The sequence below is a fragment of the Octopus bimaculoides genome, chromosome 1 (genome assembly GCF_046866305.1).
Source record: "Octopus bimaculoides isolate indiv1 chromosome 1, ASM4686630v1, whole genome shotgun sequence".
Taxonomy (NCBI): Eukaryota; Metazoa; Mollusca; class Cephalopoda; order Octopoda; family Octopodidae; genus Octopus; species Octopus bimaculoides.
Genome location: NC_142928.1, coordinates 185,831,443 through 185,975,621, shown reverse-complemented (window position 1 = coordinate 185,975,621; position 144,179 = coordinate 185,831,443). Strand labels below are relative to the sequence as shown.

Genomic DNA, 144,179 nt, shown 5'->3' with positions numbered 1-144,179 from the left:
ACTTATTCATATTCATCGGCAAAAGTTGGACACATACACGCTCGCATACAATGGGTTTCCGTGCAGTTTTAGTTTAATAAATTCCATTACAAGGTACTGGCCAGCGAGAAAAATTAGGAGAAGACATCCAAAGTGCCGCGCAGAGAAATCGAACCTGGATCCCTGGTTCCAGATTTGATCCCACTGCATGATTAAGATGATACGAACATCTTCACCACACTACTATGTCTCACCCAGTGTAAGATATCATTATTTATTCTAAATAAGGCGGCGAGATAAAATGGTTGGCGCATCAAACAAAATATTGGGTTGTCCGGAAAGTTCGTGCCGATTTATAGTAGATTACCTTTCGACTTATTTGCCATGAAACCACCTCAATTCTGGGAAGAGGGTATTTTCAAGTTAATGGAAAGATGGAGACGCATTGTGCAACAAAATGGTTCATATTTAGTTGATTAAAAATGTAATGGCAAGTATTTATTGACCCTTTTCTTTCCTTTAAAAATCGGCACGAACTTTCCGGACAACCCAATACTTATCGGCATTTCTTCCGGCTCTTTACCTTTCTGAGCTCAAATCCCGCCGAGATTGACTTTGCCTTTCATCTTTTTAGAGTCTATAAAATAAAGTACCATTCAAGTACTGGGGTCGACGTAATCGACTTGTCCACTCCTTCAAAAGTTTCTGACATGACAAAATTAGGAAGCATTCTAAAGGTTTTTAACCGGGGCAATTCATTCAAAGTAGTGACACTTGGTAAAGACGAAACCAAGATCTTTTGTGCTGTAGATTTACTCTGACACGTATCCAGGTCCCATATTTGACTAACAAACAATGGCTGTTTTCAGTCAGAAATAAGGGCGAACGTTTTGTACTTCGAATTGTATTATATCACTTTATAGTATATAATATTTTGTCATAGTTTATTACGTGAAACGAAGAAAACTGTAAGACCTTGAGTGTGTTTGCGGGCAAGAAAGTGACAGATTTATTAACAGTGAGTGAAATACAATGCTTAAACATGACATTCCAAAAAGCGAAGAGCTTCTTTTTAGATAACGTTGTTTCAAACAGGGTCGAATATTCGTTTGTTTGGCTCTACAGAGAACTCTTCTCAAATTCTTCATTTATACATTTGACTGCTACATTTCAAAAGAAAAAAGAATGCAAAAATAAAAACATTTTTCGTTCATTCTTATTATCTCAAACGTTACCAAAACTATGTCAACTACAGTCAATATATAAATGAGGTTAAGCCATTTCCGACCACCATGTCTGAAGAATGGTTAATACTCTTTTCTACTCTAGGTACAAGGCCCGAAATTTGGGGGGAGAGGGCCAGTCGATTAAATTTAAATCGATCTCAGTACGTAACTGGTACTTAATTTATCAACCCGAAAGGCAAAGTCGACCTCGGCGGAATTTGAACTCAGAACGTAACGGCAGACGAAATACCACTTAGCCCAGCGTGCTAACGTTTCTGCCAGCTGCTTGCCGCCTTTGAAGAATGATTAATATTCTCAAGTCTAAAGACGGCGAATTAGCAGAGTTGTTAGCACGACAGGCGAAATGCTTAGCAGTATTGCGTCTGTCTTTACGTTCTGAGTTCAAATTCCACCGAGGTCGACTTTGCTTTTCATCTTTTCGGGGTCGATAAATTAAGTACCAGTTGCATACTGTGGTCGATGTAATCGACTTGATCCCTTCCCCAAAATTTCGGGCCTTGTGCCTAGAGTAGAAGAGAATATCTTCAATATGTTTTAAGGTGGCGAGCTGGCAGAAACGTTAGCACACCGGGCGAAATGCTGAGCAACATTTCGTCCGTCTTTACATTTTGAGTTCAAATTCCACCGAGGTCGACTTTGCTTTTCTTCCTCACGGGATTGACACTATAAGTTGAGTACTGGAGTGGATGTAACTGAGTTATCCCCTTCCCCGAAATTTCAGGTTTCCTGCCAAAATTTGAAAGTAGCATTGTCAAGTCCAATAGTCGGTACGAAACTAACGGTAACATTCTGACCAGTGCAAGCTTACTTTCTAATATATTTGGAAGACATCTGAGATGCCGCACCAGAGGAATCGAAACTGGAACCCTGCTCTCTCGATTTCTTGGTGTCAAGAGAAACTTTTTACGTCAATAAAGAATCTTGCAAACCAAATGCAAAAACGCTTTCTCGATATTGATAAAAGTTCAATACATCGATTTGGATGAAGTTTGTTCTGCCTCTACCCTGATATACTTTGAAACCACGAAATTACTTCATTAGTGTTGCATTATAAAGAAATAGTCTTCATATATTCATATTCTTTAGATTTGTTTTCAGTTTTAATTTATCCACATTTAATTTGTGCACACACACACACACATATGTATGTATGTATGTATGTATGCGTAAATTTCAAACGACGAGAATGAGTGATCAATACTGCATTGGTGGATAAAATTTCTTTATTTGTGTATTAAGACTACCATTGGTTTCATGTTAAGACAATCATTTTAATATCTTAACAACTTTTCTAGCCGATCACATGAAGAAATGGTGTTCGTCTGCCTTTTGGATGCAAATATATATATATATAATTTGGTTGGGTTACCTCAGGATTTACAATTTACAATAAATATACTCTTTGCTGTTGTTGTTAGTTTTGCTGTTGTTTAGCACGAATTCCACCCTGATCCAGACGACTTATAATCATAGGCGCTCCTGTTGTGACTTTTCCATCTTTTATCCCAACCAAATATTTCTATGCAATATTTCCTTCCTTCGTTAAAGTAGTTAAAATAGTAGAATGTGAATAGTCTGCTATTTCTAGTAGAATGAGAATCCACATGGGGGCTCCCTCGTTTTTGTTGATGTTATTTGGCTCCAGGTTAGTACTGAGCCGGCAGATCTCTGATCAAAGCATTCTAGTTGTGTTCATTCCATTTTCTTCCTTCAGATATAATCTGTAACTTCCTAGTCCAATGTCTTTCGTTTGTTAAGGCGCTGGTGGGGATGTCATTTGACTACTATTACTTGCAAGATGAGAATCTTCAAAAAGCCCCTTTATTGATATGCTGCTGTCGTCGTAGTCGTCATACTGCTGTTTAGCCCAGGTCAGTTTTGATCCAGTTGACCTTTATTCAGTCAGTGTATTAAGGACTGCATTATCTATCTAAAATATCCCCTTTTTTATTCTTTTTAAAATACTGTGACTTGTGGAAAATTTGACTGCTATTTCTAGTATGTCAAATGACCACTTGAAGGCTCACACGCTGCTTCGCTCGCTTTACTTTTCTCGCTGTTTTTCTTTTAACCGTTGGTGGAAAACAGGCGGCATTAATAAGAATGAAAACAGTGTCAGCTAAAATAAATGCTTTCATTATTTGCTTCAGTTGATTTCTTCTGGAAAAATCTGCAGGGAAGTAATTAGGAAATCTTAACAAAATACTGTTTTGATATGTCAGCTGGTTTGTCGGAGAACTAAACGAGAGAAAATGTCGGCAGTTTTTCTTATGGCTTCATATATTTGATATGGATGCAGGCTTGGTTGTGTAAGATAGGAAGTTCGCTCTATGCCATCATGTGGTTCCGGATAAGATCGCATTGCGCGACACGTTTGGACAAGCGTCATTTACTGTTGCAATAGCGGAGTGACTAATTCCTTGTCAAATTTGGTAGACAGAAACTATAAGGAAGCATGTGTGTGTGTGTGTGTGTGTGTGTGTGTGTGTGTGTGTGTGTGTCTCAGTGCGCGCCTCTGTGTGTGTGTCTCAGTGCGCGCCTCTGTGTGTGTGCCTCGGGCGTGCTTTTGTATATATGCTTGTGTGCGTGTGTGGCCTCCCCAAGGTTTTTTTTTTTTTTTCGTTTTTTTTTTTTCAATCAAAATCCTCTTCTACCTGGATGTAGCGTGCACTGAACAAACTCCATCTTCTTTTGGCAATCATTGTCTAGCACTGGTATTTCGTTGCTTACGACGACAAGGGTTTCAATTGATCCGATCAACGGAAATTAACGTGCAAGTGGCTGAGCACTCCACAGACACGTGTACCCTTAATTTAGTTCTCAAGAAGATTCAGCGTGATACACGATGTGACACTACTGGCCCTTTGAAATACAGGTACTACTCATTTTGACCATCTGAGTGGACTGGAACAACGGGAAATAAAGTGTCTTGCACAAGGACACAACGCGTCGCCAGGAATCGAAACAATAATATGGAACGTCGGGGTCGTCGCTAGTTTGTAACGGTTAGTTCTTCGTTGAAGCCGAGGGTCATCATGTGTAATGGTTTGTTGTTAGTTGATTGCCATTATGTAAAGATGAACAGTGATTGAAGTTGTAAAGAAAATATTTATTTACCGTTACATCGTGAATATCCAAAACCACGACGGGTTGGTATGAATAACTAGTAAATGGAAAGGCATGCGAGGCAAAAAGAGTTAATTTTGACTTGTATGTGTGTACACGTTCTCGTAGTAGTATTCCACAGATAGAGATAGAATGATGTTGTAAGAGAAAAGAAATTGAGCTAGTGAAAGTTATAGAGTCGAGGGATGCTGTGTCTCATAGTTGACTGAATATAACTTTCTTTCTCCCTCTGACCATTTGTCTTTAGTAACTGTCTGCTTGTTCACTAACTGATGGTCGCTCGCACTAACTCGGGTTCTCACTAACTCTCTTTTGCTTGGGGGTTCTTGTCTTTATAACTATCCAGAAGGATAGACATATTGTTGAGAACAATAGATTTCGTTGGAGGTCTGTGACGTCTCTATTCTAGCTATTGGTGAAATAGAAGAGGTTAGTAAGGTCAAGTGGTGAAGATGCTATTTTGCTTAGTTAGCTAAGGCATCTGGCAAATGTAACTACTGTCACAGAAAAACTATTGTTTTACCGTGAGAAAAGTACTGTTGAACTGCTCATTTAAATTTGGCTATCTAGGATCGAATCCGCGCCATGCCTGCAAGATCCACTACATAAGTTTGTTTCCTTTTACACAATATTAAAACAACAGCTAAAAATTTTGTGAAGCAACACCCCAACTAATTTTATCTACGAACCACCACTGCAATCAGGTCATACTCGCTTGCAAGTGACGGGTATGGTACCACAATATCATTTTCATCTCGGAGCTACATGCAACGGTAACGCCGTAGAATTAATTGAAAAGTATTTCGTTAATTTACACTGTTGGGCTGAAATCTTTTTATAAATATATCTTAAAAAAGATAGGTCCACATGACATTTGTCGAGAACAGCTGGCTGTGTTAAATAAATCCCACGATATAAGGAGGGATCATTTGCTTTTCCCGGTGTTCATGTTGTAGGTGTTGCAGTTGAATATAAAAACACTTCCCAGTTGGTAACGGTGAGTTATTTCCTCCAGATGTTATAGGAAGTGTTGTCTGCCCCGTAACAGTTACGGTGCAACTGTGAATGAACTATTTAGGGTTCGGAGATTTAAGGGCATTAATCGTATGAAGATTTAGGAATGACATATCGAGGTTACCTATTTAACTGTCGGGGAAAATGTGAAGCAAATTATTGTCAATGATAGTCTGTGAAAAACTGACAAATGTACGCTCAGTTAGCTCGTTCGACATATCAGAGGACTGAATGAGTAAGGATTGTAGGAGAGTAAAGTTTGTTGTATGATAAGATGGGATTGAGTGACCTTTATTAGGCAATCTTGTGACAAAGGTTATGATAACGGTGAGCTGGCAGAATCATTACCGCGTCGGGAAAATGATTTAAGAACATTTGTTCCGACTTTCCGTTCTGAGTTCAAATGCCATGGAAATTGACTTTGCCTTTCATCCTTTCGGGTCGATAAAGTAAGTACCAGTTGAGCACTGAGGTCGATGTAATCAATTTTCGCTACAGATCAAAATTGCCTATGAAAGGCTGCGAACCGGTAGAAACGTTAGCACACTGTGCGAAATGCTTAGCGGTATTTCGTCTGTCTTTACGTTCTGAGTTCAAATTTCGCCGAGGTCGACTTTGCCTTTCATCCTTTCGGGGTCGATAAATTCAGTACCAATTGCGTACTGCGGTCGATCTAATCGACTGCCCCCCCCCTCCCATCAAATTTCGGGCCTAGTGTAGATAAGAATATTCTCTTTAAAGAAGGCAGCGAATCGTTAGCACGCCGGACAAAATACTTAACGGCATTTTTCTGGCTCTTTGACTTTCTGAGTTCAAATTCCGCCGAGGTCGATTTAATCCTTTCAGGGTCAATAAAATAAGTATCAGCTGAGAGCTCAGTATAATTTCAGACTTTGTGTCTATAGGAGAAAGAAGAAGAAAAAAAATCCCTGGAAGGAGGTAGTGAAGATGAAATCGAGGGTATGCTTTTCTCAAAGACATTAATCACGAAGAGAAATGAAACGTCTGCAGGTAAGATTCGAAACTGCATTGTACTTTTAGAATTGTACTTCTAACATACACCAGTTGTCGCATAAAGCCAATAACAAAAGAATACAATGAGATTCCAATTTTTTACACAGTAATTAAGTACGAAAGCAAAATAAATATCCAGTGTTGTATTACATTAGTAAATGTAACATGTGGCAGATCAGACTAAAATTATACATCTGTTCACACACACACAGATTGGCGTATTAAACAACGAGCTTCTTTCTTTGTTTTACAATTTAGAACAAAACAACTTTATTTGAACACATGACGTCAATTCTTCATATATATATATATATATATATATATATATATATATATATATATATATATATATATATATATATATAAATATATATGTATGTATGTATGTATGTATTCATTGAACTACAGTATGGTGACAGTTTTGTTGTTTAAATATATCAGTCACATATCTTCAATGACAATAACAATGACAGCAACATATGAGTTGTGAAAATGGGCAAATATCAAATCTAAATAACAATGGCGTGCATTCAATTGTTCTGTCGTCATCTTGCATTTTTCGTGGGGGTTTTTTTTAAACTTTTCAATATTTACATAAAATTGGAAGCAATATTTGAAAAAGGAAAGAGCTATTTCAATCAAATTCTTCTGGTTGGTTTCGTTGTTCAGTCGAATCATATTTATTTAATGTACGCGACTAACCAAAGGCGACGAGCGGGCAGGATCGACTGCACGCCGGACAAATTGGTTAGCGGTATTTCTTCCGGCATTACTTTCCGAGTTTAAATTCTACCGGGGTCGACTTTACCTTTCCTGCTTTCGAGGTCGATGAAATAAGTACCAGTTGAGCACTGGAGGCGATGTAATCGACTTGCTCAACTCCTTCAAAATTTCAAGCCTCTGCTTCTGTGGTAAGTAGCTTGCTTACCAACCACATGGTTCCGGGTTCAGTCCCACTACGTGGTACCTTAGGCAAGTGTCTTCTACTATAGCCTCGGACCGACCAAAGCCTTGTGAGTGGATTTGGTAGACGGAAACTGAAAGAAGCCCATCGTATATATGTATATATATGTATATGTGTGTGTGTGCTTGTGTGTCTATGTTTCCCCCACCACCACCACCACCACCACCATCGCTTGACAACGGATGCCGGTGTGTTTACGTCCCCGTAACTTAGCGGTTCGGCAAAAAGAGACCGATAGAATAAGTACTAGACTTACAAAGAATAAGTCCTGGGGTCGATTTGCTCGACTAAAGGCGGTGCTCTAGCATGGCCGCAGTCAGTCAAAGAGCCAGAAAAATGCCGTTAAGTATTTTGTCCGGCGTGCTAACGATTCGCTGCCTTCTTCATAGGGAATATTCTTGTCTACTCTAGGCACAAGGCCCAAAACAAGTAAAAGAGAGAAAGAGTAAAGAGTATATATATATATATATTCCTCATTTATCATTCATCACTGATTTGCGATAATTTGGGGATAACACACGGTACGCTCAATTGTGAACCATGTTACGCTTATCACGGATTGATCTGTGATACACGGGTCCGTAATCAGTCAAAGATTGATTGTTATGATATTTTCCAGTTATTTTTATTATAACTATTATTATTTACTAACTACGTATTATTAAATTTTACTCTAGATATTGTTCTAAACATGAAACATTATCATTATGTGTATTTGATAACTGTTAGGTGGTGTCATTTGGGTAAGTTTCGGGGACAACTTGGCGTTTCAGAACGAAACCTATTTTCCCATTTGTTCTATTATTCATTTAGCACCGATTCGTTTAACACATTTACTTGCTTTTGATTTTTTTAACCAAATACCCGTGATAAACCAAGTTAAATGTATATCATTTAAAGACACGCTATTTTCAGTCCTTTTATTTTTATTTATAACTGATAATCTTCCTTTGACCATCAATAACTTATCGATAGATACTTTATCTCATAACTTTAGATTAATATCCCTCATTTATTTCGAATTCTTTTCAAAATCCTTTGGATTTAATCTGATATCTTTTTTTTATATACCTCGTTTTGAATCCCATTCTCTAGTCCTCGTCAACCCAAATCAAATTTATCATCGATATCCACTGAACCTTTACTCTTTTACTCTTTTACTTGTTTCAGTCATTTGACTGCGGCTATGCTGGAGCACCGCTTTTAGTCGAGCAAATCGACCCCAGGACTTATTCTTTGTAAGCCTAGTACTTATTTTATCGGTCTGTTTTTGCCGAACCGCTAATTTACGGGGACGTAAACACACCATCATCAGTTGTCAAGCGATGTCGGGGGGACAAACACACACACACATACACACACACACACACACACACACACACACACACACACACACACACATATATATATATAGTTTCAAAAAAACACAAAAAACAATAACAAAAAAACAACAAAGTGAGGACGTGATACGGATAGTGTTATTGGACGCTCGGGAAAGGAAGGAGAGAGAGCATGACGTTTCGGGCGGAGCCCTTCGTCGGAAAGACAGAAAGTTCGGAGAATGGAAAACCGGAGGAAGAGGAAAATGGCACCGATGCCCACGAGGTTAAATTGTGAAAGGACCGGAAGAGGAGATGGTGGGGGAAAAGTTCTTTCTAAGACAGGAGAGTGAAAAGGGAGGTGAATATCTGTGCGTGCGAGAGAGTCTGCGAGTGTGTGTGTGATAACAGAACGTGTGTGTGCGTATGTATGTGTGTGTGTGTGTGTGTGTACATGGTTTGGTGGTTTATCTGTTAGTGTGTATGTGTGTTTGTGTGTGTGTGTGTGTTTGTGTGTGTGTGTGTGTGTGTGTGTGTGTGACGTAGTGGAAGGAATTAGTAGCAGGAATAGTTAGTGGGTGCTTATGGACAATAGTTAGTGGAGGGTCAGCAGGCAGTTTTTGAGTATGTGTGTGTTCGTGTGTGTGTTTGTGTGGGGTTGTAGGTGTTGGGTACGTGTGCGTGTGTGTGTGTATTTTGTACGTGCGCGTGTGTGTATGTGTATGTTTTTGTGTGTGCGTGTGTGTTTGTGTATGTGTGTGTTTATGTGTGTATGCGTGCGTATGTGTGTGAGAGCGTAAGGATGTGTGCCAGGTATGTGTGTTATTTTGTGTGTGCACTCCTGTGTGTGTGTGTGTGTGTGTGTGTGTGTGTGTGTGTGTGTGTGTGTGTGTGTGCATGTGTATGCGGCTGTGTATGTACGTGTATGTAGGCGTGCGCGTATATATGGGTGTGTGTGTGTGTGTCTGTGTGTGTATAGGGCTGTGTAAGGTGTGTGTCTCTACCACTGTGCGTGTGTGTGTATATATGTGCGTTCGTCTATATGTGTGTGTGAGGGCGCCCATGTATGTTTGTCATGTGTGTGGGCGGTATATATGTAAGGTGTGTGGGAGGTGTGTGTATGCTTGGGTGTGTGTGTGTGTGTGTATGTTTGCGTGATTGTTAGCGTGTGTGTGTATGCGCATGTGTGCGTGTGTATGTGCGTTTGTATAAGTGTGTGGGCGAGTCTGAGCGTGTAAGTGCATGCATATGTGTTGTGTGTGTGTTGTGTTGGGAGATAGGTGTGCTTACATGTGTGTGTATGGGTGCGTGTATTTTTTGTGTGCGTATGTGTGCGTGTAGGAAGGGATGAAATAAATTGTGGGAAATTGTAGTGATTGTAATAAAAAAGTGAATAATGGATATAATGTAAAGTGGATGGGGGGGGGTAAAAAAAATTTTTATTTTAAAAAAATTAAAGAAAAGTGTTGCATTGTCGTAAAGGGGAGAGTCATAAGGAGGAGGGGGCTGTGTTGAGTCCGAAGGGGAAAGATGATCTAAGGTTAAAAATATAGCGCTGTTCCAAGTGGAGTCGCGAGGGAGTGGACCCATGGTGCAGGGCGAGGCCAAAAACGGACATGTTAGAGGGGAAGTGGTTGGCCAAGTGGAAGTGACGGGCGACGGAGGAGTCCGAACCTAGCCGAACGTCCCTTAGGTGTTCGGTGAAACGGTCGGCCAGCCCCACGTAGAGTTGGTTGCATAGGGTGCATTTGATGCAGTAAATAAGGTTGGAGGAGGTGCAGGTGAAACTGTGTGGAATGTGAAGAGTGTGTAGGTTCGACCCTGTGACAGAGGTAGTGTTGATGATGAAAGGGCAGGTGTGACAGCGGGATCTGGAGCACGGGAAGGAGCCGGGTGGGGGTGGGGAGGAAGAGGAGAAGTTACTACGGACCAGTAGATCGCGTAGGTTGCGGGCGCGTTTGAAAGAGGATAGGGGTGAGTTAGGGAAAATGGGGTGGGTGGTGGGATCGAGCTGGAGGCGACGGAAGGCCCGTAGGATCCTCCGACGAAGGGGTAGGGTGGCAGGGTGGAAACGGAGTGGGAAGGGGGTACGGTTAGGGGATTGGTGTGGGTGATGCGGTCGATTCGACGAGCGCGGGCGCGGGCGGATTGGACAAGGTGGGAGGGGTATCCTCGATGCATGAACAGACGAGTAAGATACTGGGACTGGGTCTCGAAATCCTGGTCCAGGCTGCACAAATGTCGGAGGCGGAGGAACTGGGAGTAGGGGATGGCCCGTTTGGTGTGGAATGGATGGGAGGAGGAGAAGTTGAGGTAGAGGTGGGAGTCAGTGGGTTTGAAGAAGGCGGAGGTAGTTAGAGAGTTGGAGGGGGGGTGATGGAAAGAGAGATGTCGAGGAAGTTAACAGAGGTGTCAGAGATGGTAGAAGTAAAGTCAAGAGCAGGGTGGAAGTTAGAGAGGAAGGAGATGAAAAGGCAGAGCTGTTCGCGGGAGGAGGTGGCTCCTATACAGTCATCTATGTAGCGACCGTATAGTTCTGGGGTCGGACCGGAGAATTGGGAGAATACTTGGGCCTCAATGTAACCAACGAAGAGGTTGGCATAATTGGGACCCATTCTCGTCCCCATCGCGACCCCCAAGAACTTTTGGTAGGTATCTCCGGCGAACGTGAAGCAGTTGAGGGTGGGGACGAGTTCTGCCAGACGAAGCAGGGTAGAGGTGCTAGGTGTGGGGTCAGGGCGGCGGTCAAGGAAGTATTGGAGGGCTGAGAGACCATCGTTGTGTGGAATCACGGTGTATAGGGATTTGATGTCCAGGGTGAAGAGGAGGTGTGAGGGGCCGGGATGGAAAGAAAAGGAATTGAAGAGGCGAAGGGCATGGTTAGTGTCGTGTATGTGGGATGGGAGGGCAGCAACTAACGGGGATAGGATATGGTATATACGACGGGCTTCTTTTAGTTTCCGTCTACCAAGTCCACTCACAAGGCTTTGGCTGGCCCGAGGCTATAGTAGGAGACACTTGCCCAAGGTGCCATGCAGTGGGATTGAACCCAGAACCATGTGGTTGGTAAGCAAGCTACTTACCACACAGCCACTCCCCGCCTTTGTTCATAATTCAGTATATTTGTACCCCTACCCATTTCTAACCACCCCTCACTCTCTCCATACACTCTTGTAACCTCAACCCACCCACCCTTCCAATATTCTTCTGCCAAGGCGGCGAACTAGCAGAATCGTTAGCACGCCGGGCGAAATGCCTTGCAGTATTTCGTCTGCCGCTACGTTCTGAGCTCAAATTCTACCGAGGTCGACTTTGCCTTTCTTCCTTTCGGGGTCGATAAATTAAGTACCAGTTACGCACTGGGCTCGATGTAATCGACTTAATACCTATTGTCTGTCCTTGTGTGTCCCCTCTGTATTTAGCCCCTTGTAGGCAATAAAGAAATAAGAAACGTTAGCACGCCGGACGAAATGCTTAGCGGTATTTCGTCTGTCTTTATGTTCTGAGTTCAAATTCCGCTGAGGTCGACTTTGCCTTTCATCCTTTCGGGGTCGATAAATTAAGTACCAGTTGCGTACTGGAAATCGATCTAATCGACTGGCCTCCTCCTCCAAAAATTTCGGGCCTTGGGCCTAGAGTAGGAAAGATTATTATTACTCTAAGGCAACGAGCTGGCACAATCGTTAGCACGCCGGACGAAATGCTTAGCGGCATTTCGCCTGCCGCTACGTTCAAATTCCTTTCGACTTAGCCCTTCATCCTTTCGGGGTCGATTAAGTAACTACTAGCTACGCACTGGAGTCGATGTAATCGACTTAATCCCTTTGCCTGTCCTTGTTTGTCCCTTCTATGTTTGCCCCCTGTGGACAATAAAGAAATAAATATTCTTCTGCCTCCTGAGCCCGCCTTCATGCCTCGTCACCATCATTTTTATCTGTCCTTCCAGCTCCAAGCTGATTACCCCTACTTACACTTGTATAATGCGAGCCGCCATGTATCTCCTCTACAGCAAGAAATCTGTTCTTGACTCTTCCTTCATACTCTAACCTCGAACTTACTGGCCTTATATCAAAATTTGAATTCAATATCATATCATGAGAAGGTGACGAGCTGGGAGAATCTTTAGCCCGTCGGAAAAAATGTTTAGCGTTCGGTCAGTCAACCAGTGAGCTTGGTTCATCAAAGTCATTTCGTCGCCATTCACGACCTCATCAATGAGTCCAGGTCTGCTTCGGGTCAAGGCATGAGTTAGAGAGAGCATATCATTTATGAGTTTGCGAATGACAACGAAATGATTCTGACGAAACTAGTTGATTGATTGCTAGATTGGCCGAATGATTAATCAAACAAATGATCAGTTCACTACTTAAACGGTTAAACAATTGACTAATAATAATAATTTGCATTATTTACATTTGACGGATATTCGTCCTCATCTTGTTTGTTGTTAACACAACGTTTCGGCTGATATACCCTCCAGCCTTCGTCAGGTGTCTTGGGGAAATTTCGAACCTGGGTTCTCATTCCTGTCGATGTTACTATTATTATTATTATTATTATTATTATTATTATATTATTGTTATTATTATTACTATTATTAATCAGGTCGCTGCCGTGAATCGAACTCGGAACCTTATAATAATAGTAACATCGATAGGAATGAGAACCCAGGTTCGAAATTTCCCCAAGACACCTGACGAAGGCTGGAGGGTATATCAGCCGAAACGTTGTGTTAACAACAAACAAGATGAGGACGAATATCCGTCAAATGTAAATAATGTAAATAATTCCTCATCTCTTAAATATAGAACTGAATAATAATTTGGTTTCAAATTTTGGTACAGGGCCAGCTATTTCAGAGTAGGAGTAAGAATTTGAATTCGGGAGGTAAAGTCGGACGAACTGCTGCAAAGCATTTTGTCCGCTGTGCTTACAATTCACTAATGATAATAATATTGATTTCAAATTTCGGCACAATGCCAGCAATTTCAAGGGAGAGGCTAAGTCGATAACATTGGCACTAGTGTTCAACTGGTACTTATTTTATCGACCGCGAAAGAATGAAAGGCTAAGTCGACCTCGGATGAAATTGAACACACAATACAAAGACAGACGAAGTGTTGCTAAGCAATTTGTCCCGCGTGCCAACGATTCACTAATGATAATAATATTACACAGATGTGAAATACTGCCAGTGCATGTGTCTATTATTAGCATGATGCCCTTCCTAAGATACACTAAAAAAAGAATATAATTTAAGAATTCTTTTATTATGTTTTTATGAAATGTAATCATACAAAGATTACTGATATGACAGATTAACAAATTATGAAATAGTCGTTTTTTTTTTTCTTTTTCTTTGCTTTTTTTTTTTTCAAAAGTGTTTCTTATTGACAAATTAAAAACATATGCTTTCTCTACATTCTGACACGAGCGTCGTGCTTCGCTGGTAATAAATGAAGCCATTGGCAGAGGTGTCAAATCATGAGACCATAAAAACAAATATAGCGCTTTGTATGTATATGATATATTATATATATATATATATATATATATATATATATATATAAACATATATATATATACATATATATATATATATATATATATATATATATATATATATATATATATATATATATATATATATATATATATATATATATATATACATATATATATATATATATATATATATATACATATATATATATATATATATCTATATATATATATATATATATATATATATATATATATATATATATATATATATATATATATATATACATATATACACAACTATATATATGTACATATATATACATACATATATGTGTTTGTGCGCACACACACACACACACACACACACACACACACACATATATATATATATATATATATATATATATATATATATATATATATATATATATGCATATATGGGTGCAGGACGTCACCAACTGTGTAAACAACATGAAGTACGAAAACAACAAGTTAAATATGCAAACAATGAGAGAAAAATAGTAAACAGGACACTTAAACACAGAGAAAAGACCCTTCATCAGTTGTCGGCAGCCTATCTACTCCTCATTTCGAGCATTCAACGACAATAAGAGTCTTCGAAGACAGTTGCTCCCATAAATTCGAAAATAGAATTTTGGATTTGCGGAGGGTCAACGTTGGGAATAAAAACAGGACAGTGGAGACATACAAGGAAACAGAATGAAAACAAACATGGAGGGTTGTTAGACCAGAACGAGGGGAAAATGATAGACTCTCCCGTCGGTTTCGACGTATGAGGATTCCACAACCTACTTTTTCTTTGTCAGTCATAATGTTTATGTCGAATGTAACATTCAAATTCCGCCAGCGACTTGCAAAAATAGCCCATAGATCCTGCAAGTATGAGGATTACAGGTCAGTACGGGTGGTATATTTACAGCCACTTTTCCCCTTCGCCTTGCACTCCGAAGCCTGTTAATGCTGGTTGCAACAAAGTTTCTAATACCATTTTGACATAACGATCTCCATTTTGTTCGCTCCAAAGCTGTTCGCTCAAAGGGGTTGTGAGCTATCTTCATTACTAAGAGGTTACTCTTCAGCTTGTCGTTATATCTGGGCCATGGTCGACCAACATTCCTGTACCCACAATCAAGCTGGCTGTACATGAGGACTTTGGGTATTTTTTCGTCACTCATTCTGACATCATGACCAGCCCAGCACAATTGTGATTGCATAAGGAAGCTCTCAATTCCACCAATTTTACACTTGCTAAAAAGGTCGCATTAGAAACTCTTTTAGTGAATAACCGCAGATTGTTCCCAGACAGCTTTGTGGAAAATGTCTCGTTGGTTAATGTGTCGTCTATAGGGTATCGACGATTCTGAGCCATACAAGAGAGTAGTAAGAATGGCAGCTTTATAGACCTGTACTTTGGTGTCAAGTTTGATGTCCCTTTCATTCCATAGGCGATGGCGGAGTTTGCCAAATGCGTTGGTTGCCTTTGTGAGAAGGTTGACGATTTCATCATCAAGGGAAGCGCTCGAATTCATTTTACTAATAAGAGATGTAAATGACTTCACATAATTTAGGTTTTTCCCATTAACCTGTATAGGAGTGTCAGGAAAATTGGGAACCGGTGACCTCTGCTTGACGTCTCGATTTTGTTTAGGATTAGGGCAAGGTTGGTGGATTACTTCCGTCTTCCTTATGGTGATGATCAAAGGCTTTACATGCAGCAAAAAAAACGGTCTAGAAGTTCCCGAGCTTCCTCTAAGAAGGTCGCTACTAGTGCAGCATCATCTGCAAAAAGTAGATCACGAATGATACTGGTACGTAGCAGTGTTTTGGCTTTGAAACGCTGATGATTGAATAGTCCACCACTTGTTTGAAACTGGAATCTGACACCATTTTGTATATTACCAAAAACATACCTCAGTGTCACAAAATAGGAGCCATAACACAACCTTGCTTTGTGCCGTTTGTAATATCGAAGGAAGCCGAAGATTCCCCGCCGGACACAGCAGCAGCCTTCATTCGACCCACACCATGGCTACCAAGAATTACAAACGTCTTAACATATTACCAAATGTTGCATTTCTGTGAAAAGACGACCCAGCCGCTGCCGCTGCTTCTGTTTTTTTAAACAAATCCGTCGGGACGTATTCTCACTTTAGATGAAAATCAATGGGAAAGTTAATTTCGCGTTATAGGATTTCATGTTACGCCAACATTTTCGATAACTCGTTACTTCCGTAACGTCGGGTTTAGTGAGGCATGGTTGTATGGCAAGAAGTTTGCTTTCCAACCACATGTCTTCGGGTTCAGTCCCACAGTGTTGAACCGTGGGCAAGTGTGTTCTACTCTAACCCCGGAACCGACCAAAGACTTGTGAGTGGATTAGGTAAACGGAAACTGAAATAAGCTTCTGAGTGTGTGTGTGTGTGTGTGTGTGTGTGTGTGTGTGTGTGTGTGTGTGTGTGTTTTTGCTTGTCCCCAACATACCGTTTAGTAACCAGTGTTGATGTGCTTACATTCCCGTGACTTAGCCGTTCGGTAAAAGAGACCAATATAATAAGTACCAAGTACAAGAATCGATTTGTTCGTCGAAGGACGTCGTGATGGTGCCCCAGCATGGTTGTAGTCCAATGACTGAAACAAGTAAATGATACAGTATTTTATTGTTGCCACCAACTCACCACCCTCGACCCTCGACCATTTTATAACCGAGTTAATGAAGGAGCTTCTACATAGTCACTGAACCTGCTAGATGCTTCAGCTAAATTTCTCTCAAACCACGATGTGAGTTCGAGTGCTACGGACAACCTTCGACTTTTTTAGTGAAAGGGTTTTGGACCCAATATTTCCCCACTATTTTTACAGCTTTACTTGCTTTGAGATTCACCGTTCCTAAAATTAACTATTTTATGTTCACGATGTTTCTAAATTCGTATCATGTCCTCTTGTCCTAAAAGCGGTCACACTGAACAGTATAATCCGGAGTACGTTGTTCTCAGAAATAAGACGAGATGGTCATGTTCAGGATGGCTTTGATAACAAGTTTGCTCAATCAGACCCGACTTAGGTCTAAGCTGTTGCAACAGCAAGAGTCTCAACGTAAAATTGTTGTTGTATTTCGGGTGGGTCATTATGCCGATATAAACACACACATAAGGCGGCGAGCTGGCAGAATCGTTAGCACACCAGGCGAAATGCTTAGTGGTATTTCGTCTGCCGCTACGTTCTGAGTTTAAATTCCGCAGGGATCGACTTTGCCTTAAGTACCAGTTGCGTACTGGAGTCGATCTAATCGACTGGCCCTCCCCCAAAATTTTGGGCCTTGTGACTAGAGTAGAAAAGAATATAAACACACGCATTGGTTCTATTTCACTTTTTTATGTTTATGATTCAATTGTTTAACCAATTAACCGGTTAGCTAATCAATGAGGAGCAAAGATATTGATGAGGTCGCGAATGGCGACGAAAGGACTCTGATAAACCTTGCTGACTGATTGAATGTTTGTCCGAACGATTACACGTGGTTCCATGTTCAGTCCCATTGCGTGGCACCTTGGGTAAGTGTCTTCTACAATAGCCTCGGGCCAACCAAAGCCTTGTAAGTGGATTTGGTAGGCGGAAACTGAAAGAAGTTTGTCGTGTGTATATATATATATAACGTGAAGTATATTTGCCACTTAAATGCGGCTAAACCCTAAGGGTGAATGTTACTGTTGCTTTTAGCCCCAGGAGAACATCTCCTCCAGCTGGCTATTGACACACATCTGTGCCCTATCGGTATTTGCAAAGGGAAGTCATCCTTACCATCTTGATCACGTGATACGCACGGACTCGAGTTTCTGGGTATTTACCCTTCGTCAGCGTACGACAATCACCGATCTTCGATGCGAAGGCGTCCCAATGCAAATACGTATATACTGTTTCGTGACGAATATTCACTGATCTATATATATATATATATATATATATATATATATATATATATATATATATATATATATATATATGTGTGTGTAAGGGACGACCGTGCGAACTCATAAAAGGAGAAATGGTGACGAATGGAAAAACAGAGGACTCCTTTTATTTAAACGTGTCACACGGTCGAACACACAATTATATATCAAAGATGATATACATGATATGTTATGCGACGATAACATAGATGACCAGTAATGAAAGACCACAACCGTATTAGATGGAATAACAGAGATATTTATTATGGCGTTAAAGATGTATGTCTGTGTGAGAGTGTGAATGCGACATATAAGAACATAATCAAAGACAGGCCGTCATACAAAGAAAAGTGTGTATGTGAGTGATACATGTGTGTATGAGTGTTTACAGCAGATAGAAAGAGAGTCAATAACACGTGAGCAATTATACCAGATCGTTAGTACACTATAGGAAAAGTTCTGTATGTGAAAGTGAGGAGAGGCTGAGTGTGGCAGTGCTGATCACTAGTTGTGATGTCGTGGCATCGATGCCGGGCCGTGATTCTTGTTATACAGATGTTCATCGCTGGCTGAGAATTTCTTGTCTGTTTAAGAACTCTAGTCTGTTTATTTACCGTGGTGAAGCTGAGTCACCTAACAGAATCGAAGAGAGAGATGTGCCGCGGAGGTTCGGTTTGGTGTACATAGTAAGTCGTGTTGATGCTGGTCAGTAGTAATCGTCTTGGTCATGATGATGATGCTGGATAGTAGTAGTAGACTCTTGTTGCTGATGTGGCGACGGCGGAGGTCATCGTGGCTGGACGAAGCTGCTGAAGTGGTCGCTGGCTGCTGCTGCTGTCGTGTGGTACACGGAACAGTTCTCAAAGAGAAACTGGACCGAGACAAATTATTGGGTATGAGTTGATCTATATATAGCGTTAAGAGGGCTCCAAATGCCTTTAGAATTTTACTCTATCACGTGACCTTATTAGGGGCCGTGATTGGTCAGTTTGCGTTCTGGCGGGAAAGGTTCGAAGAAGTTGCCGATTCGAATAATGATCAGTCACGTGATATCAAGGAATGGGTTCTCTACTACGCTCGCATTTCTTTATATTTAAATGAGAAGATTGTATGTAATGGCGATAGTAGTTTGTATCTAATGGCGGGAGGTAGTTTCACTACATATATATATATATATATATATATATATATATATATATATATATATATATATATATATATATATATATATATGTGTGTGTGTATGTGTGTGTGTGTGTGTTTTGTTGTTATATTTTTATTTTTAGCTAAATTTCAACCAGATTGCTGTTACAATGTTGCTACATTGCAATCACATTCCATTGCAGTCAATGTGGAATGTGGCAAATGTACACCAGAGATTATTCAGATCGGCATAAAGGGCAGGGGCAGGTAACTTAGTTAAACTGCAACAGCAGTGGTTACAACAGTCAGACAAGTTGCATTTCTGTGCATATTGTAATATGGTGTTTGAATTTCATTAAGCATCTTGCCCTTATTTAGCACCAAAATTAAAAACACATTGCAAATCAAGAGGTTAATCTGTTTTTGAGAGGTCTACAAAAAGATAAGCCCATTTATTGTGGTCTAATTCATATTACTAGAATATTGAGCCCTCTTGTGAAGACAGATCCAAAGTGGGGCTGGAAGTAAAACTAGCTGCACTGCAACAAGGTTGCGTCATACGCACGCCAGGGTTTTGTTTGTTGTTGTCTAAGAGATTAAATATGCACTGTTCTTCTAAAATTTCATAATGTTGCTGACAAACACGCATATTCTATCTGTGGCGTTCACTGTGGGGTATCTGAAGCTGGCTCGTAACCCGAATTTTAGCTCGCAACTCAAAGCAAAAAATTGGCCGAGAGACAGTTCGTATCTCGAAAACCTCGTTAGTTGGGACACTCGTAAGTCAAGGTACCACTCTGTGTGTGTGTGTGTGTGTGTGTGTGTGTGTGTGTGTGTGTGTGTGTGTGTGTGTGTGTGTGTGTGTGTGTGTGTCCCCGCCATTGCTTGACAACTGGTGCTGGTGTGTGTGTCCTTCGTAACTTAGCGGTTCCGCAAAAAAGACCTATAGAATAAGCACTAGGCATACAAAGATTAAGTCCTGGGATCGATTTCTTCAACTAAAACCCTTTGAAGCAAAGCTCCAGCATGGCCGCAGTCAAATGACTGAAATAAGTAAATGAATAAATGAATGGAAAACACGAATAGAAAATCAAAAGCGAACGAATTTATCTGACAAGCCAATACAAGAAACACAACAGCGATGTTTGAAATGGATGACCATAGACTCTGTCATTTAAGTCACACCAATATTCTGCAAATGGTTTCATTCAAGTTCTCTCTGCAGGTCAATGAAAAAAACAAAAACAACAACAAACCTGGTCAATAGAACGTTTCGCGATTATTTCTAATCTGATTTATCCAGATTTCATTCAAGTGGCACTCTTGGTTAAGCAGAAAATCCGGCTTAATCTTCGAAAGTGGTTAGTGTCATGATCATGAGCCAAACATGTGCAGTTATCTTGCAGTCAAAGACATGGATTACACTCACACACACACACACACACACACACACACACACACACACACACACACACACACATACACACACACACACACGCACAGGTGTGTATGGTTGTGTATAAGAGAATATATTACTCAAAGAAATTCTAACTTTGATTTTCATGTTTTAGTTACAATCTTATAGTAATCAATATCTATAAAACACAAGATGTTTGTGTGTGTGCACGTGATGTGGGTTATGCACGTCCACAAATTAGCACGCATGTCGCTCCAATTTTAGGAGGACATTGTTCATGACCCTATCTGTGTTTTTGTCAATTTTTTCTCAGAGGCACCCGCGTATAGCTGTAAAAATCGATAAACTTTTACCAATTTTGAAGTTTGTTGACATGGCGAAGTCAAATCTGTGCGTACGCGCGTGAAGGAGAGAGAGAGAGCAAGAGAGAAAGAAAGAAAGAAAGAAAGAAAGAAAGAAAGAAAGAAAGAAAGAAAGAAAGAAAGAAAGAAAGAAAGAAAGAGAGGGAGAAAGAAAGAAAGAGAGAGAAAGAAAAAAGAGAGAAAGAAAGAAATAGTGTGTTTGTGACAAGGGGAGAAACAGAGTGTTTGCCAAGCGTCTAAAAAAAAAAAAAAGGAACGAACAAGTGGAAGAGGAAGACAAAGCGTATTACGAAAGAAAATGTAGCTAAGGAAGACAGAGTAAAATGCATTTTTTTTCTTAAACATGAGATATAGTTTCAAATATAAGATGTTTTTGAAAGACACTATATTCTATAATAAGATTATATATACTTTCTCACACAACAATTCAAATATATTTATTTTAAATCATTTATTTATATTAAATCGTTCATCTTTCCCCCCCCCCCTCTCACTCTCACACATACGCACATATACTACTTTGGGAGCGAAAGAGTTTTGTTTATATTTCACAACTATGAAACAAAAACGTATGTAACAATTTGTCAGTCACCCCACCCACCCCACCCCAACCCGTTTTTCGGACCACAAAAAGGGTTTGGTAATTTTTCAGATTAACACCTGTACGATTTCCACTAGGGTGTTACGATTAGGATTAGGGTTAGGGTTACGGTTTTAAGGTCAGAGTTAGGGTTAGGGTTTAGGGTTAGGGTTACAGTTAACATAGAAGGGACAGGCTCCTTATTTTTTGGTTAAGGTTGTTGGTAAGCTTTCCTAAGTTACTCCAATCCAGATCCCCAATGCAAACCTTCAGATCAACCTTCTCCTATGCAGATCTCTAATGCAACATTTTAAAAAAGAGTCAATAAGTGAAAATAACCAATAAACTGATTCCTTATGGGATTTCCCAATCAAATTGCCAGCAAACCATTTTCAGCCAAACCAATTTCAACGGATTTCGCTCAAATCTGATGTCGATGTTACTTATTTTGGTTTGAAATAAAGGACTTAATCATTTAATAATCCTAGCTTAATCCCGAGCAGCGCCGGGTTATACTGCTAGTATAATATAAGATAATATAATATAATGGAATGATAGAATATTAAATGTCCATTCTGATTAAATTAGTACTCTCATGCATTAAACTATACAATCTTCAGGTACATGTAGTAGTGGTAACAGCTGTTTTACAATTTACAACTGTGTATATGTATGTATGTATGTATGTATGTATGTATGTATGTATGTATGTATGTATGTATGTATGTTTGGTGGGGTTGCCAGTTTAGTCGCCGACGACCCGACCATGAGACAGGTTGTACTGGATTACATGTTACCAGTAGCGCTCAGGAATACTTGTAAGAGCGACCTGACATAAAATAAGACTCGTCAAAAGGACGTAAGAACTACTGTGTAGTAACGTCCACCCAACAATGTTTGTTTCTGTGCGTGTGTTGTTGTGTTGTGCTGTGCTGTGTGTGTGTGTATTTTTATATGCATTTCTTTTTGTATATGTATATATATATATATATGTGTGTGTGTGTGTGTGTGTGTGTGTGTGTGTGTGTGTGTGTGTGTGTGTGTGTGTGTGTGTGTGTGTGTGTGTGTGTGTGTGTGTGTGTATTTTTTTATATTTACTTTTTTATATTTTTTATATTTACTTTTTATATATTTTTATATTTACTTTTTATGTATCTTTATGTGTTTTTACACATCGTATTTATGTGGGGGTTTTTTACACGTCGTTTTTATATATATTATATTTTATATTTTATATGTATCTCCATTGCATTTACATTTCTCCTTTCATATCTACATCTTTTATATTGACTTTTCTATGTATTTTCTATGTTTTTTTTTGTTTTTTTTTAATATGTGGGGTAGATGAGGCCCATTAGCCAAGTGAAGGCAACTCTTCTAGGAGAAGGACACTCCGACATAAAACCAGGTCCATGACTTCTGTGGGAGCAGACTGGGCTCTTTTTTTTTTTTTATGAGGTCGTGGTTAGGACAACCAGTATAGGAGAATAAAACTCCGAATTCAAATTGATCTACCACTGCTGGCTTGCAGTCTCCTTTTGAGGAAAAGCCTAGGAGAGGATACTCTGATATAAAATCTGCAGTCAACTTAGTACTAGTCATCTTGCTCTCGCTTGTCACTGAATTATACTATTTTGACCTAGAGAGTGGTAAAGGTGTTGTACAAGCGTTTGTCACTAAAATCCAATGAAGTACAGATGTCCCCAACAAGACAAAACACTGTCAAATCACAGTCATCTTAGTATGACCCTAGAAAAAATTAGGGAAAAGAAAGAGAGAGAGAGAGGAGGGGAAGGACGGATGGGGGAATGAAGGAAAAAGGAGTGAGAAGGGCAGGAGAGGAGAGGAAGAAAGAAGAAAGGAGGAGAGAAAAGTCCTGTGGCGATGGAGGAGTGGCGACGTATGCAGACTTGACCGGTTGGAAGCATACAGTTACAAATCTGCACATAAGGCGGCAGGGTTCTTATCTTAACATCGCTAACATGTCTTCATGGACAGGGGCTGTTTTCGGTGGAGAATCCTGTGTCTGAGCAGCCCTTTTAAGGAGAACACTGCTCACCTGGATATACTGGGAAGGTGCTAGAAAAGGTGCATTAAAAATTGTCTGTCCGCACTCTGCTGGTTAGTTTACTGCGGCTAACGGTGGTTCAATATAGCAGGAACGAACGAAGAAATATAAGCAATAATAAAAAGTATGCGAGGAAAAAGGTTTTACTTAACTTGGCATGCTGGAATGTGAGAACTCTCTTGGATCGAGCGGATAGGCCTGAAAGAAGAACAGCTCTAGTAACTAAGGAGCTGAGACGTCTTAATGTTGATATTGCAGCTCTATCTGAAACAAGATGTTCAGGTGAAGATCATCTTGTTGAAAGAGCAACCGGCTTCACAGTGTTCTGGGTTGGGAGGCCAAAGGGAGAGAAAAGGGAGGGTGGTGTTGGGTTTGCAATTAGAAGTAATTTAATGAAAGACCTAGAACAACCACAAAGTATAAATGACCGCATGATGAAACTCCGGATCCCTCTCTCTTGTGGACGCTTTGTGACTGTTTTCTCCATCTATGCTCCCACACTCTCAGCAAATGAAGAAAATATCCATGCATTCTATGAGGAACTTAGAAGTAGTATCCTCTCAGTCCCTCTGAATGAGAAGTTGGTTGTGCTCGGCGACTTCAATGCACGTGTTGGCAGGGACAGTAGTGCTTGGAATGTACTTGGGCGGTATGGAATAGGTAAGGTGAACAAAAATGGTTTATACCTGCTACAAATGTGCTCTGAACTAGTGTTGGCTGTTGGGAACACATTTTTTCACCATAAGCTGAAACATAAAGTCACCTGGATTCATCCAAGATCAAAACAAGATCACATGATTGACCTTGTATTAACTCGGAAATCTGACCTACAGGATTTGTGTAGTCTCGGAGTATTGCAAGGAGCTGATTGTGATACTGATCACAAAATGGTTAGGGCTAAGTTCAAATTCAGGGTTCGTACAAGAAAGCGCAGTGCAGGTGTGCGAGTCCCCCCAAAAATTGATGTAGGACAACTTAAACAGCCACAGGTCTCACAGCTATTTCGGTATAGATGCAGTAATATTTATTTTGAAGGTTCATGGCAATCTTTTCGATAAGGATTATATAAGGCTGGAGTGGATGTGCTGGGTTTTAAGAGGAGACAACATAGAGATTGGTTTGACTCCAATGATGCAATGGTAAATGAGCTACTGGCAACAAAGAGGTCTACTTATGAAAAACTTCTTAACCCAAACATTAAGGGCAAAGAAAAACTAGAAAAGGTATACAGAGCGCAGAAAGCAGAACTGCAAAAGGAATTAAGGAGGCTCAAAGATACCTGGTGGAGTAATTTGTCTGAGGAAATACAGGCATCTTATGAAAGGAAAGACATTAAAAACTTGTACGGCTTATTGCGACAAGCTTTTGGACCGCAGTCCTCAACGTATGTTCCCTTGAAATCAAAAGACGGAAATGAGGTTATTAAGGATCCTCCTGGAATAATGAGCAGATGGAGGGAGCATTTTTCCGGAACTTTTCCATTATCCATCTGTAGTGAACATGGATATCATAAATAATATCCCCCAAAGAGTGATAATGCAACACATGGACGATGCGCCTTCCATTGAAGAAGTAAAACTGGCAATACGGAAACTGAGATCCAACAAAGCTCCTGGGCTGGATGGTATTCCAGCTGAAATTCTGAAAGCAGGTGGGGATCACATCTCCTCCGAAATTCATAGCCTGTTGTGTCAAGTTTGGACTGAGTCCTCTGTGCCACAGGAATGGATAAACGGCATTCTAATCCCTATATACAAAGGTAAGGGACCCAAATCAGTGTGTGGTAATTCCAGAGGAATAACTCTCCTGGCACATACTGGGAAGATACTTTCGAGGATCATGTTAGAACGTCTCGTGGAGAATGTGTGTCCACATGTGATTCCTGAGGAACAGTGTGGTTTCAGACCCGAGCGTGGAACGATGGATATGATATTTTCTGCAAGGCAGGTTCAGGAGAAATGTTTAGAGGAACAAATGCCACTATACCAGGTTTTTATAGATCTAACTAAGGCATTTGACACGATAAACAGGGATGCACTGTGGACTGTTTTGTGCAAACTTGGTTGCCCGACACATTTTGTGAGCCTCTTCGAGAAATTGCACAGCAACATGAAAGCTCAGGTAGTTTTTAATGGTAATCTATCTGATGAATTTTCAGTGGACAACGGTGTAAAACAGGGAGATATTCCTGCCCCTACACTTTTCTCTCTATATTTTGCCACATTGCTTTGGTATGCATTTGAGGATTGTAACAGGGGAATTGGAATCAGATTCCGGACATCTGGTAGCATATTTAATCTGACCAGGTTTAAATGTAAGGCAAAGGTTTTCAGAGTACTTGTCAGAGAATTGCTCTATGCTGATGATGCTGACTTGCTGGCACATACAGAGGAAGATATGCAACATTTAATGGATAGATTTTCCACTGCATGTACATATTTTGGACTCACAGTAAGTCTGAGAAAAACCAAGGTAATGTTTACCCCCACACCTGGACAAATATACACTGAACCAAACATCTTCGTGTACGGAACAAGATTAGAAGTCACTGACACCTTCGTTTACCTTGGAACCACACTGTCAAGGGATGGTGGTCTTGATGCAGAAATATACCATCGAATAGCGAAGGGAAGTGCTGCATTTGGAAAGCTTGAAAAGTGAGTATGGGCTGATAGAGATATCTCCCTGCAGACAAAAATCAGCATCTACAAAGCGTGTGTATTGACTGCACTTCTTTATTCAGGCGAAACATGGACCACCTACAAGCGTCATGTAAAGATGCTAGAAAGGTTTCATCAAAAGTGTCTAAGACGCATCCTAGGAGTAAAATGGAAGAGTTTCGTAGCAGATACAGAGGTTTTGCGCAGGGCGCACTGTAGCTCAATTGAAAAACATATTATCCTGGCCCAAATGAGATGGACTGGGCATGTAATTAGAATGAAGGATGATCGTTTGCCGAAGCGCTTATTTTATGGTGAGCTCAGCTCTGGTGGGCGACCGCGGCAGAAACCGAGAAAGAGGTATAAAGATTGCATTAAACAAAACCTAAAAGAACTAGATATGTATGAAAGTGATTGGGAAGGAGATGTTCTGGATCGAAGCAAGTGGAGAGCTGTTGTCAGGACGAGCTGTGATGTCTGGAAGGAAAAGATGCTTCAGCAACTTGAGCTTAAGCGGGCCTGTCGAAAGGGAAAAATTGTAATCAGTGGAGAGTATAGGATGTGTACTGTATGTGATCGCGTTCTTCTGTCAAAAGCAGGATATGTGAATCACATGAAAACACATGAGGGTAGAAATTCCAGACACCCTAAATACCAACCGCCTTCTGCGACCTGTGGCATATGTCACAAGGTTTGTAAAACAATACCCGGACTTAAGAGACATATACTGGTTCACAGAAGCGTTTCCTTAGAATCAGATACCAGCGGGCAAGGATCGAGAGGCCTGAACATTTGTCATCTGTGCTGTAGACCTTGTCGCTCAGCAGTCGGACTTCAAAGTCACTTGAGGGCTCAGCAACGGAGTGATTGTACTGCGTGATGATATGTGTGGATTGTTGATGGGATGGCTATCGTCTGTCAAGATGGAGCGGTCGTCATGTATGTATGTATGTATGTATGTATGTACACGTGTGTATATATTGATATTTTATTATTGTTGTTGTTGTTGTTGTTGTTGTTGTTGTTATCTCTTTATCAAAGGTTTTGTTCGAGCTTCTGGAGTCTTGCATGCGTAGCGGGCTTGCTACCTGCAGCCTACGGTACCATGCCATTCGTTCTTTTCAGCTAATATTTGCTGATTATTCTGGCCATGCCATGGAAGCAAACCTTTTGTAACAGTTCTACTGGGCATTCTATTATTCCAATTTCCTTTATATTCCCCTTGATGCCTTCTGATACTGTTCCCAAGGAACCAACAATAATTGTCACTATCTTCAACTTCATTTTCCATAGCTGGGCTATTTCGTACTTAAGAGGGTTGTATCTATCAATCTTTTCGTCTTCCTTCTTGACTATTCATAGGTCAAAGGGGCATGCAACATCATCTATATAGCATATGTGATGCACCTTGTCCACCACCACTAGGTCCTGTCTGTTATACTCTAGCACCTGATCTGTTTGATCTTATCATCATCATCATCATCATCATCATCATCATCATTATTATTATTATTATTATTATTATTATTATTATTATTATTATTATTATTATTATAGACATCGCACAGCATACAATATCGTGAGGTTGTTGATTGAAGATATTGTGTCTACCGGGGGTTTGTACTGTTTGTCAAGCCACAAGAAGGACGTCAGACAGACAGTACTTTACGCAATATGCGTGTAGTTCCAAGTAGTGCCGACTTTTGCAATACATCTAGATTGTAAGGTATCTCTAAGGTTTTCAGATGTTTTTTTAGATTGGGTGGTATTGAACCCAATGCTCCGATGACAATAGGGATAAACTTTATATTCGACTCTCGTAGCTGCCACATCTTAGCGATCTCAATTCTCAGGTCTCCATATTTATCAACTTTTTCTCTTTCTTTCATGACGATGTGTTTCTCTCCTGGCACTGCTACGTCGATTATTAGGCACTCTTGTTTGTCCCACCTAAAAGTTACTATATCCAGTCTTCGGTGCTCTAACACTTTGTCTGTCTGGAAATCAAAGTCCCAGAGAATATTTGCCTTCTCCTTTTCGTCCATTACCTTTTCCGATGTATGTTGGTACCAAGCACCCGTAACCCCATATCCATACTTACAGCATAGTAGCCAGTGGAGGTTTTGGGCTACTTTGTTGTGTCTACATTATGTATGTACGTTCAAATACGAGGGGCTTCCACACAGTTTCCCCGTATCAAATTCGGGCAGTCCTTCGATATTAGTACACGACGTCATTCATTACACAACCTTCCCTCATGACATTCATAAAGAGGCTAAGCTGAAATAATGGGTGAATGGCGTTATTTCCCCCTTACCTACACTCTCTAGACCAGGGGTTCTCAACCATTTTTAATCTATGGACCCCTTTGATTACTATTTTATTTCGGTGGACCCCCATAGCCATTTGATTTTTGAAAAAAAAAAACTAGTTTTATAGAAACTTTCAAAATTGCTATTTTGTTTTACGCACATTAACTTGAGTAGGTTGAACAATGTAAAATGTTAGAGAAAGAAACCTACAGAAAGATGCCTACCTGTTTCTAGCAATACATAGCAATACGTACATCTAATGCAAATTTTTTATCAGGGGTCCTTAAAATACTATTGTGAATCTCTATTTTACTATTTTGTGATGTGGAATCTCCAAAATATTGCATGGACACTCACGGACCATATAGATCCCTGTTGAGAACCACTACTCCAGGCCAATATCGAAGAAATAGTCAAATTCGACGGACGGGGAATCGGTTGATTCAAAGTTATGGTAGAATGCATTTATCTAAGTTACCGAAAATTGGAATCGAACCCGGGGTCAAATGATTTCTCAATTGACGTTTTACTGACAGCCGTGGGCTTGTTCTTTCTCAAATTGATACGATACAAAATAAGTCAGTAAATACAGTAAACAATTGTATCACTCTACGTTCTGTACTCGGCGACAGCTTCAGGAAATTCAATCTGCCGGAAGCTGTCAGGATTGTCCAGAGCCTACACCAACAATATCAACAAAGACAGCAACTCTAGACAATACTCATTAATCCACACACGCACACGCACACGCACACGCGTATTGCTATCATTTTCACGTCTCCTTTCACCATTCATATCATTAGCAAATGCACTTGTTAGTTATAGAGCAGTAGCTTAGGTATTCAGCAAGTGCATAACGTGTCTATGTACACGGCAACGAGTAAAAAGAGATGAATGCAATGCTATGGAGCAACAGCTAAGGTATTCAGTGAGTGCATAACGTGTCTATATACACGGCAACACGTAAAAAGAGATGAATGCATGGTGATATTCAAGCCAAAGGAGAATGGGTATCCATACGACATGACGTTTATCTTATATAACATCGAAAGTTATCTCTACCTACTCGATATTTCAAAAAGAAATAGATCTCGTGTATAGATTTACAAACATTATTCAAGTGTGGTTGATTGGTAGACACCGGAGCGTCGATATTTTCTTCTGATTCTTCAAGTTCTGAGTTCAGATCACACCGAGGTCAACTTTGCCTTTCATCCCTCCCGAGTCGATAAACTGAAGTACTGGGGTCGATATATTCGACTGACCTTTATTCACCCCAAATTTCAGGTCTTCTGTCTAAATTAAAAACACTTACTTTTGAGGATGTTAGATTAGCAAAATCATTAGCAAAACGGACAAAATGTTTTGTGGTATTTCTTCCGGCTCTTTACGTTCTGAGTTTGAATTCCCCTTTGCCTTCCTTCCCTCCAAGGTCGATAAAATAAAGTACCAGTTAAGTACCCTAACCTTGGATCTTTCTGATTTGGCGGGCACCATTTTTTACTTTTATGTTTTATTTAGTGTGTTTATAAAACCTTCAAGCAGTTTCCGTACTTTCACATTCGTCAAAAACATTATCGTTTATTGCTATAGTAATTCAAACTCACCGCTAACAAGCATATATGTTCAGTTTAAATGATATTGGCATCTGAATGAGAGTACAATACAAGATCCGCATGGCAATCGGAGGTCGCCATTTTGAATGCCAGCCTTTGTTAACTTGACAACAAGGTCAAGGTGAGCTCTGATTGGCTGTATGCAAATGAGTTCATTACTGGGGTTCGGAACTCTCGTGGGAAAATAAATTTCGCGGCCCGGCTGTGTTTATTGATACTGATGACAGATAAATCGAAGTTTCAATATTTCACTATTTGACACGTCGGTGTAAAAAAAAAAAAGTGGAGAGTGGGGGGAGGAGAGAGGCAGAGAGAATGTGTTTGTGAGAAGGAGAGGAAGGCGAGAGATTAAGGACAATAGTGCGCCACTCCTTGAAATAGCATCTTCTTCGTTTGACACCGATATATATAGACAGGTACGAGTTACCTGTAAGTCAGTCTGTCTGTCAATGGTTTGTCTTGGCTCATTCCGCTCAACACACACACTCACGCATACACATACACACACAATACAGGAATAATAAACATATACATATATACATACACATATACATATATACACATATACATATAGATAGATAGATAGATACATACATACATACATACATACAGACAGACAGACAGACAGACAGACAGACAGACAGATACATACATACAGATAGACAGACAGATACATGCATACATACATACATACATACATACATACATACATAGAGCTAGATAGATAGATAGATAGATAGATAGATAGATAGATGTACATATGTATCTTTTATCATTTACTTGATTCAGTCATTAGACTGCGGCCATACTGGAGCACCGCCATGAAGAATTCTTAGTTAAATGAATCGACACCGGTTCTTATTATTTTTAAGTTGGTACTTATATTATCGGTCTGCTTTTTTTGTTTTCGTTTTTTTTTAACCGTAAATTCACCAATACCGGTTCTCAAGCGGTGGTCAGAAACAAAGACAAAGACACCCTCGAACACACGCTCTCTCTCTCTCTCTCTCTCTCTCTCTCTCTCTCTCTCTCTCTCTCTCTCTCACACACACACACACACACACACACACACACACACACACAAACACACACACACACATAAAAACAAACAAAGTAAATTTGCAAGGTACATATATACACGACGGGCTTCTTTCAGTTTCCATCTTCCAATTCCATTGAGAAGGTTTTGGTCGGCCCGAGGCTATAGTAGAAGACACCTTGCCCATGGTGTCACGCAGTGGGACTAAACCCGGAAACAAGTGGTTGGGAAACCACGCATACGCCCATATATGTGTGTGTAAGTACATCTATATTATACATACATACATACATACATATAAGAAAGAAAGAAAGAAAGAAAGAAAGAAAGAAAGAAAGAAAGAAAGAAAGAAAGAAAGAAAGAAAGAAAGAAAGGCAGACAGGCAGACAGACCGAGACGCACCATTCACGTGACATCCTTTTCTCTTGTAGGCTTGAAATTTCAAAAGTATTGACACGTTCCATTTTCTCTTTCTTTTCCTTCTTTATAATAGAAGTTGTCAGTGTGACACATCTTTGCAGAGAGGAAAGAAATTCTTCGCTATGTGCACAGCCATGACTAAGAAGAAAGTAAAAAAAAATCATCCACAACTACCTATCTTACTGTATTGTCAGGATGGGATGAGGTGGAGGACTAAAGAATTATTTCTGATCAAAAAAGCAATGACAAGTTTTGACATGTGACAGTAAGATGGCCGGTAGCATATGTCGTCAGTTAACCCAAAATTTGTGTTGCTTTGATACTTAGTCGTAGTAAGGAGTGGCTGTGTGGTAAGTAGCTTGCTTACCAACCACATGGTTCCCGGTTCAGTCCCACTGCGTGGCACCTTGGGCAAGTGTCTTCTACTATAGCCTCGGGCCGACCAAAGCCTTGTGAATGGATTTGGTAGACGGAAACTGAAAGAGGCCCGTCGTACATATGTATATATATATATATATATATATATATATATATATATATATATATATATATATATATATATATATATATATATATATATATGTATATATGTATGTGTATGTATGTGTTTGTGTGTCTGTGTTTGTCCCCCAACATCGCTTGACAACTGATGCTGGTGTGTTTACGTCCCCGTAACTTAGCGGTTCGGCAAAAAGAGACCGATAGAATAAGTATTAGGCTTCCAAAGAATAAGTCCTGGAGTCGATTTGCTCGACTAAAGGCGGTGCTCCAGCATGGCCACAGTCAAATGACTGAAACAAGTAAAAGAGTAAAAGAGTCAGGGGAATAAGGGCAATTTTCATTGTTAAGACTGGTTTCAAACTTAGCCAGTAAGGGGCTAAGTCGATTACATCGACTCTAGGGACCAACTGGTACTTATGTTATCGATCCCGAAAGGATGAAAGCAAAGTCGACCGCAGCGGAATTTGAAGTCAGAACGTAAAGATGGACGGAATGCCGCTAAGCATTTTCCTTGGCGTTGCTAACGATTCTACCTTGTTAATATTGCTAAGAAAAACTATCATAAGCGTAGGCGTGACGTAGCAGTGTGGTAAGAAGCTTGCTACCAACCACATGGTTCTGAGTTCAATTCCTACCACGTAGCACCTTGGGCAAGTGTTTTCGACTCGGGCCAACCAAAGCCTTGTGAGTGAATTTGGGAGACGGAAACTAAAAGAAGCCCATCGTATATACATGTATAGCTCAGTGTGTGTGTGTGTGTGTGTTTGTCTCCCGCCACCGCATGACAACCGTTGTTGATGGGTTTCACGTTCCTGTAACTTAGAAGTCCAGCCAAAGACACCGATAGAATTAGTACCAGTCATGCCCTGGGCCGATAAGGCTGAAACCAATTTAAATTATATATATATATATATATATATATATATATATATATATATATATATATATATATATATATATATACATATATACATAATATATATATACATATATATTTATATATATATATATATATATATATATATATATATATATATATACATTATATATAATATGTATATACATATATACATACATGCATGCATGCATATATATATATATATATATATATATAATTTAAATTGGCCTCGGCCTTATCGACTCAGGCCATGACTAACTCAATAGCACCACCTGGAAAAGTCTTTTAGTTAGTTACTTCGGGACACCATGGACCACTCAAGCAGAGAGTTGCTGTTGGTTGAGACGTGGGAGAGAGATGTATACATACACATGTATATCTATATATACTTCCACATACATCCACATATATAAACCTGCGGACGAAGTAGCATCACAATGTACCCGGACCAAGCCTAAAAATCTACACCAGTGCTCTAGAAAATGGTGTATTTCATTTACTATTTACATTCAGGAACCATCCTCTTCAAAATAGTCCTCTTTGGAATGTACACAGCGTCATTCACTCCTTAAAAATGGAAGTCCTCTCCTTGAACACTGTTCAATACTGCCTGTGGTTCCGCTTGAATTTTATATGTCGTCTGGAAGCGGCGCCATTTAAGCTGAAATTTCGTTTTGGGTAGTCACAGAGAGATAGGTCAGGCGAGTACGGAAGGTGTGGAACGACCACCTTTGTTCATTATCAAAAACTGTGTCGTCCTGCAAGTTTTCCATAAAAAAAATTTTTTTATCGTCTGCCAGACGCCAAAGCCGATCCCCGTTATGTGAGAGAAAAAGCTGACAAGGCTGACGAATTATTTGGCGATTGTCCTCAGAGATGAGTTCACGGATTTTCGATACATTTTCTTACGGTTTGCAATTAACTGGACATCCTGAACGCTCATCTTCTTAATCCACATGTCTTAAGATGCCTGCCACTCAAAGATATGTGTTCGACTTAAAGAATCTTCGCCTAAAGCAAGACGAATTATTTCAAGGGTCTCAGTAGCAGAGTTCCCTGGTTCATTAAATGAATAAGTGAAGGTATGTTAGGAGGAGAAAAGAAAAAAAATGCCATTTAATTCTACCATTTCTCGTAACTTCTCGGCATTTGGAAGAATAAGAAAGCAGCAGCGTCGTTAAAATATGAGAATAAAATTTCAGAACATAGTTCTGGAAACGCCTCTCCTCATAGACAAAAATAGTCGAAGAACCGCCCGAAAACATTTCTAAGATTAACCACCCATTTTTTGAGTTCATTGATTTATATTATATTTAAGAGTGCATTTGCTTCTTATAAAGCAGAAGTTCTCTTATTTCTTTATTGCCCACAAGGGGCTAAACATAGAGGGGACAAACAAGGACAGACAAAAGGATTAAGTCGATTACATCGACCCCAGTGCGTAACTGGTACTTAATTTATCGACCTCGAAATGATGAAAGGCAAAGTCGACCTCGGCGGAATTTGAACTCAGAACGTAACGACATATGAACTGCTAAGTATTTCGCCCGGCGAGGTAACGTTTCCGCCAGCTCGCCGCTTTTAGTTCTCACTTTATTTTACTTGTAACTTAAGAGTGAGGTGTTCATCATGTTAGTAGACCAAAATATTTTCAGGAACCACACGCTATAACACACCAGTTTCATTGGCATTGTAGGGCTATGACAAAACTAGATTCTCAGATCTAATAATTTCATTGATAAGTCTTCTAAACGACTCAATCTGTGAAGTGTCTGCATCTAATGATTCACCACAGGTTTTCTTGCTCACACTGCCATGTTTTTGGTGGTATTTTCCTAACCTGCTACATCCAACCATCATTCATCTTAGCATTAACTCCCTTACGTCTTCCATGAGTTTCACATGCATTTTTCTACTCTAGATTTCTTACATAACACAACAAAATTTGCAAGACCCGTCCCCCGATGAAAAACGTTACGTGCACATAGAGGTGAGAGTGTTGTTACTCAGTGATGGGGAAAACGGTAAACGAAAGACTAAATCAGTGTGGGGTGAGTAACACACTTTTCATATTCTCATTTCGCAAATTATCATTCGTCTATCATTATTTTAATATTTTGATATATATATATATATATATATATATATATATATCTTCGAAACGTCAGATTAGAATAGAGGCAGCTGATGAAGGAATATTCCAAGTGGCTTTCCGTTTTCCTATGTGTTCGTTCCGTTGTCTGTAGTTCATTGTTCTAACGTCCTGTACCCTGATATGCATATATATATACACATGTAGATGTAAGTATGTACATATATGTGTGTATACATGTATATATATTCTTTGTATTATTATATATATATATATATATATATATATATATATCTGATGTCTGCCTATCTCCTGTCTCCAGTATTTCTGTTCCTCTTCCTTTTACATTCTCTCTCTCTCTCTCTCTCTCTCTCTCTCTCTCTCTTTCTTTGTCTCCCCTCTCTCTCTCTCTTTCTTTGTCTCCCCCCTCTCTCTCTCTTTCTTTGTCTCCCCTCTCTCTCTCTCTCTCTCTCTCTCTTTCTTTCTTTCCCCTCTCTCTCTTTCTTTCTCTCCCCTCTCTCTCTTTCCCTTCCTCCTTCTCTCTATCGCTCGCTCTTTCCTTACATCCCTCCTATTCCTTACGTATGTCAAATTAAGCGCACACCAACAACACCAACATTACAACCATCATTGCATCTACTAATACTAACACCAAAACAACATCAACACCATCTCAACACCTCTACAACCGCCACCGCCACCACCACCACCTCCTCCGCCACCACCTCCATTACCACCTGCACCACTACAACCACCACCAATACCACCGCAGCCGTCGCCACCATCACCGCTACTACTACTACCACCACCACCACCACCACCACCACCACCGCCACCACCACCACCGCCACCACCACCACCACCTCCTCCACCACCACCTCCATTACCACCTGCACCACTACAACCACCACCAATACCACCGCAGCCGTCGCCACCATCACCGCTACTACTACCACCACCACCACCACCACCACCACCACCACCACCGCCACCACCACCACCACCACCTCCTCCACCACCACCTCCATTACCACCTGCACCACTACAACTACCACCAATACCACCGCAGCCGTCGCCACCATCACCGCTACTACTACCACCACCACCACCACCACCATCACCACTATCAACAGTACCACTACCGACACTACTACCACCACCACAACTACCAACAACAACGACGACAATACCAACATCGACACCTCTACAACCACCACCACTACGAACATCATCATCATCAACAACAACACTGCCAACAATATCTCTACCATCATTACAACACCTCTACCACCACTACCACTACTACCAACACCACCAGCAGCAACAACAACAACAACAACATCAACAGCAGCAGCACTTCTAACACCATCGCCACTAGCACTACTTCCCACCTTACCACAATTACAAGAAACAAACAAACACTATCCCCACCACCAACAACAAGAACCAAAAAATATAAAAATATTAAAAACGAAGTCAAGTCAACAAGCTGCTGTCCGATGGGAATTAATTAGCCAAGGCAAAAAAAAAACAACAGCCAAACAAGCCAAACCTACTAAACGGAGCCAGTTACCAAGTTACTAATAAAGACTTATATTTACTTCCTTTCTTGGTTACAACACTCGACTTGACGACCCCAACAGATCTTAAACAACAATACGACAGCCATTACTCCAAACTAATTAATAATAAACAACACCACAGTAGTAGTAGTAGTAGTAGTAGTAGTAGTAGTAGTAGTAGTAGTAGTAGTAGTAGTAGTAGTGGCGGTGGTGGTGGTGGTGGTGGTGGTGGTGGTGGTGATGGTGATGGTGGTAGTAGTAGTAGTAGTAGCAGTGCTAGTGGTAGTAGTAGTAGCAGTAGTAGTAGTAGTAGTAGTAGTGGTGGTAGTGGTGGTGGTGGTGGTGACGGTGGTTGTGGTAGTGGCGGTGGCAGCGGTGGGGGGGGGACGGTGATAGTGGTGGTGGCGCTGGTGGTGGAAGTGGTGGTGGTGGTAGTAGTAGTAGTAATGTTCGTGGTACTGGTGGCAGCTGGTGCTGGTGCCGGTGGTGATGTTGTTGTTGTTGTTGTTGGTGGTGGTGGTGGTGGTGGTGGCGGTGGTGGTGGCGCTGGTGGTGGTACTGGTGGTGCTGGTGCCGGTGGTGATTTTGCTGTTGTTGTAGTTGGTGGCGGCGGCGACAGTGGTGGTGGTGGTGGTGGTAGCAGCAGTAGTAGCTGTGGTGGTAGTCGTCGTGATAGTAGTAGTAGTAGTAATAGTAGTAGTAGTAGTAGTAGTAGTAGTAGTAGTAGTAGTAGTAGTAGTTCTTTGGCTTTGTCAAAACAAAAAAAAATATCTCGTTCTTATAGTTTTATCCTTCTATCTGGTCAACTCACTTGACCAGAGAGACACACAAATATACATACATATACACACACATATATATATATATGTGTTGAGGGCAAAAAAGACATTTTACCACGATCGTTTCACGCCAAGAACCTACTGTCACAACCGAAGGTCAGTTTTTGTTATTTGTTTGTTTCCTTGTGCTCTTTACTTTATTACCCTTTTATTCTTTTCCAGAAAATTCTGTAACATACATACGCGCAGACGCACACGTACATACATTCTAACATACACACACACACACGCACATTTACATACATACATACATACACCGAACGCACACGCACACATACGATCATACATATATACATATATACATATATACATAAATGTATATGACATAGCTATACAAGTGTGTCTCGATTTTGTTTCATCATGTTTTTTTAAAACTAATTTATAAAATTTAAAAAACATCCATTTTCCTGAAATTTACGAGGAAACAAAGGTGACGGAATCGTCGGAGAATTGCAATACGATAGTTGGAATGGCTAATTTAAGATCTATGTTGATAACCCTCAGAGGTTATCTTCGCGTTTCGCCCTTCTCAACTCAATAAAATAAAGTACCAGTCCAGCAGAATAGACTTGCGCAACTGTTAGAACATTTTACAAAATGCCTGAATGTGTTTGTTCTGGCTGTTGGGAGTTAGGCTGTGAGGACATTAATGCCAGATCCTATAAACCTCACCTATATTTTGAAAGGTCTGGAATGGTGTGGAGAGGAGCGATTTAATAAGCGGGCAACTGCTAACATTCAATGAAACATCTACACCAAGTTTGCATCCCGGAAAAGATGGAGTTAAAGATCCTGAACAAAGGAACCCTTTTGGGACTGGTATTTTATGAGGATGCATTACTTTTCCTAGTGTCTTTTGGGACTGGTCTGTTGAGTCTGGCATTTTCATAAGAATACATTAGTTTCTTGGTGATTCTTCACATTAATATCCTGTCAATTGATAGACAGTGGTGGTGATTTGCTGGACCCCTTAGTATCGCTGATTTTTAGTGATGTACCCAATCTAAAACTTCATTCAATCATGAATCAGATTGAAACTTCAGTGGATCTCTTGTCGCTTGTTGCTGAAATCTATAGGTTTTCGCTTTTTTGACTAGTTTCAAATTGTTGTGCTTTCTTTTTTTTGTTTTGCTTTGTTTTTGTTTTGTTTTTCTCATTTTTGTTAACTCAGCGTTTCTCTTCGCTTCCTAACTCGCTTGCCACCTTTTTTATCTTGACAACCATATGCGCAATTTTTCTAGCATCGTTTCAATGGAAATAAATATAATTTTTACCGCCCACCAATTACAATTTTTTTCTTTTAAAAACGCTTGATTGTGATAAAAAAAAAAATTCGTCTTGAAGAAGGAACTCAATATGACGGAACTGACTATCGGTTCCCGTTCCACGGATTTCATCTGGAGAAAAAGGATTTACTCAATCGCAAAACTTGTAAAACAAAGGCATCTTATCCCTAAGCAGCACGAAGAGTGCTTTATTGCCAAAGCATTTGTAAAACTTAAGGATGTTTTCAAAATGTTAATTATTCTCACCCCTCTCTCTTCCGCTCATCCAGTGTTCCTCTCTATCTATCTATCTATTTCCCTCTCTTTCCCACTCTCTCTACCTCTCTCTCTCCCTCCTTCTATTTCTGTATAGTCCCTAGTGTCTCGTCCTCCTCTCTTCCTCTCATTTTCCTAAGTGTCCCACCCTTCTTTCTTATTGTCATCTTCATTAGTGCATTACCCCGCTCTCTTCCTCATCATTCTCTAGTGTTCCACCCGTCTCTTCCATCATAATCTCACCCTCCCGTTCAGGTCATACACTCACGGCCATCCAACAGCATTATAGGCCACCGGGCAAACCAATGCATTGGGCCCTGAAGTATTTAATAATTGACAGCGAGCAACAGTATTTATAGATCAGAATTGGGCCTGTAGACTTGTGGAGGCCTGGGGCAACTGCCCACTGTGCCCATACTTTAAGACGGCACAGCATACACTAAATTCTTTGCTAACTTGCTCTCACCCTCTTCCTTGTCTTCTCGTGCTGGAACTTTCTGGAATTTTGTTAAGGTTCATAGTAGAACACGGTTTTAACTTATAAAAGCGTTTACTATACTTTATAGTACATTATGATCCCATGACGAAATGCCGCGTCCCTATCAGTCATTAATATTTCTAGAATTTCTTTCCAGTCCATGCTTTTCCTTTGCAGACGTCAATCTTTCATTGTTCCGCGGTCAATAAGATAAAATTCCAGTCAATAAGATAACATTCCAGGCCAATTTGATCAACTGGTCCTCGTGTCTTCAAGTAAAAGACTACATCTGAGAATCCTGAATGAATCTTCTATGTATTGCGGGTACTTTATGAACAGGTGAAGCTGTAAACTCCCAACGACCATAGCGTTCTTGTAAGGAGCAGCAACCTCGGGTTTTATTACGTTTGAAGGGCACAGTAGTAACAATCGTATCTGATGCAAATCGCCAGAAGTTAACCGAATAGAAACTATATCGACCTCACCAATCCGGAGGGACCCACTCAAGGCTATGAGCTCCGCCTCTCCTTCACTGATTGATTAACGGAACATATACACCCATATACACGGACATACACACATACATTCACTTATACACACACATATTCACACAAACATTCACTCATACAAATACACACGATCACTCATACTCATAAACACATTCACTCGGGCATAAAACAAACTGAGTGAAATATGTACAATCTACTGGGTTTTTTTGTTTTTGTTTTTTTTGTAGAGCCTTCACTGCGTTGAGAAAAATGAGATGTAGTGGCGTTAATACATTCCCCCTCAAAGCAAAGTTGGATCTAGACCTAATGGGGCCACCTGGGCCTAAACGTTTTGGAGGTCCTTAAGATTTTGCATATGTAATTTTCAACTGTTCAGTGTAAGCAACAGGAATTTGCATTATAAAAACAAATATAACGTTGTAAATAATCTAAATACAAAACATTAATAATTTCGCATCAATTTTGTAGTTTTTTTTAAATCAGATTTTGTTTATTCCATAGCTTTAATGGCTGCCAGAACTTGGTCTGCCTTGGTCATTTGTTTGATAATGCGCTGCTGTTGACTACCTTCTTATATGAGAAGACATATATTCAAATCTTGTATTTTAGGAGGGTAATTACACCAATAATAACACACGCACTGATTCTACATCACTTCTTTATTGTTTGTCAACTGGTTATATATCTAATCAACTAACTAATCGATCGTTTGTTTAATGTGCTGGTTAAATAATCAATTGGCTGTTTGTCAAAGTCCATTCGTCGCTACAGGCGACCTACTCAGTGATTTGTCTTGTCTTCTCTCCTCAAAGTCTGTTCTGAGTCTTACATCTAGAATCTTGCAACCAAATACGAAAACGAAATATACTCAAAATATTTTTTTTAAAGGCACTACTTAAACAAGATCTAATTCAAAGCATAATAAGATAAAGACCCCGCCCACCCAAACGGTTTGAGGAGCCCCAAAACTTAAAAGAGCTTCCGTAGATTCAGAGGGACTCAGTTAAATTTAATAAACAAATACATCAAAAAAGAATTCAATGTTTTTAAAGAACTATATCAAATTAAAAAGACACTTAGAAAATTAAAAATATGTAAATTAGGCGTAGGAGTGGCTGTGTGGTAAGTAGCTTGCTTACCAACCACATGGTCCCGGGTTCAGTCCCACTGCGTGGCACCTTGGGCAAGTGTCTTCTACTATAGCCTCGGGCCGACCAAAGCCTTGTGAGTGGATTTGGTAGACGGAAACTGAAAGAAACCCGTCGTATATATGTATGTATACATATATATATGTGTGTGTGCGTGTGTGTCTGTGTTTGTCCCCCCCCCCCCAACATCGCTTGACAACCGATGCTGGTGTGTTTAAGTCCCCGTAACTTAGCGGTTCGGCAAAAAAGACCGATAGAATAAATAAGTACTAGGCTTCCAAAGAATAAGTCCTGGGGTCGATTTGCTCGACTAAAGGTGGTGCTCCAGCATGGCCGCAGTCAAATGACTGAAACAAGTAAAAGAGTAAAAGAGTAAATTATTTATTTGATTACTGTAAATATATTTTTGAATTTTTAATTCCAAGCTTCAGGTTTCTCCGAGTTAAAGCTTGGAGTTAACTGAGCAAAGGCCCACGTTGGCCCACACGTTATTCTGGTCCTGCTTCAGTGATATTAGCAACATGACTGTGAATTCACTAAGTTTATTCCTAGATCAACGGTGGCGTTTTTAACCCGGCGAATCAAGATTTTAATTTCCTTAATAATCCTGGGATTGGAATGTCCCTTATATGAATACATGCATTTCGGTTTTAAGTAAATGCTTCTATTTAAGCTTTTTATAACATAATACTGCAGGGAAGTGTTTTCTTTAAGTCAGTCATCCGTCAGCTAAACCTCCCGCAGCGTGTCGCTGCTGACACGCAGAGACCAACGCAGACGACAGGTGCTCAATAGAAACCAATGAAACTTCTTGTTATTATTGTTGTTAGCTTTCATCATCAAACTGAAGACGTTCCAGCCACGACCATCTCATTTTTATACTATATACAGGAATATGTTATCCAATAGGTCTTAACGGTTAAAAGTAAATTTTAAAAAAACGAAAAAAATTGTAAGGTGAGTGAATATTGGGTGCTATGTCTAGTGGGATGATCGAGAAGCTCTCTTGCTCAATTGAAAAAAATTCAATGGATCGGAGAGGATCATAGCCACTACTCATGGGTATATATATATATATATATATATATATATATATATATATATATATATATATATATATATATATATATATATATATATATATATATTATGATTGACCGTTGACTGAACACAATTCAATTTTTTTTCTCCGTGTTTTTCTCCTTGTCTCCGTATTCTTTCTGTTGAAGAGCATAGCTCGAAACGTCAAAGACTTTCCGTATTCCCGAGCGTCATACTAATATATCCTTTTGTTATTTACACCACCTGTCCTCGTCTGTTGTTATTATTTGTATATTCTCCCATATATATATATATATATATATATATATATATATATATATATATATATATATATATATATATATACGTATGTATGTATGTATGTATGCATGTATGTATGTATGTATGCATGTATGTATGTATGCACGTATGTATGTGTGTATTTATACACACACACACACACACACATATATTGTTAATGGGACAATGTTAAATAGAACAGGGCCTATTGAGGAAAAGAAATCGTATTGCTGTGGATTTATGAGTTGTGAGCCTGCATTGTGTAAGGAGCGTATGGCACGTGGATCCAACCTTGGATGAATTCTGAATTTAATGTTAAGGACGTTTGGGCAATATTGGTGCAATTCTCCACATTATACAAATGATGTAACGCTCTCGGCGTCGCTGAAGAGAATAAAGTTTCAGTGTTTTATGGTGGTTCTATTAATCAAGATCAATCATGCCTTTTATTTCTTTAGTGATTGCCCTTTGAGGTGAATCAATTCTCGTTTTGTTTGGTGTGATGAGACCACAGGGGACAGCAATATTTTAGGTGTGGCCGTACAAAGGAAGAGAAAAAGGGAATAATGATGTCTCGCTCTCTGGACCGAAAAGTTTGAGGGTTCAGAAACTCATTCCACAAGTCATATTGACTGTATTTTTGATGTGAGCACTCCAACTAAGATTGTTGTCAACAATCACTCCTAAGTCCCTGATATTATTGGATGCTGTGAGTGGTTCCCTTGAAAGAAGGGAATATGGTTGCTTGAATGCATTCTTTTTTTTTCTAAGCGCATGAGTTCAAATTTTCTCCCATTTAGTATTTATATCTTCTTGACATGAAACATGGTTAAACGTCTTCTCCAGGTGGTGCTATTTAGTTAGTAATAGCTTGGGCCAAAACCTTTCTGTGCATGTATGAATGAATGTATGTATGTATGTATGTATGTATGTATGTATGTATGTATGTATGTATGTATGTATGTATGCATGCATGCATGTATGCATGCATTTATGTATGTATGTTTTATGTATATATGTATGTATGTGTGTATAGATACATACATACATACATACATACATACATACATACATACATACATACATACATACATACATATAGATATGGCTGGTCTGTGGGATCGCTTTGGGTTCTACACCCATAAAGTGGTTAGCTTTACAGCGTTTCTTCAGACCTTAGGCCTATGGCCTCTCTAGCAAGTGGCCTCTATTTTCTAGAGAGGCCATAGGCCTAAGTTCTGAAGAGACAATGTAAAGCTAAGCGCTTTATGGACCTGAAATCCAGGGTAACCCCATAGACCGGCCATATCTATATACTCTACTGCTCTATAGCTTACACTGTCCTTCTTTTTCGGATTTATGATTTACAGACGATATATTATATAATACACATACATACACACACAGAGAGAGAGAGATAAAATATATATTTGTTCTCTATCTTTATCATGAAACGAATTTAATTAATTAATTAATTAAACTAAAACGTTAACTATAAACACTAGCCAAGCTGTTTTTTCGTAGTCACCCACATGAGTGACATAACATGACAAATAGGCTTACAGCGGATGCTAATAGCAAATACACAGGAAAATGTTTCAAACCAACTATCTACTCTCCTGACGTTGACATATCTATTATTCACATTTTCAATTCTGTTTCCTTGCTGCCGGAAGTAATAATATTACTTAATCCTTCAAATGTAAAGCCCCACTCCCTCCATTTTTTTTTCCTCTGCAAGTCTTTCTAGAAATTAGAACAGCCTTCGTTTCCTGCTAGTTTTCAGGCTATACTTCCGTGGTCGGGTGTGACACCAGTAGAGATAATAATTGGGAAATAGAAATTAAAAAATAAAGGGTAAAAGTTGTAGGATTGTTCAATCTTGTGGCTGGCTTAAATACAGTGAAAATCTTTTAGCCTTTTAAACCCAAGTTTTTAACGATTTTTCTGTAGATATTAGCCGCATATTTACACAAGTGCTCTTCCACTCCGCCATGCCGACTTTGTTTCCTCATAACTTTCTGAAGAATGGATATCTTTTTAATGAAATTTTCTACATATACTTTTTAAGTGATATAGGTTCCGATTATATTGGAATTTGTTGTGAAAATGTTTTTCGAAGGCAGTGGGAAGTGGAGTTTCGGATAATTCAGGCGAGTTGACTTTGTTTCCTCATAACTTTCAATAAAATGCGAATATCATAATGAAATATCTTTTATACGATGGTGATTACGATTATATCGAAATTTAATATTTAAAAAACGGTGGTCGTGCACACCTCAACGATGACATACATCGTGCGTTAGAATGGATGTGTGCGTCCCCAGCATTTTTATTACTATTTCAGATCAAATTCCGATATGATTGCAATCTACACCATCAGAAGCGAATTTGTAGAAAATTTCATTGAAAGATATCCATTTTTCTGGAAGTTGTGAGGAAACAAAGTCGTGCGGGTGACACTTGTGTAATAATACCAAATAATAAACATATCGTGTGGAATAATTATTAAAAGTAGAGAACTTTGTGGATTAGTCGTTCAGATTTTCAGTCAAATGAAGCCATTTGGGAAACTGGATAGATTTGTAAGCATTTATCAATGTTAAAACAGTCTTTAGCAACGAAAGTTGTAACCCAAAGCTTTTTCACGATACTGTTTTATTTAACCGAGGTTAAGGGATATGTTGGGCAAATTGGTAGTTTGTCAGCTGAAAACCACTGGTTTGTATATCATCAATTTTCGCTGATCTTGTCCGTTTAGCTCAGTGATCTTCAACCAGGGTTCATATCACCCTTGGGGGTCCATATAAGATTTTGCAGTTAAAATTTATTTGCAATAAATTGATTATACTTCTACAATGCACAAAATATTTTAACAATTTTTTAAATATAATTATAAAAATATCGGATTTTTGAAATATGGGGGGGGGGGGTCCAATAGAGCAAAATAGGAACCAAAGGGGTCCACAGGTGAAAAATGGTTGAGTTAGCTGCACAGAAATTCAATGAGTAGGTACGATCCAAGACTGAAAGCAGCAGAGTTTATTATAAATGGTGACAACTGAATCGTTCCTTTCATTGGACGAGAGATGAAACGAGAAACCAATCCAGTCGAGTGAGGCAACAAAAGTTATATTCTCTACCCTTCCTAGACAGATTAATTAAACACACACACAATCGCATATACACATACACTCAGAAATAACATTACTCAACTTCCGCATGCTCATCAAAGACACAAGATAACCACACACACACACACACACATACATACCTTTTTTTTAAATACTGTAGCTCGAACTTTTGAACAAAAGTTAACAGAATGATGAGGGTAAAAATCTCAGAAATAATTTGGCAATTTTGATTTTCAAACTTTGCCGAGAATGTTTTTGAATCAATATAAATTCTCATTTTGAAATTGCTTTCCATTTTCCTACTCTTTTGAAAATTTTAATTTCTAATCTTTTAATTCCTCCAACGCTTATTTCGAAATTCGCCACATGTAACGAATTTCAACTAGTTTAACTAACGACATTTTAGTTTCCCAAGTATTCATCCAGATTTAGCAGCGTCGGTGACATAATATGTTTAGTAAAGGATATCAGTAAGAGTTGTTTCCGTTATCTTAGCGAGAAAAGCTTGAAGACAAATGGGAAGATATAATGTTCATATTTTTCCGAGGGCAAGAGCAATATTTGTGAAATGTAAATCTTTCAACCAAAAATGGAAACTGAGTCGGAATCTCAACTATCATGGAATTTATCTCCTGTTCTCCAGAACATACTTCTATTATAAACGAATCATTTCATGGTTTAATTACTAGAAATAGCTCCATAAAAAGATAGTCATGTGAAGAAAAAAGAAAGATGGACGATGGTCACGTATGAGCAACGAGAGAGATTCTTTATATCATTATTTAATCGAACGCCACGCATCCATTTCCAAGTAAGTTTATCTTAACCTTTTTGATGCGACGACTCCACTCTATACTGTTTTCTCCCCCATCCTTCTCTAATTCCCTTTTTCCCCTTCACCGTTCTCTCTCACTCTCTCTCTCTCTCTCTCTCTCTCTCTCTCTCTCTCTCTCTCTCTCTCTCTCCTCTTTCTGTTTTCCTCTCAATCATTGGCCACACGTGACCATCGTCCATCTTTCTTTTCCTCACGTGACCATCTTTCTTTTCCTGCTCGACATTCTAAGGACTGGAGGTTTTTATTTCTCTCTCTTCTATCTTTTCTCTTTTCAAAGAAAATATTTCTCCCAGCGTTCACTATTTTCCTCTCGTTCTGGTTTCCATGTTTGTTTTCGTTCGGTTTCCTTGTATGACTCCACTGTCCTGTTTTTGTTCCCAACTTTGACCCTCCATAACTCCAAAATTTTATTTTGGAATTTATGGGAGCAACTGTCTTCGAAGACTCATATTGTCGTTGAATACTCAAAATGAGAAATAGATAGACAGCCGAGAACTGATGAGGGGTTGTTCTATTTTCCATTTTTTTCTCTCGTTGTTTGCGTATTTAACTCGTTTGTTTTCATACTTTATGTTTACACAGTTGATGACGTCCTATACCCATATATGCGCATATATATATATATATATATATATATATATATATATATATATATATATATATATATATATATGTATGTATATATATACATACATACATACATATATATATATATATATATATATATATATATATATATATATATATATATATATATATATATATATATATATATATATGTATGTATGTATATATATATATATATATATATATATATATATATAAATATATATATATATATATATATATATATATATATATATATATATATATATATATATATATATATATATATATATATATACACGACAGGCTTGTTTCAGTTTCTGTCTACCAAATCCACTCACAAGTCTTTGGTTGGCTCGAGGCTATAGTAGAAAACACTTGCCCGAAGTACCACGCGGTGGGACTGAACCCGGAACTATGTGATTTGGAAGCAAGGTTCTTACCACACAGCCACGTCTTTACTCCGAAGAATTTTCTTACTCGCCACGCCCAAACTGCGGGAGTCACTGAAAATGCTTTTTAAATACTGAAGTCTGAACTCAGAGGGGAAGAGAACCGGAGCAAATGCTGTAGAGCATCTGGTCAGACATTCTTACAGTTCCGTCAATTGGTAGTCCTGGATTGGAAATTATTTTATCGACCCGGAAGGAAGGAAAGACAAACTTAACCTCGGCGGAATTTTATCTCAAAACGCACAGAGTCAAAACAAATTACCGCGAAGTATTCTGTCCGACACCCTTGCGACTCGACCATTTCACTACCTTTGAAACCTCTTATGGTAGACCGTATTTACAAATGAAGGCGCATGGGTTAGTGGTTAGGATATTCTACTCACGATCGTAAAGGCGTGAGTTCGATTCCCGGAGAATGTGTTGTGTCCTTGAGAAACCTACTTTATTTCACGTTGCTCCAGTCCACTCGGTCAGCAAAATTTCAAAGGGCCAGTCTGGTTACATTCCGTGTCTGTGGAGTGCTCAGCCACTTGCACGTTAATATCACGAGCTGGCTGTTTCGTTGATCGGACCGACTGGAACCCTTGTCGTCGTAACCGACTGAGTGCCTGTACCGTATCTACTCATGTATAAGTCACACTGTTTTATACCTGATTTTAACTGAAAAAAACTAAGGTGCAACTTATACACGGGGCAAAGCTAAAGTTATGGCGGAAAAAGAAATGTTGCACCAAGGTTTAACATTAAATTAGGGGTGCGACTTATATACGAGCAAACACAGAGGTTACGCAAATACATATCCAATACGTATCCAAAAACACTTTCCAGCGGGTACCCTCAAGCCGTGTGCTCTCCCTGCCTCTTCTATCATTATTACCAGGGCATCAGTTAATTTTATGGTTCTCTATAAAAATTAACCTTTAGGTATCCGCATTTTGCCTTTTTACCTCTAGGTACCCATTTTGGCTCATCAAGTGATGGTCCAGCCTATCTAGCTTTACGTGGGCTGTCCACCCCTTTCCCAGCATCAATTATTGTTGTATTTGTTGAACTGTATTTATTTTTATTATTCCCCAGTATACCGGGAAATAGGAACTGTTAAATTTAATTCTGTGGCCATTGTGGCATTACATTTTTTTTGGTGGGGTGTAAAAATTCGAACTGTTTTAAGTCGTTTCAGAGCTGGTATCTTCTATTAGAGGAAAATTTATTATAGGCTTCCAGTTTAAGTGGAAGCAATATTTTCTGTTGAACATTTTTTTGTAAACTTTGAAAAGCCGTTGTAGGCTTTACTTTTGTATTGAATTAATTTCGACCGAATATGTCGGTCGAAATTATTAAAGAAAAATGTATTCTCGAAGAGAGTGGTGTTAATGTCGGCGGAGGTGCCAACACTGTAAAAAAAATTTTCGGCAGTTGCTGCAGTGGCAACTGAAACCATTGAAATTCCAGACGAAAAACTGAAAGAATACTTCGAAAGAATGAAGAAGAAGGACGGCGATATTAAGACATCACCCATCTCTAATTCAATAGAGACACAAAGAAAAACTGTTATATTTAAATCCTACTGTCCCGAGAACAAGCGGTTCAAACATTTCGAAAAGGGCAAAATAGAAAAATGCCTGGCCCCTATGTGGAAGGACATTGCATATATCGCAAGGGGAAAGGCATATGCGACAATCGAAGTCAGGTTCGCAACCGAGGAGAAGACCCATAGGTACTCTGTGAGCCCCTGAAAACAAACGAGGTGGTGCTTCTACCAACCTACATGGGGAGGCGCACTTCCTGTGTAAAGGTGACAGAAGTGCCACCAGATATCGACCCACGTGAAGTGATGGCTACCCTGTTATTTAACAGGACAGAAAAAATTACATTTTTGCAGATAACATGCTCTGCTCCCCAGAACTGGCTGGGACAGAGCATTTCAGCCATAATTCAGGGGGCACCGGAAGATATAGAAATGCTTCCAGACAGAGTGCTCGTGGGTTAGAATGTGGCCCTTCCAATACAGGTGGAAGGGAAAAAAACCCACCTGTTATGAGTGCGGAAAGAAAGGCCACGTTCGCCTTGACTGCGAAGAAAGAAAAAAAAGAGAGAAGAAAAAAGAAAAATAGACAATCTTGTACAGACACCAAGCCCTACATCTGAGAAAAACAACCCCAAGCTCACACACACACCAGTCCCCAGAAAGACAAGCACTCCCACACCGTCTGTTGCGGTGCCGGCTCCCAAACAAAACAACGAGAAGACCCAACCCCTGCACACACAAGCCCCTACAAAAACAAATTTTCCCACCCCTTTGAAATCTGAGGCACCTGTTGGTGAAAAGAACACAACTCCCCCAGATAACACCATGGAGGTGGCTGAGGGGGGGTTCACGACAGTTCGGAAACGAACACATGCACCTTCCCCACCCACATCCTTCACAGGAAAAAGCAGCACTTCACCACAAATAACAAAATAAGACCCCGCCCTTTCTCCCCAGGAAAAGAAAAAGACGATAAAATTTTGGTGGCATACAATACTAAAGACATTTACACGGATGAAGTAATCAAAAACCATCATACGACCAAAATATACCCTCAACATAGGGGTATGAATGAGAGGTGTGCCTGGATAGGGGAAACCCTATACAGGCATCTGAAGAACATCAGGAGGATTATAGCCCTGCCCTGCTATTTGAAGAAGGAGGAGAAGGAAGGGACTGCGTCACGTGTGGTGAGGTCAGCCCCAACGTCACCAGTTAAGGGTAAGTAGAACCCTTGCTTTTTTTCCCATTGTTTTTAATGGCTGAACTTAACCTTGGATGTTTGAATGTGCGTGGTCTGAGCTCGAAGTGAAAGCAAGCCTGTTTCCTCGACGACCTCAGATCACACGATATGCATGTGATGGTTGCTACAGAGACCAAGCTGGATAGTCTACAAACCTTCTCGTCCCTCCTGAATAGCTATGAGAAAATCATGTCTCCTGGTCAGACCGGAGGTCGAGGTGGGGTAGTTGTACTGATCCGAAAAGGATTGGCTCTGCAGACAAGTACAGTTTATGTAGACCCAGAAGGTGGGCTGGTCGTCCTTGATGTGACATACAGCAGTAAGGCCTTCAGATTGATCGGAATCTATGCACCTTGTGCTAGAGGATTACAAACTGATTTTTATCGGCGCCTAGAGAACTTTCTCGTGACGTCGAAGACATTAGTGGTATTAAGAGAGTTTAACGCTATCGTTGACGCACGCATCGATAGCGTTGACTCGACTGGTAGGAAAGCAATCTCACGCCTCGTAGATCGAGGTGCTAGGTGAATGCCCCGGGGAGAAGTCGCCGCATCTCGATGGTCTGCCCTATGAATTTTATAAAAGTGTGCCAAACTTGTTCGGGCACCTGCTGGCCAGCGTCTACAGCAACTGACAGCAGAATGGGAGAATTCCCAAGTCTGCGAGCCGAGGGGTGATGGCATTGATCAGGAAGGACCCGAGCAAGGGGGACGAAATAGGAAATTTCAGGCCCATAACTCTGTTGTACATAGAGTTAAAGATTTTGGCCAAGGTGCCAGCGAAAAGGTTGGCGCGTGTCATGGACAGACTTGTAGGGGAAGTTCAAACGTGCGCTATCCCAGGCAGGTCGATCCACGACAGTCTCCATCTTATACGCTACTCCTTGGAGAGGGTAATGAAACTTTCTGGCGCGCGGGGGAGGGGCACTGATACATTTAGACCTGTCTAAAGCATTTGATAGCGTCGACTATCGGTACTTGGAGGCGGTCCTCGAGAAGGCTGGCCTGAGCCCGACCTTCCGTGGTTGGATTGTTGCGTTGTACAGCGGCATCCATTCTGTCGTGAAAGTGAGTAGTTTCTTTTCGAAGCCATTCAAGATCGAGTGCTCAGTGCATCAGGGGTGTCCCCTATCTCTGTTTTTGTATGTATTGGCTCTTGAGCCACTGCTGCGGAAGCTGGAGGCACTAGGGGACGCGCCGCATGATCTATGGTGTGGAAGAGGAGCTACGGCGTATGCGGATGACATCTCCATCATCGTGGCGGATGAGGGCCAGATTCCAGTGGTGGAAGAGACCATCAAAAGTTACGAGGCGGTGGCAGGAGCAAAGATTAACAAAAACAAGTCGGTCGGTTTGCAACTTGGTACCTGGATGGGCAAGCCGATGGCGTTCATTAATGTCGCGGGGCGTTGGACGGAAGATCCTGTTAAGCTGCTCGGAGTCTGGGTTGGTCCAGACCTCCAGACAGAGAAAAATTGGAGTGAGGTGGCCAGCAAGGTGACTGCTCTAACCCAGATCTGGTCTGGGCGACCGTTATCCTTGCTAGGGAGGGCGGAAGTGGTGCAGATGTTTATCGCATCAGTAATTACCTACTGTCTAACCGTGGTGTCTTGCCTCGATTTGTGGCTGAGCAAGTTGGAGAGAATCCTTTTCCGCTTTTTTGTGGAAGAGAGGAAAGCTACTTGTGAAGCGCTGTCTGTTGCCAGAAACCGCTAAAGGGTGGGCTAGGGATGCCTTAGCTGAAGATGCGAAAATTCGCGTTAAGGTTGAGGCACCTCTGGCTTTACTTGGATGGAGAGCAGGTGTGGTCACCACATGTCCTGTTCTATCTTCCGCAGTTAACGTTCTTAACGGACATTGGTACATGGATCAAGCAGAGACCTAGCCTGGGGGACTGGCAATTGGAGTGCCGTCAGGCACTTCAGTTGCTCTCTCGGGCGGGCAATACCGGCAGCAGGAGTTTCACCGCGGATTTTTATAGCGGGTTAGTGGAGATCATGTCCGAAGACGCCTTAGGGGAGACCCTGGGCTACGATGAAAATCAGTTGATCAACCTGTTCAGGAGAGCTTTCGGGCCGGGGTATCTGGATAATTACCAGAAATCCCTGACTTGGCAGTGCTTCCGTGCGGCGTTACCTGTTCATGATAAACTGTCAAGGCACGGAAGTGCCGTCTCGCCGACATGTCCGAGGTGCAGGCAGGGCAGGGAAACCGTCTTGCACGCATTTGTGAAGTGTCCGGAATTAACGGGACTGATAGCTTTCGCAGAACAACTGTTGCCATCGATGGGAAGAGTACAGCTATCGGCTGAGTTTATCATCGTGATTGTGCCGCCTCTTTCCCTCAACAGGGAGAGGAAAGCTTGCTTTTTCTGCATAGTAGCCATACTGAAAGAAACAGTATGGAAGACGCGTGTGAAAGGAATAGTGACGGGTACCTTTGTATCTGGCCAGGGGCTGGTTAACTTTTTTAGTTACCACCTCAGTAGTAAGATCAGGCTGGAGAAGAGGTACCTGTCACGAGAAGGATTCGAGAAAAGATGGAAGCTTGAGGCAAGAAAGCTGGGAGTGATTGGCACCAAGTAAGTGGAGCCCGGAAAAAAGCAAAGGTTCTACCCTGGTGGTCGGGTGCCTTTCCTTCAGGAGATACATTGCATGTGGCAATGTGATATCATCGAACTTTTAAATTTTTACTATAATTTTAATCGTAATTTTTAATCGTAATTTATCATTCATAAAAATAAAAAATAAACTTTTAAATTGTAGCAACTTCTTCACCAGTTTACGTTTGTCTGTCCTTGTTTGTCCCCTCTTTGTAATGCTTGTATAGCAAATATTTATGAAATAAAGAAGCTTGAAATAAAGAAGCTTGCTTCCCAACCACATGGTTCCGGTTCACTTCCATTGTGTGGCATCTTGGGCAAGTGTTTTCTACTATAGCCTCGGGCCGACCGAAGTCTTGTGAGTGTATTTTGTGGACAGAAACTGAAGGAAACCCATCGCGCGCGCGTGTGTGTGTGTGTGTGTGTGAATGTCTGTGTGTGTGGGTATGTGTGTCTTTGTGTCTCTATTGTCCCCCACCACCACTTGACAACCGATGTTGGTGTCTTTACGTCCTAGTTACACAGCGGTTCGACAAAAGACACTGATAGAATAAGTACTAGCCTTGTAAAAATAAGTACTGGGATCGATTCATTCGACTAAAAATTCTCCGAGGTGGTGCCCCAGCATGGCCGCCTCAGAGTCTAATGACTAAAACAAGTAAACGATAAACGGCTAAACAAAAAGCCCCAAGTAGTTTGGTTAACAATTATTAAAAAAACAAACAAACAGGAAAACCAACAACTTTAATTAATTTCTTATTTTGGCATAAGGTCTCAAATTCTGAGGGAGAGGTTTTATTCAATCTTCTTCCTGTTGTCCTAATCACTCTTAACTATTCTACACCTTATTAGTTAATGTTTTGACAATTCACTTGTCTGGAGACCTGCTTTCCTTTTAAATCATTCTTTCAATATATTTCCTGTCCAAGCACTTATACATATCAAATGGAACGTTAACCGCAGCGAGCCTCTCACTGTAACCTGTTTTTAGTCAGGTTAATTTATAGAAACGTACGCTAGCCTTGAGACGGTTCTGAGACAGTAAACTTGGGATCTAGGCATTTCAAGCTACAACCACGTCGGGTTTTCCTTTTTTTAAGCGAGGTGAGGCAGTTTGTTTGTTTTTGTTTTGTTTTGTTTTTCAGCAGTAGTATATTTTGGGCTACATTATTTAAGACAGCAGCGTGTAATTTAATAGTGAGTTGACTGGTGCTTTTAGCAGATCGAACGACCACCTACAGGAACCCTAGTCCTGTGTCGAAGTTTTTAAGGTAATCGATGTGAAGGAGAAATAGACATAATAGTTAGTCTGACGACTATTAAGACTTAAAAATTGTATAGTGCTAGTATATTCTTAAACCTACAAGTGGATTTATGTTAGTAGTCCAGTATAAGAGATACACAGTGACTAAACACTAAATCTATATAAAGTAATGTTATGTTGGAAATAGAGAGAGAACAAAACACTAGAAAATTATCTTGTTAGTTTGAATTAGATATTAACCGTTTGAATTTACAACGAAATAATTTATATTTATTTTCCTGTCTTATTAACACTTGGCGCTTTGGTTAACGCACTACACACACACACATACATACATACATACATACATACATATATATATATATATATATATATATATATATATATATATATCGTTAAATGAGTAAAACAAACTAGTGACGCACGTCTGCTCTTACTTCGTATAGAACACATCGTCCAAGTAAGTAGCTTTGGGTTGTTGTTTAGGACAACTGACATCTGTCACCTCCAACATCACTTCTGTTAAAATTAAGTTCGGTCATGTTTTCTATATATCCACAAATAACATACCTTTGACAAGTCTTCTGAAAAAGGAAAACCAGTTCAGTGTCAAGAAAAATAATCTTCATCGGGAAGTAAGTGTCGTTGTAACCCCTCCTGGTATGTGATCTTGCACTCAAAAATTTATTTATTATTAATTATACCTACACAACATTAATCTATTTTCTACCATTTAATCACCTCAAAAATTCACTTTGTATATTAGCAATACTTTTTTCTGTCTTAACTACTTTCTCGGGTTAATATTTTAACTATTGTTATTTTCAAAACTTTCATTATCAAATTTATTTTTATTTCGTTCACTTTCTGTTATTCATTTATTATCTTATAATAATTATTTGGAAATATTTCATATATAGCTCTAAGTTAACCAATGCTTATATTTTCATCGATTCGTTAAAATTGTGACATACCTACACAAGTGTGCTCCTCCGACTTAGGATTTATTTCCTCATAACTTGCAGAAAAATGGATATTTTTTATTGAAATTTTCTACAAATATGCTTCAGATAGAGCAGATTACGATTATATCGGAATTTAATGTGAATTTTCTTTTTTCTGAGGAGTTTCGGAAAATACACTTGAGTCGGTTTTGTTTCTTTTATATCTTTCAGAAATAATGGGTATTTTTAATGAAATTTTCTACAAATACCTTTCAGAGCGTGCACATTATGATCATATCGGAATTTAATATGGAAAAAAAAATTGGTGGCTCGCACACACACATACTAACACACATTACACTATTTTTTTTTTTTAACCAAAAGTTTCAAATTTCATTTTGTAGTTGTATGTGATGTGTGTTAGTATGTATGTGTTTGAGCTCCCGAAACTTTTTTTTCTTTTTCGCATTAAATCCCGATATAATTGTAATCTATACACTCTGGAAGATATTTGTAGAAAATTTCATTATAAAATTACCCATTTTTCTGAAAGTTATGAGGAAACAAAACCTACTGCCGAATTTTTCCGAATCTCCTCTGAAGCATATCTCTCGAAAATTTCATTAAAAAATATTCAATTTCCTGGAAGTTCTGAGGTCACAAAGTCATGGATGCGGGGGCACATTTGCGTAGGTATAACAAAATTATGATTAAATGTTTGTGTTTAGCTGTGGCACATTGTAACTACACCTTATTTTATTTATTTATTTTTTTAATCGCGCAGTTAAAATATTCACACAAAACACGCAGGTATATAACACGACTTACTTAGCTATAAATAAGTGTACTAAACAGCTCATTTCAAAATATTAAATATGATATGCTTTAGAAAACAACCAGAATGTGCAAGTTTTATTGTGTGTGCGTGTGTAGTTGAAAAGTTTGCTTCCCATTCACAAAGTTTCAGGTTAAGAAGTCCTACTGCGTGACAATGTGGACAAATATCTTCGACCGTAGCCCAAGGCCAAAAAGCTTTGCGAGTGACATAGGGAAATGGATACTGGAAGAAGCCCATCGTGTCTGTGTGTGTGCAGTAAAATCTATATCCGGTCATAGAGTAACCAATGGTTTTGCATCCATAAAGGGCCTAGCCCCATGGATGTGAAACCTTTGGTCACTCTATGATCAGACATAGACCTACCTGCATGTAAATACATTAATGCTCTATGCTTGAGAACGGGCCTGACCAACTCGATTTACATTACGGGCCCACTTTAATCACAAAGATTTTTGATGGCTGCTTTTATACGTTATGCATTAATAGTCAAATAATCAAATTACAGACTCGAGAATGTTTCTTAATTTTCGTTTGTTTAAAATTACGAAATTGTAGGGTATTGTAAATTTTAAATTTATTTTGAAACAAATGTTTTACACAAACTATTTTATTTTGAAATTAAACACAATATTTCAAGAAAGTATCAAGCAGGCCACAAGATAAAAGTCTGTGGACCTCAGGTTGGTCAGCCCTACTTTAGAGTGTGCTTCTTTTTCAGATATATTTATATATATATATCATCATCATCATCGTTTAACATCTGTTTTCCATGCTGGCATGGATTGGACGGTTTGACTGAGGTCTGGAGAGCCAGCAGCTGCACCAGGCTCCAATCTGATCTGGCAATGTTTCTACAGCCAGATGCCCTTTCTACCGCTAACCACTCCGGCACAGGAGCCAGTCAGGCAGGCCTGGCATTGGTCACATTCGGATAGTGCTCTTTACGTGCCACCGGCATGGGAACCAGTCGGGCAGGCCTGGCATCGGCCAAGTTCAGATGGTGCATTTTATGAGCCACTGACTGGCATGGGAGCCAGTCAGGCAGACCTGACATCCATATATATGTATGTATGTATGTGTATATATATATATATATTATATATATATATGTGTGTGTGTGTGTGTGTGTGTGTGTAAAACAACTTTCAGGAACAATAGTGGTTTATTGACACGGGTTGTTCAGAAAGTCGTTCCGCAGTGAATGCTTTTCATCCAAGATGTATTTCAAAATATGTGTAGAAGAGTCAACTTATGTACTGAAAATGAAGGACGACACTTTCAACACATCTTATAAAGTTTTTTAAAGTCTTGTAAAGTCTAATATATTCTTTTGTAGTCTTATACCATCTTAGAAATATTCATTTTGCAATAAAATACTTACTGCTAATATAGGAGTGGCTGTGTGGTAAGTAGCTTGCTTACCAACCACATGGTTCCGGGTTCAGTCCCACAGCATGGCACCTTGGGCAAGTGTCTTCTACTATAGCCTCAGGCCGACCAAAGCCTTGTGAGTGGATTTGGTAGATGGAAACTGAAAGAAGCCCGTCGTATATATGTATATGTATATATATATGTGTGTTTGTCCCCCCAACATTGCTTGACAAACAGTAGTGGTCCCAGTACAGTTTCTTGAGGGACATCCACTGCAGATTGATATCTCCTCAGAGAGAGTGCCAGTGGTTGCAACTTTCTGACTTCTGATTTTTATAAAGTTATGCAGCCATTCTCCCAGTTTTCCATATATATATTTATCAGAAGCGAAAGCACTCAATATAAGTAATGCAGTACATTTTTATATTGTTAAATAATATATTACAGGTTATGCTATCCAACTAATCAGGATGTTGAAATGCTGAAGAGATGTCAATATTGTCTAATGGCAATATTCAAAATGAAACTGTTGGTAACATTCCTACCAGATGTATGCCTTAACTTGTAATACAATATTTCCTCCTACTAACATGGAATGGAAACTTCTTATGATAGTATGAAATTGTAACATTATCACTAACTTCTTAGTCATGATTAGCACAAGCAAAACCGGTTGACTATGTAAATATTTTATTTCATAATAACATATATATTTTGTCCAACATAAAATTTCTTTGCAGTTTACTTCTTTTTATATTTTTCACTACAACTCACCATGTGGAAAATTTTTTTTTTGTCTAACCTTTTCACTATATATATATATATATATATATATATATATATATATATATAAAGATCCTTGAAGGGTAGAAATATGGGATATTTTCAATGCAGCACTCAACCCAAGCTTGAGGTTTTCTACACTCTTAAATTGCTGTCTTGAATAAGATCAAAATTCCTCTTGTGTAGAAAATCCAGGTGTCACATCACTAAAGCCAGTATGTAGGCCTAGCAAAGAGTAAAATATAATTCAAAGGAAGGAGAGAGAGAGAGAAAGAGTTTAGCACATCTTCAATGACCAGTTACAATTATTTCTGTACCATTCTGTTTTTAACACCATGGCACCCAAAATATGAGAAGTTATGTAATATTTGTAGTTTTAAACACTCAAGTGACACTTCTTCAGACAGGCATTAAAAAGTGGACTCTTCTCACATTGAACTTTTGCATGCAATGGTATTAAAGATAGAGTGATGCAGAAACAATTGCAACTGGTCATTAAAGATGTACTAATCTCTTTGTCTCATTTGGATTATATATATATATATATATATATATATATACATATCAAGGAGAAAGAATTCTGGCGTTTGATGTTTTGAGCAGAACACTTCTTCCTTTTACACAGGTATTCACCTGGTATTTAAGTTCTGTGTTCGAATCTCAATGTTGTTTACTTTGTCTTTCATCCACCCAGGGTCGTTAAAATAAGTCCCACTCAAATATTAGATTGAATCTAATCACATCCAAATTCTAAAGTGTGTATTTATGTTGGAAATACTAAATCTAATTCTGTACTTATGTATTTCTTCCAGACCTTTTGTTCTGAGTTCAAACTAAGTTACCAAGATCAACTTTGTCTTTTAATCCTTTCAGTGTCAATAAAGTACCCTTCTGATCCCCAAGAAACTTTTAATCAGTTGATATACTTAAGAATTTTCAGTAGCAAGTCAACAAGGGAACTTTTACAAGCTCACAAGACTGCTAGAAATAATAGTTTTACTCAGATTAATTCCTTTAAGAAAAGGGTAAACACATTGGATGATATTAGGCCAATGTCTGACAATAAAGATAGTCTATTGTACCAGAACTGAACAACAACAATAAATTGTCATATTTTATTTATAGCTTAGTCTTGAATATTTTTCAATCACCTTTCAGAGAATGGATGGGAAGATATCTAAGTCGTGTTTGAAAGGCAGTAAAAGAAAAGTCATAAATTGACATTTTAGCTGTTTTTGTTATGGAGGTAATTTTTACATATCTTCCAATGAATTTTATATTTACTTAGCAATAGCATAGCTAGAGGGAGAGCCAAGTTGAATGGACTATCCCTGGCAATGTTTTTATGTGGCTAACACTTTTGAGTCTGTTATTTGGGCTCAGGAAGATCATGAAACTGAAGGGTTGTCCCAGGCAGCATAAACTCTGTGTTACCGATAAGAAACTACTTTGAGGCATTCTTTAACCCATTAGCATTCGGATTACTCAGTCAAATGTAATGCTTATTTAGTCACATTGTTTCCAATTAATCATGCATTATCTTCTAGCTTCAAGATTTGAATGATTTGATTGTGTATTTTTAGACTGACATTGTAGGGCAGGTGTGAGAGTCTGAATCTGAGCAGTTTAGGCATATAACATGTAGAATATTTGGGCTGCAAATGTTAAAGGATTAAATACTCAATATTTGTTTGGTGATCATTCCATGTCAATGATCCAGCTCTGTTATTATTCTGCTCTAGGATTTCTTCAAGTCTTAAAGGATTCTTAAAGGAAATTTAGCAGTTTTTATTTAATATATGTTCTGGTTTTGTTGGTAAGCTTCAAAGAGAAATGTTGTTGGCACTTCGTCGATTACGACGACGAGGGTTCCAGCTGATCCAATCAACGGAACAGCCTGCTCCTGAAATTAACGTGCAAGTGGCTGAGCACTCCACAGACACGTGTACCCTTAACATAGTCCTCAGGGATATTCAGCGTGACACAGTGTGACAAGGCTGACCCTTTGAATTACAGGCACAACAGAAACAGGAAGTAAGAGTGAGAGAAAGTTGTGGTGGAAGAGTACAGCAGGGTTCGCCACCATCCCCTGCCAGAGCCTCGTGGAGCTTTTTAGGTGTTTTCGCTCAATAAATACTCACAACGCCCGGTCTGGGAATCGAAACCGCGAGTCCGCTGCCCTAACCACTGGGCCATTGCGCCTCCACTCTAAGAGAAATAGTAGGTTTGTCAATCACGTTGGGCACAAACATGGCTGTGTTGTTTAGAAGCTTGCTTTGGAACCATGTGGTTTTGAGTTCAGTCCCACTGTGTGGCACCTTGTACAATAGCTCCAGGTCAACTAATACCTTGTGAATGAATTTGTTAGATGGAAACTGTGTGTAAGCCCATCACATGTATATATGAGTGTGTGTCTGTGTTTGTCACCACCACTTGACAACCAGTGTTCATGTCCCCATAACTTAGCAGTTCATCAAAAGAGGTCAATGGAATAAGTTCCAGACTTTAAAAGGAAAATAAGTTTTGTCTCCTGGAACCAATTAACGACATAGGGTTAGGTATACCTGTATATATTCCACTCTGCTGAGTGGTTGGTGTTAGGAAGGGCATCCAGCTGTAAAAATCCTGCCAAAAAAAGTCACAGAAGTCTGGTGCAGGCTTCGGCCTGGCTGGCTCTTGTGGTACCGTCCCACCCATACTAGCATGGAAGACAGACGTTAAACAATGATGACAATGATGATATTTATATATATATATGTACGTAAACCTAATACACACTTTTTTCACCTTGTCAGGAAAATAAGTCCTGGGGTCAGTTTACTCAACTAAAACTCTTCAAGGCAGTGCCCCAGCATGGCCACAATCAAATGACTGAAACAAGTAAACGAAGATAAAAGTAGATTATTTTATAAATTGTATGTCACAAGAAATGTCTACTGTCTTGAAAATGTACTTCTGGGTTTATATCAGGAATTATAAAGGATTATTTTTATTTTACATGTCTTCAAAAATGCTGAGATAACAATTTGTTGACAGAGAATGACAGCAGACTTCACCTTTGTCATTAAGTGCTTTTTTTTTTGTCATGTAAAGTACAGAATGTAAACAATAGCACGGATACGCAAACGCACATGCATGCACAGACACACAGATGATGCAAGAGGTATTTGAGGACATATTTGATTCGCTTATTCTTTTATTCGTTTCAGTCATTTTTTACTGCGGCCATGCTGGAGCACTGCCTTAAGTCGAGCAAATTGACCGCAGGTCTTATTCTTTGTAAGCCTAGTACTTATTCTCTCGGTCTATTTTGCTGAACCGCTAAGTTACAGGGACGTAAACACACCAGCATCAGTTGTCAAGCAATGTTGGGGGGGACAAACACAGACACACAAACATATACACACACACATATATATATATATATATATATATATATATATATATATATATACGACAGGCTTCTTTCAGTTTCCGTCTACCAAATCCACTCACAAGGCTTTGGTCGGCCCGAGGCTATAGTAGAAGACACTTGCCCAAGGTGCCACGCAGTGGGACTGAACCCAGAACCATGTGGTTGGTAAGCAAACTACTCCTGTGCCTATTTGTGAACATTTTCTCAATAAGCTTTTCTTAGAAGAATATTCTATGAATTCCCATTCAGCTTTGATGACTGCTTCAGTGTAGGACTGGAATCGTTGACATGCCTGCACTAAATGGTCCTTATTCATTTCAGACATCACCTGGACTCTGGCAATCTTTAATGAAACTATGGTATTGTGAGGATGCCAATTAGTCTCCTTTCCAATAATGTTCTAAACACAATAGTCCATGAAATTTAAACCAGGTGAGTTTGGAGGCCATAATTTTGGTGTTACATGAGCATAAAGATTTGCCTAGCATCCATTCTTCAGTTACATAAGCTTTGTGAGAAGGAGTTGAGTTTTGTTGAAACACGTATGGCCTTCTACTGCATTAGAGGGAAACCAAAGCATAATATGTTTGTGAACATTTTTAACCTTATTAAGTAGCTTCTTGGTACAGATCATCAGTTTTCCTGTGTCTTTGCAGAAATGAATTAGTCTCTTCTCCATACAAATGACTTGTATCGAATGTCCTCCTGCACTACAGATCTGACAGTCCACTCCATCACCTAAAGTTCTTTGGTGATGGCTCTCATTGACTTTTCAGGACTATTTATCATCAATAATGTTTTGAACTCATCAGATGAATTACAGTGTCCTTATAATGTCCAAATGTTTAGAATGTTTTATTTTTTTCTCTTTGATACAGTTGAAACATTCCCACAGAGCCTTCCAATTTCATTCAAACTTTGTGTACAAAAGATCTTATAACATTTAGAAAGTTGGTAATTTCTAAATAATTATGTTCTGCACATATAGCAACAACAATAACTGCATGCATGCCTTTTCATTATATGTATTAGTATTGTATCTCTCATGGTGAATCTGAAAGAAATACAATGCTTTTAATCAGTTTGAAGAGAGTAATATACCAGTAAGTATCCTCAAATACACCTCACATCCTGGTGCATCACCTTGAGGAAATTTTAGCTGAATGAATCAACCTCAATACTTTTTTTTAAGCCTTGTACTTATTCTATCAGTCTCTTTTGCTGTAAACACACTAATACCAGTTGTCAAGTGGTGGTTGAGGACAAACGTGCACACACAACTTTTCCATGCTGGTATGTGTTCAACAAGATGTTTTAGAATATTTAACTGCTGTTAATCCTCTTCGCTGCTTTTTACAATACACAACAGTACATCGTACCTAGTCTAAAACTTCAATGCACATGGACAAACACATACATAAATGTACGTGTGTGTAATATATGCATAGATATGTATATGTACTGTCGTGGCTATCCCTCAAAATTGAGGGTGGTGGTCTTTGTTTTTTGGGGGTTTTATTCTTTGCTTTCTTTTTTATATAGTTACTGATGGATTCTGAGATGATTGATGAGTCCAGTTCTTTTTTGGCAGTTTCTTCCTCAAGTGGGACATTTAGTTCCAAACAGAGCTCCCTTCTTCCTCTATCTTTTCTGTGCTTTCTCTTTTTCTTTTTGCTTGGTAGGCCAATTGGTCTCAAAAGTTGTTAGTCCCTCTTTGATGATGGATCTTCAGTGTTCTTGTTCCTAAGCATTTCTCTCCAAGTTCTCAATGTCATCGCATTTCTTGAAGTTGACTTTCAGGATGTTTTGGAATTTTTTCTTTTGCTCTTTACCTCATTGGTATTCTTATCTATGTTGGGAGGAGAGAAGCTCCTTTGGTAAATGGTTGTTTTTTCACCCAGACAGCATGACCAGTTCATCTCAGCTCTTTCTGGATGATGATAGTTTCAATGGCGGTCATGATGTCTTCTTCCAACACACTGATGTTTGTCTTTTTTTTCCGGCTGATATTCAGAATACTTCAAATGCAGCATTGGCGGTACCTTTCAATAACTTTTATGTGCTACCTGTACCTAGTCCAGGTCTCAAATGCATATACAGTATTCCTTCAACTATCATGGGTGTTATGTCCCCAAAACCCACAGATATAGGTGAAAATTCGCAAAGTAGAGACAGTACTACACTCTCTTTTACTCTTTTACTTGTTTCAGTCATTTGACTGCGGCCATGCTGGAGCACCACCTGTAGTCAAGCACCCTTCTCAGAACATGTTTAGAACATACGAAAAGAGTAAAAATGTGTAGTAGGCGTAGGGGTGGCTGTGTGGTAAGTAGCTCGCTTATGAACCACATGGTGGTACCTAGGGTAAGTGTCTTCTGCTATAGCCTCGGGTCGACCAAAGCCTTGTGCGTGGATTCGGTAGATGGAAACTGAAAGAAGCCCGTCATACATATGTATATATATGTGTATGTGCGTGTCTGTGTTTGTCCTCCCCAACATTGTTTGACAACCGATGCTGGTGTGTTTACATCCCCATAACTTAACGGTTCGGCAAAAGTGACCGATAGAATAAGTACTAGGCTTACAAAGAATAAGTCCTGGGGTCGAGTTGCTCAACTAAAGGCAGTGCTCCAGCATGGCTAGTCAAATGACTGAAACAAGTAAAAGAGAAATTGCGTCTAGTTTTGAGGTGGTCTTGTCACACACACCCATGCACACAAGTCAAAAAGTTTACCAAAAACATGTGATACATAACCTAGAGATTTAAAGATATAGGTGCAGTAGATCACTTCCACCTTCAACTCCTATCTCTGATATGTGTGGACAATCTTTGTTAACTCCAGATAGATTAGTATACAGAGTCCACATGTCATACAGAAAAAAAAGGTAAACAGAAAATGTTGTCAGTATTAATGCTTTACATGTTATATATACAGGTATACTTCAGTTTAAGTCATTCTCAATTATGCGTCAGTTGAGTGGCTGTGTAGCTTAAGTAGCTTGCTTACCAACCACATGGTTCCGGGTTCAGTCCCACTGCATGGCACCTTGGGCAAGTGTCTTCTACTATAGCCTCGGGCCGACCAAAGCCTTGTGAGTGGATTTGGTAGACGGAAACTGAAAGAAGCCTGTCATATGTATGTGTATATGTTTGTGTGTCTGTGTTTGTGCCCCCAGCATCGCTTGACAACCGATGGTGGTGTGTTTACGTCCCCGTAATTTAGCGGTTCGGCAAAAAGAGACCGATAGAATAAGTACTAGGCTTACAAAGAATAAGTCCTGGGGTCGATTTGCTCGACTAAAGGCGATGCTCCAGCATGGCCACAGTCAAATGACTGAAACAAGTAAAAAAGTATATATGTGTGTGTGTGTGTATGTATGTAATAAAACAGATGTGTTATCTAGTGTTGATACAGTTGTTTCATTAGAAGTTTCGATTTTGATGTAAGCATAATACATTTAGTTAGATTGTGTAATATATTACATGACTCTCAAGTCATCAAGCAAGACAGAGAAGAGCCATGACTTGTTAATTAATCAACAGATTATCAACACACATGTATGTGACAAGGCTGTAAGTAAGACCATCTATCCAATGGTCTTACTTACATTTTCTGTCTACCTAATTTCATTTGCATGATTCTGAATGATCTGATCCCCTGAGACTGTAAAAGACACCTACCCAAGATTGAACCCAGGGCCTCAAGACTGTGAATTGAATTACTTAACCATTCAACCATGCTTTCATTTGCTTGACTGGAACATGATAGCAATAACTATCTGATTGGAAAAAGTCTGTTGATATTCCAAGATTGAATATGTAGTGGCGCGAACTTATATCCGCCATTGAGGAAGTACTATTCTGCGCATGCGCAAGGGACTTCAACACTGGAAGCCCCTCAAGTGCGCATGCGTAGTAAAACTGGTACTTAAAAGAGTGAGTTTCACTTTCTTAGGCAGTTGAGCGACAGACCTTCTACGTGACAACTCCTCGCTCCTCAACAAAGCACTCTTCACCACGATGCCTTCGATGGTGATAGCTACTTGTTTCTCTGGCAGGCATCAAGGAAGCCCTTAACTTTCCAATACCAACAACTAAATCAGCGGCTGCTAAGCTGAGTGACACAGGATTTGTATAACCAAGCATCATCAAAAATAAAACTTATTTTTATTATGTTGTTAAATCGTTCTACTGTTCCTTAATATATAATTATGTTGAAAGGTGATAGAGAGAGACTAAAGTCTCTATGAGAACTATCAAACTTTTACAAATATCATCATCATCATTTGATGTCCGGTTTCCATGCTGGCATGGGTTAAACAGTTTGACTGGAACTGGTAAAGCAGAGAGCTGCACCAAGTTCCAGTCTGGTTTTGGCATGGTTTCTATAGCTGGATGCCCTTCCTAACACCAATCCCTCCATGAGTGTAATGGGTGCTTTTTACATGCCACCGTCACAGGTGCTATTTACATCACAGTAGCAACGGCCACAACTATGAACATGAGAGACAAACAGTTTCTGATCCAAAGGACTATGGTACTTTTACCTCATTTAAGTAAAGTTATCTTTATTTATCGCTTGCTTTTTATTTGTTTCAGTCATTTGACTGTAGTCATGCTTGCTAGTGGACTCTTTTTGCGAAACTGCTCAGTTATGGGTATGTAAACAAACCAACATTGGTTGTCAAGTAGTAAGAGGGGATACAAACTCAAAGATACACACACACACACACACATACATTTATATCAAGAAAACCTATCACCACAGTAGAAAAGTGTTTACTGTCTTTGTACTCTGAGCTCAAATTCTGTTGGGGGCCAACTTTGCTGTTCATCCTTTCGGGGTCGATAAAATAAGTACTAGTCGTGCACAGGGGTTACACTGACTTTGTGTCAAAATTTGAAATCAATATATTAAAGGTAAATTAAGATAGCAAGCTGTCAGAATCGTTAGAACACACGGCAAAATGCTTGGCAGCATTTCGTCCATCTTTACATACCGAGGTGAAATTCTACTGAGGTTGACTCTTTCATCCTTTCAGGATCGATAAAATAAGTACCAGTTGAGCACTGGGGTCGATTTAATCAACTTCCCCCTCCTCTAAAATTGCTGGCCTTGGGCCAAAATTTCAAATCAATATATCAAGGGTCGATACACGTAGTATTTGCGTATATATGTGTGTTATTATTCCATGTCATTAGAGATCACCGAGGCTGTAAAGATAAACTGCCATTTTATGTGGCTAACGCGAAAGATATCCATTGTATAATATTCTAGATACAAATGCTAAATAACGGGATAGTCACGGTTGGGAACGCCTTTGATCACAGGCCTGCTTAATCAGTTTTTTTTTTTTTTTTTTGGCTAAACAATGTATGCTCCCCTTTACAACTGCGTAAGTCTTACCACCCTGAGCCACTCCTCACTATCTTCGTATCATCATTCCTTGCTGTCTCACTCACAACCCCCGCAATAAACATTTTCCCTAAATATTCGTCCCCTCCTAAGCAGTACCACTGGAATACCTACCTCCACCACGTTTACCAAACAGACTTGACCTACAAAAATTCCAAACTAAACACCTACTACATCGATCACGCCAGGCTAGGACGACGGTCTTACAATTATCATGGGTGCTTGTTCTGCCTCCTCTTACTAATTAATATAAACCTATATATACTGAAGACGATTTAGCTACCTTAATCCCCACCCCCCTTCTCTCTCTCTCTCTCTCCTTTGCAGATTTAAGGTTTGTATTCAAAGTTAAAACTCCTTTACAAAAACAATAACAAGCAGCATAGCTAGCTGTAAATGGAAGCAGGAGCGAAGGAAGATATGAAAATGTACTTGTTTAACCGTTGCTAATTGATTTCTGCTGTGCTAAGGTTCTTGTTTACCCAGACTGCTCACAACTCCGACATGCTTGTCACTTCCGGATATTTCCACAAGATATCCAAAATGGTTGAAAACCATTCACAATATTTGTTTTAACTTTCTTAACACTGAAAACTTATTAAGCCATAATTTCTTTTCTTTTCTTCTATCTTTTCGAGGAAATATATATATATATATATATAATGATCTGATTATATATATATCAGATCATTATATATATATATATATATATATATATATATATATATATATATATATATCAGATCATTATATATATATATATATATATATATCAGATCATTATATATATATATATATATATATATATATATATATCAGATCATTATATATATATATATATATATATATATATATATATATCAGATCATTATATATATATATATATATATATTTCTATATACGCTCATACATTGTAATATCTGTTAGATTTGACTAAATAAAATAATAATAATCCTTTCTGCTATAGGTACAAGGCCTGGAATTTAGGGGAAGGGGCAAGTCGATTATATTGACTCCGGTACTTGGTTGATACTTAATTTATCGACCCTGAAAGAATGAAAGGCAAAGTCGACCTCGGTGGAATTTGAACTCAGAACCATAAAGCCGGAAGAAATGCTACTAAGCATTTTGTTCGACGTGCTAATGACTGTACCAGCTTACAACAATAATAATTAGAAATAGCGGAACCTATGGAGTTTTGGTTGTCTTTTTTTTTAAAGTAGCCGTAATAAATCTTATCGGAACTACAAGATTGAAATGACCTCATTTTTTTTATACCCCAATTTGGTGTGTTTATATTTTGGTGGGGGGGGGCTTACTTTTTCGTGCGGAAGAAGATAATTTTGCTGATCGACTGTCTTGAAGAAAAGACATGCAATAGAAGAGAGGAAGGTTTTGTGTTTAAAGATAGTAAAAATGAAAAGGAGGTAGAGTTGGAATAACAGCGGAAGAGAGAGTGTGTGTGAATGTGTGTGTCTGCTAACGGGAGAGAGATGGGAAGAGGATAGAATATAATCGGGGTGTGCGGGAAGAAGATTTACAAGAGATGCGATGGTGGGGGAGGGAAGAGAAACAAGAAAAGGATGAGAGAATAGGCCTGGGGGAGGGGGAAGAGTCAAAAAGGAAGAGAGGAAATAGCGAGGGGGAGGGAGAACGAGTAGAAGACGTGTTTTAAGAACAAGGAGAAAGAGTAGAAGTGTTGAAAGGAAGTGGGGGGAGGTAATGTACAACGCAGCAGCAGCAGCCCTAACAACAACAATAAGAGTTTTTATCAACGCCATCTTGGTATTTTCTATTGGAATCTGCATTTGAAGCAGACAGAAAGTCTCCGGTTTCTTTTGGATTTCGTACAGGGTATCCAGGAATTTATTGCTTTTTTTTTTGTTTACATATCTAAATTCCGCTCTCTTCAACCTTTCTCCCGCCCGTTGAGGAGAACGTCTGCTTGAGTGTCTTTTTCGGTGAGTTTCTTCTCCTCATCTCTTCTTCTCTCTGGTCAAATGCTTTCACCGTTTCACTCCAGATCTCTCCCTCTATAATGGCCAGTTCACTAATATGTCTTTCTTTCCCCCCTCTATTCCCTATTATTATAATTACATTGCCGATCTCATTCCTCAATACACCTTCCACTAATTGAGTTTATATATGTGTATATATATATATATACATGTATACATACAGACAGGGTATATGTGTAGAATATACTACACCAGGGTCCTAATTATATATATTATATATAATATTTATGCATATACACTGAGAAAACTAATATAACTTTCTATTCCCTATTATTATAATTACATTGTCGATCTTATTCCTCAATACACCTTCCACTAATTGAATTTATATATACATACAGACAGTGTATGTGTAGTATATTCTACACCAGGGTCCTAATTATATATAATATTTATGTATATACACTGAGAAAACTAATATAACTTTCTATTCCCTATTATTATAATTACATTGTCGATCTTATTCCTCAATACACCTTCCACTAATTAAGTTTATATATATATATATATACACATACATGTATACATACAGACAGGGTGTATGTGTAGTATATTCTACACCAGGGTCCTAATTATATGTAATATTTATGCATATACACTGAGAAAACTAATATAACTATCTCTGTTTCTATATTACAAATATTGATAAGTTATTTTGGTCTAAATCTGTGAATTGTCAGCAATTGTAAATAACTTGAACTATAAATGTATATTAATGTATGTATGTGTGTCTTATCAACATTCTGCTATTGTTGATCTTTGTTGCGATTTATGTTCAGATTACCTGTATAATATATATTTAGAATATGATTCAATCGTGTGTGTGTGTGTGTATTGAAAATAACCAGAGCAATCCTACGAATATGGTTTAAAGCGTGTGTCTTATTTATATTTCAAAATTGGGAATGACATATTTTAATGTGTATATCATATATAATTATAAATGGTATGTGTTATTTTCATGAAGCCAGATAATTGCACACTGTAAATCTATATGTGTTTAAATTTACTGAAGGATAAACATAACTGATTTGGACCATGAAAATGCCATCCTACTTTTTTTTCCTGACTACACTTGTCTATCTTACATTTTACGCATAGTCACACGTGTGTGTGTGTATATATATATGTGTGTGTGTGTATATATATATATGTGTGTGTGTGTGTATATATATATATGTGTGTGTGTATATATATATATGTGTGTGTGTGTGTATATATATATATGTGTGCGTGTGTGTGTGTATATATATATATGTGTGTGTGTATATATATATATGTGTGTGTATATATATATGTGTGTGTGTGTGTGCACGCACGAGAGGGAAAGAGAAAAGTGTTATTTTTATGGATATCAATTATTGCACAGTTCACATCACATGCATGTATGTTTAATTTACTGAGCAGCAATGAATAAGCGTTTAGACCATAAAACTGCCACCCTAACTAAATTAGTTTTTATTTATATTTATTTATTTTATTTTTATCATTTGCATGTAGTGCAGAAAGACCGATTTCATACACACAGATACCTCTATGACAGATTTAGGTAAACATTCAACTATTTGGGAGTTCTATTTTCATGCCCATACATTGAAATACAAAGAGTAAATAACCCAAATGAGAACTCGTGTACTAAATACTGTAGACGCAAAAAGAAAAAAAATATATCTCATAAAAATTTCTCTTCGGTTGAAGGGAGGCATAATTTGAAGCAATTTAGAATTAATCCCTCGAAGTTAATTTACATGTTTGACAGGGGAGGGGATCTAATCTGTGTTTACAGGTAAAGGAGATAACTGTGAACATGTTTCTTCTCTGATTGTATTTCATGCCTGTAGGGAGGCTAGCGAAAGTTTTCAACCAGTAATAAATAAATTTGCACTTATATATTAATTACTCTGACAGAATACTGTTGACAGTGATGTCGAAATTTCGGCATGCTTATCCTTTATCGAACTCTCCGATGAAAGTTAAAACAGGCCAAGACTTCGAGTTCACTGTCGACATTCTTGTTAAAGAATAATAAATATATATGTACTCTACAAAAGGTACTGGGTAATCAATCGTTCAGTTTAAACTCGACGTAAAAATAAACGAGGAGGGAAGGGGAGACATCGGGGAACTAAGTGGTATGAACTTAGGTGAGTTGTGGGTTTAATATGCTTAATAACTGACATTGCAAGCATTCATAACTAAAATTTCCCCTAAAAAAAGTCGGAGACAGAAAAACAGTTATTAAATTGTTGGCGATTCTCAAAGTAAAGGGAGATAATTTGGAGAAATTAAAAATTCATTTTTCCACTTTATGTTAGGGAGAAAGGCTGATTCTCCTTTTCAAGCACCTGCACTTGAGTGATCTATAAAACGTTGATGTCGTTTGCTATCTATAATACGTGTGCGTGAGTGGTATGGGTTGACAACAGGAAAGGCATCTGGCTGTTGAAAATCAGCCTCGACAAAAAGAACCGTCCGGCAATATGCATGGATAGGTGTGGACGTTAAACACAGATTATAAATACACACACACGCATCGAAGCATGTTAGTAGGTGTCAGTTGTCTACAAACGATGATTAACTAAATATTAATTTTCAGTTTCTTGAACTTCTTTAATCAGGGTCTCGCTAACTGTTTTGAGTACGGCATTGAGTGGTAACATATATATATAATATAAATATATGCATATATCCATACATATATGTACATACCTACATCTATATGTATACATACATGCATATATATATATATATATACACACATATATATATTGTCCCAGCATGACCACAACTTTAAAGACATGTATTTATAGTTCGAATGGTTTTTTAAGAGGTTTTGTTGTATCTGTTTTTAGCCTTTGGTTACCAGGTAACCGATACCTACATAATTCTATATTTGTGCCATGTTTCGCTTTATTAAACCCCCATTGTTTTCTTTAAAATATTTCTTGCTCTTTTCCCTTCGCCCACATAAAATTATGTAATCTTTTGTATGTATGATGCATTGGTACAAGTTCCATGTTGACAAAAGAACTAAAAAATGCACTTGATTACATTAGAAGCTGGAGATGGGTGAATCGATGCTAATTTTCACGTTACCGATTAAAAAAAACGATATATAATGAGAAAATGGGAAAGTGAATATCATCAAAAGTTTTTTCTTTTTTTTTTTTAGTTTTAAGCGTATAGTAAATATTATCGTTTTATATATATATATAGCTAACCCACTACATAATATACAAGAACTGTGTGTGTGTATAGTTCTTTTGATAGGGTAAGGAGTTTGTGGCGTTCATGCCCCTTTGAAGGGAGCCTGTACGTAGTCAATCGATCTACTGGAAATAGTACCCAAATTTTCCTCAGATCTTACCCTATCATCAAAAAAGGAGGAAGATATACAGGGTAGGTAGTCCTAGTTTCATTCAGTAAGAAAAGAAAAAAAAAGAGAATGAGATGGTCATTGCTGGAACGCTTTTCATCATTGAAGATCTGCTGAATTAAGGGTTAAATGATGCTCTTATCCTGTTGTGGTCAAGCCTTCATAATAATTAGTTATCAAAACGTTTTTGATAGATGAAGAAAAGTTAACAAGGGTTTAAAATGCCTTTACAACTCAATAAGAATTGATTGATTTTAAGGTATAGTTATTTAACCCTAGGTCAATCCTTATCGAGTAGGTTTATAAGACTGAAAACCGTGGCTATCTGTTTTTGGTACGTTTTGTGTTTTTTACGCTGTACACACAGGACTACAATATCAGATTTGCTCCATTTTTTTTAAGACGAGAGTAGTTTAGGGAGATTTGGTTGCTGTTTCTAGCAGGTCGAGCGACCACGATGTGGATCACTCTTTCCCCGTTTTTTTTTATTGAAATTAAGTGAAAATGAAATAGCTACGACTAGGAATTGAAACCCGGTTGCGATAGACATACTTTATCTACAACTGGCTAGTTGTCGTTTAACCAGGTCACTCAACTCTGATAGAGCAAGGCGTTTCCAGCAACCATGAACAGGGTATGATATAAGGAAGATTTTACTGTGTGTGTTATATATATGTAAATATATATATATATATATAGATCGCCATATATATATATAATCTCGAGTAGTTCGAGCGACCACGAAGAGGTTTCACACTGACTATAGCATGGTGAATGGTTGTTTTAATTTCGAAGAAATGACATTCAGCTAATATCGAGTCAGTTGTGTGTGTGTGTGTGTGTGTGTGTCGGTTAGGACCAATCATGGCTACTTCCGATAGCCATGACTAAAACTTAGTTGGGGGTGGGTTGACTTTTGACTGACCTACTGGTACTTAATCATACTGGATTTTTTTTCTCTCTCTCTTTATCATTGAATAAACACATATACGGACATTATTGGCATTTTTTTCATCTGATTTCAATTTATCTTCGGCCATATTTACCCATTTTTCTTTCCCTTCCTAACAAATATGGTGCTTTCTACAAACAAGACATGTATGTATATTTATTTACTCGCTCGACTCTGTTTATTGAATGTTGCTGGGTTGTGTGACTGAATGTCAGAGCTGTTAGCAATACTAGTAGCATTACAAGTATTATTAGTATTTCTTTTGTAATAGAAAAATGGGGTAGCTTTGGGTGGTCATTTTCGTACCTATCTCCAGCGATAGTCGTGTTATTGAGTAGAAAAAAAGATATAATTGCACATCTCTCTCTTTCTCTCTCTTTTTCTCTCTCTCTCTCTCTCTCTCTTTCTCTCTCTCTCTCTTTCTCTCTCTCTCTCTTTCTCTCTCTCTCTCTCTTTCTCTCTTTCTCTCTCTCTCTCTCTCTCTCTCTCTCTCTCTCTCTCTCTCTCTCTCTCTCTCTCTCTCTCTCTCCCCCTCATCCTTAATTTGTTGAATTTCGTGTTTTCTTTGTCAATAACGACAGTAATTCCTTAGTGAAGAATGTATTCGAAACAAAAGAAAGATTATAAAAGAAATATATAGGGTAGAGACGGACTATATGTAATCTGAACCTTTCCCCCCCTTATTTATTAATTTTTTTTATGGAATCCCACGTTTTACGCTATGGAGATTCCGATTCTGAAAAAAATTGTTTGAAAAATTTCAATAACACCAACCCACCAAGCAGGCTATTTACATGCTAGAAATAACAGCCAAATCTCACAAAACTGGTGTTAGGGTTAGGTTTACCCTGTGGATCTAGATAAAAACTGGGGGGGGGGTCGAAATTTTGAAAAAAAAATTTCAGAATCGGAATCTCCATAGCCTAAAACGTGGGATTCCGTAAAAAAAAAATTAATAAATAAGGGGGGGAAAGGTTCAGATTACATATAGTCCATCTGGACCATATATAGCATTACAAAATTAAAATAACAAAAAAATGTGTGAATTACACTAATTTGGTAACTTAAATGCAGATTTCGACTGATTTACAATATGTATAAACAAATAATTGGTGAGATTGTTTATGAACAAGTGTGGTTATTATTATTATTTTTTTTTTTTTCAAAATAGATTTCCCCATATATTGATGTTATTACAAAATGTAATAGTTTCCATTCGGTTAGTAACAGATCAGAATGGTAGATTTTGAACTAATCCAATCCATTTTCATCATTGTCTTTCAACATACCTAATCGTGACGGATGATTTGATTTATAGTTAAAACCTCAATATTAATTAAATCAACTTAGTTATTAACTTTATTAATCAGTTTTCGAAAAAAGTTTTCTGTAAATAAAATTGTTATAAACCAATATAGAAAAGGTTCGTTTTAGAAGTAGGACTTAAGTCAGATCTTTAATATAGTATTAGGTTAGAAACTATTTAATCTCTCTTGTGTGTGTGTGTGTGTTTGTTTATTTTAATATTTTTCTGATATGAAATCTAAGCAAAATACTTGAACTTAATCTTATTACTTTTCTATCACGCCACAGCTAGAGAGAAAATGTATCAAACATGAATTTTAATTGAAATTAAAATCGGTTTAATTTGAGTGGAATGAATACTCCAGCCACTATATATATATATGAGAGAGAGAGAGAGAGAGATTAAATATTTTCGAACCTAATACCTTGGACAAGTGCCTCCTACTATAGCCCCTGGCCAACCAAAGCTTTGTGAGTGGATTTACCAGATCGAAACTGAAAAAATTCCTCTGTATTTTAGGCGGTTGTCCACCACCACTCGGCAACTGATGTTGCTTGTTTTTACTTTCCCATAACTTAGAGCTTCAGCAAAGGAGACCGATACAGTAAGTACGAGGCTTTAAACCCTTCAAAGTGGTGCCCTAGCATGGCCGTAGACCCCGAAACAAACTTTATGATAGATGCCAACGGTGTAAATGATGGTACATAAGTTTTATTTTCTGAAGTTTATATGATTTCATCTAGAATGGATCTTTCTTCATGCTTTATAAGATCGAAATTTCACTAAATCTATAATGAGGAATCAAATTCAGTTTGACCAAGCCTGGTTATATAAATAGTCGTAAAATACTTTCTTGCACATTTTTTTTTTTTGTGAAAGTTGTGGTATGCAGTGTTAAACCAAACCTTTCACATAATACACACACACACATAATTATACTTGTCAAAGTATCATGTGAAATATACAGGGTGTCCACAAGGTCTGGGTACATGGAGTAAATAAAATCATAACATAAACAATTAAATATAAGAAATAATAATTTCTTAAAGTATGTGTTAATCCCTATGTACCCAGAGTTTGTGGACGCCCTGTATATATATCATCATGTGAAAGGTTGTTGTATGGTTAAGAAATTTGCTTCCCAACCACATGGTTTCTGGTTCAGCCCCATTGTATGGTACCTTGGGCAAGTGCTTTCTATTGTAGCCCTGAGCCAACCAAAGCCTTGTGGATGGATTTGGTAAACAGACTGTGTTGTGTTGACGTTGTATGATAGATGTAATGCATATCTCTGTCATATAAGCAGTGTCATTCATTTCCAGTACTTTGCAGAAACATGTCTGGCCATGGGGAAATATTACCTTGCTTGGAAACAGGTAAGGGTTGGCGACAGGAAGAGCATTCAGCTGTAGAAAATCGCCGGTAAATTTTTAGATTAACACCCGCACGATTTTCATTAGGGTGTTAGTGTTTTAGGGTTAGGGTTAGGTAATCGTGCAGGTATTAATCTGAAATTTTATCAAATCATCCTCAATTAAATCCCTCCAGTCCTTGCAAGCATGGAAAAGTGCACATTAAACTGATGCTTAGATAGATAGTCTCGTTTTGTCAATAACCTCTCCTAGTTCTATATACAAACATAATGCAGTTCACCATTTCTCTTTCACCCTATTAAGTCCAATATTCTATTCACTTCCATCAGTTAGAGCATTCACCATGTTCCCTAATGTATTCCGTAAATTTCATAGTATTTGACTCCAATTTTTTTTTTTACTGTAAAATCAATGTACTTTTTCACCTGAGATATGTCCTTTCTTCAGGCACATATACCCAAGTGAATCAGCGAGATAACTTCTACATAGTAGTTTCATCTCCCTCAAACCATACTCTATATTCTTAGTAAAGGATGTTTTGGATAAAGTTTGTCCTCTTACTGTAAATCCCTTCACCTGTTGCTTATAAATACACTTGTCCTAACAATTACATAATCTTTTCACTCCAAGCACATTTTCTCTATACTCTTTTACTTGTTTCAATCATTTGACTGCGGCCATGCTAGAGCACCGCCTTTAGTCGAGCAAATCGACCCCAGGACTTATTCTTTGTAAGCCTAGTACTTATTCTATCGATCACTTTTGCCGAACTGCTAAGTTACAGGGACGTAAACACACCACCATCGGTTGTCAAGTGATGATGGGGGGACAAACACAAACACACATACATATATATATATATATATATATATATATATATATATATATATATATATATATATACGACGGGCTTCTTTTCAGTTTCCGTCTACCAAATCCACTCACAAGGCTTTGGTCGGCCCGAGACTATAGTAGAAGACACTTGCCCAAGGTGCCACGCAGTTGGACTGAACCCAGAACCATGTGGTTGGTAAGCAAGCTACTTACCACACAGCCACTCCTGCGCCTATAATTACTTTTCATACCAAGTTTTCCTGCAGGACACAAATCCAGATTCGCTCATCTCCCTTATCCATGCCATCCTCCATTCAGATCTGGTGGGGTCACAATGAGTTGAGGTCGTGATTTTTTTTACTAGAGATCTCATGAAATTTTGTATTTCCTTTATTATCATACTAAATAAAACTTGTACATAAAATAGTGTAATTCTTTTTGCACAGCTAAGAAACAGAGACCACTCCTACTGTGTGACTGTTTAATTTTATTCATACACATGGCCATTAATCTTATAAAGACTGCTGTCTTATTGAACTACTACATTCTCACCTCCCAAAATAAAGTTGACCTAATAGAAATTTATCAAAGGGAAGGAACAAGCACTAATCTAGCCCGTGCGTTGATTCAGCTGAACCACCTTGTTTGCTCTGACCTTTATGAAATAGAATATTTACACTGAGTCTTGAAGGTTAGTTGTGTGAGTGGACTAAACTAGATCTAATCAACAGTAATTTTATATAAAGTGGCTGGCCTTCTAAATAATACTACTACTAAAAAGTAGTTCTTTACCATATCTGCTCTGCTACAGAAATTCTGTAGTTCTCATAAAATTAAAAGCCACCTATTTGTAGTCCATGCTTGAATTAGTCTCGAGGGTAAGCTTGATGGACCTGACATAAGTGTCTGCTGCTAGATATAGACTGATCTTAAAAAATAAGTGTCCAAGTTAAAATTTTTATTCTTTCACACCCATATCGGGCTCAACTATTCTACCTTTTTTTTATTGTTAAAACTGGCCATATCTGGCCTCTCACACCTATACGACAATGTTATTCTAATAGTAAACAATCACCTCATCAAAATCACAAAGCTACGATATAACGCATGAGTAATTCAAAACAACATGAATAAATAAACATTACATCTGATAATCAGAATGCTAAAGGTAATTAGTTACATTTCTAGAGTTTGGGAGTATTTTATATATATGTGTGTGTATATATATATATATATATATATATATATTCTTTAACAAAGATAGTTTTGTAATGACTGAAGTTTTGGCCTGCTTAGTCTTCATGAGACTGTCTGATTGAATACAAAGCAGGTCAAAACTTCAAAGTCACTGTCAAAAAGAATAAATATATACTCTTCAAAGGGTATTAAATAATCCTTTCAGTTTAATGTGAAATTGTTTTTGTTGTATAACTTGACATAAGGCGGAGAGCTGGCGGAATCGTTAGCTCGCTGAGCGAAATCCTCGGCGGTATTTCACCCATCATTACATTTTGAGTTCAAATTCCACCAAGGTCGACTTTGCCTTTCATCCTTTCAGGGTTGATAAATTAAGTACTAATGGAAACACTGGGATCAATGTAATCGGTTTGTCCGCTCCCACCAAATTTCAGGCTTTGTGCCTTTAATAGAAAGGCTTATAAACTTGACATAAAAACAAACATTAAGTACGCATGCACACACGTATGTATGTGTATATATGGAATCGCACAAATTTAGTATTTAGTAGCCTGATACCATAGAGGAATTTTTTTTCTTTCTGCAGAAAGAATCGCTGCATTTCCATTAACGAGCTTCGTGTTAAATTTATTAGTAATTTTTCAGCTGTCATCTACTCTATTAAAATGTCGATTTCTCATTGCTATGTACTTTCAAAGATGAAAGTAATTCTTATTTAAAGTTTTAATATGTTACGTCTATCTCGGTGATTTAATAGAAAAATGCGTTATCCTTCAGTTGAAATTCGTTCTCTTCGTCTCTATCACTCTGTGTAAGATTTCAAGAATTTGTACAGATTTTCATTTATGTCCACTTTTCCATGTGTGGATAGGTTAATTTCAACACAATCTCTCTCGCAGTTCTTTGAGAGTCGCAATTTCTTCCCGTGTCGTCTTCAGTCTTCCTATTCTGCAGGCTTCTTGCATAGTTTGAGACTTTTACACCCAATTATCATTTCTTCATACTCCTCATCATATATGCCAAGTTATTCTCTCAGCACAGTTGTGCGCCTTTGTTCATGCGCACTGACATTACACATCCAGCAAAACGTTCTAGTTGAGGAATATAAAAAAAAAACTCAACTAAGAGCTGGGTGGAACTGCTGGAGAAACAAATACTCAAAATTGAAATATTGTTCATGTTTGTATCAGTTTTCTGTTAATGATGCTACTTTCTTATATTGTCTTTCACCATAAATCTATATTTAATTCAAATTCTTAGTTAAAGATACAGCAATACTTTGGCCGAACTGTATTTGATGGCACATAAGATGCACTTTTTTTTTCTTTTTTAAATGTCTCGAAAATTACTCCGGATTCTGTGTGCGTAATTGGGCCTCCCATAAACTTCGATTTATGAAAACTTTTTCCCTGAATATACACTGCTGAAATTAAGGTGCGTCTAATATGCCTGTGCGTCTTTCATGCCATCAAATATGGTACTTCAGTCTAATGCGTGGTAATGTATTTTAGGTTTTCGGTGATTGTCACTGAGTAGAGCAAAAACATTTTTACCTCTTTATTGTATACAATACATAAAAATGTTGGGATTCTAATAAAAAAGAATTTTTTTTTTTAATGGCCTGGTGAAAGAGGCTGCATCCATCGCTTTCGCAGACCTTTCTAAGATCAACAAAGTAGATATGGTCATGTTCACCTTGAACAGTAGCAGGAAGGAATTGCAGAGTTGACATATTGGGAATAGTTATTAGAGCAGGTTGGTAGTTGGATGGAGTAGATTTAGCATGGATGATGAGACAAGTGTGTTAGGTGAACATTTGTAGAGGATGCAGCAGGAGACCAGCCAGCTCTGAGAAGTGGAAAACCATTGTAGTTGGCAGTAAAAGAAGCAAAGTGAAGCAACCAGTGTTTGGGGGGACAACTACTTGTCATTCATATTTATTTGGAAAATAACCTTACAATTCAGTTCTAATTTCAAATTGCTTGCATTTTATTTCACTTAATTCTTCAATCGGATACCTATTGTTGCCCTATCAAAGACATAATATTGTCCTTATGATCCCTTTATGAATAACCAGAAATATGAAACAACAGTTTACTTTGACATTTGAATTAATTCAGTTCGAAATGTACACAATTTTTTTATTTTTATTTAATACAGAAACTATAAACTTGATTCAAGATTAGCAACATTTTGAATAGAAATCTTACTTTGTTTCTTTGGGAAAGATTTATATCTATTTTGACAAGCTTACCAGGAAGGGCTGGGTATTGCCAGGTTCTTAGAACACCCTGTTAGAAGTAACTTTACTAATTTAAAGAATAACTACAAGGGTTTCTTCTTTTTTTAATTAGTTATATTAGGTTAATGTTTTTATGATTTAGAGTTCTTTTCATTTCAAACTGTGTGTATGTGATAAAGAAAGCTGAAAGGATTTTTATATCTCCAATTTGCATGTTTTACAATTAAGATTAGTTTCTTTCTTTTTTTTTTTAAGTTAACATGTTATCAACACTTCAATCCATCCTCAATAAATATAAAGTAGAACTTATTTTAAAAAGCTTCATTTTCTGTTCTTTTGATGTTAGTGGCTTCCTCTGTAAGCCCCACCACCTCTTTACATTTGGTTTCTCTGGGTGGTAATCATCACTGCAGTAGTGCATGTAATTTTCTTTTAAGATGGCTTGCTTTAACTTTAGTTAGCTCTCTCTCTCTCTATTGCTGTAGTGGAATTGTTAGCAATCAAAACATACATTATCTTCTCTCTCTCTCTCTCTCTCTCCCTTATCTTTTTTTTACACTTTTATTAACATTTCAAGAGAAAGCAACCTTCACAAATGACTTTTGATGTATTACTGTTCATTTATTTATTTTACTTCTTTTCGTTAATAATTCTAAGAGGTTTATTTTTTGTTTTTATTTTCGTCTTCATTCTTAAGAATGAACACCTTTTATCAACTTTCATGCTTGTTTTTTATTTGTTCACATTGATTAATTATGTTTTCAACATTTGTCTGTAAACAGGCAGGTTTGAAACAAACTTTAAGGGGAGGGTTACTTTCTCAAATTGCTTGAGAATATAGAATATAACGCGTGCAGGCATAGATGTAATTAAGTTTTTAACTATGTGGTCCCAGTTCAATACTATGCCATCACCTTGGCTAAGTGATATTCGGTGCACATAAGTTTTTGCAAAGGCCTGTGAGAGATGCGTGTGTGTATAACTGTGTTTCTATTATTGGCATGGGATGTTGAAGCATCAACTGTGGTATTACAATCCATCTAGCTTGCCTCAGTTGACATCGCCTTTCATCCTTTTCTGGGGTGGAAGTGTCAGATGTGTGTGTGTGTGTGTTAGTGCCATGGGATGTTGATGCTTCAAATGAAAATATCTTTGTGGCATTATGATCCATTTAGCTTTACCTCCTTTTACGCTGTTGACTTGGCCTCTTATCCTCCAAGATGAAAATACTTATCAGGTGCTTATTTATATTTTAATAAAAATAAATACCAAAGTACAGGGGCAGGTATAATCAACTGCAACAAAGGTGATGATACCCCAATGTGAATTAAAACAGTAAAGGAAAAAAATTATTATTTCAATTTCTTTGGTTCACAATAGTTTTACTTGACACTGAACACCACTGTTTAGTGTTCAAGAAATGCTGCTATAAACATGCTATAAATGCATGTTTATATTTCTAACATGAGGTTTTGCAGTTTATATCAATGGTGCATTTTCCAACTTTTTTGGAAAGTATTTTGTGAATTTTACCTTAATAATCTTCAGTTAATGAAAGAGAATTAATTGCCTCGTGAAAATTTGACTTCATTTAATGTGACTGTTAAAACTCCATTATATTGGGTCGTCCCATAAATAATGCGGTTTTTTATACTTCTTTCATTTTTCAGAATTAAGATAAACAATGTTCTTTTTTAATCTAAAATATACTCTCCTTCATTTTCTACAATGCTCTTCCAGTTATCTGGTAGACTTGCAAGGCCCCTCTTCCAAAATTCACTTGTCCATGATGAAAAATACTCCTCCAAGTACTGTTCTGATCTTGTCTACAGAATTTATATTTTTTCTGTCCAAATGATTTTGAAGACTGCAGAATAAATGATAATCAGATGGGACAATGTCCAGCGAATATGGTGGGTGGGACATTGGTTCCCATTCAAACTGCTGCAGCCTTTGGAATGTCATTCTCACTGTATGTGGCTGAGCATTATCCTGACGGAAGAACACCTTTCGTCTTGAAGCCAAAGATAGTAATTTTTCTTCTGGCACTGATTTAAGCCACTCAGGCTGCTCACAGTAGATCTCCTTTATCATTTGGTTCGGGTTTAAAAGATCAAAGTGGACTACACCTTTCATATTCCACAAAACAGATACCAACACCTTACATGGGTGAAGACCTTCTTAGCCTGGGGTGCCAGTGATTCTCCTTCCCCCACCCACTATCTTTGGCACTTGACAGTTTTATAGAGAACCCATTTCTCATCACCAGCCACTATTCAATCCAAAAAAAGGTTCATTCATGAGACGCGACAGCAAAGAAAAGCATACATTTATTCTACTTGTGATTAGACTCGGAAAGTTTGAGGAACCCATTGGCCCTATTTGCTGACTTTTCCGATGGCATGCAGGTGTCAATGAATGGTTGAATGACCAGATCTAAGCTTCTCTGCTAGTTCCTCAACAGTTACGATGGGATTTCGTTCCACCAGGGTTTGCAGGACATCCACATCGAGTTCTACAGATCTTCCAGGACAAGGCTCGTCTTCTAGGCCGTAGTTTCCGGGACCACCAGAATTTCTGGAACCACCATTGACACTGACTTATTGTCCAATCCCCATATACTGCGTTAATATTCCTCACACTTTCCATTGCGTTGTTGCCTTTATTGAACTTGTAAAGCAAAATATGCCGAATATGCTCCTTTGTTACTTCCATTATAGCTTTGAAAAAATAACTGTTAAAATCGAACTGCACTCTTCAAAACTTGCACTAAGAATAAAGACAAGGTAAAATTACTACCTGCTTTTATAGCAAGTTGATGCTGGTAGTTTATCCCGTCCCCCTCCAACTTTTAGTTCATGCAATTGAAAAAACTGCTTTATTTATGGGATGACCCAATATTATCCAAACATGAAGCACTGTTAATTCAGACACCTTTTTTTTTTTCTCTCTCCATCTGTTTTCTCTCCTCATATTTTTTTTCTCTGTAGAAGAGCATAGGATCAAAACATTCAAAGATTTTTGTTTTTCAGCATCAAACTGATACACCCCATTTCCTGTTCTTTCACCTGTCTCTGATTTTTGTATATTTTTGAACCATATTAATATTTTTTTTCTGCTTTAATTACCCATCCCATTCTAACCAGCCTAACGCTCTTCTTGGTCTCATTTTACCAAACCACTCAAAACCAATTGTATTTTTAAGTGTCCTTATTTAGGCTGAAATCTCATATAATAAAGTATAATGCACTATGTGAAGATGATTGACCTAGTGCTTAGGATTGAACTCACAATTATTAAGATCACAGGTTCAATTCTCTGACTGGAGGATGCCATAGTACACTTATGCAGATAATGAGTACCAATGGCACTTGAGTTAATCCTGCAACAAACAGATATCCTGTTTAGTCTTGTACTCTCAGCCCTAAACCTTTTGAAAAATCCTGATAAGCTCCCATATGGTGAACCTGAAGGATTAAGGCAGATAAAGCAATGCATAGGTAGAAATTCTCTTTTATCGAAGAACCTTTATGTATTCAAACTTTCCAAAGCATCAAATTAAAAGATCCAATAAATAAACAAGTTACGAGTTATTATTAAACTCCTTCAAATTAGTCACTCTCTCAGCCTCTCTTAAACAACATAAGTGTTATACAATTCCAGCCTTTTTCAGTCGGTTGCATAGCAAATATACTCTTTATCAGGTGTAAGTTGTACAGTAGCGAATTCTCCACCACTAAGTGCAAGCATAGCACTTTGGGCAAGTGTCTTTTGCTATAGCCCTAGGCTGACCAAAGCCTTCTGAGTGGATTTGATAAACAGAAAGTGAAAGAAACCTGTTGTATAGTGTGTGTGTGTGTGTGTGTGTGCGTGCATGCATGCGCCTTTGTTTAGACATCACATGATGGTTGCAAATGTGCATCAGCTTCACACAAGCAATGTAAGTACGCTTCCAGTCTTCCACATCTTACTTGGAAACAGGTGAGGACCGACAACAGTAACGTCATCCAACCATAGAAAATCTGCCTCAACAAATTCTGTCCAGCCAATGCGAGCATGGAAAAGTGGACATTAAATGATGATAACTTATTAGCTATAAAAGTCACATAGGAGGGAAGCCTGAACTGATCTCAAGTGTTTGGTCATTTCTCACATGTTTCTATGTACCATAAGAATAATGGTAACCCCATTTCATTCTGTGACTAGTTAGTATTTCAAAGAACTAGAACATGACCTGCATGCTTATCATGCAACTGGCACCCGTTCCGGTGGCATATAAAAGCACCCTGGTGTCATGCAAATGGCACCCATGTCGGTGGCACATAAAAGCACTCGTTAGACTTTCGGAGTGGTTGGTGTTAGGAAGGGCATCCAGCCGTAGAAAACCATGCCAATTCAGACTGGAGTCTGGTGCAGCCTTCCAGCGTGCCAGCCTGGTCAAGCCATCCAGCCCATGCCAGCATGGACAACAGACATTAAATGATGATGATGTGTGTGTGTGTTAATCTGTGAAAGTCTAAGTGGTATGGGGGGGGGGGGTCAATAAGCTTTCTTGACTGAACATTATGGCCTGGGATTTTTGTTTTAGACTTATTTGTGGAGTTTTGAAATTCTCAAGAGTGAATACTGGTGGAAAAAATAATGTAACGGTGATGTATTAGGAAAGACTGCTTAATTTTAGATAATGAAACAGCAAAATAGTTTACCTCACTATTTAGAATGCTAGCAAGAAGTCTTCTGATTCAGTTTGGTGCTTTATCATAATTAATTTAGCCTTTCTTTTCTGCTCAGTAAAATAAATAGAAGTCCTAACTATTCCTTTGCTCGGTTTATACCTTCTTCAAATCCTAATCCACTGTAATCTTGTATTATATGTATCTTGCTTTTAAACTTCAAAATAATTTTGTTCTTAATAATAAAGCAAATTTCTGGGCTTTATGCAAACAATACTTGCCTTTCATCTAATGTAGACAGATTGTAAATCGTGTCTGTCTGTTTTCATAGATTTCACTGTATAGTTATAATTTTTTTTTTTTTTTTGTATTCAAATGTCCAGTCTTTTTGTCTTTTGGCTGTAAGAATTTCTAAAGTCTCAACAACTACTAAGAAATTTCATAGGCTTCTACCTGAAACAAATAGTGGCTTAATTTTTTGAAGACCATTGTAATATAAAAAAAATTTATCTTGCTTGCAGAACAGATAAGAGTTGACAACAGGAGGGACATTTGGCTGTAAAATATACCTCAAATAAATATACATCTAAACCAATTCTAGCATGTAAAAAAGAAAAAGAAAAACTATGGTAGACCCAGTTATGGTACACACCTTTTGTTAAAAAGCTTTTGTTGTACTTGCACTCTATAATATTATGATGTTAATTATAAACCTATTACAAATGCTTATTTTTTTCTTCTCTATTTTCCTTTCAGAACCACTGGTGTATTTCAAAGATGAGTTCTTACCAGATGACAGGGACCACAACCACTAGGACAGGTAAAAACTATTATTTTTTTATTTAAATGTTGGTGTCAACAGCTGTTGTAATAGCCATTATAAAACTTGAATCTGAGAGTAATTTAAATGTTTGATTAGGGTAAATTTCTCGGTTGGATACTTACTCTACCCTCTACTAAGGACATATTTCAAATAATAGCACCAGATGTGTAATAGTTTATGTGAAATAAAATATTGAGGTGAATAGGAGTGCTCACCCTGTCATTGTCATTTTTAAACTTTGTGAGATAGTGTTAGGTAAGCAGTAAGAGAACTTTAGCATAGGAGTACTGTATGCGCAGACTTTAAATGTAAAATATACCAGCGAGAAGAGATGTAATATGAAATTGATATGAAAAATATTTAAGGTAAGAACATCAAAACTAATTAAGTAATTAAGATAAATTTCTAGTTTATTTGATTATTCAAATAATGGTCTTTATTTTTAACATCTTTTTAACATTTTTAAAATCTTGGGATTTATGAGTAAACTATTTCTCATGTCCCTACCCTTCAATCTTTTCCAACTAAACTTCTGCTACTCTATTAAAACTTAATTTTTTTGTGGTTTTTAATACATAATTCTAAGACACATCTCAAAGATGCTCTGGGATGTATCATTTGTGATGTTTCTGGGGCCCTTGGGGCTTCATGTCTTTCAACATCAGACTCTTCATCCAACTGATCCACCCAGAGTAGATCAAGCTCCAGCTTGCATCCTAATAGCTGCAGGACCACTGGTTAGCCCTCTTTATCCAAAACCACCTTATGGCCTTCTCTACAGCTTCAGTAATAGGAATTTATAACCCTTCTCTTTGCTGCACCAGAAACTCCAAGCCCAGCAGAGTGAATGCCCAACAATATAACATGTTTTTAAAATTCCCAGAGCCTGTTTATAAATCAGTGCTCAGTTCAGTTTGGGAGAATTTCTAAAAGCCTCTTTAAATCATAAAAAAAAAAATCATTAGAGTTATTAATAACTGTTCTCAATAATAAAATAATTCTTAATTATTTAAAAATTGCTTTTTCTTCAAATATATTGCTAATTAGATTAGAAAACACAAGCTAAATTTTCTGATATTCTGTATCATATACCACAATTGTTCTTTTAAAAATTTTACTTTTGGTCTTAACCAAAAACAGAAAGAAATGGCTTACTCTCAAGAAATGATATCAACATTTTTCCTTTTAGGAATTATAATTTTTTTTTTCTCTTTTACTAAACTACAGTTGGTTCTATATGAAATGGAGGTTTTATTTTGATTTTTTTTTTTCTCAGATTTATTTTAAGTAACAAACCCTTATAGTTGGGGTACTGCTTATAGTCTGTAAGTGGTACTTGTTAAATTTATTTCAAGAAGCAAGGAAGTTTAAAAGATACAAAGTTAAATGATGAACATCTTTAAGAAACTTGATTTGTGCCATCAACACTACTGTTGCTCCTCCAGCTTTCTCTGACTAATTTTATCTGTGTTGCCTACATTTTCCAGTTCTTAAAAAATTTGAAGATTCATGAGATCACTTTCTTAAGTGCTGTTAAGTATTGAAATCTCATACATCAGCATGTGTATGTTAGACAAAGAGAGGAGTGTGCGTGTCTATATACACTAAACACGTTCTTAACGACGCACAAAATATGAACAAATTTCTTCCAATTTTTTGTTATTTCCTAACTTTTAACTTTGAATTTTTAATATTTGATAAGATAGACATATTGAAAGTGGTAATATTTTATAAAAGTCAATGCAACAAATATAAAAAAAAATCTTCAAACACACTTTCATGCTGCTTCCACTTTAACTTTTTAACTATCTACTTGGATTTGTATGGATTTTTTTTTTCAACTTTATATATATATATATTTCGTTTTTGGATTTGGTTTGCAAGACTTTTTTGTGATTTCGTGTGTTGAAGCATATTCTGTGGTGTCTGGGGAGAGTCATTTTCTTATTGTGCCTTAAAATTTAACACACTTACCGTTAAGATTTCCACTTATCTTTCTTTTTATTTTCCTAAAATTTTCGTTGCGTCTTGCAACCTTATCAATAGTCTTGAAATAACGGACAGTCAAGACTATTGAAAAGGTTGCAAGACGCAACGAAAATTTTAGGAAAATTAAAATAAGAAATAAGTGGAAATTTTACCGGTGAGTGTGTTAAATTTTAAGGCACAATAAGAAAATGATTCTCCCCAGACACAACAGTATATATATATATATATATATTGTAATTACATGTCTGCGGTTGGCAATTTCTTTTCCATCTTTGGACTTTTCCCATTCTCCTTTCCGATGAAGAGCTCTGCTCAGAATGTTAGGCTCTCTCCTTTCACTAAGTGTCAAACTAATACATTTCTTGTGCTTGTCCTCGTTCATTTTTTTATTCATTTATTTGAATTGACTATATATATATATCAAATAAAGGTTGTGAAGCACAATACATAGCCACAGATCAGGCTTGCTCCAGTATCCAGTGTAGTGTGGTATGGGACAGCAATCTTATGTTATTATTTACATATACATACTTCTGCCACGGCAGATGCAAGAAAAACTAGCATAAAAATTGTGCTAGTGGTGAACATTGAGATATACATGAACACTTAGGTCTCTCCTGACTGTTATGTTCATATTGAGTCTCCATCCATATACTGCTCTCCTCTACCACTCACTTCTTTATCAATGTGTCTCTTTTTTGTCACCATATCTCTATCGTTGTCCTTCCTTTATTGCTAATCACCACTCTCACTCTTCTGTATCTCTCATCCACATTCGTCACTGAATTTCACTCTATTACTTACATTCTTAACATCTCCCTCACTGTCAGTACTTTGTCATCTGACACACTATCTCCCTCCTATCACTCCCTTCATCCATCTCACCACCCATGTTTTTCCTTTCCAATCTCGTTGCCAACAACCCTTATGTAGCTCCCTGTCACTCTGGTTCTCTTCCATTACCCTCTCACTTAGGTTATATTTCGTTTCTCTCTCTCTTTTTCTGTCCACCAGAGACAAGATGATCTTCTGGTGTTGGTAATATTGGAGATAACATAAGTTAGGGAAGTCTCTTTAGTCATGCTTGAGAACACGGCAACTTCTCTCATGCTGATACCATGATAAAAACACATCCAGCACTTTCTGAAGTGGTTAACAATAGAATGAAGAAAATGTAGGATAGACAAGAGTCTTTAGCTTTGTCAACGACATGACAACTTCTCTAGTGCTGGCGCCATGATAAAATGTACCCAGTACACTCTGTAATATGGCTTGTGATAGATAAGGCATCCAGCCATAGAAAAACATGCCAAATATGTAACGTACGAATGAGATGTGGGTCCCAACTTGTCTAAGAAGTAATTTTAGTTAGTGCCGAATTGATCCATGGCAAGCTGTCCAACTAGTGCCAGCATGGAAAAGTGGACAAAATGATGATGAAGTGGATTGTGTGTGTTTATTGCAAAAGTCATATGAATGATAGAACTTGTAATCTTGGGGGTCTTTTAATAACTTGAGCTTATGCTACAACTAGTAATAACAACTTGACTCTCTGAGCAGTATCTGTTATTCAACTTGACAGTAAAGGCCAGCTCAATGTCTTAACAAGCAACAGACTTGTTTGACTGGAGCCCTTTAAGTACTCTATCCTCAGAGCCATTGCATTACTAAATGAACTGTTGTTTTTCTTAAATTTTTCAACGTAGATCTACTTAATGAAGGCTGACTTAGGGGCTAAAGCACAACTTGTGTAAGCCAGAAAGAAGCAGCAAGCAGAATAAGTTGAGGGCATTGGCTCTCTACATGCCCTGCTTGGACTTCTTTCTTCCTTGAGCAAATTCCTGTTTCAGACGGTTCCGTTTGCACTGCCTTGAGATATTTAAATTCTCCAAATGATTAATTGCTATAAGAGTATAGACATAAGAGGTTTCATTCTCAATCACACGCTTTTGGGTTCAGTCCCACTGCATGGCACCTTGGGCATGTGTCTTCTACTATAACCTCAGGTCAACCAAAGCCTTGTGAGTGGACTTGGTAAATGGAAACTGAAGGAAGCCCGTTGTGTGTTTGTGTGTAACTGCTCATCTGTGTGTGTGTGTGTGTGTGTGTATGTCTGTGTCTCTCTCTCTCTCTCTCTCTCTCTCTTTGTGTATTTGTCCCCTGCCACTGCTTGACCTCCAGTCTGAGTGTGTTTTCGTCCCCATAACTTAGTGGTTCAGCAGAAAAGAGATAGGTAGGATAAGTACTGGGATCCATTTGTTTGAAAATTCTTCAAAATAGTGCCCCGGCATAGTCACGGTCTAATGGCTGAAACGAGTAAAAGACAATTAAGGAAACTATCAACTTAACAAAAACCAATAAGAAACAAAAGTTTTCCTCTTAAAATCTAATTTAATTAGTCAAGAGATTTCAGTCCAAATTCTGCATTTAAATTTAGCAAAGATGGTCTTGGGTGGATTTGGTTTAAAAAATTCTGTTTGTGTCACTCAGGTTCGGCAGAAAGTGGCTGTCATATCTCTGCTATAGTTTAATTTTGGCAGTTTGAGTTCAACTCTTAAACAGGAATAATTGGTCTCTCAAACATCATTTGAAATGAATAACTGAGCCTCCTAAATTGGTTTATAACAAATATAATTAAATGTTTTAAATCAAACATTTTCATTATTGGTTATAGATTTACAAGAATATCTACTTGTTTCAGTCATTAGATTGCAACCATGCTGGGGCATTGCCTTGAAGAATTTTTAGTCAAATGAATCAACCCCAGTCCTTTTTTTTTTTTTTTTTTTTTTTTTAAGCCTGGTACTTATTCTATCCTGTCTCTTTTGCCAAACCACTAAGTCAATGTTGACGTAAACACACCAACACCAGTTGTCGAGCGGTGGTAAGAGACACACATATACAGCAGGCTTCTTTCAGCTTCCATCTACCAAATCCACTACTCAAGGCTTTGATCTGCCTGAGGCTATAGTAGAAGGTACTTGCCAAAGGTGCCACTCAGTGAGACTGAACCTTGAACCATGTGGTTGGGAAGCAAACATCTTACCACAAAGCCACACCTGCACCTATGTACATAGTCTTTGTAAGCTGATCTCATTACTAGTGCCAAATATAATTATTGAATTAAGTATGGTCTAATCTACTTAAAACCTTCATGCTTAATTAATACTTTTATTTTGTCTAACAGACTTCAAAAAATAGCTGAACCTAATGGAAGCTTAGTTTGGAATAAGAAAGTTTTAATTAATTATTAATCATTTAATTATTCAGATTATTCTGGCAAATGTCATCCTTATTTATTAATATTGTTTTGAATTAATCGTGCATTATCTTGTAGCTTTGAGATTTTCAAAATGTGAGTGTGAGAGGCTGGATCTGACTTGTTTGAACATAAAACAGGTGGAATATTTAGGCCAGATATGGCCAGTTTGAATACTAAATGGTTAAACCATTGCCAGATCAATGTTGGCTGTGAAAGGTTATCATTTATCAAATCCAAATATATTAATGGCATTTATCAGTCATGCCAAGCTATTGTTGCAGAGTAGGATCATCAGACCATGGCTTATTGTGAGAACTTGCTGAGGCCTTCATCCTGCAGTGGACTGAACATAGGCAACCCAACCCAATTGATCATGGAAGAATGAAAGTAAAGTCAGCCTTCACAAAAATGTAGAGGTGTGGAATTGAAACCATACTTAATCCATTTCTGTATTCTTGGCACCCTTTTTTACTATCTCTCCTCCCTTTCTGTCTTTCTTATAAGCTTACAATCTGTGTCCCAGTTTTATGTACACCATGTCCCTGTGTTGTAAGAGGTGACTGTGGGTATGAAACACTGCCTCAAAAAACCCACCCAGCTTGTGATATGGAAAAGTAGACTTGAAACTAATGTTGTGTGTGTGTATCTGTACACAGATATACATAGATATAAAAAATTTCAGAGTTTTGTAAGATAAGTTAAGTTAGTCTGTAATACAGACTTCATGGTTATAAACACACATGGGGTAGCAATAGCATGTAGTAGTTTTAGTACTAAGTAAAGATGCTGGGGCCATGTAAAAAACACCCAGTATATTCTGTAAAGTGGTTGGTGTTAGAAAAGATATCTAGTCATAGAAACCTTGCCAAACAAGGCAACTGGAGTCTGGTTTTTCCTGCCAAACCATCCAACCCATGCCGGCATGGAAAATGGACATTAAATGATAATGATATCATCTTAACACAGATATGATTAGATTTTGTTGAAACCAAGTATTATGTAATAGTTCTATTATATCTTGTATCACACATATAAAGAGTTATAAGACATAGTTTGAGTCATTATTATTTGGAGTGGGGTTTCTGAATATACTTTACTTTAAAAAAAAAAAAAAAAAAGATAATTATTTTATTATCAGCTAAGTATTATTACCTCTTTCTCTCTCTCCCCTCATACCGGTCATTTGAGTCAACTGCCTTGCTTCTGTGTTCATTATAAATTAAAATTTTAAGACTTTTAATTTAAACCACTTTCACAGTTATTTCCTTTTATAAAAAAAAAAGAAAATTAAAATTATAGCCTTTCTGAAGTAAGTTTTTCAATAAACCTCTATATGCGAGAAACGGTACTTCAATTTATTGGGAAGAAGGGGTATCAAAATTCATACAGTCTCCCTTTCCACACAAACAATAGGCAGGCATGCTTTTTACCTAGGGTAATTTGTCTAAAAATAAATTAATTTCTGTTAAGTGTCATTTAATTATACCAAGTGAGATTAGAAAGGGGATTGTTATATGCTTTACTTTCTTTTTTCTCTGTATATTATTTTTCCATCTCGAATTATGTTTAGATTGCAGATGAAGGTGTGTAGCTTAGTGGTTAGGGCATTTGGCTTTCAGTCATGAGTTTGATTCCTGGCGATGCGTTGTGCCCTTAAGCAAGACACTTTATTTCACGTTGCTCCAGTGCACTCAGCTGGCAAAAATGAGTAGTACCTGTATTTCAAAGGGCCAGCCTTGTCACGCTGAGCCTCCCTGAGAACTACATTGGGGGGAGTACACGTGTCTGTGGATTGCTCAGTCACTTGCACGTTAATTTCATGAGCAAGCTGTTCCGTTGATCGTATCAGCTGGGACCCTCGTCGTCATAACCGACGGAGTGTTCCTTCAGATTGCAGACTTGCTTCATAACAAACTTATTGCATACTGTGCTCAGGTGCTAATAAAAATCTTTCAGCTGAATTCTTACTTCACACACACCCATATACACATATGCAAGCATGGTTTGGGGTTAAGTAATTTTCTCTCCAACTACAAAGTTTGGTGGTCAGTCCCATTGTGTGGCACTTTGGGCAAGTGTTGTTTACTGTAGCCCCAGACTGAGCAAAGTTTTCTGAGTCTATTTGGTAGATAAAAACTGCAAAAAGCCCTTCGTGGGTGTGTGTGCATGTGTCTTTGCCATCATATGGTTGTGAATGAGTTTCAACATCATGTAACCAGTGTCATTTATTCCCAGTTTTCTGCGAAAACATGTCTGGCAATGGGGAAACATTGGCAGTGAGGACTGGGAACAAGGGCAGCCAGCCATAGAAAATCTGCCTTGATGATCAGTGTCCAACCCATGCAAGCATGGAAAAGTGGATGTTAAAACAAAGATTACATATACAAACAGCAAAAGGGGCTGGTGGAACAAATATGAGAAATAGAATTCAGTGCATGTGCATCTGTGTGTAGATATTTTCCATATACAAAACTCTGGGCCTTTGAGTCACTTCTGTATCATTCCACTGAATAATTATATAATTAATAAATATAATAGCGCAGGAGTGGCTGTGTGGTAAGTAGCTTGCTTACCAACCACATGGTTCCGGGTTCAGTCCCACTGTGTGGCACTTTGGGCAAGTGTCTTCTACTGTAGCCTCGGGCCGGCCAAAGCCTTGCGAGTGGATTTGGTAGACGGAAACTGAAAGAATCCCGTTGAATATATGTATATATATATATATATATATATATATATATATATATATATATATATATGTTTGTGTGTCTGTCCCTGTAACTTAGCAGTTCGGCAAAAGAGACCGATAGAATAAGTACTAGGCTTACAAAGAATAAGTTCTGGAGTTGGTTTGCTCAACTAAAGGTGGTGCTCCAGCATGGCCACAGTCAAATGACTGAGACAAGTAAAGAGAGAGTATTCTGAGTAACAACAGGAGGAATAAAGCCTAACCTTATAAATATTATTGGTTACAATCATTTTTCTGTATATTTAATTACATAAAGCACAATAACATGGGAAGCAGTTTGTAGCCAGTTGTGTCAGTTGATCTGATCGTGTTATATAATTAAGCTATCAACCCTATATTTGCTAGGCATATACATACATATATATATATATATATATATATATATATATATATATATATATATATATATATGGTTAAAATTATACAAAAACAAGACAGACAAGTAAGGGAACAACAAAGTGTATTAGTTTGACACTCAGGGAAAATGGAAGAAGTCTTTTGACATTTCAAGTCTACACTCTTATATATATACACACACTTTTCACTATTCAGTTGTTATTGAATGTAATATATGCAAACATAGGTTTTGCTTCTTTCGGTTTTTTTCTTCACTCGGTGTTGTTTTGCATTGATCCTTAAACAAGTTTCTCATGTTGACCCCATTATTTATTTATTATTTATTTTTGTTTCTTTTCCAGTGAGCCACAGTGGTAGTGGCAATAGCTACATGGACTTGTCCAATATGCCGATGGAAAACAAACAACAGCAGACAATGATGTGGCAACAAAATCAGTACCTTACTGATTCTGGCATCCATTCAGGTGCCACAACACAGGTTGGTATTTCTCACTGCACTATATCTTTTATTATCAGTGTGTATATGTGTGTATGTATATACACACGGGTGTGTGTGATTGTGTATTATAATATAATATAATGAAATGATAGAATATTAAATGTCCATTCTGATTGAACTAGTACTTTCATGCATTAAACTATGCAATCTTCAGGTTCGTGTAGTAGTGGTGACACTTATGTTTTACAATTTACAACTGTGTATATTTACTGTTGTAAATAGTAAAACATAACTCACCACTACTACATGAACCTGAAGATGGCATAGTTTAATGCACGAAAGTACTAGCTCAATCAGAATGGACATTTAATATTCAATCATTTCATTATATTATTATAAGATTGTAAATAAAACGTGAAAAATCAAAGTTGGAATTTCTTTGAGTTATATATATAGTAATCTCCTGCCATATTGCGATTTATTATTTAAGCTTATGTCAATTCTTTTGTGGTGTTGTTTTGCATTTATAATAAAATAGGTATATACAAATTATAAAAATAATTTTTAAAATATACAGTACAGTACTGTTTCTACTTTGTAGATTTTCACCCATCTTGGGGGGTTTGGGAACGTAACCCCCATGATGGTCAAGGGATTACTGTATATATATATTTCTGCTGAAGTCAACTTTGTTTTCAACACTGGGGTCATTTGTGATCATAGTTTCAATTCTGAGGCCCGCGGGGTGTTGTGTTCTTGAGCGAAATGCTTTACTTCACATTGCTCCAGTCCACTCCCCCGTAAGTGGGTCACTCTGCAATGTACTAGCATTCTGCTCAGGAGGAATGTGAGCTTGACTGCCTATCCAGCAGGTGGGTGAGGGGCATCTTTGGAAAAGCTACAATGTGAGAAAGTGCATTGTGACCCACAGTGTTTAACTTCCAGTAATCTGGTCGATAGAGTGATGCATGTGTGTGTGTTGTGTTTTGTTTGTTGAAACTGAAGCTGAGAGTTTTGTCTTGTGGCTCAAGTTACAAAGATTGCATTGGTGTGAAATTTAAGTTGTGAGACTATTTCTCAGTTTCAATGAAAAAGAAAGATGTATCCTTCTGTACAACATCTGTTGAGCACTCCTTTCTTCATAAGTCTAACATAAAGCAACTTGTGTGTGTGTATAGACTGTTTGAAGTGGTGTACAGATTTGACATAGTTAAGAAAAATGAGGTAGTAAGAATTTTGATTTTTTTTATTTAGCACTTTCATCTTGTTCCATAGAATCTTGAAAAATATTAGCTATTTCTGAGATGAAACGCTAAATGAATAATTATCCAAAATTCTGACTACCCCCCCCCCCCTCTCTCTCTCTCTGAGAATTTAAGGGTTGCAGAAAACGCATGTTATAATTGCATACTTTATTCCTACATATGTTTCAAAGGATTACAACCTGTGTGATCCATAGGGGTCTTTGATATTAAAATTGTAACCTTCTCATCAGTATGCAATTATAACATGCGTTTTCTCCAATCCTTAAATTCTTAAATATACTCAAATACCCAAAATTTCAAGGAGTTCCTGCCTTAAAAACAGGAACTAAACCACAGTTATTTTGTGTTCTTTGCTACATTGGTTTCTATTAACCCATTTATTCTATCAGAAGAATTTTTATTCATTAAGATAGAAGAAATACACATAATTATATATATATATATATATATATATATCTGTGTAGAGAGAGAGAGAGAGAGAGAGTTAGTTTTCAGTTTTGCAAGCAATTTCAAGGCTTAATTGTGTTAATTATAGATTTTATTTCTTTTTCACTACTCATGGGATTATTATTTAAATGCTCAAATGAAACAGTGATTTACTTTACGTGTAATTCTGTTGTTTTAGGCCCCCTCCATCAGCAGCAAAGGCCATGGAGAGGAAATGGAAGAAGAGAACATGGATAATAACCGAATGATGTTTGATTGGGATCAAGGATTTAACCAAGGTTTTACTCAGGAACAAGTTGATGGTAAGTCTATCAAACTATGCATTTTTCACTTCATAGTACCAAATTCTTTCTGCACTCCAAGCATCATCTATGCTCCCTCTTTTTAATCCTTTAATTCCATGTGGAACATCAGCAAGAGATCTCCATCTGTCTTGATCTTTAACAATAGTTTGCAATTGCCCCCAGTTGTAGTTGCAGCCAGTATTTCAGTTTCTATGGACTGTCACCATGGCTTTTGGCCTGCTGTGTTTCTCCCTTGGGATGTCCAGCAGAGGTCTTGCTTTGTCATGTTGGAGACTGACCCTTCAAGAGAGATGGTAAGACACACTCATAAACAAAGCTTTGTGGGAACAGACAAACCAGCAACCTACTGGAAACCCAGATCATTTATGTTACATCACTCTAAATTACAATGCACTTGTTCATCTGCTGCAGTTGTCAAAATATTTGCAAATACCATCCATTAAATTGTTCAGCTAGTGCAATTAATTAGAATAACCTTTACCAATATTTTCATGCTTTTTCAGAAAGTAGCAACACCCAAATTAGCTGGTTTCTTGTCTTTCAAGTAGAATATTATACATTCATGTTGTTTTAGCTACGACACTGTATTCCAAACAATAACTTAGTATTTGGGGTTATATAGACTGCTGCTTCCTTGTTGGTGTTCTGGTTTCTATTTTGATGTGTAAATTACATTGGTGCTATGTCTTTTTGTCAGATGTCACTTCATCAAACCACGTCTTTTTTGTCCAACAACAAATCCTATAAATAGAATTCTCAATGATTATTTGATTTTGGTATTCACCTTGTTTTCTAAAGAGTTTATTTAAAATTGGACAAAAAGATGTGAGGAAAGTGACATCGGACAAAAAATCAGGTCACGAATTGCATTATTTTATTACGTTAAAGATTTCATTCATGTCCTCAATATTGTCACACAGTTAGGGTTCTTACAACCATAACATACAATCATGATGAACATAACATTGTAGATTATTATTATTATTATTATTATTATTATTCCTGCGGTTCCACTTCCTCTCCTAGCTGAGAGGTCTTCGTCTTGCAAGTTACTTGGCGACCCTGCTAGTGTTGGTGCCACATAAAAAGCACCCAGTTCACTCTGTAAATTGGCTGGCATTAAGAATAATGGTACCCAGCCATAGAAACCATGCCAATGAAGACAATGGAACCTGGTACAGCTCTCCAGTTTTCAAACTCCTGTCAAACCATCCAGCCTAACCAGAATAAAAGACAGCTGTTAAATGATTGTTGTTGTTGTTGTTGTTATTAAAAATGGCTATATGGCAGCAAGCCGGCAGAACCATTAGTATGTCAGACAAAATGCTTAGACATTTCTTCTGACTCTGTATGTTCGGAGTTCATATCCTGCTGAGGTTGATTTAACCACTCATCCTTCTGGGCTTAATATTATAAAGTACTAGCCAATGTAACCCACTACCCCCCCACACACACACACACGCACACACCCAATCACCAACTCCACCAAAAAATTCAGACCATGTGCCTACAGTAGAAAGGATTATTATTATTATTATTATTATCAAGGTAGCGAGCTGGCAGAATCGTAAGCACCATCTGGATGAAATGCTTAGCGATATTTCACCTGTTGCTACGTTCTGAGTTCAAATTGCGCCATGGTCAACTTTGCCTTTCATCCTTTCGGGGTTGATAAATTAAGTACCAGTTGCATACTGGGGTCAATGTATTTGACTTAATTCCTTCCCCCAAATTTGAGGCCTTGTGCTTTCAGTAGAAAGGATTATTATTAAGGTAGCGAGCTGTCAGAATCGTTAACATGCCAGGCAAAATGCTTAGCGGTATTTCGTCTGTCTTTACATTCTGAGTTCAAATTTCACTGAAGTCGACTTTGCTTTTCATCCTTCTAGGGTCAATAAATTAAGTACCAGTCAAGTACTGGGATCTGCGTAATCAACTAATTCTCCCCCACCCAATTTCAGGACTTGCACCTATAATAGAATCGTTGTTAAAATTGCTGTCCTTGTGCCAAAATTTGAAATGAATATTATTATTGTTGACTAAGAGAGCAGTGCATGCCATCAGTGACACTGGGGTACAAATACATGAAGCCCAATATACCCATCATGACTACCCATCTGTTAAGGGTACACTGGGCACATGCATCACAACCATATATGCACAACATAATATATCAAGATAAACAGCACGACCTCACAGGTGGGACCCAGTTAGAATTTTGTTCAGGTTGAGTAACCTATCCTGCTCAAAAGACCCCTAAATAAGGGTTGTTTCAGGATATTGAACAAAACACCCACATTTCCAGGGGTGAATTATTCAAACATTTTATTTTAAAGAAAATATTAACATTCATCAAAAATTATGGTGGCGGAAACCCATTATTATAATCATTCCTATTTTCATGAGACTTACTTTTGGTATGTTTTCCCAACTAATTATTCTCAATACTCTTGTTACCATTAAAGAGATGAACCAACAACTGAATCAGACCAGATCACAAAGAGTGAGAGCTGCTATGTTTCCAGAAACTCTAGAGGAAGGCATACAAATCCCTTCAACTCAGATCCACCCTGATCAACCAACAGCTGTGCAAAGATTGGCTGAACCGTCACAGATGTTGAAGCATGCAGTTGCTAATCTCATTAACTATCAGGTAAATACCACCTTCAATACAAAAGCAACATGCCATATTTGCTGCAGCTTATAAGATGCACCCCTACTTTACAAGCGTATTTTGTGGAGAAAAAACAAATCCAATGTTTCATCATATACTTGTCCACTTGGTGCCCCATTCTTACTATGGCAGTTTTTTGTTACATTTAAGAATAAAAATAGCTCATCTTATAAGCTGGCATATATGGTACCTGTTTACACTATGGTGACTTGGTTGAATCAAATTTGTTTGGTGTTGATGTTGCCGTTTTCTTTTAGGAATGTAGATTTACTAGGAGAGGATTCCCAGCCCCCTAGTTCCTGCCCCTTTTAATCGCCTCTTATGCCACGCAGGGAATACAACAACTGCATTCTACTGCCCTGTTCCCCCCCCCCCACCTCATTTTCAGGTGGGGGTGTATTGTTAGTTAACCCATAGCTGGGACCTTTACATGTGCTACCACTCCGGGTGAGAGTAGACCTGGGAACGATAGTGGCTAAGAGGTGGTTCCACACTCCTCAAACTCTGAAGCCAGGACCCCATGGTCCCATTGCTGGATGTAATTTATAGTCATACCCAGGACTGAGCTGGGAAATGAATGAAATGCCTGATGTGTATCTTGTGGCTACCCCCTCCTAAAAAAAAAATGGGGAGTAGGCCTGGATGTGTGTATGTATGTATATGTGTATGTGTGTGTGTGTATATATACATATATATATATATAATGACATTTACTTTGTATTATATTATACTTATTTAGTGTGCTTTTACTTATTAATCTTTCTATATGTGACAGTGGATTTTCATCAATGAGTTCATGAACCTTGGTTCTTTTCCCTAAAACTATATATTTATATATATTTAATACTGTGAAACTTAATTTAATTTTAATTTTTAATAAATTGATTTTAATTGAGTTTTTACCTGTAATTTTGGATTTTTATCCCTAAAATTATTATTATTATTATTGGCGTTAGGAAGGGCATCCAGCTGTAGAAACTCTGCCAAATTTAGATTGGAGCCTGGTGTTGCCATCCGGTTTCACCAGTCCTCAGTCAAATCGTCCAACCCATGCTAGCATGGAAAGCGGACATTAAACGATGATGATGATGATATATATAAGATAGATAGATAGATGTTGCCATCTTACTGACTGAAACATACCTCCAAAATTTTAAGTTCTTATATTTTTTTTGTATTCTTCTCTCTAGAATGATGCTGACCTGGCCACTTTTGCTGTTCCTGAGCTGATTAAGTTGTTGAACGATGAGGACCAAGTGGTCGTTGCTCGCGCCGCTGTCATTGTACACCACTTAACCAGAAATGATGCTAGCCGGCATGTTATCCTTAATTCTCCACAAATGGTTGCGGCTCTTGTACGAGCCATGAATAATACAAATGATTTTGAAACCACTCGTTATGGAGCTGCAGTTCTCCATAGCCTCTCACAACATAGACAGGGACTTCTGGCTATATTTAAATCTGGAGGTATTCCAGCTCTTGTAAAATTACTCAGGTAAGCTTTTCAATCTTCAATACTCTGTTACTTGTTTCACTCCAGTCATTAGACTGCAGCTATTTAAACAAATCAACCCCTAGTACTTATTCTGTCAGTCTCTTGTTGAACTGCTAGGTTATGGGGACATAAACACACCAACATCAGTTGTGAAATGATGGTGGGCAAACACATACACATGGATACACACACACACACACACACACACACACACACACACACACACACAAATATATACACACACACACACATATATATAATGGTATTTTTTGTGGATCTTTTTTAAAACGGGGGCCACATTTTTCATTAACGAAACACTTTGAAACTTGGAACACTGGTAGAATGTGTCATATAAAACATCTTTTTCTCTTAGTCTTCTTAAAAAAAAAAGAAATCCATAAATTATTCCATGTTAAAGTTGTTGTATTTCTGTAATTTCAACCAATCACTGACGTCCATTCAGCCGATATACATTAAGCGCCGACTACATAAACAAACGATTCTGAAACAATTAACCCTAACCCTAACCCTAGGGTTAGGGTTAGGGTTAAAGCAAATTTAAAATGAAAAAAGCAAATAAAACGAAGAATCGTTTGTTTATGTAGTCGGCACTTAATGTATATCGGCTGAATGGACGTCAGTGATTGGTTGAAATTATCGAAATAAGACGAATTTTTTACATGAAATAAATTCGAATACAAAAATATTTTTCTGTTCTATAACACAAAATAGATAAGTATACGAAGTTTGAAAGTCTTTCGGTACCAAAAACACTACGTAAAACATTAATGAAAAATGTGGCCCACATTTTAAAAAAGATCCTTTTTTGTTTCTGTCTACCAAATTCACTCACAAGGCTTTGGCCGTCTCAAAGCTATAGAAGAAGAGACTTGCCCAAGGTGCCACACAGTCATGTCTGCAAATTATATATCTATACTTATAAATTTGACATGAGCGATTCTTTCTTGTCTTGGGATTCACGGTCAAATAGCTGGATGGAATTGCACAGAAAATTACCCAGATGTGTAGAATGATCCGGTGGTGTTGCTGGACTTTGTATATTTTTTCATAGCTCCCATGGTTACCACGATAATCTATGATAATCTTATGTTTATGAATGAGAAAGGAAGGCGTGATAGATGAATAAGGAAGGAAGGGGTGATGTCATACTTGGTAGTGGGATGATAAAAATTGTACGCTGAAAAAATAAATCAAACAGCGTTTCAACTCTGTGTGAATGCAGTGTGTGTGTGTAAAAGGGGGGTATGTGTGCAATGAAAGTGGGATGGTTCATCTTTGTTCACTTAGTATTTGGATTTATTTTTTGATTTGGTTGAATCTTGGCTGGGTTTTTTGTTTTTCTTTTTTTTTGTTGGTCAGTTATTTTTAGCATTTTGACAAAAAAAAATTCTAAAATTGTTTTTTAACGTAAGCGTGCCCAAACAAGTCGAATCGAATGCTTACACAGAGCAGGTTTTACAGCCACATCATCCAAACCGGCCGGGTGAAACCAGGCTTAGCTGCTAGAATATATATATATATATATATATATATCTATATATATATATATATATATAATCAACATAGATAGGACCTACTCAGCTTATGCAAGGAAAAGATAATGGTGGCAATATATATATGTATATATATATATATATATATATATATATATATATATATATATATATATATATATATGTCTTAAAATACTTGGACAGATTATCAAAAGCTGACAAAATCATCATTTAATGGAAATGTCCCTTTCCATGTTGGCATGGGTTGGACAGTTTGATAGGAGCTGACAAGCCAGAGGGCTACCCCAGGCTCCAGTGTCAACTTTGGCATGGTTTCTATGGCTGGAGAGAGACATTTCTTAGTACCAGCCATTTTACCCGGGATACACATATTCCCTAGGAGTATTTTACAAGACACTTTTTTGTGGAAAAAATGTATTTTATATTCCATCAAATGCAGTATAATGAGAAAAATTGTATGTAAATATTGAATTGGTGAAAACTTGAAAATTGTCAGAGAGAGTCTTTTTTTTCATTTCCTTTTCTTGTCTCCTGCACAGCTCCCCAGTGGAAACTGTATTGTTTTATGCAATCACCACACTACATAATCTGCTGCTTCATCAAGAAGGTTCCAAGATGGCTGTACGATTGGCTGGGGGGTTACAGAAAATGGTGGCTCTGCTGCAAAGAAATAACGTAAAATTTCTTGCTATTACCACAGACTGTCTGCAAATTTTGGCTTATGGAAATCAAGAGAGTAAAGTGAGTTGAGTTTAGATTTGGAAATTCTGTAAAATAATCAACAAAATACTCTAATTCCTATTCATGATTGGTGCATTTTTCTTTACAATTTTCTTATATTTCACTTTCTTAACGAATCTCAATTCTATTTAATTGCAGTTGATTATATTGGCCAGTGGTGGTCCTGTTGAACTAGTTCGTATTATGAGGTCATACACATATGAAAAACTGCTGTGGACTACTTCCAGAGTACTTAAAGTTTTATCCGTTTGTTCCAGCAATAAACCTGGAATAGTTGAAGCGGGTAAGTAAAGTGTTTTGTTTGAATTTTCATCACTAAATTTCTGATTGGACTTTTTTGTATAAGTCTGGGACTTTTTCTATTGGTCTCTTTCTGCTGAACCATCAAGTTACAGGGACGTAAACAGACATATATATATATAGGACAGGCTTCCACACAATTTCCATCGAACAAATTCACTATCAAGACATTGATCAGCCTGGGGTTAAAGTAGAAGACACTTGCCCAAGCTACCACACAGTGGGACTGAACTTGAAACCACACTGCCATGTTTGTCTCTTTTGGTGTTGGTCTCCCTTTTTTATCATGCAAATTGGCATGTAAACACACCCCAGTGTCATGCAAATGGCACCCGTACCAGAGGCACATACAAGCACCCATTACACTCTGAGTGGTTGGCATTAGGAAGGATTCCCAGCCGTAGAAAACCATGCCAAATCAGACTGGAGTCTGTTGCAGCCTTCCAGCATGCCAGCCAAGTCAAACCGTCCAACCCATACCAAGACAACAGACGTTAAATGATGATGATGGTGATTATATATATAATAATTTATTTATTTATTTAAATATCCAACCACAAATATAGTCAAACATGGCTTCGTGGTTAAGAAATTCCTTCCCAACCAAGCAGTTTTGGGTTTGGTCCCACTATGTGACAGCTTAAGCAAGTGTCTTCTGCTACAACCCTAGGCTTTTGAGTGGATTTGGTTGACAGAAACTGAAAGAAGCCCATTATGTGTGTATATATATATATATATATATATGTATGTTTGTTTGAATGAGTTTATATATTTTATTCTGCAGTGTTTAGTGGTTGTAAACAATTGCTTCATGGGCAGTGTCATTTGCTTGCGGTCCACCATATAAGCAGGTCACAACAGATATGTGGTTTTTCTAAACAGTAAGTAGCTTGCTTACCAACCACATGGTTCCGGGTTCAGTCCCACTGCGTGGCACCTTGGGCAAGTGTCTTCTACTGTAGCCTCGGGCCGACCAAAGCCTTGTGAGTGGATTTGGTAGACGGAAACTGGAAGAAGCCCGTTGTATATATGTATATGTATATATATGTGTGTATGTGTTTGTCCCCCCAACATCGCTTGACAACCGATGGTGGTGTGTTTATGTCCCCGTAACTTAGCGGTTCAGCAAAAGAGACTGATAGAATAAGTACTAGGCATCCAAAGAATAAGTCCTGGGGTCGATTTGCTCGACTAAAGGCGGTGCTCCAGCATGGCCGCAGTCAAATGACTGAAACAAGTAAAAGAGTAAAAGAGTAAGTAGGTGAATGGTGAACGTGGAAAGAGGCATGATCAATGCTGGATTGAAAACAATATGCATGCAAGATATTTTAAGTCCTAAGGTCTGTCTATGCACTTGATAATTTGTTAAATCTTAATAATGCCTTCAGATTAAAGAAGCAGAAAAGACAATGTAGGTTTACATTTATTATACTACTACTGCTGCCATTACTACTACTTCTTAGTACAATATTTAGTAAACACATCGATATAGTTCAAGTACTAAATCTGTCTCTGACCACAGTCAATGTGAGTTTTTGTTGTCGATGATCAATGACCAATCAATAACACTGTTAAAATTCATGTTATTAAGGCGTTGAGCTGGTAGAATTGTTACCATACTGGACAAAATGCTTGATCGCATTTTTTCTGAATTGACATTCTGAACTCAAACTCTGCCGAGGTCGACATAGCCTTCCATCCTTTCAGGGTTAAAAAAAATAAGTACCTGATGAGCACAGGAGTCGATTTGATTGACTTAACTCTTCTCCTGAAATTACTGGCCTTGTGTCAACATCTGAAACCAATATTTACATTGTTGCTGTTGTTTTAATCATTACAGGAGGAATGTCCGCTTTGGCTGATAATTTAGCACATGAAAGCCCTCGTGTTGTCCATAACTGCCTCTGGACCCTGAGAAATTTATCAGATGCTGCTACGCGTGTGGTATGTACAATATTTTATATCTGTTGTAATTATTCAGTCGACAATATTTCAGACATTGGCAGAATCAATAGAGCAATCAGGCAAAATACTTTGCAGTGTTTGTTTTGGCTATTTATATTCTAAGTTCAAACCCCTCAAGGATCAACTTTAATTTCTCTTCCTCTAGGGTTAATAAAGTCCCAGTCAAGTACTGGGGCTGACATAATCAACTATTCCCTCCCTGTAAATTTGGGGATTTGTGTAACAGAAGCACCTTCTATAATGTCCTATGTAACTAATACATTCTTGGTTTTTGTTTTCTTTTGCTTTTTTTTCTTGAGCTTTCTTTTCTTATAATCCATGGAAACCAGGCAACTGGTTTCCATGGCGTATAAGTGAGATTGCAGTCATGACCAATGCTGGTATTTCGTAACTGGCACCCGTGCTGGTGACGCATAAAAAGCATCCACTACACTCTTGGAGTGGTTGACGTTAGGAAGGGCATCCAGGTGTAGAAACCTTGCCAAAACACATTGATTGGAATCCGGTGCAGCTCCCCAACTTACCAGTTTTTTGTCAAACTGTCCAACCCATGCCAGCATGGAAAACGGATGTTAAACGACGATGATGATCACAACAGTCCCCCTGAATGGGATGCCAATCCATTGCAAGGTTCAAGGCCAGCGATTTTTGAGAGGATGGGACAAATCGATTACATCAACCCCCAGTACTTGAGCAGTACTTTTGTTTTATTGACTCTGATGGGGATGACAAGCAAAATTGAACTCAAAACATAAAGAGTGAAAGGAAACGCCACTAAGCGTTTTATCCAACATGCTAACAAAATTCTGCCAGCTGCAAATTCCTTCCCTGTTCTTTGTCTCTACCCCTATTCATTTTCAGTTCCTATGCTGGTGACATATAAAAAGCACCTGTACTACTAGTGCTACCTAAAAGAGCACCAGTACACATTGTAAAGTGGTTGGTGGTAGGAAGGGCATCCAGCCATAGAAACTATGCTAAAACAAACATTTGGAAACTGGTGCAGCTCTCCAGCTTGTCAGCTCCTATCAAATCATCTGCTTCATTCTGGCATTGAAAACAGACATTAAATGATTGGTATAAACTTAAAATCAATAAGTTTTTGCATTCTTCAATATGGACAGCTTCATCATCGTCAATCTTCTTTTCTATGTTGGCATGGGTTGAGCTAGTTTCCTAGGGCCAAATGCCCTTCTTGTTGCCAGCCCTTTTTACTCACCATATGACATACAGAAACAAGATGTATCTAAACTAAAATCAAGATATAGATATACATTAATGCAATAAATAATTTGATACATTGCACTCTCGGAGTGGTTGGCGTTAGGAAGGGCATCCAGCTGTAGAAACTCTGCCAAATCAGATTGGAGCCTGGTGTAGCCACCTGGCCCACCATTCCTCTGTCAAACCGTCAAACCCATGCTAGCATGGAAAGCAGACGTTAAACGATGATGATGATGATTGATTGATTAAAATTCAGAAGTTTTTTTAATTAAGAGAACCAGCTTGTGTTATCTCACTTGAATGGTTTCATAAATATTCAAATCATTACAGAGGATTTAAATGGCTGAGCTGATAATTCATTGAATGAAACATCTCGCCTCCCTCCTCCTCTCTCTCCCTCTCTGCATATTTCAAGGACCATTAAACCTTTCATAAAATACATCCTGTCCATACTGTAAAGTTGTTAGTTTGAAGAAAGACATTCAGCATAAAAGAAGAGACACACACAAAAAAAAAACTAGCACACACAACAAAGAAGTCTGGGTTTCACAGTTGCTGTGTATTCAAGATGTTAAATGAACACATTGAGTGACAAAATGCTTTGACCTGTCCACCCTATGTAGCATTGGAAAGTTATTGTAAAAATAATGTCCATATTGGTGTTGGTGTGTACTTTTATAGGAAATAACTTTGACTAAAAACCAGTGATATCCTGAAACATAAATGCATTAAACCAGTGATTGGTTCATTGGAAACCAATCACAAACGATCCTATTTTTACTGTAATGTAAAACATGTCCAAACTAGATGTTCAGATTAAAGATTGGTCATCATCATTTTATATCCACTTTCTATCAGGGCTGTGGAGTCGAAACAAAAAGCTCCTCTACTATTGGCATCTCTGACTCCAACTCCTCTTTATGTAATAAAGTGATTGTGGTCTACATATCTCGTAAAGCATGTGCATACGCTCGTACTTTGAGTAGGCCTATATGATATAACTGGTTTATATTAAAGAATAAAGATATTGTGAGTCAGAGTCAATACAGTTTTACTGACTCCAGCTACCCCTTAATAGTTTCCGACTCCACAGCCCTGCTTTCTATGCTCGCATTGATCGAACTTTTTGATAAGACCCAACAAGTCAGGGGACCACATCTTGAATGAAGAGAAGAATAACAGACAGATTGTTGCAAGACTGAAAGGCCTCTCTTGAATGAGGGGGGAGAATAAAAAACAGGGTGTTGCATGACTGAAGGGCCTCTCTTGAATGAGGGGGGAGAATAAAAGACAGGATGGACACTTTTCAGCAAGGAGATAAGAAGTTTAAACATGAGTAAACTGAAGGAGCAGGACCTGTAAATGTATTTGATACTCTTCCTTTGTAAACCAGTGTTTTTGCTCATTCTGTATTTTTATTTTCCTCCTCCACTGTAAGTTTATTGTCTTTGTCGGTTGCAGGAAGGAATGGAAGGTTTATTACAAATGCTCGTCCAGCTGTTATCATCAAATGATTTCAATGTGGTCTCCTGTGCAGCTGGTATTCTATCGAATCTTACTTGCAATAATCAACGCAACAAAGTTACTGTGTGTCAGGTTGGTGGGATTGAAGCACTTGTCCGTACCATAATGCAGGCTGGGGATAAAGAAGATATTACTGAACCTGCGGTGAGTTGACTATGTTTCCTTCTTTCTTATTTCTATCCCTGTCACTATTTATGTTTGATTTGATTTTAAATTACTGTTTGACCCTTTTACTATATTTCTGTTGAGATATACTAATTCTGAAAATTACAAAGGATTTATTAAATTAACTTTGTCGTTATTAAGCTAGTGTTTGGAACATAAATTAACATGAAAATTTGTTGGAGGGGTTTTAATTTAGCCCAGGGGTCCTCAGCCAATTTTTACCTATGGACCCCTTCGATTCCTGTTTTACTCAGTTGGACCCTCATAGCTATTCAATGTTTTAAAAAATCCCATTAAATTTCTATAATTAAATATCATAAGGAATTGTATTTAAAAAATTTAAATAATTTGTGTTGTAGAAGCAGGGCCAGTTTATTGCACATAAATTTTAGCTATAAAATCTTGCTGGACCCCAGTTGAGAACCTCTGATTTAGTCTTTAAAACAGGAAGCTTGTATCATGAAACCAAGGACAGTTTCAGGCAGGTTAATAACAAAGGGGTTAATTATGATGTATTCAGTTTGATGTAACTTCCTCTTGTTCTTTGATTTGTAGGTGTGTGCTCTACGTCACTTGACCAGTAGACACCCCGAGGCTGAGATGGCACAGAATGCTGTCCGCCTGCACTATGGCCTCCCTGTTCTAGTCAAATTACTTCACCCACCAAGCCGTTGGCCACTTATCAAAGCTGTGGTAGGACTGATTCGCAACCTTGCTTTATGCCCTGCTAACCACGCACCCCTTAGAGAACATGGAGCCCTTCCCAGAATTGCCCAACTTATGATCAGAGCACATCAGGATACCCAAAGGGTACGTAGCAGTTCTCCAGTTATTTCATTTTGGTTTTTAAATTATTTAATTTTGCTTTAATGATAAATGACTTAATTTTCTAAAATTAAATAATGCTTCTAACATCTACAAACATTAAAAAAACTGTTTTACTAATCTGTTAAAAGAAAAAGAAAATTTTGTTTTTCACAAATTAAATCAACTTTCTGTTGACATTTGCTAGTTTCCAAATACTTATGTAATTGCACTCCAAGTTATACATAGTTTCATAATTATTTTTATTTGCTCGTAATTATATGCCTGTTGTCTGGAAATGTTTCCTAATGTATTAGAAGGTTAAATGTATTCTTTAATTTCTCATGGATGCTTTTTGTTTTGCAGAGAGCTTCTATCAGCTCAAATGGCCAAAGTTCCAATTATGTTGATGGTGTTAGAATGGAGGAAATTGTTGAAGGTACCGTGGGCGCACTTCACATACTTGCCAGAGAAGCACATAACAGAGCCGTTATTCGCAGCTTGAATTGTATTCCACTGTTTGTACAGGTAATATTGACTTACATTTGTCTCTCCAGCTATGTTTGCTAAATGATTTGTTATAGATTGAACTGATGTATTTACTCTAATTAGATATCATCATCATCAAAGTTTTACATCTGCTTTCCATGCTGTCATGTAATGAGTGGTCATTACTGCACTTCTTGATAAGCCAGAGGAATTTATCTTACAAATTTCGTTTTTGGTTCTTATGGCTGGATGCCCTTCCTAACACCATCTACTTTATAGAGTGTACTTAGGGTATTTTTTCATGGCACCAGCACTAGGAAAATTGTTCAATAACTTCAACAAAACTTTTAAAGGGGCCTTTTTACCTCACTTAACAGAGAGCACTGGGGCATTGTATCATGGCACCTACACTAGAGGATAAGAGAGAATTGCTTCATGCTTTACAATAAATTTTTTTAATGAAAAAAAGAAACCACCTGAACTGACTAGACTCAATACAGGGGATCTCGAAAAGGGACTGTACAGTGATGATTTTGTTCTATGGGACTCATGGAGGCAAAGTGGCTGAGTTCCTTTTGAATGTTGGGCCTCACAGAGACGAAGTGGCCGAGTTCCTTTCGAGTGTTAGACCTGATGGAGGCAATGACCAAGACCTTTGGCATTACATTGTGTTTGAGAAGAAGACCCATCGAGCCGAACAAAATCGCAGTCGTAGCAGATACTGGTGTCATGCAAATTGGCACATAAACACACCCCAGTGTCACACAAATGGCACCCATTACACTCATTAGGAAGGGCATCCAGCCGTAGAAAACCATGCCAAATCAGACTGGAGTCTGGTGCAGCCTTCCAGCGTGCCAGCCCAGTCAAACTGGCCAACCCATGCCAGCATGGACAACGGATGTTAAATGATGATGATGATGATATTAAGAGGTATAGATAATTTTGTTGTTTTTTGTTGTCACTGTTTCATTGCTAGGGTTAAGAACTAAATCTGGGTGTCTTTTCTTTTCAGTTACTCTATTCCCAGATTGAAAATATACAACGGGTTGCTGCTGGTGTCCTTTGTGAATTGGCTGCTGACAAAGAGGGAGCCGAAATGATAGAACAAGAAGGTGCGACAGCGCCTCTCACCGAGCTTTTACACTCCAGGAATGAAGGAGTTGGTAAGAGACTTTTTTTTTTTTAACAAAATAGTGGCGAGATCATTGTCGCGGCTGATGCCAGTGTTTCATAACTGGCACCCATGCCAGTGGCACGTAAAAAGCGTCCACTACACTCTTAAATGGTTAGTGTTAGGAAGGGCATCCCGCTGTAGAAACCATGCCAAATCAGATTGGAACTTGGTGCCTTGGTGCAGCTTACCAAATGGATGGTAAATGACAATGACGAATACCTAACTAACAGGCTAACTTATTATGCTGCACTAAAGAAACAGCATCATCATCATCAATTAAGAGTGGTGTACTGGGTGCTCTCTACATGACGCCAGCACAGGTACTTTTTATGTGGTGCTGGGCAATGGCATGGGTGCTTTTTATGTAGTGCCAGGCAACAGCATGGGTGCTTTTTACATGGCACCAGCACATTTGTAAAATTGATTTGCCCTCTTACAAGATATTACATGGTCATGACTAACGATAAATAATCATCAAATTTTATTAATCCTTCCAAATATACAATGTGAAGCTTAAACTTCAGTCCTTATATGTTTTGGAAACCTGCTAATTTAAATCATAAAATATACTATTAAACAACAAACTCTCACTCTTCAAAATTACTGGCCTCAAACCAAAATTTGAGACTATCATTATTATAGTTAACCTTAACATAGTTTATTGTGATATTATTATCAAGGTCTGTAAGCGTGGAACAAATGGTTAATGTGCTGAGCAGTAATTATTTTTATAGATAAATGACAGTTAAAATCCCACCTGTTAGCTTCACCGTAGCATTTTATCCCACCATTTGTCTGCTAGAAATATTTGCTATATTCAGTTCAATAGACTACAGCTGCTCCAACACAGCATCTGTGTGTATGTGTGAAGGAACAAATTATGCAATAGAAATTTATATGGGGTTAGGGATCACCAACTGACCAGGGGTACACTTAAAACCCAAATAGCACAGTGTGTAAAGACAGCAACAGTACTTCATTCTTAATTCTATAAGGGTATGGTTATCAGAAAGTGCCACAAGTCAGCATTAATCTATCCTAAATCTAAGACCAGGGGCTGATTTTGTTTTGTTTTCTTTTTTTGTTTGTTCTTCAGCCACATATGCTGCTGCTGTTCTTTTCCGAATGTCTGAAGATAAACCACATGATTTCAGGAAACGTTTGTCTGTGGAACTAACCAGTTCCTTATTCAGAGGAGACCAAAATATTCCATGGACAGAAGTAAGTAGCCATTTATTTTAATTTCTTGATGTTAGATTGTTTGAAGACAGCTGTAAGAAAATTCTCTTCTACATCCAGGCAATCACAGAGGAGTTCAAGACAGGTTGCCCCTGGGAGCTCCTCTATGCTGATGACCTTGCCCTAATTGCGGAGTCACTATCAGAACTAGAGGAGAAGTTTCAGGTGTGGAAGCAAGGTCTAGAATTGAAGGGCCTTAGAGTCAACCTAGCTAAAACCAAAATCCTAATAAGTAGGAAGGTAGATAAAACACAAACCCCTTCAGGTAGATGGCCCTGCTCAGTATGTAGAAAAGGAGTAGGTAGTAACTCTATAAGATGTACCCGGTGCAAGCTATGGACACATAAGAGGTGCAGCAACATCAAAGGCAGGTTAACTAGCAAGTTAGTTTTTGTTTGTGGCAGATGTTCAGGTGCAATAAAGACTGCAAACAAACAGGAAACAACTTCTATCTCATTCCAGGGTGAAAAACTAGAGGTAGTCGATAGCTTCCGCTATCTGGGCGACCAAGTTAGTAGTGGGGGTGGGTGCGCTGAAAGTGTAGCTGCTAGAATAAGAATAGCCTGGGCAAAGTTTAGAGAGCTCTTACCCCTGCTGGCGACAAAGGGACTCTCACTCAGAGTAAAAGGCAGACTGTATGACGCATGCGTACGAACAACCATGCTACATGGCAGTGAAACATGGGCTGTAACTGCTGAGGACATACGTAAGCTCGCAAGGAATGAAGCCAGTATGCTCCGTTGGATGTGTAATGTCAATGTGAATACCCGTCAGAGTGTAAGTATCTTGAGAGAAAAGCTGAACATTAGAAGCATCAGTTGTGGCGTGCAAGAGAGACGATTGCGCTGGTATGGACATGTGGTGAGAATGGAGGAGGATAGCTGCGTGAAAAAGTGCCACACCCTAACAGTTGAGGGAACCCGTGGAAGAGGTAGGCCCAGGAAGACCTGGGCTGAGGTGGTGAGGCAAGACCTTCGTACATTGGGCCTCACCGAGGCGATGACTACGGACCGAGACCTTTGGAAATGGGCTGTGCGTGAGAAGACCCGGCAAGCCAAGTAAGATCGTTGCCAGTGCCCCTGGACTGGTTCTTGTGCGGGTGGCACATGAGATGCACCATTTTGAGCGTGGCCGTTGCCAGTACCGCCTGACTGGCTCCTGTAGGATTTTCGAGCGAGATCGTTGCCAGTGCCCCTGGACTGGCTTGTGCGGGTGGCACATAAAAGACACCATTTCGAGCGTGGCCGTTTTCGTGCGGGTGACACGTAAAAGCACCCACTACACTCTCTGAGTGGTTGGCGTTAGGAAGGGCATCCAGCTGTAGAAACTCTGCCAAATCAGACTGGAGCCTGGTGTTGCCATCCGGTTTCACCAGTCCTCAGTCAAATCGTCCAACCCATGCTAGCATGGAAAGCGGACGTTAAACGATGATGATGATGATGATTTACCTCCCAGGATTTTATAATAATAATAATAATAATAATAGTAATAATAATCCTTTTTACAAGGCCTGAAATTTGGAGGAGGGGATAGTCGATTACATTGACCCCAGTGTTTCACTGGTACTTAATTTATCAACCCCAAAAGGATGAAAGGCAAAGTCGAACTCAGCGGAATTTGAACCCAGAACACGAAGGCAGACAAAATACCACTAAGCATTTCACCCGATGTGCTAATGATTCTGCCAGCTCACCCTCTTAATAACAAGACTAATAATAATAATAATTCTCTCTACTGGGGGCACAAAGCCTTGAACTTGTGCGGAGTGGGGTAAGTCGATCATATCGACCCCAGTACTTGACTACTACTTATTTTATCGACCCCAAAAGGATGAAAGGCAAAGACAAACTCGGCAGAATTTGAACTCTGAACATAACGACAGGTGAAATACCGCTAAACATTTCATCCAGTGTGCTAACAATTCTGCTGGCTTGCTACCTTCAATGTTAATAATAATAATAATAATAATGGTTTCAAATTTTGGCACAAGACCAGCAGTTTCAGGGGGTGGAGTTAAGTCAATTACGTCAATCCGCAGTATGCCACTGGTACTTATTTTACTGACCTCAAAATGATGAGAAGCAAAGTCCAACCTTGAAGGAATTTTAACTGGAGGAAATACTGCTAATGTTTCTGCTAGCTCACCACCTTGATGAAATTTGGTGGGAGGAGACAGACGATTACATCAACCCCAGTGCTCAACTGGTACTTGCTTTATCAACCCCGAAAGGATGGAAGACAAAGTCGACTTTGGCAGAATTTGAACTCTGAATGTAAAGATTGGTGAGATGCTGCTGAGTGTTTCACCCAACATGCTAACAATTCTGCCAGCTTACTACCTTAATAATAATAATTTAATGTCCATTACATGCTGGCATGGGTTGGATGGTTTGACTGAGCCAGTCACGCAGATCATGCCAAATCCAGTCTGATTTGGCATGGTTTTCTACGGTTGGATGCCCTTCCTAATGCCAACCACTCAGAGGATAATAGGTGCTTTTATGTGCCACTGGCACAGGTGCCATTTGCATGACCTCAGTATCTGCCACGCTGCAATTTTGCTCGGCTTGATGGACCGTCTTCTCAAGCACAACATAATACAAAAGGCCTCCATGAGGTCCAATACTCGAAAGGAACTTGGCTACCTTGCCTCCATGAGGTCCGCTCAAAAGAACTTGGCTACCTTACCTCTATGAGATCTGCTCAAAAGGAACTCAGCCACCTGACGTCCGTGAGGCCCAACACTCGGAAACTCAGCCACTTTGCCTCCATGAGGCCCAACGCTTGAAAGGAACTTAGCCACCTCACTTCTGTGAGGCCCAACACTCGAAAGGAACTAGGCCACTTTGTCTCCAATTATAATGATCGTTCTTTTTAATTTCAGCCGAAGGTCAACAATATTAGGGGAGGGGCTGAGTTAATTACATTGACCCCCAATGTTCAAATGCTTACATCAACCCTGAAAGGTTAAATTTTTTATTTGTTTTTTCTTGTCTTCCAGCCACCTGGTTTTGCAGACGTGGGCAGCAATTTGCTACCCCCTCCTGCTGAGGACACTTTCAGAGATCAGATATATGTCCCTCCACAGCACCATGGAAGCCAAGGTAGCATGCAGAGTGGTTACCAAAGTGACATGACTAGAGGAGGTGGGACAGGCAGTGGCGGGGGAGGTAATGCTGGTGGGGGAGCAGGTGAGTGAATAAAGTCTTCTTGTCAGTTCTAATTTATTTTTTTCTTTAGAGAGGTGTGTTTGTAAGTGTGTGTATGTATATATATTTGTGTGTGTTTAACTATATGATGTATGTATATATATATATATATATATATATATTTGTGTGTGTAATCCTATGATGTGTATATATTTATATATATTTGTGTGTAATTATGAGTTGTGTCGTCTTCATCATTGTTTAACGTCCATTTTCCATGCTGGCATGGGTTGAACGATTTGACTGAGTTCTGAAAAGCCAGCAGCTGCACCAGGCTCCAATTCTGACCTGGCAATGTTTCTACAGCTGGATGCCCTTCCTAATGCCAACCACTCTGAGAGTGTAGTGGGTGCTTTTTACATAGCACCAGCACAGGAGCCAGTCAGGGGGTGCTGGCATCGATGACAATCAGACAGTGCTTTTTACATGCCACCAGCACAGGAGCCAGTCAGGCGGCACTGGCATCAGCCACATTTGGATGGTGCTGAGCCAGTCACGCAGACCTGGCATCGACCATGTTTGGATGGTGCTTTTTACATACCACCAGCTTGTGTATGTGTAATTATATGATGTTTATATATTTGTGTGTGTAATTATATGGTGTGTGTGTATATATATATATATATATATATTTGTGTATGTGTAATTACATGTGTATATATATATTATTTAATTCACAATAGAATATAAGGATAAAAATCATGTTAATGATTTTTGTCAGGTAGTCAAGGGCAAAAACGACCTAACTCCAAAGTTGTTTTCACCCTTGCTTCCTTTATATAATTATATATGTATATTATTATTAATTTTATATATAATCCAAGTAAGTTTATCTATATATATATATATTGTGTAATTATATGATGTCTGTATATATATTTATGTATGTGTAATTATATGATGTATGTATATATTTGTGTGTATGTGTAATTATGATGTGTATATATTTGTGTGTAATTATGATGTATATATATAATATATATCTGTGTGTACATATGTTTTGTACACATACATAACATATATTGCTTGGGAGCAAGGATCACGAGTTTAACACAGGGAAGAGGAGGGACACTGATGGCCATACCTTTTTCAAGAGCATAAATGAAATTCATTAACCTCAGTCAGAAGTCAAAACGCAGTCCCCAGACTTAGCTGAATGTATGATTTATACTAACCACTTAATATCTAATCTCTCTCTCTCTAAATGTATAAAGTAAATAACCTTTAGTTGTTGTATAATTTAACAACAAAGATAGGCTGGGATATAATACAGTTTTCCCTCTCAAATTCCTACTTGAGTGATTAAGTTTAACATGAATCTATTACGAGCCTAATTACGGGTGAATAGGGTTAATTCAAAATAGTTTCCTTTGGCATAAATTTGGGAATGTTTTTGAATACAAGCCAGATACTTAAATCACCTGGAAAACTTTTAGAAAAGTAGTGCCATCACAGGTAGATATGAAAGAGGAAATGTTTACATAAATGTAAGAGTGTTATTGCTCTTTAATTCTTTTGTGACCATATTTCTCATGACATATGATACCTATGTAATGCAATGAAATCTTGAAACTATTCAAATGTGGCTGGATAAATAGTTTCCATGTAAAGATAAGGTAGACACTTCAAAATTTGTGGCTTCTATGTATCGTAGATAGATGTCTCAGGTGGGTTGGAACAAAAAGGGATAAGAAATAGAAAATTATATTTTAGTGTCTGTTTACTGCATTGAATATGTTTAGAATACAAGTATCTAGAAGACATGGTCTTCTTTTCACTCAGTTTGAAACAGGCTGATCTGCTAACATTTACAAGTTAGAACTAAAACCTAACATCTTGTCTGTTTAATTTACTACGTTTCCATTTATTGTGTTGTTTTCAGCATATGATCAGGTGCCTGTGGATTCTATGCAAGGCCTAGAAATCGGCAGCCACCAGAGCAGTGGCTATGGACCAATGGATAACCTACAAGATCTTGGACCGCCTCCCGCTGAGGACTTAAATTTTGAAAACCTAGATACTGGCCTACCTGCCCACACAGGAGACAACAACCAGGGCATGGCCTGGTATGACACTGACCTATAAACTAATAATATTAAGACCTTTGTACATCAAGATACTGGACGAAACTACTGATAAACCACATGATCCATTATTTTACAGTACCATGTCTTGAAAGAGAAAAAAAAAACACAAAATAACCAAAAAAAAAAAAACAAGTGTCCACAATGCATATCACTCAGTTGATCTTTACCATTTCAATGGAAACTTCATTCTTTTTCTCCATTTCACCACACCACCACCACCACCACCACCACCACCACTACCACTACTGATTTACTTTGGACCATAGTGCAGAAGCCATTCCAACCTCCAGCCTCTTCTTCATAGAGTTATGGCTTATTAGCCATTAGGGACTGGGATCTGCAAATGCATCCTTGTTTTTTGTTTTGTTTTTTTTTTTTCTGTTTTTTTTTTCTTTCTTTCTTTCTGCCATGTCACCTCTCTGCATTATTTTGGCCTTCGTCCCTCCTTTGGCTGACTATTTCTCCCTAAATATCAAACCAGCTGCTGCACACAACTGTGCGCCTATTTTTGTCTGTGTGTGTATGTATATATATATATATACAAACTTTTTTTTTATATTATTTTTATTTCTTTATTATTTACAGTTACTATTACCAGACTCTCATTACTAACAACATAACTGTTTCTCTCAACCACCTTCCCCACCCCACCCTCACTCTCCCATCCACAACTTTACACTGGATTATAATCGTTCATTTTCATTTCACTAATCTTCCAAATCCCTTTCCCCCTCCTCCATTTTCCCCCTTCTCTCTTTTTTCATTCATTGAAACCCTTTTTTTTTCTTTTGCATATTTTTGGCTTTTAAATTTTTGTTGTTGTTTCTCCCTTACTATCCCTTCAACACATCTCTCTCTCTATCTATCTATCTATCTGTCTGTCTATCTCCCCTATATTGCTTCACTCTTTCTTCTGTCTGTTGCTTTATTCTCCCTCTTGTCTAAATCTCTACTCTTTTTATCTATCTATCTATCTATCCATCTATCTCTCTCTTATAATGCTTTATGTATTCTTTATTACTTGTCTTTTCCTTTACCATCCCATTTAATAGTTATAGCAGCTCATAGAGCAGATAATACAACCATATGGATGCCTCTGCTGCTTTGGATGTTACACCTTAGTTAATAGTAGTCACTCTAGCTGTGCTTTAGTGAACTATTTCTCTCCTGTGCTTTAGTGTAGTTTCACGGTGGACAAATATGTCCACCATGCAATATTGCTGTATTCATGCTCACTAGGAATATCTGTATGCATGTCTTTATAAATAAACTGGGTTTTTTTTTTCTTTTGTTTTGTTTTCTTTCATTGATTTTATTTCCTCTACCTCTCTTTCTCTCTCTCAATCCTATCCAAACCAACCTGCCTGATACTGCACTTCATAACAAGACCTATCACCATAATTTTTATGTAAGAATTTTCTTTCTTTATTTTGTCATGTTCTAAAATACCAACTTAATATATTTAAACATTTAGATATTTTACTAAAACCTTCAAAATTCCAGGTTATTTTTCATAATTAATTCCAACACAGGCATTGTACTTCATTAGAGATATGGTCACAAAAATATTAAATATCAAGTTTACGGGGATAAACAACATACATTGGCCATAATCTTTGTAGGAAAGATAATTCTCAGGTTCTGGTAATATGTACTTCCAAAGGTGGTCCAACCACAAAAATAAATGTTTCTTATGCCTGAAATTGGAGACTTTGAGACATGCTTTTCTATAAGTTTTGATACAAGCTCTCCATCATCATCATCATCATCTATCTAAAGTTCTCATTAGAGTTATCATTGTTGAGCTATCATCATTCTTTACCAAGAACTACAATGTGTCCATCCTTTTCGTTATTTAAACAGTAACATGTTTTTATTTTTTGTTGCTATTTCTAGCAGGTTGAGCAACTGTGTAGAGACCCACTCGTTGACACAGCTCCGGTAGTTTGTTGTTGTGTAGTTCCAGGGCAGTCCTTTGGCATGCAGGTAGTGAGTCAAACCAAGAGGTATCACTCAGATCCATTTTTGTAGCCATGAGTTGTGGGGGGGGGGGAGCAAATAATTGTGTGTGATGAACCTGTCTCATGCAACCATCATTCAACCCTAACCCTTCCCCCATCTTTCGTATAACATATTCAAGAATTTACTTTGACCATTTTGCATTTAATCCATTTTTTGAAGATGGTATGGTATTATTTGAAGAAAATTTAGCTGCTGGTTATTGTAAATCAAACGGCCATTTAGTGGTTTCATCATCAGCTGAAATGCTTTTGGCAAATGTTGAAGCTTGGCTTCTCGCTTAACTTTGAAAGATTATACAATTAATTGAGGAATATTGGGTATGAGACATTTTGACATCACTGTTTCGATGTTGACTTATTTGATATCTGACATTCTTTTTAATGTTTCTCTCATTCCCTTCCCCTGCTCTCTCTCTGTATGAGAGGTAAAGTGTTAATCAATCATGTTCAATTAATAAATTATCTTGCTCACACTCTCTTTCACTCTTTCTATCTGTTTATGTTTCCCCACTCCCAGTAGAGGAGTTTTTGTCCTGCAAAGTACTTGGTGACCCTGTCGGTACTGGTGCCACATAAAAAAAATATGGGGGCTGGTGCCACATTAAAAGCACCCAGTCGCCCTCTGTAAAGTTGTCGCTGTTAGGAACAGAATCCAGCTGTATAAACCATGCCAAACAGACAATGGAACCTAGTGTGACTCTTGGCCTTGCCAGCTCCTGTGAAATCATCCAACTTATGCCAACATAGAAAACACAACTGATATTTGTATGTTTTACTCCAGCACCAAAAATTAGTCACCAAAACAGGGCTGAATGTCCAATCAGCTGTACCAAATCATCTCATTCCAATGAATACTTTTTTTTTTTTTTTTTTTTTTTTTTGTAGAAAGACAAGGTTGGGTTGAAAATGGTGTGAAACAGCAGCTTCATTATCATCATTTAATGTCTGCTTTCCATGCTGGCATGGGTTGGACGGTTTGACTGGAACTGGTCAACCGGAGAGCTGCACCAAAATCCAGTCTGGCTTAGCATGGTTTCTACAGCTGGATGCCTGCTCTCCCTAACACCAACCACTACACGGGTGTAATGGGTCTTTTTATGTGCTGCCAGCACAGGTGTCATATGACACCAGCATCAGCCACACAACTATGATTTTAATTGGTTTGACAAGTCTTCTCAAGCACAGCATCTTGCCAAAGGCCTTGGTCACTTGTCATCGCTTCCTTGAGGCCAAACGTTTGAAGATCATGCTTCACTACCTTGTTCCATGTCTTCTTTGGTCTACCTCTTCCACAGTTAGAGATCACCACTTCTTTACACAGCTGTCCTATCATTAATATTTCCTACAAAAATCTTGTTTATAGAAACTCAGGTGTAAAGCAATGTAAATGGATGAAACACCTGTAGTATTTTTATTTTATTTTCTGTGTAGATAAGACATTTCCAAAAATACATATTAGATGGATATGCTGCCTGTTGTGATAAAGATCCTAGAGTGAAATTGTCACTCATAAATAGAAAATAGAAGTCAATAAGGTATTTAATTGCTAATTAAAAAAAAAAAAGAAATCAAAGAAAATTAGTTAATAGTGGAAGCGCAATGGCCCAGTGGTTAGGGCAATGGACTTGCGGTCATAGGATCGTGGTTTCGATTCCCAGACCGGGCGTTGTGAGTGTTTATTGAGCGAAAACACCTAAAGCTCCACGAGGCTCCGGCAGGGGATGGTGGCGAACCCTGCTGTACTCCTTCGCCACAACTTTCTCTCACTCTTACTTCCTGTTTCTGTTGTACCTGTAAATTCAAAGGGTCAGCCTTGTCACGCTGAATATCCCCAACAACTACGTGAAAGGTACACGTGTCTGTGGAGTGCTCAGCCACTTGCACGTTAATTTCACGAGCAGGCTGTTCCGTTGATCGGATCAATTGGAACCCGCGACGGAGTGCCAACAACAATGAGTTAATAAGCTGCAGTTTTATCCAATCAGATGATTTAAAGATTATTGGTCATCAATTTAGTGATTACTTTACATTGGTTTCGATTTTTGGTGAAACATTTAAGTTTATTACATTGACACACCCACCCACCCACCAATGTTCAACTGATGAACAGCAAAGTCAACCCTGGTGAAATTTGAACTCTGAATAGAATTACTTAATGTCAAACATTGAGAAATATTACTTTGCTTGAAAACAAGTGAGGATTGGCTCCAAGAACATTATTATCCAGCTGACCCGCACAAGCTCAGATAAGTGGACATTGAAATTATAATTAATGTAAAGCATTGATTGTATTGTAGAGGCACATGTCCTAATAGTTGGAGCAGTGGACTCGCAGTCAAAGGTTCGATGTGTGCGTTAGCAAAACACCTAAAAGCCCCACGCGACTCCGGCAGAAGGCTATGGCAAGCTTCTGCAGAGTCCTTCACCACAACTTTCTCGCACTCTTTTTTTCCTCCTGCATCTAGCAGCTCACCTGTGATGGACCGGCATCCCATCCAGGTTAGGAACCTATATGTCAATAAAACTGGCCCTTACAAGCCAGGCATGGCTCAAGAAGGAACAAGCAACAATGATTGTATTGTTATTAAAGCAGTGAGTTTAGTGTGAACTTCTATTAGACAATATTGTAAAGTCATGACGGCAGAAACGTTAGCACACCGGGTGAAATGCTTAGCGATATTTCATCTGGTCGACTTTGCCTTTCATCCTTTCAGGGGTCGATAAATTAAGTACCAGTTGCATACTGGGGATTGATCTAATCAAATGCCCCCCCCCCCCCTCCCCCAAAATTTCAAGCCTTATGCCTAGAGTAGAAAACAATATTGTAAAGTCATGAAAGCAACAAGGCTCTAAAATGAAATGTTCAGTTTGAATCCAGTCAGTGCTGACTACCTTTCATTCTTTTGTAATTGATAAATCTGTTGTTTAGCCCCAGGTCAGTTCAATGATGAAGAGCATTCCAATTGTGATCATCCCTTCAGGCACAGAAATCCCAAGACTATTATCTAATGTGTTTTTTTTCCTATGATGCTGGGATGTAAATTAGAAGGATATTCTACCTCTGCTTCTAGATCGCTGTTTACCTACATAGCAGCTTTTGTTAGCTCAAAGTGGATAAAAGGAAAAGTAGTAGTAGTCAATACTACCGTGATATTGTTAGCAGGCATAGGAGTGGCTGTGTGGTAAGTAGCTTGCTTACCAACCACATGGTTCCAGGTTCAGTCCCACTGCATGGCACCTTGGGCAAGTGTCTTCTACTATAGCCTCAGGTCAACCAAAGCTTTGTGAGTGGATTTGGTAGGCGGAAACTGAAAGAAGCTTGTCGTATATATGTTTGTGTGTCTGTGTTAGTCCCCACCAACATTGCTTGACAACTGATGTTGGTGTGTTTACGCCCCCCGTAACTTAGCGGTTTGGCAAAAAAGAATAAGTCCTGGGGTCGATTTGCTCGACTAAAGGCAGTGCTCCAGCATGGCCACAGTCAAATGACTGAAAAGAGTAAAAGGATATAGAGGTTTAGTGGTTAGAGCAGGGGTCATGGGTTCAAATCTCAGTCTGGCCGACGTGTGTGTTTATGAGCGAAAATCTTAAGCTCCAAGCAACTCTGGCAGAAGATAATGGCGAACTTCTTATTTCTTTATTGCCCACAAGGGGCTAAACATAGAGGGCACAGACAAAGGGATTAAGTCGATTACATCGACCCCAGTGCATAACTGGTTGGTAAGCAAGCTACTTACCACACAGCCACTCCTACGCCATTGATTTTTTAAAAATTCTGGCAAAAGAAACAGACAATAAATACTATACTGCTAAGTTACAGTGGTGTAAACAAACGAAGTGTTGTTGTGAAGGAGTGAGTTGATGGACAAAGAAACACACCTACTACACAAGGGGTTTTCACACTGTTTCTGTCAGCTGAATTCACTTACAAGGCATTGCTTGGCTTGGAGCTCTAGTAGTAGACATTTGCCCAAGGTACAGCACAATAGGATTGAACCAAAAACCACATGGTTGCAAAGTGAGCTTCTTAACCACACAACCTGCCCCTATGGCGACAAGGTGTGGCAAAATCCAAAATATAACATTTTGATGTAGATGCAGGCATGGCTGTGTGGTAAAAAGCTTGCTTTCCAACCACACAGCTCCGGGTTCAGTCCCACTGCATGGAACCTTGAGCAAGTGTCTTCTACTTTAGCCTCTGGCCAACCAAAGCCTTGTGAGTGGACTTGGTAGACAGAAACTGAAAGAAGCTCATTGTATATATATCTAGATGTGTTTGTCCCCCCACCACTACCACCAACATCGCTTGACAACTGATGCTGGTGTGTTTACGTCGTCCCCGTAACTTAGCGGTTCGACAAAAAGAGACCGATAGAATAAGTACTAGGCTTACAAAGAATAAGTCCCGGGGTCAATTTACTCGACTAAAGGCGGTGCTCCAGCATGGCCACAGTCAAAAGACTGAAACAAGTAAAAGAGTAATACACTTAATTTTTTTTTTTTAATCGATATTTTTAATGTTGATGACTAACACGAATAATATTCAGGTGAATTTTTTTCCTAGATTCGTTTCGACAAACATCTTTTGTAAGTGAAAGCGTTTACATTTCAACCCACTATTTTCTTTAATTTTTTTTTATCCGAACTGACCTGGATCGACATGGTTGAAAGCTACCAAACAGTACCTTTAGGTAGAAAGGAAATTGTGTACGAAAGAGCACTGATAATTTCACCTTAACCCATTCGTGAATAGATTTAAATCAATCTGGTGGCGGCGAAGAGGTACCATACGCTATTTGTCTTCAATGACAACACCAGTGACAACATTTCCCTGTTAGCACTTACGTATCTCTAAGGACAAGACACGTAATAAATCACAAACTTCAGTCAAATTGACATGGACTGTTAAATTATGTCGTCTTATATACATTAATATATTCTGCGTCATTCCATTTGTTGACTAAACTGCAAATAAACAAATATGTTATTACTGTGTACGTGCGATTTCTGTTTCAGACGCAAGCATGTCTGTGTGGTTAAGAAGCTTGTTTCCCAACCATATGCTTTCTGGTTCTGTCCCAGTGCCTGACACTTTGAACAAGAGAGTAAAAACGTCAGACAAATTATAGTCATTTGAAACTGTCTGGCTCGAAATAAATAGTTGTCTAAATGTCAAAGATGAGCGGTTAAGATCTTATTTCAAACTACTAACTCACTTTTTATATATAGAATATATATCTATACACACTTTAATACGGCAAGATTAAAGCTTGTAATTTGGCTGGTTGAACATCGAAGAGTCGTCTTGGTGTAATGATATCCCGACCATTGGTATACGATAAATACACCGTTAAAATTCCGTGGCAGCCTATCCATCTTTCGGTGTGGGAGGGGTTCGTCCAAGCATTGTTTGTTTTTTACCTAGTATATTATAAGCTATTAGTGGAGGCGCAATGGCCCAGTGGTTAGGACAGCGGACTCGCGGTCATAGGATCGTAGTTTCGATTCCCAGACCGGCAGGGGATGGTGGCGAGCCCTGCTGTACTCGTTCACCACAACTTTCTCTCACTCTTACTTCCTGTTTCTGTTGTGCCTGTAATTCAAAGGGCCAGCCTTGTCACGCTGAATCTCCTCGAGAACTACGTTAAGGGTACACGTGTCTGCGGAGTGCTCAGCCACTTGCACGTTAATTTCACGAGCAGGCTGTTCCGTTGATTGGATCAACTGGAACCCTCGTCGTCGTAAGCGACGGAGTGCCAACAACAATATAAGCTATTATTTATAGTAACACTCACCTTTGAACGACTTCATAGAAGAGACTTATTCTAAAGTAGTGTTTCTCAGAAAGAGGAGGTTGTTGGGATTGAAAAAGGAGCGGACACGTTCTTGTGTTAAATAAGATTAAAATAACTGTAAATTTTTAAAACCTGTCAAACGCTATGGCAGAGAAAGAAGACTAGGTACTTTTTGGTTATCTCACCCCCATTTAAAAAAATTGGGTTACTTCCCCCCGTTTTACGAGAAATATCGGTACTTTTGATTATCTCTCTCAACTAAAAAAATTGTTTAACTCTCAGTAAAACAAAAGAAAAATGAAAAAATTAATGAACATGAAAACTGATAGAATTAAACTACTTATTGAATCTGATAATATTTTTACAACACATCATAGCATTCCTATTGAGGAGGCCAAACGTTAACAATGTGTTGAAGTATTGAATCAAAAGGATCTAACTCTTCTAATTCAATCTCATTGCCACATAAACTCAATTTTTGAGTGGGGAGATAACCTAGTTTTTTTAATGGGGGTGAGATAACCAAAACGTACCGAAGACTAAGAGATCATACCAAAAATACTCTAAAGTTTTAGGTGGGGCTGATAATTCGTCGGTAATAAAATATGACTTTTTTTTCTCTAAAACCGCGAGTTTATTTCCGTTCGCTTTCAAAGGAGAGAGAGAGGTGGAGGAGACAGACAATTTTCAAGGGTGGGACGCCTTTGATGATCAGTCTACTCATAGGAGTAAATACCAGCAACCTTCTTATTCTCTAGACCAAGGCAAGAGGCCTTTTTCATATATGCCAGCGCATACATACATACATATCTGGGACTATAAAAATCTGCAAGACCTTTTCAAGATTTAAAGGATGATGAACAAAACAAGATGCTTCCCTTCACAACTTTACTACCAAGTAGGTGGCCGGTCAAAATTTATTCTAAATTAAAAAGAGAAAAAAACATACATACATACACATATCGACACACATACGTACATATCCGAGGGACCCTTGGAATTTTGTGTAATCTAGTCTGAGCTAAATTTTAAATGTTCTAAACTATGCGTAAAAATGTAATAAAACATTCATTGTGAATATTAATTATTCTCAAATCAAACCCTGTGATTTTTTTTTTCCGTATCTACCATGTCATAACTAGTTTTCTATTTTTTTTTTTTTAGTTATTCCTCAAGCTTGGGAGCCCGAACACTTCTAACCATTGAGTTTGTTTTCTTTATTACCCACAAAGGGCTGACATAGAGGGGACAACACGGTCTGATTTTTAGGGTCAGAAATACGAATGAAAGAACAAAAACATGCCTTTAAAAAATTAACACAATGAAATAAATAAAATGGATGATAGGACAGACCGGAAGACATTACGGATGGATAGGAAGACGAGTTTAGCACGGACCCCACGAGCCCCGCCTCGCCACTTCAGATAAAGCCCGTATCGCAGTCATGAGGTTACATTCACTCGCAACATTCGTGCTACATTCTTCCATCGATTCACAAACGTTTTCGCAGTCAGGTATTTCCTCTCTAGCTCTATTTTCCTTTTAAGATGGAAGGTGAAATAATTCATCAGTGCAGAGCCAGAGATGAAAATGCCCGACCTTAACTCTTTCATCCTCGTTCTCCAAATTACCTGTCTCGCAATTGCTACCACAGTGAGAAAACAAATCTTACCTTCTTTCGAGAGGAAATCAGGCGGCTCAATTTTTACTATAGACTCAGTCGATAGCTGTACTCTTCCTGTACCTGACAACAGTTGTTCAGCGCATACCCACACATCCGGCACCCTCCGAACATTGTACAATAGCGTGCGTAACGGTTTTCCTGTCCCGCTCGCATCTTGGATAAGTCGGAGGGTCGGGGCCACCATGCCTTGCGAGTTCGTCCCGAACAGGTAAGGCTCCTCGGTAACATTGCCATGCCAGAGACTTCTGAAAGTTATCCAGGGTCTTCGGCTCGAATGTACGTTGGAGCAGACTGGTCAGCTGATTATCGTCGAGACATAGGGTTTCCCCTAAGGTGTCATCACATTTCGCCTCTACAAGCCCTCTATAGAAGAATGCGGTGGAACCCCCACCGCAGTTATTGCCTGAGCGACGGAATAACAGGAGTGCTTTGCGTCACTCCGTTGTACCATGTATCCAACTTCGATCTTCGATTCAACCAGGTTTCCCATCCACCGAAACTAGTGAACTTGGGAAACATCTGCTTCGCCAGCGGAGACCACACCCGTTCACCATCCAGGTAGAGCCAAAGATGCCTCAACCTCAGCGCATGTCTGCGCATCAACAGCCAAGGCATCCCTAGCCCACCCTTTAACGGTTGTTGACAGCAAATAGAGCGCCTCACAAGCGGTTTCGAGCACTTCCACAAAAAGCGGAAGAGCTGTCTTTCCAGCTTGATCAACCACGAATCAGGGCAAGGAACGACGGTTAGGTGATAGGTGATAACCGATGCGATGAACACATTGGCCACCTCCGCCCTCCCTTTCAGGGATAGCCACCGCCAAGACCAGGTCTTGACTATGTGGGTCACCCAGCTCGTTACCTCGGCCCCGTTCTTCTCTATTTGGAGGTCTGGTCCAAACCAAACTCCTAGCAACTTAATCGGACCCTCCGTCCAACGTCCCACGACGCTATCTGGAGGCATCGACTTGCCTCTCCAGGTGCCGAGCTGCAAGCCGACTGACTTTTCACGATTAACCTTTGCTCCTGCCACCGTCTCGTAAACCTCTATGGCCTTGCCTACTTTCTGTAGGTGGTCCATTTCGGTTACGATGATGGTGATGTCATCCTCGTAAGCTGAAACCGACTTTCCACAACCTGGCTGTCTCGGAATGCCGCCTTGTAACCATTGAGTTTACCGCTCCACGGGACCCAACAGTGTATACAGACTTATAAAAGTACCGCCCCATAAAAGCTTCAACCGAGCCACATCAACTTCTTACCCCTTCCCGTAGCTACAATGTGTGTGTGCAAGTGTGGTTGTGTAGTAAGAAGATTGCTTCCCAACCACATGGTTTCAGGTTCAGTCCCACAGTGTGGCACTTTGGGCAAATTGTCTATAAGCCCAGGTGACCAAACTCTTGAAAGTGGATTTGTTAGGCGGAAACTGAAAGAAGCCGGTCGTGTGTATTCGTATCTGTGTTTGTCACCCATCACCGCTTGACAACCGGTGTTGTGTTTACGTCCCTCCCCGTAATATATATAATTTAACGAAATATATAATTTAACGTATATATATATAATGTAACGAAAACACAACAAAAGGAAATATTACAAAAACATTACAAGAATTCGAAGCTTATTTCTCATCAGTCAACGTCCAAAAGATCATTGCAATTTCCTGCCTTTAACGTTGGTATTGTTCACTTTTGGTGGCGTCACTGGCGAAAAGCCACTAGGAATAGCTAACGAACGTACAGATCAATGACGGAAAGGGTTTTAGTCGAATGAATCGACCCCAAGACTTTTTTTTTTCAAAAAGCCGGGGGCTTATTCTATCGGTCTCTTTGGCCGGACCGCTAAGTTACAGGGGACATAAACGCACCAACACCGGCTGTCAAGCGGTGGTGGGGGACAAATACAGACACAAAGACATACATACAGATATATATATATAAGTGCGTGTGTGACATGGGCTTCTTTCAGTTTCCGTCTACCAAATCCACTCACAAGTCTTAGAAGATACTCGCCCAAGGCGTCACGTGAGACTGAACTCGGAAGCATGTGGTTTGGAGGCAAGCTTGGGTAATTATATTACTCTCATATTATAAGCATTGAAAATGTGTTTTATTTTATCCTCAAAATCCCGACATCTTCCGACCTATGCGTCTCTAAGGCCGCGAGTCTCCCTTCTTTTGCACTAAACTACCGGTGGAAATGTAGTGAGGATATTTTAATAATTGTAAATATATACTCGAAAGATGAAGTTAATAGTCTGGAAAATTATAATCTAAAATAGCTTTTTATTTATTTATTTATTTATTTATTTATTTATTCTTTCATTTCTAAGACTGTGTGGTTAGGTTCATGTGTACTTCAGAGAGAAATACCTTCCTTTAAGTGCTGAAGGAGAATCGAAACGAGATACAGTAAACAAGGTTGTCACTTCAATAGAGAGTGAGGTGGAGAAGGCAAAGATGAAAGGAGCCGTTCGGTTGAGGGGTCGATAGGTTTATTCCCGTTTGTTTCTTTGTGCCGAGCAGTAATTCGCTCAGTCTAGAGGGATTCGTCAACGTCGCTTCCGTCGTCATCGCCATCATCATCATCATCATTACTACTATAAATACCAGTACCATCAGCATTGCAATCATCATTATCACCGTCATCACCAACACTACCGCTATCATCATCATCGTCGTCGTCATTTCAATCGTCTTCATCATCAATACTGCTATCTTTGACACATCTGTCTTCCTTAACCACATCCCGATGTGTTTTGTGAAGTGACATATTGTTGTTGGCACTCCGTCGCTTACGACGTCGAGGGTTCCAGTTGATCCGATCAACGGAACAGCCTGCTCGTGAAATTAACGTGCAAGTGGTTGAGCATTCCACAGACATGTGTACCCTTAACGTAGTTCTCGGAGATATTCAGCGTGACACGGTGTGACAAGGCTGACCCTTTGAATTATAGGCACAACAGAAACAGGAAGTAAGAGAAAGTTGTGATAAAAGAGATTTAGGTGTGTTCGCTCAATAAACACAACGCCCGGTCTGGGAATCGAAACCGCGATCCTATGACCGCGAGTCCGCTGCCCTAACCACTGGGTCATTGCGCCTCCACAGATATTTTCATATACCGAAAATATAAAAAGTGACGTTGAAGTTAGCCTCTATGCGGTCATTCGATTTGCTAGAAATAACAACTAAATTACCTAAAATCAAATTCTGTTTTTGTTTTAAGTTTTTTTTTCTTCGGATTTACTTAGACAAAAAAGGACAGAGACCATGTCATGACCCATTTTTAGGGCCTCCATCATAGGTGAGAGGAAGTTATTCGTCAAACTTGGGGTCCCGAACATTTCTAACACTTTGGTGCCAAGGTGCCAAACGATGGCCTTAAACTGGTTGAAGAATGCAGTCGACCAATCAAATAACGGAAAACGATTTCTTCAACGAAATTCCGAAGTTTTCCGTTACCAAATTTCACTCTCAATGCTTTTGGCAACTCAGAATTATTATAAAAGACACTTGCCCAAGGCATCGAGCAGTGAGATTGAACCCGAAACCACATTGTTGAGAAGTGAACTTCTGAACCTCACAGCTATATCTGCACTCGTGAATCTTTAATAAAAAAATCGCTCTGCGTGTTACAAGTAAATGAAAGACAACAGCTCCTGAACACTGTAGAAAGAAAAAAAAACAAATGCTCGTCCATTGCGACCATATTCGAAGAAGCAGATGTCTGGAAAACATTATCATAGAAGGAAATGTAAAGGGTAATTGGTTCAAGAGGCAATCAAAGAACGTAATAGATGGACAATATCATGGACAGGAAGTGACAAAGCAGCTGGAGAACTCGCGTCACTTTATATTTGCAGTACATGAAAATATCATCTCACGAAACACATTGGAATTCAGTTAAGGAAACAGATGTATTAAAGATAGCAGTATGATGATGATGATGATGATGATGATGATGATGATGATGATGATGCAGTGTCATCAATACGCTGCAGGAGTATGATACATGAGTGGAGGCGCAATGGCCCAGTGGTTAGGGCAGCAGACTCGCGGTTTCGATTCCCAGACCGGGCGTTGTGGGTGTTTATTGAGTGAAAACACCTTAAGTTCCACGAGGATCCGGCAGGGGATGGTGGCGAACCCTGCTGTACTCTTCCACCACAACTTTCTCTCACTCTTACTTCCTGTTGTGTCTGTAATTCAAAGGGTCAGCCTTGTCACACTGTATCACGCTGAATCTCCCCGAGAACTACGTTAAGGGTACACGTGTCTGTGGAGTGCTCAGCCACTTGCACGTTAATTTCACGAGCAGGCTGTTCCGTTGATCGGATCAACTGGAACCCTCGACGTCGTAAACGACGGAGTGCCAACACACACACATGATACATGACGACGACGACGAAATTAAATGATTTAGTCCCCGATATACTAATATGACTGCGGATTGTCATTCCTGGAGCTAATTTGGGTGTAGCTTTGCTCAATCGGAATGGAAAAACAAATGGTATGGAGAGGATCCAGCCTGCAAAATGTCCCGAATCTCAGTTAAAGCTGTTTAACTTTGTATTTGTGTTTTGTTTCCCCCACCGCTTGGCAATTGGTGTTGGTTTGTTTACGTCCCAGTAACTTAGCGGTTCGGCAAAAGTGCCGATAAAGTAAGTGCCAAACTTTAAAAAAGTAACTACTGGGGTTCATCTGTTCGACTAAAACCTTTTAAGGCGATGACCCAGCAAGGCCATAGTCTTATAACTGAAAATAACAATAATAATAAAAGTTAAGAGATATTAATGTCCTCCCCCAAAAAGTTTGATTCACTTTATTCTGAAAACATTTATTGAGCAAACCTCTCATCAAAGGCATTCCAACCGTGACCTTCTTGACTTTGGTATATTTAGGACCACCTTGACCAAAGTGCTTTTTTTTTTCTTTTTTCTCCTAAGACAACACTTTTGACAGATACAATCATCCAAGTAAATCCTTCGCCTATGGCGACGAGCTAGCAGATACGTTAGCACGGCACGTCTGTCTTTACTCTCTGAGTTCAAATTCCGCCAGGGTCGTCTTTGCCTTTCATCCTTTCAGGGTCGATAGATTAAGTACCAGTTGCGTACTGGTGTCGATCTAATCGACTATCCCCCTCCCCCAAAATTTCGGGCCTTGTGCCTAGAGTAGAGAATATCCTTCACCTAAAATTCTTTGACCTCTAATCGAATCCAATACATTTTTAGACACTCAATCACAGAGCTCCGCAACCTTTTTTTACTTGCGGCACACTTATATTCTTTTCAAAATTCGGCGGTACACCTGAACTAAAAATATAACTAAAAGTATGGGGAAAAAAATTATATTCAGGTTACACTGCGGCACACCTAGCACCGTCTCATGGCACACGAGTGTTCCACTGCATACCAGTTGCAGAGCTCTGCTCTATTGCAGTGGTTCTCAGTGTCTTTCATTTCCTGCGACATTGGAGAAAAAAAAAACTGTTGCACTTTGCATGGAAAGTTGGTGCCCCAGCATGGCCACACAACATGCAAAATAGTAAGAGAAAAGTTTATTTTTTAAAAAAAAGAGAAAAAGAAAACTATTGCGTATTTGGTTTTATTAATTATACATGTATTTAACAGTGAAGGCGCGTGGCCTAATGGTTCGGGGCGTTCAACTCACGATCATAAGGTCACGGGTTCAGTTCCTGGTCTAGTGTGACCTTGATCAAAGCGCTTCATTTTACGCTGTTTCAGTCTACTCGCCTGAAAATGAGTACCACTCGAACACTGGTGCATCTCTTTCTTTCTCTCTCTCTCTCTCTGTTACATCCTGGATGTGCCATTGAGTTAAAGGGTGTAGGAAGTCCTGAACATGCAAAGAGTTCCGAAATAACTTATAAAAGCATGGTATATGCTAAGTCATACTCACTAGTAAACTATAGCGTTTGGTGACGGATTAATATCCGAAACGTTGAAAATATTATCTCTCTCTATGAAAGCGTGAAGCAAACGCGTTTATCAAAGTCTTGTACTTCGTATGTTGTCCTTTTTAACGTTCATTGTATTTACGATATATGTATGCGTAATGGACTTTATCGATCTCGAAAAGATGATAGGCAAAGTTAACCTCGGCAGTATTTGAATATAAAGACGGCCTGAATGTCGTTAAGCATTTTTGCTCGGCGTGCTAACGATTCTGCTAGCTCTCTGCCTTCTGTTAATACAATATTAAATTAAACTCAAGAACAGTGGAATGGCAGAATTGATAAAGCATCAGATTAAAATGCCTTGCTGTGTTTTATTCGATAAAATAAATACGAGACATGGACTAGAGTCGATGCACCTTCCGAAAATGTATGGCCCTTCTGTTAATGTTGGAAATTAATGTTAAAATTATCTTAAAAGCTATAGAAATTAAAGGACTGGCATTGATAAACGGAAATATAGAAAAAAAAAACAGTCAATTTAACTTGGAAAACATGTTAAGATTGTTTTATTTAAACACATTTTGAAGTTACTCATTAACTGTCAATATATGGCTTGTTTACAATGGTAACACAGTTTATGAAACGGAATTACATGTATGCGAAAGAAAACATATTTATTCACTATTCTCAATTAAACAAGCTAACAAAAATTATTTAATCAGTCTTTGAAATTTTCTGGTGAATTTTTGTTTCAAGGGTTTGTAATATTCTATCGAGGCCGACAATTGTAAAACCTAGAGACAAACAGAACGTCAATGATTTCAATATAAATTGCTTTTTCTCCCTCACCTCCCCGCCTCTGTGCGTGTGTGACTGTGTGTAACTTGACTTCAAATTTTAATTTCCATCTACCTTTCATGCAGTTCTCAAATCACTACCGCCTGTCAAGTAAACATTCTCAAATCAATCATTTTTCAACATCATTTCCACTTGGCCTCTTTCTAAAATACTATGAACTACCTGGATTTGGTCTTTCTTTGTACTTCGTTGCTACTCACACACATTTTCAAAACTTCAAAAGCACATCGCTAGCTTTGAAGCTTTTGTTTCTTAATCTTCTGTCATTGTACATTAACATTCACAATGTCAACGTGTGGAATTCAGCTATTAATAGTTCGGCATTCCTTAGATTATAACAGGGCGTTTCGTTCTAATGTAGATAATAAAGAAAACATTGAAGACTTCAACAGGTTTTTATATAAACAAGATAATAAATTAGTGCAGAAAATATAATTTGTACGAGCTCAGTAAAGTAGAGAGAGGGTATGCTTACAGCAAGTAATAGTCCTGTCTCTTGTTTCGATTCCTGCTCGTTGCTCTCTTCTCACATTTTCTATGGATTTGTGAAAACATGATCATCATCATAAGATCTTCATAATCCTAAGTTACATGCCTCCTCAGGAAACACACAGGAAAACGCTCGATTATTAAATCCCGAATTATTATGCTATGCAGTAAATAAACTGTGAAAACCGACTGGCTCTTTAAACAAAGATAAATGTGTATTATGTTTTTAATATAGGCCCAAGGCCTGCGATTTTAAAAGGACGAGGCAAATTGATCACCAGTACTTGCTTGTCGTCGACCACAGAAAGAGAGAAGGCAAAGTCAACCGCGCTGGAATTAGAACTCAGAACGTAAGAAAAACTGTTAGACATTTCTTGGATCTTTTTTAAAACGGGGGCCACATTTTTCATTAATGTTTTACGTAGTGTTTTTGGTACCGAAAGACTTTCAAACTTCGTATACTTATCTATTTTGTGTTATAGAACAGAAAAATATTTTTGTATTCGAATTTATTTCATGTAAAAAATTGTCTTATTTCGATAATTTCAACCAATCACTGACAAGTATTCAGTTGTTTACATTTACTCCTTTGGCTGATTAAGCCATAGCTTCGTTTTATTTGCTTTTTTCATTTTCTTTTTTTTTCTTCGTTTTATTTGCTTTTTTCTTTTTAAATTTGCTGTTTTACCCTAACCCTAACCCTAACCCTAACCCTATCACCGATAGAATTGTTTCAGAATTGTTTGTTTATGTAGTCAGCACTTAATGTATATCGGCTGAATGGACGTCAATGATTGGTTGAAATTACAGAAATACGACAACTTTAACATGGAATAACTTAGGGATTTCTTTTTTTTTTAAAGAAGACTAAGAGAAAAAGATGTTTTATATGACACATTCTACCAGTGTTCCAAGTTTCAAAGTGTTTCGTTAATGAAAAATGTGGCCCCCGTTTTAAAAAGGATCCCATTTCTTTTCCGACGCTCTAACAATTCTGCCAGCTCGCCGCCTTATATGTGTGTGTATTATATGAAAAAGTTAAGGCAGCGAGCTGGCAGAATCGTTAGCACGCCGGTCGAAATGCTTAGCGGTATTTCGTCTGTCGCTACGTTCTGGTACTTACTTTATCGACCTCTTTGGGGTCGATGTAATCCACTAGTCTCCTCCCCTAAACCAAATTTCAGGCCTTGTGCCTTTATTAGAAAGGATTACATGAAAAGGTATGGTAATATACGTCAGCATATCGGTGCTTTTCTTCCCTATCAATCCAGGTTCTAGAATTCTTACGTTACTATAAATACATTTTGCCATAACTTATTGTGGGCCTTAAATGATATCTCGCCGATTTTAAAAACTGTAGCCCGAGGGTTTTGAAAATCCATAGTAATGGGTCACCGTATATATTCGTGTAAAAGTCAAATTTTTTAGACCATTTTTTTAAGGTCAAGTTTATGGGGTTGACTATTACATGATACTACTTTTGAGGGGTTGAAATTCAAGCTAGAATCCGAAGTACCGTATCAGCAGCAGAAGCCCAACTGATCTCTAAACGAATAAAAACAAAAACACAATGAATTCCAGTAATATTACCAAAAACACGTCCTAGTAAATGGGGTCAATATAATCGACTCCCCTCTCCCCGAAAATTTCAGGCCTTGTGCATAGAGTAAAAAATATATTTTAAGGCGGCGAGCTGGCAGAATCGTTAGCACACCGGGCGAAATGCATAGCGGTATTTCGTCTGCCGTTACGTTCTGAGTTCAAATTCCGCCGAGGTCGACTTTGCCTTTCATCCTTTCGGGGTCGATAAATTAAGTACCAGTTACGCACTGGGGACGATGTAATCGACTTAATCCGTTCGTCTGTTCTTGTTTGTTCCCTCTATGTTTAACCCCTTGTGGGCAATAACGAGATAGGTATTTCGTCTGTCTTTATGTTCTGAGTTCAAATTCCGCCGAGGTCGACTTTGCCTTTCATCCTTTCGGGGTCGATAAATTAAGTACCAGTTACGCACTGGAGACGATGTAATCGACTTAATCCGTTCGTCTGTTCTTGTTTGTTCCCTCTATGTTTAACCCCTTGTGGGCAATAACGAAATAGGTATTTCGTCTGTCTTTATGTTCTGAGTTCAAATTCCGCCGAGGTCGACTTTGCCTTTCATCCTTTCGGGGTCGATAAATTAAGTACCAGTTACGCACTGGGGACGATGTAATCGACTTAATCCGTTCGTCTGTTCTTGTTTGTTCCCTCTATGTTTAACCCCTTGTGGGCAATAACGAAATAGGTATTTCGTCTGTCTTTATGTTCTGAGTTCAAATTCCGCCGAGGTCGACTTTGCCTTTCATCCTTTCGGGGTCGATAAATTAAGTACCAGTTGCGTACTGGGGTCGATCTAATAGACTGGACCACTCCCCACAAAATTTTCGGGCTTTGTGCCTAGAGTAGAAAAGAATATTTATCACTTCAATGATGTTTACAATCACTGACGCAACCAGAGTAGTAGTGTCATGGAATAAAGTCTCCGAAGTTTAAACGCATTGAAACTACACTGATTATGGTCCACATGGCTGACAAGAGGTGCTCCATGTTTAATTGTATTTTTATCCCGTTTAATTGTTTCCATGCTAGTCTGTGGTCTTCACTCCACGTATATATATATTTGTCCAGTGCAATTTAAATTGCTCGGCAGATAAACAGTATTTAGAACTCCGTGTATTTCCATTCATGTATTGTAACTGCCTCCCTTATTATGAAACCCGTGTTTGAGTATTACATAATGTATATAGAAAACAAAACAAATCATGTGAAATTGTTTATAAGATATTTTATTACATCATCTTACATACATTTCACTAATTATTTGTTATACAACGCAACTTATATAATCAAAAATTATAGTGAAATCTTAAGAGACGTGTAACTTTTATACGTGACATTGAGAAGACGCTGACAGAATTCACCATCGTGGAGATGGTAAAGGACTCCCTCCACAATGGGAATTCTATCAACATCTTTTATGGTGTGTGTGTGAGAGAGAGAGAGAGAGAGAGAGAGAGAATTAATAGCTACTGCGATGTCTACTGACCAAAAATGTCATTGCTCTTTATAGCTGATATCATTAAAAAGATTTAACTTTAAATACGATAGATAGGCACACTTCATAGCAGAAGGAAACTGTATTTGTATTGAAGTGAAACTAAATCAAGTTCTAAATAATTTTAGTTTGTGATGTTGTCATGATTGAAAGATTTTTTAGCTTCCACAATGTTTATATTAGGCCTTGTGTCTAGAGTGGAAAAGAATATTTATATTTATCTCAAGTACACTTTCGCGGATACATTGAACAACAGCACACATTTAAAAAAAATATTATTATGGGTGTAACATCAGATTAACTATGATATGTCTGCTTAGGAAAGCTACATTTTAACAAGGAAGACCAACTGACTATTTATATTTCATACTGCAACAAGTGGTAATAAATATATAATGTATATATATAATATTTCAAGGACAAGCAAAACCACAAACAAAATCACACAATGTAGATTTGGAAAAGGAAAGAAAGCTTGCGGCCATTTTAAAGTGGCTAATGTATGAAATAAAGTCATCCTATAGCACAAACGGCATATTACAAACTCAATTCTCCCTCTTAAGTTGACGAAAGCGTGCGACAAATTACTTGAAAATTTATATCGTGTTACAACCATAACTTCCACTTATGAATACTTGCAATCGGCTAATTTACTATTTCCTTCATTGGCCGTATTACACATTAATTTGCCCCGATAGTTTCAACACCACTTACTCTTGTACTTTATCTCTTCAAGAATATTATTACGGCAGTCAAGGTGTTGGTGTTGTTGTTAATGCACTTGGTGATGGTCGGCAAAGAGGGTTCTAGTTATATTACTTTTTCCTCTTTTTCTTTCTTTATTTCCGTCCAGCAATTTTTTTTTTTTGTCCTCGATGATATTGTTTTACGTATATAACGAGATAGGGTTTTGTTTCGTTAAATTGATGTACGTGTCTTTGTGCTTGAGTTATGCTTGTTCAACATCAACACCACATGACAAGCGATGTTGGTTTGTTTACGTTCCGAAACGTAGCGGTTCGACAATAGAATAAAATAAAATAAAGAGTAACAGAATAAATATCAGACTTTAAAAAAACCAAGTCCTGGGGTCGGCCCGTTCGATTAAACCCTTCAAGGCGGTGCCCCAGGATGACAGCAGTCCAATAACTGAAATAAGTAAAAGATAAGATGTGCGTGCGTGCATGCATGTACGTTTGGCATTCTTTCTCTAATGGAATATTCTGGTAAATTTCGTAAGCAATCAGCATTAATTAAATTTCCAAGAAAACAATTTTATTTTTTAGAATTGTAATAACCGAATCTTTGCTCTCATCCTTATACACGCATTAAACAAATATATAAATAAATAAAATCCAAGAAAAGAACTTAAAAAACAAAAATTTGGGAGGGGTTGCAAATTAAAATCTTGAAAAGCTGGCATATTTTATTTTATTTTATTTTATTTTATTGTTGGCAAAAATCGTAATCTCTGTTGTTGAAAACAGGAAGTGGAAAAGATTTAGGAAGGCAAAAAAAAAAAGGCTGTGGTGCCTATTGAATGCATCTGTCTCGACTTTGCTAGTGTCAACTAAAAGAATACCACACACATGCACGCACACTGTGTGGTAAAAAGCTTGCTTCCCAACCACATGATTCCGGATTCAGTCCCACTGTGTGGCACCTTGGGCAAGCATCTTCTACTATAGCCTCGGGTCGACCAAAGCTTTGTGAGTGATTTTTGGTAGAGGGGAAACTGAAAAGAAGCCCGTTGTATATATATATACAGAGTAGACCAAGTCTCCATATTCTATATTGTTATAGTCATTGTTTATATATATATATATATCATCATCATCATCATCATCGTTTAACGTCCGCTTTCCATGCTAGCATGGGTTGGACGATTTGACTGAGGACTGGTGAAACCGGATGGCAACACCAGGCTCCAATCTAAATTTGGCAGAGTTTCTACAGCTGGATGCCCTTCCTAACGCCAACCACTCAGAGAGTGTAGTGGGTGCTTTTACGTGTCACCTGCACGAAGGCCAGTCAGGCAATACTGGCAACGGTCACGCTCGAAATGGTGTCTTTATATATATATATATATATATATATATATATATATATATATATATTGGTGCTGCATTAATGCACCTGTACTGATGCTGAGTAAAACACTCATGCAAGTGCAGCATAAATGCACCTATGCCAGTGACACATAATGAGTACCCAGCACACTCTGTTAAGTGGTTGACATTAGGAAGGGCATCCAGCCATAGAAACCATGCCACTACAGACACTTGATATCTGGACAGCTCCCTGCTAGCCAACTTCATGTCAAACTGTCCAACCCATGCCAGCATGGAAAGCAGATGTTAAATGATGATGATGATGGTGGTGATATACACATTATTGTTTTCATTGATGTCATCATTTTAACATTTACTTTTCCATGCTTGCATGGGTTAGACGGAATTTATTGAGGCGGATTTTCCATGGCTTGATGCCTTTCCTGTTGCCAACCCTCACCAATTGTAAGGTCATGATCCCTAATGGTGAGGCATGATTTTTGCAGAAGACTGGAAATGAACATCATTTGTATGACTGATTTTTTATCTTTTATCGTTTACTTGTTTCAGTCAATTAGGCTCTGGGCCTGCTGGGGCACTCCCTTGAAGAATTCTTAGTTGAATGAATCGACCCCAGTATTTATTTTTTTTAAAGCCCAGTATTTATTCTACTGGTTGCTTTTACAGAACTGTTAAGTTACAGAGACCTAAACAAACCAACGCTAGTTGTCAAGCAGTGTGTGGGGGGGGGGGGGCAAACACACACACACACACACACACACACACACACACACACACAACACTCATTTACAACTATCACAAAATGCTGAGACAAGGGTACACACACACACACACATACTACCCTTGGATGTTTTATATATGTTTATGGATTCAGATGGTTACACCAGGCTCCAATCTGACTTGGCAGAGTTTCTACAGCTGGAGCCCTTCCTAACGCCAAAATGTATATATGTATATGTGTGCATGAATACCCAACATCAAATTGTGATGACAAAAGGCATGAACAGGATCAGTGATGAAATAAGATGAAAATGCTGGAAATGGATTGGACACATCGTCAAACAAGATTAAGAATGCAATTGTATGTTGGCACTAAAGTAGTAGCCTGAGGTGAAAAGAGCAGCCGGAGATCCTAAACTCACATGGTGAAGGGCCATTGACAAGGAAAGGTGACAAGAAGAGTGGAGAAGCTGGAATGAGACCAGAACAGTAGCAGAATACACAGCTGGCTGGAAAGATTGTGTTGTAGCCATGCCAAGAGGCACAGAAGTGCCTCATGGCATGGAAAGAACTAATTTATGTAGGTATGCGGGTATGCATATACAGGGTGGCCCAAAAGTAGGTTTACAGGTATTCAACTATCTCTTTTGCCTTCATTATTGACAGTTTAGATCTTAATTATAAAAATATATGAAACCATTATTCTAGGCTAATTTAGTTAATTGTAAGATCGTCGTTCATTGTTTAATGTCCGCTTTCCATGCTAGCATGGGTTGGACGATTTGACTGAGGACTGGTAAACCAGATGGTTACACCAGGCTCCAATCTGAGTTGGTAGGGTTTCTACAGCTGGATGCCCTTCCAAAAGCCAACCACTCCGAGAGTGTAGTGGGTGCTTTTACGTGCCACAGGCACGAAGGCCAGTCAGGCGGTACTGGCAACGGCCATGCTCAAAATGGTGTTTTTTATATGCCACCTGCATGGGAGCCAGTCCAGCGGCACTGGCAATGATCATGAGAGCCAGTCCAGTGTAGAAATTTAAATGTAATGAAATATTTTAAAAGAAATTTAAAGTGCCAACGTGAGAACTGTAGACCTACTTTGGGGCAACCCTGTATGTGTCTGTGTGGTGTGTGTGTACGTTTGTGCATGTGTGTGTATAAAGTCATTGATATTTTTCATTTGGTTATAGCATCCTTGATAGACATGTCTATGAACATTAACAATAATACACCTCAATAACAGGGTAACCCTAGTAACTGTCGTTGCAGAACCTCCTTTGTTCAGCATCATGTGAGTGTTATCACTGAGTAACAGATGACCTCTTTTGCTGAGACTGTGCATCCCATCATGCTGCTTCCCATTGCCGCACCTGTAACCTTAGGATGCATTGCTGCCAGATGCTATGCCTTGCCAAAGAGCAGCATGTGTTTGATCTAGGACAGCTTATTTCTAAATTTGCCACTAGCTCCTATATCTAGAAGCCATTTCGTCTATCAGTCACCTAGGGATTCACCAGAGAGGAGGAGGTCTCTCTTACATTCAATGGCATAGGTACAGGTGTGGCCATGTGGTAAAAAGCTTGCTTTCCAACCACAAACACAGCTGTTTTTTTGCAATACATACATTTGAATCAAAATTTTACATTGACCCTTCAAATACTACTGTGGATTCCCCAAAATCTTATATAAACCCCACCCAGGAATCATATGGATCCCGGTTGAGTATAACTGGTTTAGAGAGTTGAATTGGTCCTGTAGAAAGGCTTTCCTTACTTTAAAAAGCTTCTGAAACAGGCTTCACTTGATTGTTAACATTTCTAGTATGTGTTGCTTCCTAGGGGTGGTCATAGCTGGAAAAGACAAAACACTTAATGAAAAATTCCATGAAAGAATGAAGGCATGTGTCAGTGTGGGTGGTAAGTTCTCTGAACACCTGTTGCAAGAGGCGCCCATCATTGCCACATCAGTGCAAAAGAAAGTACTTCCTTAGTAGAAGTGAAGAGTCATATCCATGCTGCTTTAAGAGAACAATCAAATGATGACATTGCTTGAAAGTGAATTGCAGCCATCATGCATGTATGTATTTATGTATGTATGTACGTACATACATATCTATGTATGTGTCTGTTGTTTCTTGAGTTCTGTTCAAGAGTTCAAACCAGTTGTTAATAAAGTGGCAAAACTTTTAAAAGTTAAGAGAGTTGCCAGGGTTTGTAAATATGTGGTTGTGTTAGTGTGCACACATATGTAGGCTATGCACCTGCTCTATGTGAACACATCTCTTTAGTACTTAGGTGTGTGTGTGCTTGTGTGTATGTGCATGTATGTGTGCATATATGTGTGTGTATGTATGTGCGTGTCACATGCGTGTGTATGTATGTGTGCATGTATGTGAGTGTATGCGTGCGTGTGCATGCATGTGTGTGTGTATGTGCAAGTGAGTGTATGTGTCTATATATGTGTGTGCACGTGCGTGTGTGTGTGTCTGTATGCATGTGTATACACCCTTGTCTTTTACATGTGTGTCTTTGTAGATGCACGCAACCAAGTGTTTGCATATATCAAACAATCTCAGATGGAGAATCTTTGGAATGTCTAACAAATTTTCCCAATGTCTCTCATAGATTAGATTTGGAGGACACGTGTCACTTTCTTTTGCTCAATGTTTTTAAGTATAAATGGAAATATACATGCATGTATACATACATGCATAAATACATGTATGTATGTATGTATTTATATTTGTATATACGTATGTATGCATGCAAGTATATATATCATGCATACAGTTGCATGTGTGTGTTTGGACATACATATGTATTTATAGGCAAACACAAACACCAGCATGTGTTGTGTATATGCCAGTGCCCCTGGACTGGCTTGTGCGGGTGGCACATAAAAGACACCATTTCGAGCGTGGCCGTTTTCGTGCGGGTGACACGTAAAAGCACCCACTACACTCTCTGAGTGGTTGGCGTTAGGAAGGGCATCCAGCTGTAGAAACTCTGCCAAATCAGACTGGAGCCTGGTGTTGCCATCCGGTTTCACCAGTCCTCAGTCAAATCGTCCAACCCATGCTAGCATGGAAAGCGGACGTTAAACGATGATGATGATGATGATGATGAGGCATAGGAGAGGCTGTGTGGAGGCGCAGGAGTAGATGTGTGGTAAGTAGCTTGCTTACCAACCACAGGGTTCCTGGTTCAGTCCCACTGCGTGGCACCTTGGGCAGGTTCTTCTACTATAACCTCAGGTCGACCAAAGCCCTGTGAGTGGATTTGGTAGACGGAAACTGAAAGAATCGTATATATCTATATCTATCTATATATATATATATATATATATATATATATATATATATATATATATATGTATGTGTGTGTGTATATTTGTGTGTCTGTGTTTGTCCCCCCACCATCACTTGACAACCGATGGTAGCGTGTCTACATCCCCATAACTTCGCAGGTCGGCAAAAGAGAGCAATAGAATAAGTACTAGGCTTACAAAGAATAAGTCCTGGGGTCGATTTGTTCGACTAAAGGTGGTGCTCCAGCATGGCTGCAGTCAAATGACTGAAACAAATAAAAGAATATATATGTATGTATATAGATATATATATATATATATATATATATATATATATATATATATATATATATATATATATATATATATATGTGTGTGTGTGTGTGTGTGTGCATACACATACACACACACATGTATACATATATGCACACACATGTATATATATATATATATATATATATATATATGCTCACATACACACACACACATATATATATGTATACACACAAATGTATATATTTATGCACACACACACGCGTATATATATATATATATATATATATATATATATATATATATATATATATATATATATATATACAATGTGCTCCTTTAACATTTGATATAAATTTATCAAGTTTCGTTTATAAAGTGTTTCCTACCGGTCACCTACTTGTGAGTTAATGGTCAAGTAAAGACACTTCTAGAAATAGTAGGAGAAAATAATTGAACTATGAGTAATAAATGAGCTGAACGCTGAAGAGTTGGTCAGCCGAGGTGCTCGCCAAGTAATTAGTCTTTTCACGATGGAATAAATATTTCCAAACAAGGAATAAATATTCTTCTTGTTTATTGACTCATCCTCTTACACACTTTTTCTTAATATCGTTTTTTTTT

The 144,179-nt window shown here is 38.4% G+C and overlaps 1 protein-coding gene across 8 annotated transcripts; it reads left to right on the top strand.

Moving 5' to 3' along the window:
* Positions 1-37,258: 37,258 nt before the first annotated feature.
* LOC106873176 (catenin beta) lies at positions 37,259-118,610 on the top strand. Of its 8 annotated transcripts, none has more exons than XM_052973244.2 (16): positions 37,259-37,741; positions 85,821-85,884; positions 94,583-94,719; positions 96,571-96,694; positions 99,163-99,350; positions 100,562-100,866; positions 102,941-103,142; positions 103,281-103,425; positions 105,283-105,386; positions 108,093-108,299; positions 108,876-109,130; positions 109,491-109,652; positions 110,629-110,779; positions 111,887-112,011; positions 115,031-115,220; positions 117,121-118,610. In XM_052973244.2, the coding sequence occupies exons 2-16, from the start codon at positions 85,842-85,844 to the stop codon at positions 117,321-117,323; spliced, it is 2,541 nt and encodes an 846-aa protein (XP_052829204.1). In that variant the 5' UTR covers positions 37,259-37,741; positions 85,821-85,841; the 3' UTR covers positions 117,324-118,610. The 8 variants fall into 8 exon arrangements, with proteins under 8 accessions (XP_052829204.1, XP_014775893.1, XP_089220131.1 ...); XM_014920407.3 differs by lacking the exon at positions 37,259-37,741 and adding an exon at positions 53,369-54,165; XM_089364005.1 differs by lacking the exon at positions 37,259-37,741 and adding an exon at positions 54,211-54,332.
* The last annotated feature ends 25,569 nt before the right edge of the window (positions 118,611-144,179 follow it).

Bases quoted from the DNA above. Each gene is read 5' to 3' on its own strand.
- LOC106873176 (XM_052973244.2), top strand. From the start codon at position 85,842: ATGAGTTCTTACCAGATGACAGGGACCACAACCACTAGGACAG. The intron at 99,351-100,561 runs GTAAATACCACC...TCTTCTCTCTAG, and splicing joins CTAATCTCATTAACTATCAG to AATGATGCTGACCTGGCCAC. The intron at 115,221-117,120 runs GTGAGTGAATAA...TGTTGTTTTCAG, and splicing joins TAATGCTGGTGGGGGAGCAG to CATATGATCAGGTGCCTGTG.